The sequence below is a fragment of the Entelurus aequoreus genome, linkage group LG06, assembly GCF_033978785.1.
Source record: "Entelurus aequoreus isolate RoL-2023_Sb linkage group LG06, RoL_Eaeq_v1.1, whole genome shotgun sequence".
Taxonomy (NCBI): domain Eukaryota; kingdom Metazoa; phylum Chordata; class Actinopteri; order Syngnathiformes; family Syngnathidae; genus Entelurus; species Entelurus aequoreus.
The window spans coordinates 86427310-86571488 of NC_084736.1; the positions used below are offsets into that span (position 1 = coordinate 86427310).

General features: G+C 39.2%; 4 protein-coding genes and 1 long non-coding RNA gene across 23 annotated transcripts; 1 reads left to right on the forward strand and 4 right to left on the reverse strand.

Moving 5' to 3' along the window:
- Nucleotides 1-9319: 9319 nt before the first annotated feature.
- On the reverse strand, nt 9320-17485 carry LOC133652710 (beta-1,3-galactosyl-O-glycosyl-glycoprotein beta-1,6-N-acetylglucosaminyltransferase 4-like). Of its 4 annotated transcripts, XM_062051743.1 has the most exons (4): nt 17273-17397; nt 16349-16409; nt 15798-15835; nt 9320-11356 (listed from the first exon to the last, which is right to left on the reverse strand). In XM_062051743.1, the coding sequence occupies exon 4, from the start codon at nt 11353-11355 to the stop codon at nt 10087-10089; it is 1269 nt and encodes a 422-aa protein (XP_061907727.1). In that variant the 5' UTR covers nt 11356; nt 15798-15835; nt 16349-16409; nt 17273-17397; the 3' UTR covers nt 9320-10086. The 4 variants fall into 4 exon arrangements, with proteins under 4 accessions (XP_061907727.1, XP_061907729.1, XP_061907728.1 ...); XM_062051745.1 differs by lacking the exons at nt 16349-16409; nt 17273-17397 and adding an exon at nt 17425-17485; XM_062051744.1 differs by lacking the exon at nt 16349-16409 and having other exon boundaries at nt 17273-17382.
- Nucleotides 17486-19686: 2201 nt separating this feature from the next.
- On the reverse strand, nt 19687-72367 carry LOC133652712 (ankyrin repeat domain-containing protein 31-like). Of its 12 annotated transcripts, none has more exons than XM_062051758.1 (15): nt 72230-72365; nt 47726-47789; nt 46818-47038; nt 46555-46713; nt 46335-46468; nt 40346-40493; nt 40104-40261; nt 37218-37299; nt 36980-37076; nt 31005-31110; nt 30770-30899; nt 30582-30670; nt 29078-29218; nt 20294-20402; nt 19687-20040 (listed from the first exon to the last, which is right to left on the reverse strand). In XM_062051758.1, exons 1-15 carry the CDS (start codon nt 72264-72266, stop codon nt 19913-19915), a joined length of 1803 nt encoding a protein of 600 aa, XP_061907742.1. In that variant the 5' UTR covers nt 72267-72365; the 3' UTR covers nt 19687-19912. The 12 variants fall into 12 exon arrangements, with proteins under 12 accessions (XP_061907742.1, XP_061907738.1, XP_061907739.1 ...); XM_062051754.1 differs by lacking the exon at nt 72230-72365 and adding exons at nt 71860-71961; nt 72105-72118 and having other exon boundaries at nt 30582-30899; XM_062051755.1 differs by lacking the exon at nt 72230-72365 and adding exons at nt 49012-49082; nt 57288-57361 and having other exon boundaries at nt 30582-30899.
- A 5076-nt stretch (nt 72368-77443) lies between these two features.
- On the reverse strand, nt 77444-84359 carry LOC133651700 (uncharacterized). Its single transcript, XM_062049734.1, has 5 exons — nt 82441-84359; nt 81996-82151; nt 81692-81784; nt 81022-81306; nt 77444-77759 (listed from the first exon to the last, which is right to left on the reverse strand). Exons 1-5 carry the CDS (start codon nt 82489-82491, stop codon nt 77472-77474), a joined length of 873 nt encoding a protein of 290 aa, XP_061905718.1. The 5' UTR covers nt 82492-84359; the 3' UTR covers nt 77444-77471.
- A 5869-nt stretch (nt 84360-90228) lies between these two features.
- LOC133652711 (3-hydroxy-3-methylglutaryl-coenzyme A reductase-like) lies at nt 90229-134850 on the forward strand. 3 transcript variants are annotated; one of them, XM_062051748.1, is made up of 20 exons: nt 90229-90389; nt 99848-100027; nt 100873-100984; nt 101058-101145; nt 101230-101314; nt 103976-104081; nt 104965-105071; nt 105140-105259; nt 110209-110369; nt 112336-112586; nt 113043-113209; nt 119386-119580; nt 119662-119820; nt 121333-121490; nt 121574-121679; nt 121759-121929; nt 125708-125848; nt 125917-126075; nt 126257-126411; nt 133133-134850. In XM_062051748.1, exons 2-20 carry the CDS (start codon nt 99863-99865, stop codon nt 133185-133187), a joined length of 2661 nt encoding a protein of 886 aa, XP_061907732.1. In that variant the 5' UTR covers nt 90229-90389; nt 99848-99862; the 3' UTR covers nt 133188-134850. The 3 variants fall into 3 exon arrangements, with proteins under 3 accessions (XP_061907732.1, XP_061907734.1, XP_061907733.1); XM_062051749.1 differs by having other exon boundaries at nt 90235-90389; nt 99851-100027; XM_062051750.1 differs by lacking the exon at nt 133133-134850 and having other exon boundaries at nt 126257-126415.
- A 1985-nt stretch (nt 134851-136835) lies between these two features.
- On the reverse strand, nt 136836-142144 carry LOC133651701 (uncharacterized). 3 transcript variants are annotated; one of them, XR_009826477.1, is made up of 13 exons: nt 141944-142144; nt 141285-141362; nt 139982-140059; nt 139818-139892; nt 139686-139712; nt 139377-139567; nt 139057-139174; nt 138812-138903; nt 138629-138706; nt 138465-138539; nt 138225-138365; nt 137927-138021; nt 136836-137275 (listed from the first exon to the last, which is right to left on the reverse strand). It is a non-coding gene; the product is annotated as an uncharacterized LOC133651701 (long non-coding RNA). The 3 variants fall into 3 exon arrangements; XR_009826478.1 differs by lacking the exon at nt 141944-142144 and adding an exon at nt 141610-141872; XR_009826479.1 differs by lacking the exon at nt 141285-141362.
- Between the last annotated feature and the right edge of the window lie 2035 nt (nt 142145-144179).

The window sequence follows — 144179 nt, forward strand, 5'->3', positions numbered from 1 at the left end:
GAAAGAGAGCAAACAAGAAACAACACTATAACATTAAATATCAATGGCGCTACTATCGCAGACAGTCTGGACATAAGTAATAATTTTAATGAACATTCCATCCAGTCTGTACAAACCCTGAATAAAAAATCCCTCAAAATCAGTGCAAATAATTGTAATTTATTCAGGATGGACTAATTTTAGAATTAACAAATGAAACAAAGTTAAACAAAATCTTCACTGCATTATCAGACTCACGATCTAGAGATATATATACGGGTTGGACACTATCTTCCTAAAAACATATAAGGATTGTATTATTGCTCGTATAACAACGAATGATAAATAAATCAATAACGGAAAACACTTTCCCTACCACGTCGAGAAACTGCTACTATAATTAAATCCATGAAGCAGGAAATAAAGAAGACCAGAACATGTACAGACCAATTAGCCTTCTCCACGTTATAACAAAAGGAATAGAACATTTGAAATTAAAAAGTGGCTTAGGAGCAATCAAGGCTGCTCACACGGTCACTAAGAGGGGCATTATGTTGACACATCAATTTAATGAGTATTATATTCATCTATGAGAGCATTTTTGTTGTAAATTGTGAGGTATGGCTGTTAAAATCTTGGTTGTTGTTACGAATGATGACAGATGTGAACAAGAGCATGTATTGTCTTTGTGTGATGATGTAAATAAGGTGTGGTAGTATTGTATGTTAAGTATGTGTCCATGAAGGGGCATTTGGTGACTTTTCTTATAATTGATTACATGCTACAGTATGATTATTTTTGATTAATTATTGATTACTATGAATGTATATATTTATTATGATTAATTAGTGTCATAATTTTATTGCTTGATTTTTGGATCCCTTTAATTTAGGTAGCCAGGGACTGCAGATGGAAAGTAGCTATTTAGATATAATCTGGTACAGAACAAATCTGTTTCTGAACTTAATGTTTCTGTGCATTGTCCCATCATAGATAGACTAAATTAAATACAACTATTTAGTGAATTATTGAGGCCACAATAATTCACTAGGTGCTGTAAAATATCAAAGTACTATTGCAAAAGCGAACAGTGACCTCAAACATGACCTGTCCTCCGCCTCTGTTCTTGCTGCCCTTGACTATCAGCTGCCTTTTCTTTTTCTTGGATGTTTAAAACTACTAATACTACTACTACTATTACTATTACTATTACTACGACTAACACTGTCCCTGTGAGAGGGACAGAGGGGGGAGGTGAGTTTGGATTGGGTCAAGTTTGAGCGTGTTGAGGTTTTATTTAATCGATATGATCAATCCGGTACAAGGATAAAGGAACGTAATGATTTAGATTGTCAATTGCAGTGGTTGGCGGAAGCAACCCCAACCTCAAAAGAGGGTGCCAATTCAGTAATTAAATGTTTTGTGAATTATCTAATATCCCGACATGGTTTCCCCAAAAAGATTAGGTCAAACAACGGCACCTATTTTAAGAAAACAGGTTAATCTTCTTCAGTCACAAGATCAGCACTTCTCAGGACCAGCAGCTTCCTAGGAAGGTGCAAAGACCATGAGACCAAAATGGAGGGGCACGGTCAAAGCAAATCCAGGACCAACACCCGATGCCTGACTGGAAGGAACCGAGAGGAGAGACAACACCTTGCCAGCGATGACGAGAGCAACTAAGGTTGCCAGCCAATGGGTCCACCGGGACTCCAGCAGCTGTGGAAAGAAGTGTCGGGAGTGCCGAAGCAGCGAGAAGGCCTGAAGCAAGCCGAGGGCCTGGACCAAAGCCCCACGCCCCATACTCTGCCCCAGCCTTTCCCAAAGCCCCCACAGCTCCAACTCTACCTGAGTTTTCCCCAATTTCGGCCAGCACGCACATGCCACTGAACAGTCTGCCCAATGGACTGAACCACACCCCAAAGAGAGACAGACTGCTTGAGTGGATCTCTTTCTTCACCAGGGCAGCCGAAAGCCCAACAAGGTGTCGGCAGGCCATCAGCCTGAGGCACCATCGAGCCATCTATCACTAATCGAACATGGACTCATACGGAATTCAGTTGTGTGTTCAAAATTAATTGGTAATTAACAATATTGGTAACTACATCCATTGCAAATGCCGGGAAAAATATTTTTGCAAATGTCTTACAGTCATAAGTCTATATACATTCATCTATTTATGTTCAATGATGTTCATGATCAAAGTATTTGTTATTCCTTTACTAAATCAAAGGGTAGGCGTGGGGGCGTGGTCCACGCCCCCACGCCTGCCTGTACCCACCCGCTCTGTGCCCTATATAAACCATGGTATGTGAATGCTTCCATTAAAATCTCCTGAGGATTGAGGAAACCCCTCATGAAACAGGCCTGTAGAGATTAAATAGTCTTGTGATTTTTTTCCCACACATACATATTACGCTCTACCACGGTATCGAGCACTATTTTTTGGATAATCTAATTAAGACATATATACATATATATATATATATATATATATGAAATGTATATGAAATACTCGAGTTGGTGAATTCTAGCTGTAAATAACCACGGCCCCAAACACGCCCCTCGCCCCCGACCAAGCCCCCCCCCCCCCCCCACCCCCCACCCACCTCCCGATATTGGAGGTCTCAAGGTTGGCAAGTATGGTGAGGAAGGAGATGGAGAAGAGATACAACTCGAGAACACAGAGACAGAAGAGAAAACAGTGGAGACGATTTCTTATTTCTGGTTAATTAAGACTAGCATTAAAAGGCATCAGTCTTAAAGGAGTCATGTCAAGTCATCATTAAATGGCCCTGATATGTCAAAAGGCATTAATAAATCATCTTCTTTTCCAATACCTCTATAGCTGATAACAGTAGTTCAGCTGGGATCTGCTAATTTCAAAATTAGATTTACAGCCCCGAAATCGTGTTATTGTTTTCATTTCGATGTCCCGCCCTCTACCGTTTGACCAATTAGAAAGTCTGTGAGTTTGTCACATCCAGGTTGTCTGCCATCTTTGTTTAGCTACTGCCACTGGTAAAGTTACTAAACATGTCAGACCTTAGTCAATCTAAAATACTTCGTTACCATTCTCAACTTATTCATGACAAAGCCAGGAACAAAATCAGGATTTGTATCGGGGATGCCTATGAAAGATGAAGACCATTGAAAATGTTTTCATCTGACGCCAAACTTGCTAATTTCCTCCTTGATAGGTAAGTCAGGCATTAAGATTTTCTTATGACTTGTAACAAATGGAAATGGACATTTGGTATGTAAACTATATTGTCCAATACAGTTTATAATCTTGTCTAACAAAGCTAGTATGTTCCTTCAACTAATGCTTAATGTGATGGTGCATAGCTCCTAGTGTAATGCTTAGTATGCTAGACTGGTCGATGACACATCGACATATAGGCTAACGGGGGAAATATATGCCCGTTAGCCTGTATGTCAATGTGTCATCCAACTGACAGGGCAAAATATATTTTTAACAAATAAAACCTATGTGGATGTGGGTAGTGTCAGTGCCTATTTCCTTCTCAATATGCTGATACGCTGAGGAAATTGGTTCCAACATTAGTCATCATGACAATGTGAAACGTATTGAGACAGTCAGATCACATGATAAAATCATTCCTCATTTGTGTTTGCATATTGTGGACTACATGTACCAAGTTATATGGCAATGTGAAACGTTTGAAACAGTAGCCTATAGACATACCTTGGTAAAATGTCTCCTCTTTAGTTTTGGGCGTACATTAGGCTGCTAAGCATGCTCTACTTATTTTCACCAGTATAACGCTAGCAATGATGCTAGCGTTGGTTGTAGTTGGTTTTAGTCTGTTTTCTGAAAGTACTGACAATAACTACAGTATATAATTGCCATTTGTTGTGATATTGTACGCATACATGACGTACTTCTTCCTGAAAATAGCCTCATTTCTGTGTAAAATGTGTTGGTTAGAGATTTGTTATTGACAAAACGCTTGTCTATTCAGCTAGCTCAGAGGCCTAGTAGTTAGAGTGTCCACCCTGAGATTGGTAGGTTGTGAGTTCAAACCCCGGCCGAGTCACACCAAAGACTATAAAAATGGGACCCATTACCTCCCTGCTTGGCACTCAGCATTAAGGGTTGGAATTGGGGGTTAAATCACCAAAAATGATTCCCGGGCGCGGCCACCGCTGCTGCCCACTGCTCCCCTCACCTCCCAGGGGGTGATCAAGGGTGATGGGTCAAATGCAGAGAATAATTTCACGACACACTAATCATTGGTACTTCAACTTCAATTAAGGTCCCAGCACCTCAACCCCTAGTAAGAGGCAGTGGAAGTTTGAAGTTCCTTGGAGTAGCCCAGTCCATCCAGCTGGATTCGGCTGCGTATCTGGCAACTGAGATCGGTAGGTTGTGAGTTCAAACCCCGGCCGGGTCATACCAAAGACTATAAAAATGGGAACCATTACCTCCCTGCTTGGCACTCAGCATCAAGGGTTGGAATTGGGGGTTAAATCACCAAAAATGATTCCCGGGTACTTTAACTTTAACTTAACTTTAACCTCAGTCAGAGAGAGAGGGAGGGGACTACAGAATTTTGACCGTGATTGCAGTACCATTTCTGGCCACATTATTACATATGGCTCCTTTAAAGTTTAATTCGACGTTAAAACAGGAAAAATCTGTGTTAAAAAAAAGGCCAAATATTGTTCAAATATGTCATGTTACTAAAGTCTCTCATAGGCAGCCCAGTAACAGGCATATGCCTCAGTCTCATATATTTTGGTATTTCACTAATGTTAACTGTAAGCATGCTATTGTTTGCATGTTAACATAGAACTGTTAGCATGTTAGCTTTTTTTTGGCCCATTTTGCTCATATTTTTGGGCCAGTGTGCCAATTAGCATTTCAGTTTGGCTTTGGCTCTTCAGCATTCACACAAAATGTCTACCGAAATTGCATTTTCTAATCCTTTGAAAAACATCTTTATAGTGTACCGGAGGACAACAGGGTGACAAGAACTAAATCATCCAGACTAGAGATAAATTGTATTATTATGTTTATCTTACCTAAAAATAAATGTATTTATTAATTTAAAAAATAAATAAAAAAATAAATGTTTGCTATATTTTGCTAAAAACATCAAAATTAATTGTATTTTTATTTGTATTTTTTCTGACTCCTTATTACATCCAGCCATAGAATTATACATTAAAATAAACATATTTGAAATAATTAATTTTAAATGATCATAATAATTCATTTAAAATGACCATATTTAATTATTAAAATAATTGCTTGTTTATCAACAACTTTAGCATTTTATTCATTACACTTTGAAACTCTCAGAAGCCAAGTTATGTTATATTTCTTAAGATTTATTTATGCAAGTTTGAAGTATCAATTATCTAAACACAGTTTTGTTTGCATATTTTCAGGATGTAGATATATATATACAGTGGGGCAAAAAAGTATTTAGTCAGCCACCCATTGACAATCAATGGGTGGCTAACTAAATACTTTTTTGCCCCACTGTATATATATATATATATATATATATATATATATATATATATATATATATATATATATATATATATATATATATATATATATATATATATATATATATATAATATTTTATATTTCAGGGGTCTTCTTCTACTGCGGTTTCATTGTGAAGTGTACATCCCGACGTTGCCTCTACAGAGCGAAGGAGGAACTGCATGAACGAGCACGAATGGGCCTGCTGGAGCCCTAAATCCCAAGGTTCCATTTAAGGTTTGTTTATGAAAAAGGTTCAAGCTTTGTGTTGGTATAGAGGCCATTAGTGCTTAGCTCAGCTAAAAACAAACCAGACAGAAGACATTTGAACAACCACATGTATAAATAACATCGCAGGTTACAGTCATATTTGGGTACTTAATGTTTCAAACAAAAAAAACTCCACTAACTTACTGGAACACCGTGCACACATAGTTGTGAAATATTACTCAGGATTGTCACATTGAGACATGAGTCTGACATAGCAGACATGAATGTCTGCTATGTCGACATCTGTTAATAGCAGCTAAAAACACAATATATTTTGAGATATTACAACAGGAGTGAAGCTGTGTATGTGGTTATAGTCATACCAGAATATCTTAAAATGCCTGCTAAATATAGATAGAAGTGTGTCTCATTTGGATATTGATATCGGTCCATTATCAGCAAAAAAATTGGTATCGAATTATATCAGCTTACATAGAAAATGTCCGATACAAGCAGTCCTGCAGCGTGTTTACTTGTGTGTGATATCATGTGCAAAGCTGGACAGTTAACATCTAAATGTCCTCCAATAAACACACATGGTTGCACTTTTCTTCTATTTTAGTCAAGTCAATTACAAAAGGTAAAGGCTACGAGCAGCTACACAACAGCTAAGCACACAAGCTAGACATGCAAAATAATAATTGAACACTAACATCACAATTGTCAATATAAACATCCATCCATCCATTTTCTACCGCTTGTCCCTTTTTTAAAAATTATAGTTGTATATTACTTACACATATAAAGTCTCCGAAGCAGAAGAGCATTAGAAAGTATCTAGTAACTAAGCTGAGCTGAAAAAATGAATTATAGTGATCACTAAGTGTCACCAAAAACTATTACCAATCCACTTCAATTTATAAACAGCATAAATCCATTCCAGACGTTTAATAATAAATAGGTTAGTCCAGTGAATCTCAAACAGTGGTTTGTGGGCTCCATCTAGTGGTACACCAAATAATCACTTGATTGAAGTACAGTGTTTTATTTTCCTATATTCTAAAACAGTGTTACTGTTCAAACTATGTGTAATGTTCCAGGGGCCAAAAATATGAAGTACAATTGTTAAATAAATCCTCTGCTTTGTTAATGAATACTTGGGCCTACTACGCTACTGTACTTTAATGTTGTCATTATGGTGGTACTTGTAGAGCCAAGTACTCCACGTACCGGCACCATGGTAAGTACCAATGATTGTCACACACATTTGGTGTGGTGAAATTAACCTCTGCATTTGACCCATCACCCTTGATCACCCCCTGGGAGGTGAGGGGAGCAGTGAGCAGCAGCGGTGGCCGCGGCCGGGAATCATTTTTGGTGATTTAACCCCCAATTCCAACCCTTGATGCTGAGTGTCAAGCAGGGAGGTAATGGGTCCCATTTTGTTCCAGTGGCCTAATTTCATGGTACTCCACGTACACCTTGATTCAACTATCAAGAGAGGGTTAGGGTTGGGGTTCGGGTTAACCCCCCGCAAGTCACTGAGGGTCCGCCCACATCATGTCTGACAGTCATTTCGGCAGTAGTAGTATGACCTTAAATGTTTAATTACATTGCTACAAGTCATCTATAATTGCCTATTAAGCAGAAAATTGATTCCAAGAGAAGCTATACCAGATCAGCCTAATAAAGCAGGTGAGAGGCACACTGACTTTTAGTAATCCAAATATGGATAATATGAAATATGTGCACCCCTAGTGGTATAGACAAGTCACTTCAATCTCCATGTAACAATATTATTAATCATATCCCTATCCATTTAACACTACATGTTTTCATGGACATTTGAAATCAACATTGTGTTATTTTACAGCCGTATTCCAAAATTGAATACATTCATTTTTGTCCTCAAAATTCTAAAGACAATGCCCCATAATGACAATGTGAAAAGGTTTTTAAAACATTTTTGCAAATCTATTAAAAGTAAGCGAAAAAAATCACTTGGAAATAAGTATCCACAGCATTTGCTCAGTCCTACAGCCTCAAGTCTTTTTGAATACGACACCACAAGTTTGGCACACCTATCTTTCCTCTTTGCAGCAACTCTCAAGCTCCATTAGGTTAGATTGTGAAGCATTGTTTTTTATTTAGGATGTCTCTGTACATGGCTGCATTTGTCTTTCCCTCTATCCTTACTAGTCTCCCAGTTCCTGTGCTAAAAACCATTCTTCACTGTAGGGATGGTATATGCCTGGTGATGAGTGGTGTCTGGTTTCCTCCAAACATGATGACTGGCGTTTACGCCAAACAGTTCAATCTTTGTCTCATCAGACCAGAGAATTATGTTTTCCATGGTCTGAGAGAGAGTCTTTTAGGTGCATCGGGTTCTTGGTCGGCAGCACGGTGGTACAGGGGTTGGTACATGTGCCTCACAATATGAAGGTCCTGGGTTTGATCCTGAGCTGGGGATCTTTCTGTGTGGAGTGTGCATGTTCTCCCCATGACTGTGTGGGTTCTCTCCGGGTACTCCGGCTTCCTCCCACCTCCAAAGACATGCACCTGCGGATAGGTTGATTGGCAACACTAAATTGGCCCTAGTGTGTGAATATGAGTGTGAATGTTGTCTGTCTATCTGTGTTGGCCCTGTGATGAGGTGGCGACTTGTCCAGGGTGTACACCGCCTTCCGCCCGAATGCAGCTAAAATAAGCTCCAGCACACCCCGCGACCCCGAAATGGACAAGCGGTAGAAAATGGAGAATGGAGGGTTCTTGGTCACCTGCCTGACTAGACTAAGATGAATATACAGAGACATCCTGGATGAAAAGTAATACTTCCCATCCAACCTGATGGAGCTTGGGAGGTGCAAAGATAGGTGTGCCAAGCTTGTGGCAATGTATTCAAAACAACTTGAGGCTGTAATTGCTGCCAAAGGTGTATCAACTAAGTATTGAGCAAATACTGTAAATACTTATGTACATCCATCCATCTATTTCTACCGCTTGTCCATGTGATTTTATATTTTTTAATAAATTAGCAAAAATTACAATATAAATAGGGCAGCACGGTGAAACAGGTGCATGTGCCTCACAATACGAAGGTCCTGTGTAGTCCTGGGTTCAATCCCGGGCTCGGGATCTTTCTGTGTGGAGTTGGCATGTTCTCCCCGTGACTGCGTGGGTTCCCTCCGGGTACTCCGGCTTCCTCCCACCGCCAAAAACATGCACCTGGGGATAGGTTGATTGGAAACACTAAATTGGCCCTAGTGTGTGAATGTGACTGTGAATGTTGTCTGTGTTGGCCCTGTGATGAGGTGGAGACTTGTCCAGGGTGTACCCCGCCTTCCGCCCGAGTGCAGCTGAGATAAGCTCCAGCACCCCCCGCGACCCCAAAAGGGACAAGCGGTAGAAAATGGATGGATGGACAATATAAATAAAAAATCGCATTGTCATTATGGGGTATTGTGTGTAGAATTTTGAGGACAAAACATTGATTTATGGATTTATGGAATAAATCTGTAACGTAACAAAATGTGGAAAAAGTGAAGTGCTGTGAATACTTTCTTGATGCACTGTATATACAGTACAAGCATGTACAGCACTGTCCGTAATAATATCATATATTACTTTATTGGGTGTTTTAAACTACATTATATGGTAAAATTAGTTCATACTATATAGCTTTGAATAAATACAAGTTTAGGTATTCTTGTACACAATTACTGTAATTTGTTAAAGATGTACATTTTTGTTTTCAACACTAAAATGTAGACTTATTGCTATCAATATTCTTTATGTGTAAGAGTAAAGGGCGGGGGGCAAAGGTGGGCTCAGAGTGATGCAATGCCGTGTGACTCGGGGGAACATGCTTTATCAGTATCTAGCTTCAAACCCCACTGTGAAAGGCTGTGCACTACTAAACATGCTCGTTGTGGCTATTAACCCTGACTCCCTCATTTTGTTTAGAAGAAAAAAACCCAGCACAAATTATTTTATTAATTATTGTTTAGTAGGTTAAAGTTTTTTTTTAATGTATTGTGCACCTGAGTTAATGACGCTGATCAATATGAATGTGTTATTATTTAGTTTTTCTGCTTGTGTTTGTTTGATATCGTCATTACTGCCTCAAGTGGTGGAAAAGTGTATTCCAACTAAGTACCGCTGCTGCCCATATTTTTAGGGGACACTTGAGGCCCAAAAGTGGGTCCAACGTTAAGAAACACTGCACTAGATTGTTGTATCGGGACGCCCCTAGTCACGAGCAAAAGGGTGACATAATAAATAATTACATGTGGAACTTTAGTTTTATTTTAGATAAATTAATTAGCAAAACAATTCATTTTCCCCCCTCCTTTTCCAAAATCTAAAGGCACATATCATTTAGGCGCTGCGTAACGTTTTTCTATCAACTTCTCCTCCAAACACCTGATCAAGACGGGGTCCACTTTGGGGTCAAATTTGTTGGCAAACCAGTGGCCATAATTGAGGAGCCAGCGGAGTTCTGCAGCCCCGTAGATGCAAACGCTCCGCTTGTGCGTACCTGTGCAAGGTGGATACACGTTTCCTTCCAGATAGTTCCATTTGACAAGTCGCGTTTTACTCTTCAAGTCCGTAACGTCTGGTTGGGATCTAGAAATGTGTCCTGGCACCCCTGGGAGCCTGACAAGAGTGGCCCAGAAGTGTTCATCTGGAGAGTATGTGTCTGCTGACCAGGCCAGAAAGTCTTTGGCTACTTGGTTGCTGCTGATGTAGTTGACAAAACTCCGCGACAGCACAAAATAAGCACTTCCGGTGAACATCACGAGGGCATGAGGAGGCATGTCTTTTGTCATTGTGGTTTTCACAGGAATACGGTGGTACTCGTAAGGCACGTTCTTCAGCTCATGCTTAAAACTGAAGCGCTGCTTCTTCAGCTCGCTGGGTTCACTGGACTCCAGCATGTTACGGCCGTTCAGCCGCCTCAGCTCCACCACCAGTTCGTAGTTGGACTTGAGAGGAAAGTCCTGACCACAGAGGTTGATCACATACTCCCATTTGATCTGGGACCTTAGCAGGTCAGAGAGGCAGTTGAGATCCGCGTTGAGTCGACTAATATGAGCGTATTGGACTGACTCCAGTTTTGAGGCAATAAATACGTTAGGCAGACAGCGAGCAAGGTTCTTCATGGCCTTAATAAACGCCGGAGAGGACTTTTGGTCATAGTGGACACAGTAGATGTTTTGAGGCGCGTAGATGGCGTGAATAATACATTCCACCATGGGTGCGTTTTGGTGCACCACCAAGGAGTAAGCCAGTGGAAAGTTGCGCTCGACCCCTGACACCGGAATGTCGTCATAACGCCTCCTTGTGATAAAGGTTTGACAGTCCGAAGTTAGACTCACGGTGCTATCATCGTCCACGTCAATGATGGCTTTGTGTTTCATCTCCAGAGCTTTGCCTATTTCCACAGGGTCAAGCTCGTAGATAGCAGTGCAGTTAACGTCCAACCCCTGGCTGTGAACTCCCGAAAGGCCCACGTAGATGCTGTCCCTCACCGTCACTTTGATGTACACCAGCTTGAGCAAGCAAACTGCCACCAGAGACACAGAAAATAGGAAACACCAGCGTCTCAATCTATGTACGGAGCATCCATATCGTATTTTCATTCTAGAAAAGAAACACACAAATATAAGCAGTTGGCTCGAATGGACGAAGAAGGATATTCCAAAAAACTACAAAGATTGACTTGCTACAAGTCGTAATATGTTCGCCTACAGTAGGCGTGTCTAAAGAGCAGCCCAGGGGCCATTTGCGGCATATATATATAAATACACATATATAAATACCGGTACATACGTATATACTTATATACAAACATATACATACTGTTTATATACATATATACATACTGTTATACATATATATACACACAAACAAAAACATTAGCATAAAAGATCAAACAGGTTAATATTAACCAGAAAAAATTGTAAAGTTGACTCTAATAACACACAGCTGCCTACAGGCTTTATCTTTTGTCATTGCTCCAAAAAAGGTTTGTAAATCAAAATCAATGTTGTCAATAATTACTGACCCATTCAAGGCTCCAATTACTTCACACCAAGTTCTCCACTTTGAAATATTGCATATTTTGTGTGTTTGCCATAAAAAAAACAAGTTTTCTTTGACAAAATGTGCATGAGACAAACAAATAAATAAAAATAAAAAACATTTAAAAAAAAACTACTTATAATTGGCCAATAGATCTAAAGTTGATTTGGAGACTAAAGTGTTGGGAGTTAAAAAAAAATAAAAAATTGTATGACTTGTCTGATTTTTTTTTTAAGCAGTCATTGGTCAAAAAAAAAGGAACTAAAATCAATGGTTTTATGAATTATTGACCTGATAAAAATGCTTATTTTGTGTTTTTGCCATGCAAAACAGAGTTGTCTTTGACAAAAAGGACATAAAATATATGTTACTTTAAATCGACAGACAGACCTGAAGATGATCAAGTAATTTACTGTAAGCGTTGAATACAAAAAATAAAATAAGTATATGACTTATATTTAACATTATTATGACATGAGGGGAGCCTTAAGGGCTAAAAAATAATCTATATATTGTATTGGTTTTGATAATGAAAAAAATTCAAAATGGCCCCCGCATACTTTGTTTTTCAGTGTGCGGCCCTCAGTGGAAAAAGTTAGGACACTTCTGATCTAAAGGTTGGTGGAAAAATAAAAGTAGGCATGCACAAAAAAAAAAATCCCAATTTGGAGATTTCTAAGTGATGAGGCTAGAAAGTGTGGCGTAGTAAACACAATGCATTGTGGGTCTTGAGGTCCTCTGAATAACTTATTTACAAGACTGAATGTAAGACTCTGTCTTACAGTTTTGTTCTTTTCTTTACCAAGTTCAAAACATGGCGTAAACGTGCGGCATCTTAGTGCCACAATCGTCATGATTAGAGATGTCCGATAATATCGGCCTGCCGATATTATCGGCCGATAAATGCTTTAAAATGTAATATCGGAAATTATCGGTATCATTTTTTTTTTTTTAATCGATTTCGGGTTTTTTTAATTTTATTTTTATTTTTATTAAATCAACATAGAAAACACAAGATACACTTACAATTAGTACACTAACACAAAAAACCTCCCTCCCCCATTTACACTCATTCACACTCATTCACATAAAAGGGTTGTTTCTTTCTGTTATTAATATTCTGGTTCCTACATTATATATCAATACATATATCAATACAGTCTGCAAGGGATACAGTCTGTAAGCACACATGATTGTGTGTGCTGCTGGTCCACTAATAGTACTAACCTTTAAAGGCCTACTGAAATGATTTTTTAAAATTTAATCGGGGATAGCAGATCCATTCTATGTGTCATACTTGATCATTTCGCGATATTGCCATATTTTTGCTGAAAGGATTTAGTATAGAACAACGACGATAAAGTTCGCAACTTTTGGTCTTTGATAAAAAAAAGCCCTGCCCCTACCGGAAGTAGCGTGACGTAGTCGGTTGTTCGCTTCCTCATATTTTCCTATTGTTTTCAACGCAGCTAGAGAGATTCGGACCGAGAAAGCGACGATTACCCCATTAATTTGATCGAGGATGAAAGATTCGTGGATGAGGAACGCTAGAGTGACGGACTAGAATGCAGTGCAAACATATCTTTTTTCGCTCTGACCGTAACTTAGGTACAAGCTGGCTCATTGGATTCCACACTCTCTCCTTTTTCTATTGTGGCTCACGGATTTGTATTTTAAACCACCTCGGATACTATATCCTCTTGAAAATGAGAGTCGAGAACGCGAAATGGACATTCACAGTGACTTTTATCTCCACGACAATACATCGGCGAAGCTCTGTAGCTACAGAGCTAACGTGATAGCATCTGGCTCAAATGCAGATAGAAACTAAATAAATAAATCCCTGACTGGAAGGATAGACAGAAGATCAACAATACTATTAAACCTTGTACATGTAACTACACGGTTAATAATTCTCAGCCTGGCAAAGCTTAACAATGCTGTTGCTAACGACGCTGAAGCTAACTTAGCAACTTAGCAACCGGACCTCACAGAGCTATGATAAAACATTAGCGCTCCACCTACGCCAGCCAGCCCTCATCTGCTCATCAACACCCGTGCTCACCTGTGTTCCAGCGATCGACGGTGCGACGAAGGACTTCACCCGATCACAGATGCGGTCGGCGAGACGGAGGAAGTTAAGGTGAGTTCGGCGGCTAACGCGTCTGCTATCCATCTCTGTCTTCCTGGTTGTGTTGCTGCAGTCCGCTGCTAATACACCGATCCCACCTACAACTTTTTTCTTTGCAGTCTCCATTGTTCATTAAACAAATTGCAAGAGATTCACCAACACAGATGTCTAGAATACTGTGGAATTATGAAATGAAAACAGAGCTTTTTTGTATTGGATTCAATGGGTCCGAATACTTCCGTTTCAACCGTTAACGTCACGCGCATACGTCATCATACATAGACGTTTTCAACCGGAAGTTTGGCGGGAAATTTAAAATTGCACTTTATTAGTTAACCCGGCCATACTGGCATGTGTTGCAATGTTAAGATTTCATCATTGATACATAAACTATCAGACTGCGTGGTCGGTAGTAGTGGGTTTCAGTAGGCCTTTAACAGTTAATTTTACTCATTTTCGTTAATTACTAGTTTCTATGTAACTGTTTTTGTATTGTTTTACTTTCTTTTTTATTCAAGAAAATGTTTTAATTTTTTTTTTATTTTTAAAAAGGACCTTATCTTCACCATACCTGGTTGTCCAAATTAGGCATAATAATGTGTTAATTCCACGACTGTATATATCGGTATCGGTTGATATCGGTATCTGTAATTAAGAGTTGGACAATATCGGAATATCGGATATCGGCAAAAAGCTATTATCGGACATCCCTAGTCATGATTGCTTCAGGAAAAAAAAAAAGATTTGGTGAGAATTTTCTCATTTCCAGTGTGAAAGCAAACCCGAGAAACTAAAAAAGGCCAAGTTTACAATGCACAACAAATAGGATTTTTTTGCCCTCAAGTGACACAGATCTGATGTTTTTCGCCAGTCTAAACGCTCCAAAGTGCTTTAAATCTGATCTTTTGGCATCAGATTAAGAGGCGGCCTAAATCCGATTGGAACCTGATCTTTTCAAATGTGACTTCAGTCTAAACGCAATGTGACCTGAATGTGACATAAATCTGATTTTTTTTGTCAGCTTTAAGCGTGCGACATCACTCGTGTGCACTGCGAGAGATGCAGTCGCCAGCAGAAATGGATATTTCATCACAACGTCCGGTTTCGATTTCTGTTTAAGACGACCACATTTTCAGTGCATCACTTGTCAATAGTGCGCAAATAATAGGCAATATTAATGCATATTTTAAATCCAAAGAAATAGCGATTGTTAAAAGACCGGAATTTACACTGTGGCGTATTTGCTTGCATGTGAGTGGCAAAATAAATCTCCCATATTTCCACGCTGATGTTTGGGTCTCTTCTTTTTAACAGCCATAAAAACATTACGACCCTCCCAAATATATTACACTAAATACATCTATTCATACTTTATATTACTTTCATTTACTTTCACGTAAAAAAACACTCATTTTTAAGGTGTTGCGACTTTTATTTTATTTTGTAGTCGTAGCAACTTCCTCCCGGTCAACTTCCTCTGTTTTTACTTTATGGAAGTGCGTATGCAAGGGACGCCACATTGAGGCCTTAATGTGGCCTCAACACTGGAGTCTGCTAAAATCCCATTTTATTTGCAGTGTAAACAGTCAGCTAGAAAAAATCAGATGTCAAAATTTTTTTGAAGAATCGATTTTTAAAAAGAACATTTATAAGTCATCTCTGCGCTTACTTGCTACGCGTATACATCATACGTCAGCAGCTAAGAAGCTTTCATTGACCTGTAACCTGTTTTGGAAAGGTTTTATTCTTATTTACTGGTATTTAGAATGTGAATCTTACAACAACTCACAATTTGATTCGGATTCCGCTTGTAATATGACAATATATATACAGTACATATAATATAAATAGTGTGCTGGCCCAACTTACCTTGTAAGTTGTCGTGGAGGACTCCTACAACAATACCGCTGGACAATGAAACAGAAATAATAGTAATAGTAAGTAATAATGGTCATGTTTTTGTTTTGAACATACCTAATGAGTTCAAGGAGCTGTTTATAACTTTTACGTGGATACTTTTAGGGTGCTAACTTTCCAAAGTGTTTTAAGCTTTATATCCCGCTCTCTTAGAGCTTTTACTACATAATGACATAACTTACGCCTGTGGGTAACTTACAAATTCCTCTGGCGGAAGAACAATTTTTTTATTAAATATAATTAGTAATTGTGAGCAACATAAACACTTTATAAATACATGTGTTCTGTTACACTACTAATGGTAACATACAGTAAGCTAACCGGTGGTGTTTGTTATAATTTTTGGTTGAAAAAATTTAACTTTGAGCAAGGTGCAAACAGTCCCTTCAATAAACATCACATTACTTCTACACAATTCAACTTGTTTGAGAAGGAGTAGGAAGAAACTGAGCCTATTTAAACCTAAATATTTAAAAACATGCGTTTAACATGTTGACACTTACATTTATTTACGTTTTGTCATTAAAGGTTTGTTCACTTCCTGTGTTCACATGTCATCATTTTCTAATAGAGAAAGGAAACAAAGAAAGGGAAAATACGAGTGAATACACTTACAGGATATAGCTTCTGCAGTGATAAATGAATAAAAGAATATGTAATACAAATAAAAACGATTAAATAAATCATTATAAGATCATTAATTATGATAAGAAAAAACAAACAAATTATTATTGAAAAAACAAAAAATTTGTTAAATAAGATTAAGTAGAAAAAATACAGTAATAGGAGTTAGTAAACTGCAAGATACAGCTTATGCAGTCACAAATGAAAAAATATTTAAATAAAAATGTAAGACGAATAAAAAAGATTGAAAAAATAATATTTTTAGATCAATAAAAATAAGAATAAACAGAAATAATTTTCCACTGAACAAAAAAAACGACTTGTCCAGGGAGTACCCCGCCTTCCGCCCGATTGTAGCTGAGATAGGCGGTAGAAAATGGATGGATGTTTTCTGTCATATATTTTATTCCAGTATCATTCATATTAAATCCTATTTGTTTATTTTTTATGAAAATGTAATTCTGTTTATTCTTACTTACATAGATAAATATATGTACATACATATATATATATATATATATATATATATATATATATATATATATATATATATATATATATATATATATATATATATATATATATATATATATATATATATATATATATATATATATATATATATATAAGTATTAGGACACACGAATTTTGATATGATCGGAAAAAAATATTTAGTTTAATGGTCAGTGAGTTTTGGTTATGAATTTTCTCATAATGAATAGAAATTGAAAAATAAAATACGATTGGTTCATTTGAATTTCATTTTAAAACACCAAACATTTCAAAACAAAACGTACACTGACCTTTAATTAATGAAGTCAAAATGTAAACTTCGTGGTTGATAATTCAATCAGCGTTGCTTCAAAGGCCAGCGTGATGACTTCAAGTGCCAGGACGAGCATTATGTTTAACATTACGCAGGTACAGTAAGTGGTGAGGCGCACGTTTGAGTTACCTTCAAATATGCCTGTTGGTGTGACGGCACAGTCGGAGGCGAAGCAGCGGAAAAAGTTCCATGTGTGAAGAAAGTTTGGACAGAACAGGGCGTCTGTGTGACGTTCAGGTGCAGACTGGGGGAGGGAAGAGGGAAGAAGTCATGGCGTCAGTCCGCCCACTTGGCCGACACACACTATCATTCACCAGCACCCTCCTTTCAATCATTAACTGTGCTATAGCAAGGCTCCTATTATCTATTTATTATTTATACAACTTATCTTAGTGACCACACATACTACACTGTGCAGGACTACACAACACTGGCTAGACCTGCAAACTCTAGATGCATACAATCCTACATTTATTCATATAAATGGGTTTTAATGTTTATTATCCTGCTGTAGTGCCATTTTTGGCCAAAAGCTTACATTGGAATACAAAATATATATCTAATAATTATTTACGTACTTACTTATTGTACATTACTTTATTACTCCTTTATTCACTGTTCTGTTACAAAAAACAAAGAAATGGGATAACACTACATCCATCCATCCATTTTCTACCGCTTATTCCCTTCGGGGTCGCAGGGGGCGCTGGAGCCTATCTCAGCTACACTCAGGCGGAAGGCGGGGTACACCCTGGACAAGTCGCCACCTCATCGCAGGGCCAACACAGATAGACAGACAACACTCACACTCACATTCACACACTAGGGCCAATTTAGTGTTGCCAATCAACCTATCCCCAGGTGCATGTCTTTGGAGGTGGGAGGAAGCCGGAGTACCCGGAGGGAACCCACGCAGTCACGGGGAGAACATGCAAACTCCACACAGAAAGATCCCGAGGCCGGGATTGAACTCACGATTACTCAGGACCTTCGTATTGTGAGGCAGATGCACTAACCCCTCTTCCACCGTGCTGCCCTGTGCTGGATAACACTACAATGATATGAAAAGGGGTAGGAATAAATAAGCTCTGCTTCTTCCTATTCCGTTTGTGTAATGAAACAAATGGAAATATGCGATGTAATTGTAATGTATGCATGTTCGAAATAAACTGAAACAAACTAAACTAACTAAAATACTTAACTAAAAACACCAGAAGCCTCTTTGTTATGAACTAATATTTGTTTGGACTTCAGAAATATTGGCAAACATCATAACGGCCATTGTGTGAATGTTACGCAATTTTAACATGAAACAAAAAAATGAAAAATACATTTTTTCCATCAAAAAACACACAATAGAACGCACCGCACATAACTACATTAGTTTTGGTAAGTAATTTTATAACACATTTACCTTGGAGTGTGGACTTCTACAGTATCTCCTTTGAGCTGCTTCTTCGCCATCAGAAGCTTCTCAATATTTTCATGGGTAAATGTCCCATTCTGCTTCAGTATGGTCCAGACGAGCAATGCTACGCTCCAACTGCTACTTGGTCGGTCATGTTCTTGATTATTAATTTCCTTTAATTCATCCACTTCTTCTTCTCAGCACTGTCCTTAAAACTCACTTTCTTCCTTCCCAGTGTTGGAATAACAAAGTTATGTCCAGCTCCAGCTATAAGCGGATGCCAGCAAGTAAGACCACATTTTTGGTTGGATCTTACAGGGTTCACTGTGGAATTCGCCACGCCAACTAGCAATGGGGAAACTCGTAGTCCAAGATTTTGCTTGCAACCGAAAGCGCAACAATTAGACGAGAGTCAGCTCATATTCAAAAACTTTCAAAATCGTAGTGAATACATTTTATGAGATCTTAAGAACATTTTAGACATTTTAAAGCCTAAAATTCATAATGTTGTTGTGGAGGGAAGTGAGTCAGTGCGTCTGCAGGAGCAAAGGTCAACGACTCTGGCAATGGTGTTGAGGGCGGAGCACCATCAGCTAGGGGCGGGGCATGTGCGGGACGGAGAAACACAGCTGGCAGGTGATTAGATGGCACAGGTGGTAAGTGTTAGTCTAATCATCTGTTGTCTTTAACAGTGAGCGACCAGCGGAGGGGAAGGGAGATGAGACTGGAGAAAAGCGACACGCAAGAAGTGTATGGAAAAGCTGCATGGGAAAAATAAAAACTCTGGTAAAACGACACGCCTGGCTCTGTGACGTGATATCTGTGGAACGGGTAGGGATCGACATCCACAGTTGTTTTTTAGACTTTATAAGACTGAGCGGATACCCTGCTCTGGTGTTGAACTTTACGACCTCAGATTGTGTTATCTTAATTAGCAAGCCACAGGAAAAGCAACCAAAACCAACACAGGTAATTAACTGAACAGAAGTTTTATTGAACTACTTCAGTGTACTGGTATTTACATAGTAGGTTTCACATTTCTTCACAAGGTACATTTTGAAATGAGTGCATGATATATATAATCAGATAAAATGTGAAGTAAAATAACTAAATAACTCCGAAAAAGGATATCAAATGAACATTCCAACAAATTTTTCAATTAGTTTCAGACACCTAAAATCAAACTTGAGGATGATGGCGAGACCGTCATTAGAACTGCGGAAAGTCCTTCTGTAACAGCCTCTTCCAGTAGCTGTCTATTATAGCATTTGGTATCAGCTCTTCATCCGCCACCAAATAAACTGTCCTGATTGCCATTAGAGGATTCAGACCTGGCACTGAAAAACATGAAACATATTTCATACCAATATTTTACAGAAACAGACGATGGCTTTGAAAGTAACTGTCAACACTTGGTGTTTAGAGAACCTCCAGTTGGAAGACGTGGAATTAATAATTCACATACTGAAACCAAGACTTCACTGGCTGCTTGTCTGTTCTTACTACATTGAGTTGATCTAAAGGAAGTGCCAGACAGGAAATGTGCAGAGCGGCCACAGTCAAATATGCCAGCAGATAGGGAGAACGGACCTGGGGTTAGTGTTTCCTGATTAAAACCATGTTGGACATCCGTCTCTGATGTACTTTCTTCAGTCAACTTTTTGAATAAGTAAGACAAGGTTTTGTTTTGGAACATCACCTAGCAAAAGAAAGAAATAAGAGAAACACCTATTAACACCAATAATTTGTAAATAAATAATATAGCAGGGGTGTAATAATCATGGTTTAATACGTACCTAGATTTTAATGTCATGGTTTGGTTCATTTTTGGTACAGTAAAGGAACAGAATGCCAAGCATGAAACTGAGGAGTTTTGTGTTAACAGCTTCTATGATCAAGTTTCAATACGCTGATTTATTAATAGAACAAAATAAATGTTCAATGCTAGCAGATCTTTAAAATGCGATCCACCAAATGTCAACACTGACTTAAAAGGCCCTGAATATGCAACGTTTCTTACCTATTGGTACCTGTTTTTGTGTATTTAGGATCTGCATCAGTCCCAAAAATTTTAAATCAAACCCTGGAGGCATGGTGGAGATATCTATAAAACAATCTTGTCTTCCGTCATACTTTCTCAAAACATGCCGTTTGGAATTTGCCCAATTTGAGACATGCACCTGGGGATAGGTCATACTTGCCAACCTGAGACCTCCGATATCGAGAGGTGTGTGTGGAGGGGGGCGTGGTTGGTGGGGGGGGGCGTGGTTAAGGGCGTGGTTAAGAGGAGAGTATATTTACAGCTAGAATTCACCAACTCAAGTATTTCATATATATATAAATATATATATATATAAGTATAAAATACTTGACTTTCAGTGAATTATATATATATATATATATATATATATATATATATATATATATATATATATATATATATATATATATATATATATATATATATATATTTATTTTATTATACATATAAATAAAATAAATACTTGAATTTCAGTGTTCCGGAGGCTATCCAGTAGATGGCAGCATTGTCCTGTTTAACTTCTCCGTTCATGAATGAGTATATCATTTCGGCCACCGTGTTCAATGGAGAAGTCTGTTCTACAAAATGTACAGGCAACATACATACCCCTTCCCCTTCGAACTGTCCTGGATGAACTGAAATTCTTGTTTCCATTCGTTTTGGAACTTGCAAGTGTATTTCTTCATCTTGCTCGTCGACGGCGTCGCCATGTCTGTAACTTCCTCGTTCTTCTGCTTCGTCTCCTTGTTGTGCGCGCAGTTGTGCACTCTACTCTCTAAAAGCCGTAGATGTTATGACGTCATTGGGCAGGCAAGCTGTTTATATTGTGGGAAAGCGGACGTGAGAACAGGCTGTCCCCACTCAGGTCCGCATTGAGCTGGAGGGGGCGTGGCCTCCAGCTCCGGCTGAATACCGGGAGTTTGTCGGGAGAAAATTTCTGCCGGGAGGTTATCGGGAGAGGCGCTGAATACCGGGAGTCTCCCGCTAAAAACGGGAGGGTTGGCAAGTATGGGATAGGTTGATTGGCAACACTAAATGGGCCCTAGTGCAGGGGTGGGCAATTAATTTGCACCGGGGGCCGCATAAGCAACCCGAGCACTACTGGAGGGCCACACGACAATATTTCAATTAAATTTTGCTCAATATTATTTTTGATATACCATAAGATAAATAATAATGATGATAATAATTAATAATAATAATAATGATTTCATTTAACCTAACTTAACTTTATACAAAAGCAGATTGCTTTTTAAGGTCACTTTATCCTGCATTATCCAACATTTTTCCCCATCAGATTTGGACAACCATCTGTTGTTAAAAATAGTTTTTAATCATATTTATTCTATATTGTTTTTTATATTGGTTTTATATGTAATTGTTTTTTCTTTTTATTCAGTCATTGGTGGAGCTAAGGATAATATTTGAATATTGTTTGTAATATTGTTGTGCAGCAATTTGGAAACATTTTGTTGTTTAAATGTGCTATATAAATAAAGTGGATTGGATTGTCACACCTGCCAGCTTGTCCCAACACGCATTTACCTCTGTGAACAAGTCATTACCTGTGGTTGTCTCTTTAATTGACTGCATCAGAGCTCTCACCCAAAGTTAGCGAAAAACAGTCCATGTCTCCGGGCATTATCAGCGCAACAAAGTCCAATAAGCACTCCTTAATAAACTCTCCGTCAGAAAACGCCTTACTTTTTCTGGCGCTTTTGTGAGAAATGACGAAACTTGTCCTGACGGCTGCATCTCTGGGGGTGTGAAATATGGCACAAAGTCCTTGTTGGGTTTGCAGTTTTACCATCAACGCATCAGCCTCCCTTGCGCGCACTTAATCAGACACATCCCGGTATTTTCCCTCGTGTTTCTTCGTGTAGTGGCGATTAAAATGATATTTAAACACAGCAACTTGTGTACCACACATTAAGCACACGGCTTTACCATTAATTTATGTAAAGAAATACTTGGCAGTCCATGTCTTGTTGGAAACACGCCATTCCTCATCAACTTTTCTTTTTTTAGCGTCTCATCACTTGTCTCTATGCACCTTCACTCACAGGTTCCCCCCGGACATACGGCATAAATAACACATTTCAAAATAAAAGCAGCACAGTTGTATTGCGCGCACGACATAGATGTTTTTTAAACTTTATTTTGTAATTTGTAATTGCGCCGTTCAATTCACTCACAATCGCACACGCGCATACGTCCACACGGAAGTAATACAAATAACGCTTTTCAAAACAAAAGCAGCACCGTTGTATTGCACACTCGACATAGATACTTTTTGAAATGTATTTTGTAATTTATGATTGGCCTCACGCGGGCCGGACAGGGATGCGCAAAGGGCCGGATGCGGCCCGCGGGCCGTACAATGCCCAGGTCTGCCCTAGTGTGTGAATGTGAGTGTGAATGTTGTCTGTCTATCTGTGTTGGCCCTGCGATGAGGTGGCGACTTGTCCAGGGTGTACCCCGCCTTCCGCCCGATTGTAGCTGAGATAGGCTCCACCGCCCCCCGCGACCTCGAAGGGGATAAGCGGTAGAAAATGGATGGATGAATGGAGACGTTTTTCCAATTGTGACATCAGAGGATATCTTCATATATGGTATAAATTTACTTAAAGTACTTTGCGCAGGTCCGACCTTTGTAGTCCGCGCTGTAGTCAATAAGTTCCTTCTTTTACGCTATCTGGTTGTGGGCCAGACTGGCTCAAACATGCACATGCATCTTTTGTTGTTACCATTTCTAACACAATGTAGCGTATAGTTTGAACTTGTATCTGTCCGTAGAGACTATATACATTAGAAGTGCTAAAAACTACAACATGGCTGAAGAGACACGGTCGAAGTGGAGCCACGTAAATAAGACCGCCCACAAAACGGCATATTCTGAAGAGACATTGAGAAAGCGACTTGAAAACAGTCTGAAAAACATAATCTTTGCAAAATTAACACCATTACATGTTACGCAGACCACAAGGAAGTGTTAGATGTAAAACAAATCATAATATGACCCCTTTAAGCAGGTACTTTTGAGTCAAACCTAAAGGTGTTTAAAACCTTTACATGGATGCTGAGTGGGCGCTAACTTTCCAATGTGTTTTAAGTATTAAATCCTGCCCTCATACTTTTTTATTAGTCCGTAGCAAGGTAAACTACACTCATATGTAACACATGCATTAGCTTTGTGTGTTGTTAGCTAATGATAGAAATTTGGCTAGCTAATATTAGCTATCACTACTGTACAACAACTACTGTACATGATTGCAAATTGTTAGTTGTTTCTCTTGAAATGCTTTTGTGTTTGTGCATATGCTTCCTGTGTCTCGACAAGACAGCAGTGAATGACAACCCTGAACGCCACACAAATTCCTTCGGCCAGTGAGCAATTTTTATTCAATATAAATAGCAATTTTGAAAAATATAGACATTTTAAAAATGTTATGTTAAACCACTAATGGTGTTCTTCTTGTATTGTTTTGGTTTAAAGCATTTTATTTGGAGCAAGTTGCAAACAGCCCCTTTAATGTGTCCAGAGCATACTTGCCAACCCTCCCGGTTTTACCGGGAAACTCCCGGAATTCAGCGCCTCTCCCGATAACCGCCCGGAAGAAATGTTCTCCCGATAAACTCCCGGAATTCAGCCGGAGCTGGAGGCCACGCCCCCTCCAGCTCAATGCGGACCTGAGTGGGGACAGCGGCGACAGTCTGTTTTCACGTCCGCTTTCCCACGATATAAACAGCGTGCCTGCCCAATCACGTTATAACTGTAGAATGATCGAGGGCGAGTTCTTGGTTTCTTATGTGGGTTTATTGTTAGGCAGTTTCATTAACGTCCTCCCAGCGCGGTAACAACACACAACAACAGCAGTCACGTTTTCGTCTACCGTAAAGCAGTTCGTCTGCCATAAACAGCAATGTTGTGACACTCTTAAACAGGACAATACTGCCATCTACTGGATAGCCTCCGGAACACTGAAATTCAAGTATTTCTTTTATTTATATGTATAATAAAATAAATAATACATACATACATACATACATACATACATACATACATACATACATACATACATACATACATACATACATACATACATACATACATACATATATATATATATATATATATATATATATATATATATATATATATATATATATATATATATATATATATATATATATATATATATATATATATAGCTAGAATTCACTGAAAGTCAAGTATTTCATACATATATATATATATGAAATACTGGAGTTGGTGAATTCTAGCTGTAAATATACTCCTCCCCTCTTAACCACGCCCCCGCCCCCAACCACACCCCCTAACATGTCACCGTTGGATATTGCATGAAACGGTGCCATGTAGGACTCACGGGATTCGGTCAGTGACAAAAAAGTCACCGGATTCCGCACCCATACCTACACATGCTTGAACAGGAAGGAGGCAGGTGGAATGGTAAAGATGCAAGGAGTTGAGGTCATTCCACATCTCTACCATAAAAGCCCTGTTCACTGCTTTCTTTATCCGCACACATCTTCAAATAGAAAGGCCAAGTGTTCCCAAACAGGAGCCTTTAACAACGCAAGTCTTCTCTTTGGTGCCATCATTAGCCATGACTATCTCTAACCAAAGGCTGGGCTGCATTGTATTTATCCATCTCTCACTCAATGTGTATTGCGTGAGAAATTACTAAATTGAAAGTGGCAGACCAAAAACAATTTATTATTACACCCCTATAATAAGAACACAGCAGATAAAAGAGTACATTACAAATACAAACAACAAGAACAACAAAAGGACTTAAAGGTGAACTCTGCTTTTAGAATTTTGCCTGTCATTCACAATCCCTGTGTAAGACAAGAACATGTGTTTTTATTTTGTATGCATTCTAAGTCATTCTGAGGCTAACAATGCAGCTGGGAGTACTCTATTGCGCCCAAAATGCCCTCTAAAAAAACATCCGAAAACCGCCAACAATACGCCATTTATATCTTGTGACCTGAATGTTATCCAAGTATTAGTAATGCTGTTATTATAAGTGCTAACGCAGACTAACTACTTATAGTGTCTTCGTGATCAAAGAGAGCAACTAGTTTATGCAGCTTGTGTTGACAAATTGAGCCGGTAAGTTGCTGCTGCATCACCTCTGAGCTGGTAAAAGTGAATTCTAGATTATAAGAAGGTTGTAGCCATAAACCGGGAAGTTGGTCAACGTTGACATTCAACTTATACACGGTATTGGCGAGAAAGACCCAAAAAGTCACTCATTTGCGGCACCTTATTTTTAACAGGATATAGATGGGAAGATATGAACATCCCATCAGTCGGCATCCCAGTGAAAGCAGACATTGTTCAGTAAGTGTATGTTTTAGTAGTAGTTCATCTTGTTCAGCACTGAGGAATATTTCTGCATGTGCTTAGTGTTTCACTAAAGCTGAATCTGTTTAGCAGAAAGCTTCTAAAACTTCATATATTTAGGCTCAAAAACATACGTTTTTGAATCATCATTTTCCAAAGTAGTCTTTGTTGATGAAGTCTGCCATGATTAGTTTTAGGTGTTGTTGTTGTTGAAGGGAAACGCAAACGTTCTGATGCGTCTGTGAATGAATGTGCCTGTTACTAAATTACATATATACTTACAGCGTGTATATAAAACGTTAATGTAGGTTTTTTAGAGCCCTTTATAGGCAGAATAGAGCGACTCCAATTGGCTCCACTGTTAGCTGACTTTTGCTAACATGTATTTATGAGTTAGAATGCATAAAAAAAGAAAAACATACGGTATATGCTTGTCTCACATAAAGGTTGTGAATGATAGGCTAAATTCCAAAAGAAAGTGTGAATTTCATGGCTGGCTTCCAGCGTGGACACTCCGTGGTAACATACAACCGCCAGACAATTCTGGATGTGGATAGATCGGGCCGTTTTGGACCGAAAGATGGAACTCCTCGCTAGCATCGGAATTCTACGCCGGCTACATCCAGCGGCCTGTGAAGCAGCGGAGTCTAGTACCAGCGGGGACCGTCGATGGAGGAGACGTAAGCGGTGTGATCGGAAGCAGAAGCGGGGATGCCGAGCGGGGCTAACAACAAAGCTAAAGGCTAATCCTCACAGAACACCGCTTCCTTCCATCCTGCTTTCAAATGTCCGCTCCCTGGAGAACAAACTGGACTACCTTAAGCTGGATTTAATTGCAAGACGCGAGATGAGAGACTCCTGCGCCATATTTCTCACAGAAACGTGGCTGAAACCATCCGTTCCGGACGAGGCAGTTAGCATCGAGGGGCTAACTATGTTTCGGTCGGACAGGAGCAGAACTCTCACTGGTAAATCCCGAGGCGGTGGTGTTAGTATATACATCAATAACAACTGGTGCAATAATGGGAAGATAGTATCGTGTCACTGCTCTCCCGATGTAGTAATATTAACTATAAAATGCAGGCCATTTTATTTACCCCGGGAATTCAGTGCTATGATCTTCACAGCAGTGTACATTCCTCCCAGTGCTAACACCAAAGAAGCTTTGAATGCTTTGTACTGCTCCATCAATGAACTGCAATCTACACATCCAGAGGGAGTTTTCATCATGGCAGGGGATTTTAATCAAGCTAACATGAAAACTGTGTTCCCTCATTTCCATCAATATGTGAATTTTGCAACCAGGGGTGGAAGCAAGCTGGACTTAGTGTTCAGCAATATTAAACATGCGTATAAAGCTGCACCACGCCCCCACCTCGGCTCCTCAGACCATCTATCTGTGATGCTAACCCACAATCTCCTCCCTCAATGATTATCGCCCCGTTGCACTCACCCCCATCATAATGAAGTGCTTCAAGAGGCTGGTAAAGGAATATATTGTCTCCAGACTTCCCCCCACAATCGACCCATACCAGTTTGCTTATCGCCCTAACCGCTCCACAGAGGACGCCATCTCCTCTGCACTCCACCTGAGCTTAGAACATCTGGAAGGAAAGGACGCACACGTGCGGATGTTGTTTCTGGACTTCAGCTCAGCATTCAACACCATCCTCCCACAGCACTTGGTGAGCAAACTGGCCCCCCTTGGATTCAGTACCCCCCTATGCAACTGGCTGCTTGACTTCCTCACAGACAGAACCCAGTCTGTGAGAGTGGGCAACAACACCTCCAGTGCCATCTCCCTGAGCACCGGCTCCCCCCAGGGCTGCGTCCTGAGTCCGCTGCTGTTCACGTTGATGACCCATGACTGCTGCGCCAGGTCCACTACTGACCACATTGTGAAGTATGCGGACGACACGACAGTAATGGGCCTCATCCGTGACAACAACGACATGGACTACAGGGAAGAAGTGAAACATCTGGTTGACTGGTGCAGAAGCAACAACCTGGTCCTGAATGTCGACAAGACCAAGGAGATCATCGTTGACTTCAGGAAGCACCAGTCCAGCCACGCTCCACTCTTCATCAACGGCACAGCGGTGGAGATGGTAAGCAGCACCAAGTTCCTGGGGGTGCAGATAACTGACAATATGACCTGGTCCCTACACACCAGAGCTCTTGTAAAAAGAGCTCAGCAGCGCATGCACTTTTTGCGTCTGATGAAAAGAGCGCAGCTCCCTCCCCCCATTCTCACCACATTCTACAGAGGCACTATAAAGAGCCTACTGACCAACAGCATCTCTGTCTGGACTGGAGCCCGCAATGCCTCAGACTGGAAGTCTCTCCAGAGAGTGGTGAGAATGGCGGAAAAGATCATCAGGACTCCTCTTCCTCCTATCCAGGAGATCGCAAAAAGCCGCTGCCTGACCAGGGCTCAGAAAATCTGCAAAGACTCCTCCCACCCCCACCAAGGACTATTTTCACTGCTGGACTCTAGAAAGAGGTTCCGCAGACTCCGAAGCAGAACCTTCAGGTTCTGTGACAGCTTCTTACCTCAGGCCGTAAGACTCTTGAACGCATCATAATTATCCCCTCAACTCCCCCCAAAATGGATTAACTCGCTGGAATAAAAAAGACAATATAACATACATCCATAAACGTGGATGCACATGAAAAAGTGCAATATATTTATCTGTACAGTAACCTATTTATTTATTTATATATGCACCTTATTGCTTTTTTATTCTGCACTACCATGAGCTGATGTAACGAAATTTCGTTCTTATCTGTACTGTAAAGTTCAAATTTGAATGACAATAAAAAGGAAGTCTAAGTCTAAGTCTAAGTTACCCTTTAAGCGTGATGATGCACTGATATAAATATGTTATTCCAGGTACCAATAAAACAAAGGCAAGCTAATAGTCATAAGATGTAGTCTAGTACAATGCATGTGCCTAACCTTGTCCCAGGCATACGTAGAACTGACAGGGATGTTGTTCGCCAGTATAGACTGAAGCCAGCACTCTGGAAACAAGTGTGACTTTCCTTTGCTGTCCTTTATTGAACCATTGCCCTGCACATGTGCAGAGTGCCACTTCCCCTAAAAACATAACAAAACACAAAGGAATTGTCATTCATTCAGTATCACTTATCTTATATATATCTCACTTATATATATGGTCTTTCAGGCTTATTTTTGGGGTACATCCCGCGCTGATCGCTAATCAATCACGAGGCACATACAGAGGGCTAACTAATGAATTGATCGCTTGCTGATTTTATAAGTTTACTTGCTTGCAAATACAGGAACAATCCATAATCTTTGCTGCTGTTTGCAGGTAAGAAATGTGATTTTCACAAACTAATTAAGTCTTTAGAACGATGAGAACCGATTCCCAGTTGTGAGGCCCTTCGTTTGAGAGTCGTTTTTTATGCTCATGCAAATTTAGCATCTGCAATTGCCCACTCTGTACGTGCGCGCCACCCGGCTGCCAACTGGACTAGAAAATGAGTCAGACTTAAGGAAAACTTAGGAGCATTTGGACTAACTTTTTTAAAAATGAATTTTTAAATATTTTTGCATATGAATATATATATGTATTTTTTTTAAATGTAACTGTTTTTTATTGCATTTATTTTGTTTATTTTTATAGGATTCACTTTTCGGGTTCATTATTCTAAAGGACAATACTTCAAGTGTACATACACCAGGTATGGTAGTATAATATAGTAAATTTTGCTGGGTCTTAATTTTAATTGTAATTTTATTTATACTTTTTATATCCATTAATGCATTTTATTCTTACTTATTATTTGTGTATTTTTTTCTATATTGGTAAAATGCTACACATTTATTTAGGCGAGGTAAAATTCCAAATAGTGATGTCCCTGCCAAAGCATGAAAAGATGGCACCGCCTTATGGAATGTTTACAATAAAAACTAGAAAAAAGATACAATTATAGCCAATATTTCAGATAATTCTCACCAATATGGTAATATTTGTGTAAATTCAAATATTCTGATTTACATTTTATCATATCTACAATATATCTATATAGATACTAGTGATTGTTTCCTTGACAACAAAAAACTGTTTAAAAGAAAATAACTAATAACAAATCAGTCTTTTAAACTGCTCTTTGAAAGAAAGAAAGCTCCTCAAGATCTGGCTCCCTTCAAAGAGTCATAAATCCCATCTCTATTGCAGATCACCTGTATGTTTAAGGCAGTGCCACCTCACTGGACCTATAGAGCAAGATAAGCTTTTGATTGGTATAATTTAGATTTATAACAGTTTCATTTTACAATTATTTACTGTATGCTGAATTGTATGGCACATTTTGTCCTCATTTAAACAAGTTCCAAATGGGTTTGAACAGTGATGAACAAGACTAAAGTACCATTAACAAAGATCACAAGCAGAATATTTCACAACTTAATTGAAGTAAATATATATCTTCACCTTTAAGAAAATCTGTAAAACACCTCCATGTGGTATTAGTCCCTTCTGGATAAGCTGAGAGAGATGTTTGCTATGTTCTTTAGCTCTTCCTTGTGACGGTGGATAAATATATTTTGTTTGAACATTGTTGGCTTGGTTTATTTTCAGCAAATAAGAGTGATCCTGCCTGTGTGCTGGTAGAAAAAGACCTGGAAGGACTGTAAGGACCTTGTCCTTGGTTTGGGCCAATCTTTTCTGTGGGTTGGCCCGTCTTGTTGACTTTTGGGTTCCCCTTTTTGGAATGAGTTTGTCTTGGGAACCTTTTTTCATCTCCGTCATCTTGGAAGAGAGGGGTTGAATCGAAAGACTGTTGAACTGACGTTGCTGCTCTTGCACTACTTGACTGTTTTGAGTGGATATTTTTTCATTGTCAAGAAAATGTACCTGATTCATTTGCATCTGAAGGATGTTCACTAATTTCCTTTGCCGTGAACAAAGGGAAAGAAATTTAATTTTCACCCCATGTTGAAGAATGGGTGAAGTCATGCTCCTGTATCAAACAAAACATGAGTTATTTGTATGATGCTGTATACTGTCAGAAAAATACAAACATGACGCAGAAGCTAAGACTAACTGGCATCATTGAAAAGGGCAAATTAACTTTAAACTTCTGACTGACATGAAAGCAAAGTGTAAAGTGCTTTGTGTAAGGATGGGGGCCTTTCACATTCAAACCGATACAGTACCAATTCCAAGATGTTAGATCGTAAGTGTATAGTGTATAGGTATCAGTACTGATACCCAAATGTAATTTGATACAAAATTAAGGACACCACAAAAAAATGTAATTATCGGCTTTATTTTAACAGAAAATCTTACGATACAATTAACATACGTTTCTTATTAAATTCAAAGAACAATTTTGGTATTAAATAACATAGTGAACATAATAGACAACTTATCTTTTAGAAGTAAATAAACAAATGGGTTACAAAGGTTCCTAATTTGGCTGCTGTCGTATGCAGTACATACAGTAGTCTGTCATTTCCCATTGTATTATTTTGTCAAAATTATGATGGACGAGCGGTAGAAAATGGATAGATGGATGAATTATCAGTAAATTTACTGTTAATATCTGGTTACTTTTTGTTTTTAACATGTCTTATCTACACTTCTGTTAAAATGGAATAAGCACTTATTGTTCTGTTGTTAAAATACTTTACATAAGCTTTGGTTGATAATACAAATTTGGGTATCTATCCAATACTAAGTAAATACAGCGTCATACATTGGTCATAATTAAAGTTCTCCTGTGTCCAGGGACGTATTTCCTGAGTTTATAAAACATTAACAAAAATGACAAATAATTTTGTTATAATGAAAAATATCAATGCTGTTCATTGATATATACAGCTCTTGTACTTGGCATCGTTAAAGTATAGATCCACTCATTTGTTTACATTTAGGAGCGCTAGATTGCTATTAGCGGTTAGCTATTGTATCCTCCTGTGGCATGTAATGAAGCATGTTTAGCTATTCCTTGTCCTGCAGGGATGATATTTGTAAGACACATAGTTCATTTGTTGCCATGGAGGAGAGGATTAAAGATTTAGAAGTTGCTAAAACACTTTTGACGGACGTTAGCCGCTAGCTCGCTATACGCACTACTTGCAGAGCTTCAGTGTTTAAAGCTTCACTATTATTGTTAGTTTTAAAGACAAAATATGTCCATTCTCCCTCTTCTGTCTTCACACTGTTTCCGCTTGTAAATGCTCTGTGTGTGTGCTGACTAGTGTTAACATGTGCCTCATCTCATATTACCAGCAATGTCACCACGGCATGGCATAATGTTTATGAAAAAAAAAATACTGATATTTTTCAAAGGCACTACAGTACCTTTTTTAATCCATTAGTGTCGCGGTACTTTATAAGTACCGGTATATCGTACAACCCTAATAGGCTATGGTGTGTTGCCGTAGTCACTAAGTAGTTTTTGTCATTAAGCTGAAACTCTTGTCTTTTGTTGAGTCCTACAGTCTTTATACTACAAGTAATGTACTTATTACACACCAGTTGTTTGATTGCAACATGCATCTAAGTTGTAGTTTTGATAACTAAATTTATTATTAAATGCAAAACCTCTTTCTTTCACCTCTGCAACATCTCAAGACTCCGCCCCTCACTCACCCCAGCCAACACTGAAAGACTCGTCCATGCCTTCATCTCCTCCAGGCTTGATTACTGCAATGCACTTCTCGTCAGGGTCCCCAAAAAGAGCATCAAAAAGCTCCAGTACATTCAAAACAGCGCAGCGAGGATCCTGACGAGAGTGCGCAAGCGTGATCACATCACACCTATTCTCAAATCACTCCACTGGTTCCCTATTGCATTCCGGACCCAATTTAAGATTAACCTGCTCACTCACCAATGCATCTACAGCAACGCCCCCTCCTACCTCAAGGACCTAGTTTCCCCTCAACCTCCGCTCCTCAAACACTAACCTCCTCAAACCCATCAGGACAAAGTTACAATCTATGGGCCGCCGGGCTTTCTGCTCGACCGCTCCCGAACTTTGGAACACTCTCCCTGACCATCTTAGAGCACCACAGTCTGTCGACCATTTTAAGAAGGGACTAAAAACCCACTTTTTTAGCACAGCTCTTATCTCATTTCTCTGCCTTCTTGTTTTTAAATGCACTGCTTGCCTATCTGTTTTATCCAGTGCTTTCATGCTTTAATTTCTATTTTTATCTATGTTTCTGTTTTATCTAGTGTTTATCTAGTGTGTGTCATGATTTTATTTCTATTTTAATTTTGTATTATATATTCTTACTTTCTATTTTTATTTTTATACTTTGTAGCACTTTGAGATTTTAACAAATATAAAGTGTGTTACAAATTCAATTCATTATTATTATTATTATCATTAAATTTGGAGGTGTTGAAATTGCCTCCAGTGACGTGCAGTCAGTGGAGGCAGGTGAGGCGGGGCCTCACGTGCCATTATGGAAAGAAAAAAATGTAAAAAGAAAAAAAAATAATTAAATTGTTGTATGTATCCAGTGATTATACTATAAAGTTATTTTCCATTTAACTTCACCAGTTTTAGATTATTTTTATTCAAAATCGCTGAATTTTCACATTTGCCGTTCAAATACTGAGAAGAGACTTGCTGTGATCAGCAGCCAGTTGAGGCACGTCACTGCGTTGTGCCTCAACATGGATTGCGGACTCGGCTAACTGCTGGCCAACTGTGCAGTGAGACCGTATTGCTATATAAACTATATTATACATTTCCATAGTTTAGTTAGCTGAGGTATATAATGTAAAGTGTATTTTGTCAACAACTGTATGTGTGTAAGTATTTCTTGTGCTGAGCAATCATAAAACGGCTGCAAAAGACGCACTGGCTGAGGCTCGCAGTAATCCCGCCTCCTGGTGGTAGAGAATGCACCCCCGCCGTAGAATGCACCCCCTGACGGGAGTGTTATATCAACTAAAGCCCACACTTAAACTTTCCACGTGCAAGATTGAATCTATTTAAAAAAGTTATTTAATAAGAAGCCAAAAACTGCAAAAACAACAATGTTCGTGTTGGAGGAGTTGTGAATGACTTCAGGGCCACAACATTAGGTACACCTGCAGACTGCAGCACGGATTTCATATTTCATTCATTCACAACTCCTCCAACACGAACATTATTGTTTTTGCACTTTTTGGCTTCTTATTAAATAACTTTTTTAAATAGATTCAATCTTGCACGTGGAAAGTTTAAAGGCCTACTGAAATGATTTTTTTTTATTCAAACGGGGATAGCAGATCCATTCTATGTGTCATACTTGATCATTTCGCGATATTACCATATTTTTGCTGAAATGATTTAGTATAGAACAACAACGATAAAGTTCGCAACTTTTGGTCGCTGATTAAAAAAAAGCCTTGCCTATACCGGAAGTAGCGTGACGTCACAGGAGGAAGGATTCCTCACAATTCCCCGTTGTTTACAATGGAGCGAGAGAGATTCAGACCGAGAAAGCGACGATTACCCCATTAATTTGAGCGAGGATGAAAGATTTGTGGATGAGGAACATTAGAGTGAAGGACTAGAGGCAGTGCAGGGTGTATCTTTTTTCGCTCTGACCGTAACTTAGGTACAAGGTCTCATTGGATTCCACACACTCTCCTTTTTCTATTGTGGATCACGGATTTGTATTTTAAACCACCTCGGATACTATATCTTCTTGAAAATGAGAGTCGAGAACGCGAAATGGACATTCACAGTGACTTTTATCTCCACGACAATACATCGTTGACGCACTTTAGCTACGGAGCTAACGTGATAGCATCGGGCTCAAATGCAGATAGAAACAAAATTTTAAAAAACCCTGACTGGAAGGATAGACAGAAGATCAACAATACTATTAAAGCATGAACATGTAAATACACGGTTAATAATTTCCAGCTTGGCGAAGCTTAAGAATTGAAGCTAACTAACTTAGCTACGTAGCTAACGTGATAGCATCAGGCTCAAATGCAGATAGAAACAAAATTTTAAAAAAACCCTGACTGGAAGGATAGACAGAAGATCAACAATACTATTAAACCATGAACATGTAAATACACGGTTAATAATTTCCAGCTTGGCGAAGCTTAACAATTGAAGCTAACTAACTTAGCTACGTAGCTAACGTGATAGTATCAGGCTCAAATGCAGATAGAAACAAAATTTTAAAAAATCCTGACTGGAAGGATAGACAGAAGATCAACAATACTATTAAACCATGAACATGTAAATACACTGTTAATAATTTCCAGCTTGGCGAAGCTTAACAATTGAAGCTAACTACGGAGCGGCGGCGGCGGGCGTTGTAGCTTTCGACGACACCCCGGCCGCCATCAGAGTCCGCAAGAAACATATATTTCCCCAAAGTTACGTACGTGACATGCACATAGCGACACGCACGTACGGGCAAGCGATCAAATGTTTGGAAGCCAAAGCTGTACTCACGGTAGTGCGTCTTGTATCCAGCTCAAACACAACACAACCTCCTGATTGTGTTGCTGTAGTCCGCTGCTAATACACCGATCGCACCTACAACTTTCTTATTTGCAGTCTCCATTGTCCATTAAACAAATTGCAAAAGATTCACCAACACAGATGTCCAGAATACTGTGGAACTGTTCGATGAAAACAGAGTAGTTTGTATGGTGACACATTGGGTACGAATACTTCTGTTGCCGTCGTGACGTCACGCGCATACGTCATCATACATAGACGTTTCCAACCGGAAGTTTAGCAGGAAATTTAAAATTGCACTTTATAAGTTAACCCGGCCGTATTGGCATGTGTTGCAATGTTAAGATTTCATCATTGATATATAAACTATCAGACTGCGTGGTCGGTAGTAGTGGGTTTCAGTAGGCTTTTAAGTGTGGGCTTTAGTTGATATGCCACTCCCGTCAGGGGGTGCATTCTACGGTGGGGGTGCATTAATCCAGCACAACAGCGGTGCATGGACTTCATTTATAAGTAAAGGTAAGACCATAATAACGTTTTTTTTAATTAAATGAGCTTTTTTGTGTGCTACAGTTTGTATGTGTAAAGTTAAAGTTAAGTTTAAGTACCAATGATTGTCACACACACACTAGGTGTAATGAAATTTGTCCTCTGCATTTGACCCATTCCCTTGTTCACCCCCTGGGAGGTGAGGAGAGCAGTGGGCAGCAGCGGCGCCGCGCCCGGGAATAATTTTTGGTGATTTAACCCCAAATTCCAACCCTTGATGCTGAGTGCCAAGTAGGGAAGAATGCTGGTATGAGCTTTTAAACATAACCCATTAACTGCTGCCAATCAAATGGTGAATAAGATACTCTTTAGGGTTCATATGTTTGTAAATCTGACTGTGATGAAGTCAGTGCCTCACCAGCCAAGAACCTCACCGCACGTCACTGATACGGCATATATAATGTTAATAAGCATTGTAGTGCCTTACTGTCTTTTTGAGCACTTTTTATCAGGCATGCTTGCTTTGTTGGATGTAATTTGCCCGCCATCAGTGTGTGAATGTGTGTGTGAATGGGTGAATGTGGAAATAGTGTCAAAGCGCTTTGAGTTCCTTAAAAAGGTAGAAAAGCGCTATACAAGTATAACCCATTTACCATTTGCAACATTATCCCAAACCATCCCAGCACAGTCTGCTTCGAGTGCTTGTTTGCTTGAGCTGGTGTCGAGTCTGCAACCCGACGTGACATTATGTGCAAAACAGGTATTGAAATATGGTACTTTTGAATTTTTGATAGGTTCCCGGTTGTACCAACGGAATTCGGTCGGCACCTATAAAAATACCACATTTGGACCCATCCCTAGTCTAATGTCACGGAACTTATCAAAATTAAGCATAACAACTTTTAAAACTGACTTGTATTTGTGGACAAGATTATCCTTCTCCAACTGTTGCTTGACAAAGATCTCAGCCAGTTCATTCTGAATATTTGTTATAGCTGAAAGGTATATGACTGGAAAGCAAGAACACACAAATACAACTACAGAAAAGGATGTTTTGCATATTCATTAAAACATCTTAAATATATAAAAGTAAACACTGATATATTCAATGGCTTTAATATGAACAGTAAAACACTGACGAATGAATGTACCTCCATCCTGTGGTTGTGTCAGAGACCAAGTTGATATTTCTTTTTGCTTTTTCTCCACCGATGCCAACATTTGCCTTGCAGTCTGTAATTGTTTCAACAATAGGAACAGGTAAGTAGAACATCAGCGTGAGCTAATCCAGTGTTTTTCAACCTTTTTTGAGGCAAGGCACATTTTTGTCATAAAAAAAATACGGAGGCACACCACCAGCAGAAAACGTTAAAAAATGTAACTCCATCAGGTCGTCGTGCCTTATTTTGAGTTTGTTGGTGTCTTCCTGTGTGTAGTGCTTTAGTTCTTGTCTTGCGCTGTTATTTTGGTGGCTTTTCCTGTTTTGTTGGTGTTTTCCTGTAGCAGCTTCATGTCTTCCTTTGAGCGCTATTCCGCGCACCTGCTTTGTGTTAGCAAGCAAGGCTATTTACATTGTTGCGATCCTTCTTGTGGGGACATTGTTGATTGTCATGTCCCTTACGGATGTACTTTGTGGACGCCGTAAGTTTTTGCTGTCGTTCAGCATTCTGTCTCTGTTTACTTTGTAGCCAGTTCAGTTTGACTTTCGTTTTGCATAGCCATTGCTTTTTCCTTTCCTTCATTTTGGGTTTAAGCATTACATACCTTTTTACCTGCATGCTGCCTCCCGCTGTGGTCTGCATATTGGGATCACAACAAACCATCCTTGTCTCACCCGACACATTCCGACTTTTACAAAGCAATTAACTACCTGCTGCCACCTACTGACATGGAGTATTACGTGGTTACCCTGCTGAGTTTTACACAGCACAGACACTAAGCAAAGGCACATTATTGGCAGATTATAATTATTGATTTGCAAAAATATTTTTGGGATAAATTAGGTGAAGTTGCATAATTTCCCACGGCACACCAGACAATATCTCACGGCACACTAGTGTGCCGCGGCACAGTGCTTGAAAAACACTGATGTAATCAGTGGAATTTCACCAAAAAACATTGTAACAAAAATCTAGAGAAGCACTCGGAGAGCAGAGACCTTTGCTAAGCCCTACCTCCCAGTAGTACAAAAAGTCCTATACGCAGACTGTAATCCAGATCAGCCCAAAAATTAAATGACTTATCCTTATCCCATTTCTGACATTTCCTGAAAGTTTTATTTAAATGTTCCCAAAATTTTAAGATCTATCTACCCTTTTGTCAGTCTCCACTATCTTGTCTGTGCATGGTCGCTAACATACACCAACAGAAGTTGAAGCTTGTAACGTTAAGCCCAAGGTAATGTAGTAGAAACGATTGGGATTGGGCCCAAAATCTATAAATGACTGAATCAGGCCTTAAATGCAATCAGTGGTTCTTTATCTAATTTCAGACATTTCTTGAAAGTTTAATGCAGTGGTGTCCAAAGTGCGGCCCACGGGCCATTTGCGGTCCACAGCTTGTTTTCTATTGGCCTGCGACACATTCTAAAGACAAAATAAACACGTCCCGTTAGAACACTAGACGGAAGACCTAAGAAAAAATTTAACTGTCTAAATACTCCCAAAAAAAGGGACTTGAAAACCAAAATGACCGACGACTGTATACAGTCGTTGATGATTCCCATATGTCCTAACATGATCATGTCTACAAATTTCTTGCAAGATATGTTACGTTTTTGGGTGTGCTAAAGTCTTCAAAAAATGTAGTTGGTGGTATAATAATGAGATTAGTATTAGTATATAAATTGTATATCTCAAGGGGGGTTAGATTTGGCAAAGCAAATTTATTTTAGAGCACAATTCTTAGATAAGATAATTCAAAATGATTTACGGATGTATATACATAAGATAAAGCGAATTAAATCATGAAATAATTACAACATCTTAAAAATAATCATGAATTAATCTAATTTGCTTTTTTACCTATAACACAAAGCTAAGATGTGGATGTTTTGTTCAGATAGCTTAGCTTAATTTGTATGCATGTTTGAAATAAACTCAAACCATAACCATATATTGACCTACATTGTATTGGTCTTAGTATCCATAATGTAGAAAATGTATCAAAATGGCTCTCACATCCTTCAATGTTTCTCGCGGGAATAGGTTTGAGCACCTTGGTTTAATGTAAATGTAATGTAAAGTTTTATTCTTACTACTGTAACAAACTAACAGACAGAAAAACAAACGGGAACAATTAAATAATAATAACAATTACTATATTATGCAATGGTTCTGCACAGAACATTTACTACTGTCTACAGCAGGGGTGTCAAACTCATCTTAGCTCAGGGGCCGCATGGAGGAAAATTTGTGCACACGCGGGCCGGACTATCAAAATCATGGCATTAAAACTAAAAACTAAAGACAACTTCTGATTGTTTTCTTTGTCTTACTTTGGCCAAAAACAAACACATTCTGAAAATATTACAATAAAAATATAGAAAAAAATACCGGCAGCGGTAAAGTTTAGATCCATGAAGGAAAGAAGAAAGTGAATTGATGTTTATAACTGAATACATTAACATATGCATAAAAATGTTTTTTCTTTTGTAATTTTTTTTAATGAATTAAGTACCGTTTTTGACAACCTTTTTCCAAAACACAATATAAAAAGGGAGATATAACAGGTTAATGCATACATGTATCATTTGTTTTCAAAACGGTTACAAAAAAGTGGGACCCCAAAAATTTACTTTGGGACCCCATTTTTATGACTTAAAGGGGACCATTTAGAAAATTTCTAGCGCCAACACTGATGGAGTATTGGTGTGTGCAACACAGCAGCAGGCGGCTGTGGCCGGTTCTTATACTAATCAAATATCATCCCGGGGGCCATAGATAATTCATTCGCGGGCTGCATCTGGCCCGTGAGCCTTGACTTTGACATCACTGGTCTTCAGTATAGTCATAAATTGAACTGAAAGTAACACTCACATTATCTGTTGCAGTGTCATTCTTCCTCAATGGAATGCCAGCAGGTTTATCAGTTCTGTTTCCATTATCCAATTCTCTGGGTTCTAAGTTTGATGTGCAACTGAAGCTCGAATGGCATGGTGGCAGCTTGTTGGAGTGAGCCTCAGCGGAAAGCTCACCTGGAGAAAATAAAAATTTAGCAGTTATTGAAGTTACAAACATGTCCGATAATTTATATTCTACATCTGAACTGGCAAGCTCACCAGACAATGTATCAGGCTGCGTTTGACTTGTGGAAGATTTGTTAAAAAGCTCTTTATTCTCCATCTGGTCAGCTACATCCAGTGCAGTGAAGCCTAATGTATTCCTGGTATTCGGCTGTGAGCCATACTGGAAAACAATGTTTACTCCCTGTGGTGCATACATCAACACATTTCTGATAAAACACCAGCGTGTTGATATTTTAAAAAAGATGACACCAACAATACACTAGAAGCTGGACATTTTAAAGTTCACAGAAAGTTTAACATTTCAGTTGTTACATTCTTTGTTTTAGTAGGGTGTAAAAGGCAAATCAAAAGTAAATTATAGGGAACAACATTCATTGTTATTACTGTAGATTATTAAAGTGTGGCAATGTTTTTATAAAATGCATTTAAAGTTCAACAAAGCATGCATGACAGAGTTGAACAGGTTCAAATGTATTGTATAATTACGTTTAAAACGATTACACATCACTAAAAATGTCAATACAATAGTTCCTCAGCTCATGATTATTTTGAGATACGCACAGTCCCTTGGCTAATTGTTATGTTATAGATTGCGAGTAAATATTTGGGTTACGAGCCTCCTCACAGCTAGTTGCCTAGCAAATGTCACAGTGAACACCATAAGATCCGACCTAAACTAACGATGTCTCTTTCAGGCGGAACCCTCCACACCTTATGCTGCCCAGTACACTACAATTTCAATTAAATAAGGATAGCTCCTTGAGATGCAGCATCTCATTTTCAAGGGGGTCCTAACACAAATACAGAAACACAAAAAACATAAATCACAACAAAACACAATTAAACACAAAAACACTGCTCTACCACTTCCACAGCACCCCGCATCACACCCGCTCACACACATTTACATAAACAAGTGCTTCTCAATTATTTTCTGTCACGCCTCCCCTTGGAAGAAGAAAATATGTTGCGCCCTCGCGACTTCTCAGCGCTTCAGCATGTGTGCTTTTTCTGTGTTGTTGTTTGCCTTTTGACAAGTTTTGTCCTATTTCCTTACTCAATATGAGTCCCAAAAAGACTTCAGACCAGCATGGACAGAAGAATGGAATTGCTGTGGAGATAACTTTTCTGGAAAAAAATGCCAAAGCAGACTTATTTCACAGCGGAGGAGAAGAGCTACTTCTTGTTCACCTTTGCCTTTTCCAAAGGAAACACACACACACAAGGTCCCTCTCCCACGACCCCTTCCTTCTCTCCCTCTGTCTGTCTGCTGCTTTCCCATCAGCTCCTCTTTTGCCAATGTTAATTTAAGTGAATTTTACTTTTTTCAATGTTTATTATTTTAGCTATATGGTTGTTAAAGACAAACTCCCAAGACAAACTGGTCCTAGGTGAGGGATCAGACAAAGAGCACCTCGAAGACCTCTATGAAAAATACAAACGAAGGACCCAGATTTCCCTCGCCCGGACGCGGGTCACCCAGGCCCCCCTCTGGAGCCAGGCCCGGAGGTGGGGCACGATGGCGAGCGCCTGGTGGCCGCGCCTGTCCCCATGGGGTCCGGCCGGGCACAGCCCGAAGAGGCAACGTGGGTCCCCCCTCGAATGGGCTCACTGCCTATAGCAGGGGCCACAGAGGTCGGGTGCAATGTGAGCTGGGCGGCAGCCGAAGGCAAGGCACTTGGTGGTCCGATCCTCGGCTACATAAGCTAGCTCTTGGGACGTGGAACGTCACCTCGCTGGGGGGGAAGGAGCCTGAGCTAGTGCGCGAGGTGGAGAAGTTCCGGCTAGATATAGTCGGACTCACTTCGACGCACAGCAAGGGCTCTGGAACCAGTTCTCTCGAGAGGGGCTGGACTCTCTACAACTCTGGCGTTGCCAGCAGTGAGAGGCAACGGGCTGGGGTGGCAATTCTTGTTGGCCCCCGGCTCAGAGCCTGCACGTTGGTTTTCAACCGAGTGGACAAGAGGGTAGCTTCCCTCCGCCTTCGGGTGGGGGGACGGGTCCTGACTGTTGTTTGCACTTACGCACCAAACGGCAGCTCAGAGTACGGACCCTTTTTGGATTCACTCCAGGGAGTACTGGAGAGTGCTCCCCCGGGTGATTCCCTCATTCTACTGGAGGACTTCAACGCTCATATTGGCAACGACAGTGAAACCTTGAGAGGCGTGATTGGGAAGAATGGCCGCCAGGATCTGAACCCGAGTGGTGTTTTGTTATTGGACTTTTGTGCTCGTCACAGATTGTCCATAACGAACACCATGTTCAAACATAAGGGTTTCCAAATGTGCACTTGGCACCAGGACACCCTAGGCTGCAGTTCCATGATCGACTTTGTAGTTGTGTCATCAGATGTGCGGTCTCATGTTTAGGACACTTGGGTGAAGAGAGGCGCGGAACTTTCTACCGATCACCACCTGGTGGTAAGTTGGCTGCAATGGTGGGGGAGGATGCCGGACAGACCTGGCAGGCCCAAACGCATTGTAAGGGTCTGCCGGGAATGCCTAGCAGAGTCTCCTGTCAGAGAGAGTTTCAATTCCCGCCTCTGGAAGAACTTTGAACATGTCACGAGGGAGGCGCTGGACATTGAGATCCGAGTGGACGATGTTCCTTCCGTACCTCTATTGTCGAGGCGGCCGATTGGAGCTGTGGCCGCAAGGTGGTTGGTGCCTGTCGTGGCGGTAATCCTAAAACCCGCTGGTGTCCAGCGGTGAGGGGTGCCGTCAATCTGAAGAAAGAGTCCTATCAGGTTCTCTTGGCTCATAGGACTCCGGAGGCAGCAAACATGTACCGACAGGCCAAGCGGTGTGCGGCTTCAGCGGTCGCGGAGGCAAAAACTCTGACATGGGACGAGTTCGGGGAAGTCATGGAAAACGACTTCCAGACGGCTTCGAAACGATTCTGGACCACCATCCTCCGCCTCAGGAAGGGGAAGCAGTGCAATGTCAACACCGTGTATGGTGGGGATGGTGTTCTGTTGACCTCGACTGCGGATGTTGTGGATCGGTGGAGGGAATACTTCAAAGACCTCCTCAATCCCACCAACACGTCTTCCTATAAGGAAGCAGTGCCTGGGGAATTTGTGGTGGGCTCTCCTATTTCTGGGGCCGAGGTTGCCGAGGTAGTTAAAAAGCTACTCGGTGGCAAGGCCCCGGGGGTGGATGAGATCCGCACGGAGTTCCTTAAGGCTCTGGATGCTGTGGGGCTGTCTTGGTTGACAACATTGCGTGGACATCGGGGGCGGAACCTCTGGATTGGCAGACCGGGGTGGTGGTTCCTTTCTTAAAGAAGGGGAACCAGAGGGTGTGTTCAAACTATCGTGGGATCACACTCCTCAGCCTTCCCGGTAAGGTCTATTCAGGTGTACTGGAGAAGAGGTTACGCCGGATAGTCGAACCTCGGATTCAGGAGGAACAGTGTGGTTTTCGTCCTGGTCGTGGAACTGTGGACCAGCTCTATACTCTCGGCAGGGTCCTTGAGGGTGCATGGAAATTTGCCCAACAAGTCTACATGTGCTTTGTGGACTTGGAGAAGGCATTCGACCGTGTACCCCAGGAAGCCCTGTGGGGAGTGCTCAGAGTATAGGGTAACGGACTGTCTGATTGTGGCGGTTCGCTCTCTGTATGATCAGTGTCAGAGTAAGTCGGACCCGTTGCTAGTGAGGGTTGGACTCCGCCAGGGCTGCCCTTTGTCACCGATTCTGTTCTTAACTTTTATGGACAGAATTTCTACGCGCAGTCAGGGTTTTGAGGGTATCTGGTTTGGTGGCTGCAGGATTAGGTCTCTGCTTTTTGCAGATGATGTGGTCCTGATGGCTTCATCTGGCCAAGATATTCAGCTCTCACTGGATTGGTTCGCAGCCGAGTGTGAAGCGACTGGGATGGGAAACAGCACTTCCAAGTCAGAGTCCATGGTTCTTGCCCGGAAAAGGGTGGAGTGCCATCTCCGGGATGTGGAGGCGATCTTGCCCCAAGTGGAGGAGTTAAAGTACCTTGGAGTCTTGTTCACGAGTGAGGGAAGAGTGGATCGTGAGATCGACAGGCGGATCGGTGCGGCATCTTCAGTAATGCGGACGCTGTATCGATCCGTTGTGGTGAAGAATGAGCTGAGCCGGAAGGCAAAGCTCTCAATTTAACGGTCAATCTACGTTCCCATCCTCACCTATGGTCATGAGCTTTGGATTATGACCGAAAGGACAAGATCACGGGTACAAGCGGCCGAAATGAGCTTCCTCCGCCAGGTGGCGGGGCTCTCTTTCCCTTAGAGATAGGGTGAGAAGCTCTGTCCTCCGTGAGGAGCTCAAAGTAAAGCCGCTGCTCCTCCACGTCGAGAGGACCCAGATGAAGTGGTTCGGGCATCTGGTCAGGATGCCACCCGAACGCCTTCCTAGGGAGGTGTTTCGGGCACTTCCGACCGGTAGGAGGCCACGGGGAAGACCCAGGACACGTTGGGAAGACTATCTCTCCCAGCTGGCCTGGGAACGCCTCGGGATCCCCCAGGAGGAGCTGGACGAAGTGGATGGGGAACGGCAAGTCTGGGCTTCCCTGCTTAGGCTGCTGCACCCGCGACCCGACCTCGGATAAGATGGATGGATGGGTTGTTAAAGTTAAGGATTGTTGTGATTTCTAATCGTTTGTGAGGGCACCAAAAGGACTCCTGTGTGTGTGGGCGCGTGTTGGAAGAGCAGCGCATACAGGGGACAGCAGCTTCTTGTTGTTTTGGCTTGTTAATAAAGAGCAAGGTGATCCCTTTGTTATGTTTGTTTGACTGACATATATTACGGCAGAGCTATTCAACTAAATTGCTCTAGGGCAGGGGTGGGCAAACTTTTTGCCAGGAGGGCCACATAGGGTTCTAAGATTTGACAGGGGGGCGGGGCCAGGAACAGATGGATGGAGTGTTTGTGTGAAATAATATAATTTACATGTAAAAGCCATTACGTGAGAGGATTTCGCCTACAAACATGTAACATATCATGAGTAGGCAGCAAGGCTCATTGTACACACAGCCTTTGATCGGACTTCAGTAAAAAAATATTTCGTTGTCCACTCTGCATTAAATACTCGGCACTCACTGTCCACTTTTCTTTGCTTTGATAAGCTCATTTTTACAGAGGGGCTCACAGGACAAAGCTAAAGAGAAGAAGGGAGTAATATCCCACAGGTCAAAAAGGTCAATGAGCGCCATGTAGTGGGGAAACGCGGTATTACAGGGATATGGTGAAACGAACGAGGTTTATCGAAGATATTAATATGAAATGTAATTTAATAATAGAATTTAATGGGTGGCTCCTCCTTAATGATAGTCAAGCGCTGAAAACGCATACGGGAGGCAGAAACCTTAACATTGATGAGAGTTTTTTGTTAAAAAAAAAAAAAAAAAGTAGTTTGCCCATGTCTGCTCTAGGGTCTAGAGTTTCAGAAAGTTAAAGACCGGGGGGCCAGACTTCTCCCTTCACTATTATGCGAACCAGCAGCATTGGTTTTTGGGCTATTTCTTTTATCCGAGTTACAAATTTCAGGACAAAATGGCCCCGTTAAGTAAAATGCAAGGCAAGGTTAAAATGTCAATGCAAAGATCTGCTAATGTGCTTACACTGTTCCAAGTTTCTCTATCCAACAGAAGCACTCTAGTGTTTTTAGGAATATACTTGCAAAAAAAGTCTCTCCCACGTTTTGAACTTAAGTCTGGGGCCGGTCTGGTGTCACTGCAGGGCCAGATTTGTCCCCCTGTGTCCCAGTTGAAATGCCCTGCATTACTGTGTAACATTTTATATTGTTTCAAAAATGTACTAACCTACATATGGACTTTTGTTGAGGCTGGAACCCATTACTCATTTTTAAATTGCTTCTTATGGATACATTTGATTCACTATAAGAACTTTACGATTAACTAACCCTGGTAAAGAACCAGTTAATCGAGGGTCCACTGTATTTTGTTGTTATTTATATATCATTTGTTAACTGAATGGGGATGGTTTATTTGTGAGACAAGTGTTTTTTCAAAATAATCGTTTCTCAATCACCTGCTGATGTCCAGAGGATACACAATCCAGCAGTGGAGTGTCATAATCATTGCTTACAGCATTGATATCGCCATCAGCATTGAACAGCTCCTGGACCCCTTCCACATTACCCTCGGCAGAGGCTTTATGGAGAGCTGTCCAGTAGATTACAATTCAAGACACTTTAGTGGGAAATGAAAAAGCTGAAAATATCACAGACAAAAGAAACCGTTCCAACAACCGGCAATATTTTCTAAGTTAACGATGTCTCCGGCTTGAGTGAGGACTTCACCACAGGCCTCATCTACTCTGCATGTTTTGTGAGGAACAGCGTCTTCATTTTCATCTGTCTCGTAAAGCTGTATCTCCTTGTGCATATTACCGTTTTGAGAGTCATTTGCTGTGAAAATAAATGCATTTTAAATCTGTGAAAGTTGAGTGTGAACAAAACTGGTAGACTTTGTATCACAAGTGATCGAGTAAAATATCAGGAGCAGCACTCACCATTGTCTGCATCATCCACAGCATATTCTGCCACTTGTAGTTGGCTTATTGCCATCATATTCTTAGACTCCTTGCTATTGGTTGCTAAAATTAAACCACAGTGTTGCATTCCCTCTTTGCTTTGGATGGTATTAAGATCATGCAACAGGCTTATAGAGTCCTCATCTGATGAACCATCTGAATTGTTGTCATGCTCTTTATTGCAGCCGCCAGTCGTTTCCCTACAAAATAATACAAAATAACCAGGTAAACTGTGAAGAACTTCAACGGTTAAAGTTTTAGATTGTTTGTTTCACACTCTTTAATACTTTAAGATATTAGTTGATGGTTAGATACATTGATGTCAAATGCTAAGATTTATTTTGCTTTCATTTTGCAACCTGGGACCAGCGAAAACAACATTTTAGATTGCAGATTGTAATTCTATTTAACACATGTTTTGCCAAATATAACTTTATAAATAAACATACAGAGTCAATACATTATTAATTAGTTTGGGCACTCTCTAATGCTATCACTGTATTTGATCCAAGCTGCTTAATGCTTAAACATGTCAAATGCTCACATGATATTGATAGTATACAGTGGTACCTTAGTTTTCATAGGGCCCCACTTGAGCCCTTTTCCCTACACACAGTCAAGTGGCATCATTAACAACCTATGGTGTAAACGACCAACTGATTTTGCTGTGGGCAACCACCCAAGACATGAAAAAAATATGTCAACCTGCTGCTGAGAGCTTATTTCATGAGATAGATCATTAAACTGCTTTAAAAAAAATCAATACAGACTCTCATAGCTACATGTAATTTATTGGGTTTGTGAAAAGGGGCAGCAATAAAAGTATCGCTCAGGGCGTAAAACTAGCCAGGACCGCCTCTGCCTGGACGCCACCACTATTGACTTACCCAGAGGGTAGACTACTGTTGATAGGGTTGAACATGTCCTTATTCTCTTTCGTCACTTCTGTACCTAAAAAACAAACATGTTCATCTTTAGTTTAATTTATATGTATTACATATTGGCTACTACTGTGGTATGAACTGCCAATTGTTCATTGAATGTAATATCGGTACAGTTTAAAAAATATATACCGGTAGTAAATGCTTAAAATGGATATGTAAATTGTTCAGATGTGTTCTAAACACCAAAAAAACACAAATGCACAACTTAGAGTCAAATTATATTTAATTATGAACCTCCATTTAGTGTTTTGAACATTAACACATCATTTTTAGTTAACACACAACAATATAATAATAATGTATATTTTTTTATATATTAATACCATTTTGAAACAACACAATTAAATGCCCCAAAATACTGTATTAATATTACAGTGAAGTCATTTTACTCAACATATATTACGACCTGTATACTTAAATTCCCTTCAAGTATTGCAGAACTGTATTTAAATGGAAATTATACATCATTAAACTGTCAATATATGACAAAAAATTTGACAACATTGCTGAGATAGGCTCCAGCACCCCCCGCGACCCCAAAAGGGATAAGCGGTAGAAAAGGGATGGATGGTCACCTTAACCTTTATTAGAACTGCTTTTGCTCTCTTTTTTAGAAACATTATCAACATAATTACAACAAAGCAACGACTAATACAGAAGCAACTGTTTTAAACCCTTCCAGTGAGGAAGTTAAATGAATAAACATGTACATGGAGATCAGTTAAAGTTCTGTGTGGCTTTAATGGCCCAGTCCACTGACTCATCTGAACTGTCCCCCAAAAAGTCAACAGTTTGATCACTGTCCCTGCTCTTTTCTTCTGAATAACCCTGAAACAAGCGGGTATAGGTCGTTCCTGAAGAAGAAAGCTTGTTGTTCTCAGGAAAACAGGAGGAGTTACTGGCTTGTAAAGGTTCTACTGAAACAGAATGAAATGAAATGCATTACCTTGACACTACGGTTGTGACAAATAATATATTGAAATGTCCATACTTGCTAATAGAATTACCATGTGACAATTTACTCTTGTGATTCTCTTGTGGAACTACAGTCTGATATTTCACATTTTGGACGTCTTCACCCTGACAATGAAAATCATTTTATAGTATATGGGTAATGTTCACACGTCTTGATGATTTATGGGCACAGAATACAAAAACTGTAACTTAAAATGTGGCTCAACAAATTTGACATCAACAACAAACTTAAACTGTGGACTCAATGCTTTTACCTTTTCAAGCTGTACATCACCATGTAGTTCCATGCCCACATCTCGGTTTTGTTTGGTTTTGGCGTTCTTTGCTACAACAATGAAGAGGAAGGTTTTATGCAACTAGAAAAAAAAAGAACTAAAAACTGTCTTATTCTTCTACTGTTGACAAAGGCTGAGGAGTAGTTGACAAAATACAGATGTACACATAAAAAGGCTTTAAAAACTATTGTCAAGTCACAATCCATCACATCAAGAGCTCGAAAAGCACTCTGAGAGGGCAGACCTCTGCCAGGCCCTACTGTATCTACATAGAGTAAAGAATCGTTTTAAAAATTACAGAATTCAGACAGTAATCCAAATCACCCCTAAAAATTAATTACTCATGTCTTTATTTTTTTTCCCCATTTCCTGAAAATGTAATCAAAATCCACCCATAACTTTTTGAGTTTTAATGTACCACATATACTGACTGACTTAGGACAATAAACAAACAATTTGTAATATGTTCATTTAATTCAAAGAAAAGTAAGTAAGAGTTTTTTTCCTCTGTGATAAAAGTCATGTTGAATGATGTTGCCTTTTGTTTGTCTTAAAAGAGCCCAAAGCCATGCCCAATGGCTCAAATACAGCTTTATATTTACTTTGGGTCATCCCGGAATATGAAAGCGTTATTCATTTAAAGCTTTAGACCTCTGAGACCTCATTGTGGCAATGGTTACAATGAAAACCAACAAAGCGTCAAAAGCTACATTCTCACTAGAGTAAGATTCCAATTATAATTTTTGGCCAAATCTGATCTTATATAGTCGTTCACATTACAAAAAATTTGATGTCTAATGTGAACGCAAGCTGAACTGCATGCACGCATATAAACATGACGTCACACGTGATGCAGTGTTTACGAAACATAGCTACAGTTCTAGTAGTTCTCAGTCCTGGCAAATTTGTGGCAATTTAGAGGATTTTGTGCAATCAAAGTCCACATTTTCTGAACCTAATTATTGCGCATAGAAGATTAAGAAGGAAGAGAGCAACCATTTTGGCTAAGGCTGAAACGACGCGTCGACGTAGTCGACGTCATCGGTTACGTAAATACGTCGACGCCGTTTTTGTGCGTCGACGCGTCGCATAATGACGTCACACTACCGTCATGGCGAAGCGCAAAGCAGACGATCAAAGAAGACGATGCGAGCGGTGCGAGCGAGGGGGGAAAGGCATGCCAAAAGTGTGGGAGTACTTCAATAAACGGCCTAATAATGTTGTTGTATGCACACTGTGTCGAGCGGAAATGGCCTATCATAGCAGCACAACGGCTATGAACGAACATTTGAAAAGAAAACCATCAACTAGTCAATCGTCCGCGCGAGCATACGTTGTCATCATTACACAAAAACATGAATGTGCCATTTGTATCTGCTAGGGGTGTAACGGTACGTGTTTTGTATTGAACCGTTTCGGTACGGGGCTTTCGGTTCGGTACGGGGGTGTACCGAACGAGTTTCTAAGCTAAAGTCTTAACAAGCTGCTTTGCTCCGTCTGCCTCTGTCTCAGCACGCAGCATTGTCCCACCCACACAACCATCTGATTGGTACACACGCAGCATTGTCCCACCCACACAACCATCTGATTGGTACACACGAAGCATTATCAGCCAATCAGCAGTGCGTATTCAGAGCGCATGTAGTCAGCGCTTCAGGGTGGAGCAGATAGGTGTTTAGCAGGTGAGCATCAGGCAGCGGACTCTCCCCAAATGATAATAAACACCTCCCAGTCAACTACTACTAACATCACTATGAGCCCGTTGACCTTCTAGAAACTTAAACTGCAGCTCAGCTCGCTCGAAATCCTGGCTTGAGGTGAAGGCTAATTAGCTCTCAGTTCCAGCCACATCGACCCCTTCTGAGCGCCTATTTTCAGCTGCTGGGAATATTATAAACAAGAAAAGAACCAAACATGTACACATGCTAACCTTTCTTCATTACAACTGTTAGACACTCACTGGAATGAGTAGAATTGGTTATTGTGTACTGTGTTGGACTGGATGTTTATTTTGCACATTTTAAAAGCAATATTTAATGTTTACAGTACTCCAGAATATTTAGATTGGCACTTTTTTGTATTGGATGTTTATCTTTATTTTTGCACATTTTAGCAAATAAGCAATACTTTCACTTTTGTTGAAATGTTTACACTGTTGTTACAGAATATTTCGTTTTGCACTTTTTTGTATTGGATGTTTATCTTTATTTTTGCACATTTTAAAGCAAAATAAGCAATACTTTTACTTTTGAAATGCTTATACTATTGCAGAATATTAAGATTTGCACTGGATGTTGACTTTTATATTTGCACATTAAAAAGCAAATAAGCTACTTTTAATTTTGTTAAATGTTAAAAGTTTTAAATGTTTACATTGTTACAGAATATTTAGTCATGTTGTTGTCAATGTTGACTGAGTGGCCATACTTCTTTTTTTTTGTAAATAAAAGCCATGCCTTTTGAAAAAACGGGCCTACATTTATTTTTTCATCTTCATTTTGAATAAAAAAATAATCGGCAAAAGGAAAAAATAATCTATAGATTAATCGAAAAAATAATCTATAGATTAACCGATTAATCGAAAAAATAATCTATAGATTAATCGATAGAAAAATAATCGTTAGCTGCAGCCTTAATTTTGGCCTTTTCCAGTTTGTGGGACATTTGCTATGTTGTCTGCTTCAAAGAGTGGAGTGGTGGAACATTGATGTGAGTTCCTAAAACATATTATTTTGCTTGTTTTCTGCTCATTTGTCAACTATTTATTTTGCAACCGTCAAGATGGCGGCGCATGGTATGCTGCGGCTATGCTAACGCTCTTGGGAGTGTAGAGCGATTTGGCAAAAAACACCCGTCATTTCTGTCAATTTCATGGCTGGCTCAAAGCGTCAACACTCTGTGATCACATACGACCGACAGACAATTCTGGATGTGAATGGATCGGGTCGTTATAGACTGAAAGATGCATGTACGGTGGACCTCCTCGCTAGCATGGGAATACTTCGTGGGCTACATCGAGCGGCCTTTGTAGCAGCGGAGTCAAGTGCTAGCGGTGACCGCCAATGGAGACGACATAAACGGTGCGAGCGGAAGCAGAAGCGGGGATGCCGAGCTGGGCTAACAACAAAGAGAAAAGCTAACCAAAGAAGCGTGTAGTCTCCGGGTAAGAAGCCATTTAAACTAGAACTAGCCGGCATCAGGCTGGATAATCCCTGCACACATAGCAATTCTCTTAGAATAAAACACAACTCACATAATGTTTTTTCTTTTGTGACCGTGTCAGAGGCAGACATACATTGTACTGAGGTAGCTAACTATGATGCGTTCAGTTTATCGCAACATCAAGCAAACAATCTGAATATCCCTGTCGTATCAATTGCTAGATATGGTCGAAACTATTTGAAGTGCAATACGCATAATAAACGCAACATTATTAATATTGATACTTCGGATAATTTCAACAAACAATCCTCAAAACAGCCCACTACCTATAATATGGGCTTTTTAAACATAAGATCATTATCTTCCAAAACGTTATTAGTTAATGAAGTCATTAGAGACAACAAACTTGACGTCGTTGGTCTCGCCGAGACCTGGCTCAAAACAGACGATTTTTTTGCGCTAAATGAGGCATCTCCTCCTAACTATACCAATACACATGTTGCCCGACCTCTTAAAAGGGGAGGGGGTGTCGCACTAATATACAATGAAAACTATAATCTTACACCTAACCTAAATAATAAATATAACTCGTTTGAGGTGCTCACTTTGAGGTTTGTCACACCGCTGCCTCTCCACCTGGCTGTTATCTACCGCCCCCCTGGGCCCTATTCGGACTTCATCAGTGAATTCTCAGAGTTTGTTGCTGATCTAGTGACGCACGCCGACAATATAATCATAATGGGGGACTTTAATATCCATATGAATACCCCATCGGACCCTCCATGCGTGGCGCTCCAGACTATAATTGATAGCTGTGGTCTTACACAAATAATAAATGAACCCACGCATCGCAACGGTAATACGATAGATCTAGTGCTTGTCAGGGGTGTCACCACCTCTAAAGTTACGATACTCCCGTACACTAAAGTAATGTCCGATCATTACCTTATAAAATTCGAAGTTCTGACTCATTGTCAACAAACTAATAATAATAATAATAACTACTATAGCAGCCGCAACATTAATACTGCCACAACGACGACTCTTACTGACCTACTGCCTTCGGTAATGGCACCATTCCCAAATTATGTGGGCTCTATTGATAACCTCACTAACAACTTTAATGACGCCCTGCGCGACACCATTGATATTGTAGCACCGCTAAAGCTAAAAAGGGCCCCTAAAAGGCGTACCCCATGGTTTACAGAAGAAACTAAAGCCCAGAAATTATCATGTAGAAAGCTGGAACGCAAGTGGCGTGCGACTAAACTTGAGGTTTTCCATCAAGCATGGTGTGATAGTTTAATAACTTATAAACGCATGCTTACCTCAGCTAAAGCTAAATATTACTCAAATCTCATCCACCTCAACAAAAATGATCCTAAATTTCTGTTTAGTACAGTAGCATCGCTAACCCAACAAGGGACTCCTCCCAGTAGCTCCACCCACTCAGCAGATGACTTTATGAATTTCTTTAATAAGAAAATTGAAGTCATTAGAAAAGAGATTAAAGACAATGCATCTCAGCTACAACTGGGTTCTATTAACACAGATACGACTGTATATACGACGGATACCGCCCTCCAAAATAGTTTCTCTCTCTTTGATGAAATAACATTGGAGGAATTGTCAAAATGTGTAAATGGGACAAAACAAACAACATGTTTACTTGACCCAATTCCTGGGAAACTTATCAAGGAGCTTTTTGTATTACTAGGTCCATCAGTGTTAAATATTATAAACTTATCACTTTCCTCTGGCACTGTTCCCCTAGCATTCAAAAAAGCGGTTATTCATCCTCTACTCAAAAGACCTAACCTCGATCCTGATCTCCTGGTAAACTACCGGCCGGTGTCCCACCTTCTGTTTATCTCGAAAATCCTCGAAAAAATTGTAGCACAGCAGCTAAATGAACACTTAGCGTCTAACAATCTCTGTGAACCTTTTCAGTCCGGTTTCAGGGCAAATCACTCTACGGAGACAGCCCTCGCAAAAATGACTAATGATCTATTGCTAACGATGGATTCTGATGCTTCATCTATGTTGCTGCTTCTTGATCTTAGCGCCGCTTTCGATACTGTTGATCATAATATTTTATTAGAGCGTATCAAAACGCGTATTGGGATGACAGACTTAGCCTTGTCTTGGTTTAACTCTTATCTTACTGACAGGATGCAGTGTGTCTCCCATAACAATGTGACCTCGGACTATGTTAAGGTAACGTGCGGAGTTCCCCAGGGTTCGGTTCTTGGCCCTGCACTCTTTAGTATTTACATGCTGCCGCTAGGTGACATCATACGCAAATACGGTGTTAGCTTTCACTGTTATGCTGATGACACTCAACTCTACATCCCCCTAAAGCTGACCAACACGCCGGATTGTAGTCAGCTGGAGGCGTGTCTTAATGTAATTAAACAATGGATGTCCGCTAACTTTTTGCAACTCAACGCTAAGAAAACGGAAATGCTGATTGTCAGTCCTGCTCAACACCGACATCTATTTAATAATACCACCTTAACATTTGACAACCAAACAATTAAACAAGGCGACTCTGTAAAGAATCTGGGTATTATCTTCGACCCAACTCTCTCATTTGAGTCGCACATTAAGAGTGTTACTAAAACGGCCTTCTTTCATCTCCGTAATATCGCTAAAATTCGTCCCATTTTGTCTACAAGCGATGCTGAGATCATTATCCATGCCATGCGTTCGTTACATCTCGTCTCGATTACTGTAACGTTTTATTTTCGGGCCTCCCTATGTCTAGCATTAAAAGATTACAGATGGTACAAAATGCGGCTGCTAGACTTTTGACAAAAACAAGAAAGTTTGATCATATTACGCCTATACTGGCTCACTTGCACTGGCTTCCTGTGCACCTAAGATGCGACTTTAAGGTTTTACTACTTACGTATAAAATACTACACGCAAGCTCCTGCCTATCTTGACGATTGTATTGTACCATACGTCCCGGCAAGAAATCTGCGTTCAAAGAACTCCGGCTTATTAGTGATTCCCAGAGCCCAAAAAAAGTCTGCGGGCTATAGAGCGTTTTCTATTCGGGCTCCAATACTATGGAATGCCCTCCCGGTAAAAGTTAGAGATGCTACCTCAGTAGAAGCATTTAAGTCTCATCTTAAAACTCATTTGTATACTCTAGCCTTTAAATAGACTCCCTTTTTAGACTAGTTGATCTGCCGTTTTTTTTCTTTTCTTTTCTACTCTGCTCCCAACCCGGGGTGGACCGCTAGCCTGTCCATCAGATGGGGACGTCTCTACGCTGCTGACCCGTCTCCACTCGGGATGGTTCCTGCTGGCCCCACTATGGACTGGACTTTCGCTGATGTGTTGGACTTTCACAATATTATGTCAGACCCACTCGACATCCATTGCTTTCGGTCTCCCCTAGAGGGGGGGGGGGTTTCTCATAGTCATTCACATTGACGTCCCACTGGGGTGAGTTTTCCTTGCCCGTATGTGGGCTCTGTACCGAGGATGTCGTTGTGGCTTGTACAGCCCTTTGAGACACTTGTGATTTAGGGCTATATAAATAAACATTGATTGATTGATTGATTGATATTTTGGCGACGAATTATGATGCTTATTGCTTTTTGATGACATTCTGGTCGGATGAATGAGACCAGAGCGTTTATACTGCAGCTACATTCGATTCATGTCCAATTTATATCCACATGCGAACGAGGCCTCAGTCGGATTTGAAAAATTCTGAAATGCATTGTTCACATTGACATGAAACAATCGGATACAGGTCACAAAATCGGAATTGACCAGCGGTGTGAACAAGGCCTTAAATGTCGACCAATAATAAATAATAAACTTTACAGATACAAAATACATACAAAGTACCGGTACACATATTCTCCCTCTACAGTTACCTAAAAAAACAGTTCAATCATATAGTATGCTTTATGCTAGGGCTGGGCGATATATCGATATACGCGATATATCGCTGGTTTGTCTCTGTGCGATATAGAAAATGACTATATCGTGATATCGAGTATACGTTCTCACGCAGTTGCTTTTAGCTGCGGGCATTACACTACAGGCTCTCCTCGCTCTTTCCTTCTCACAGACAGACAAGCGCACCTTCGTACACACGTCACATACTGTCACGACATACGTCACATACGTATACGCCCTCCCCGAGCAGACAGGTAGCAGCATGGCTAATGCTAGCTGTGATGCTAGCGGAGTGGTGCGAGCGTTAATACAAGAGAAAGAAGGTGCGAATCTGGTAACAAATGGAGGAATAATGAATTCCCAAGAAAAACACATCAGGGGGTCCATCGTCTGGCGGTGGTTTGGCTTCAAGTGGGAATATGTCGAACAGACAACCGTAATTTGTCAAGTGTGGGGCAAAAGCGTTGTAACAAACAGTTCAGGGTGTCCCAAGTTACCAGAGTGTGTTAGATAAGGAGGAGGAGTTTTGTCCCTCCAGAGTGGTTGCCGTAGGGCTGTGACGTAGGGTGTGTGTGGTTGTGGAAGGAGGTGTGTGATGTTGACATTAAAGAAGCGGTGGCTACCGAACCTGCTCTAATGTCTCCCGTTTATTATTTTATTAGATACGTACACTGTATAGGCCAACCCAGGACACTCGGCTACACTGCTAATATGTAGCATCATTTGAAGTCACCCGCTAGACAATGAAGAGTGCTTACTCCGCACGTCAATATCTCCGTTTGATGCCACACATCCACACCATCAAAATGCCGAGGCAAACATTTCCAGATCAACACCGTATGAAAAAAATAGTGATTTTTTTAGTTGTGATTTCCTTCTCTGCATTAAAGTTTAAAAGTAGCATATTTTAATGCAGTATGAAGAAGAATGTTTTAAAGTAGACACATAGAATCATCATACTGCTGTGAATATATGCATCTAGTGTTCATTCAAGGCTAAGGCAAAATATCGAGATATATATCGTGTATCGCGATATGGCCTTAAAATATTGCGATATTAAAAAAAGGCCATATCGCCCAGCCCTACTTTATGCATTGACTTTAATAGGAAACCTAAAAAAAGTCTTAGTTTAAAGCATTTTAATAAATATATTTGATGAGTTTATATCATACCTCCTAATTCTTGTTCAATGTTTGTTGATTTAGCAGATCTTGCTTTCATCATTGCCACTTGGACTAGAAGTGTATGTTCTTCATTCGTGCCGAATGCTTCCTCTTTGGGTGGATGTGACCCATGTTTCAAAAGCAGCTCCACTATCTGCAGTCAAATGAAAAAAACAGTTGCAGGTAAAAAAAAAAACTTCTGAAACATCTACCAACCTTTTCATTGCCAAACGTGGTGGCATCATGCAGTGGTGTAACTTTGTCTTGTGATGCAACATTAACCAGGGCTCCAGCATTAAGTAGACACAAGCAAGCCTCATACTGATTACGGAGAGCTGCTTCATGTAAGGCTGTGCGTCCTTATAGCAGAGATAAAGACCATTGTCAATGTTTTTATTGTGAATAAAATACACAGGTTCAAAATAAAGTAAAAAAAACACTGCACCTTACCTGTTTTGTCAGCCATGTTGACATTTGGTCCCAGCTTAAGGATGTCTTTAAGCAGCTGAACATCTCGGTTAAGTACAGCCTCATGGAGCAAAGTCTCACCAAAGCGATTTTGACGTTCAACAACTTTAAGAGTTGTGCCTGTCAGAAGTGGAGGACAGAGCAGGAAAAAATAGAATTATTAAAGTCATCCATTTGCAGCAAACATCTCCAAGTTTTCTGTAGTACGTAGTCCTTGTGAATGGTCTTCCCACTCAATGAAAGAAACAACCATATTTTGTTTATTCCTTTTTAGTCATAACTTGTGAGTGACTAAATATTTACTGTGTTACCTCGGCTTACATGTGCCCCACCGTTTTTTTTGGAATACGAGTCGTCTCTTGGATATTTTTTAGCTTTAAATAAATAGCTTTAAATTGCGAGTTACGAGCTAGCTTTATATACCTTGCCCCTGCTAGTTGGCGTAGCAAATGCCACACTGTACCCCGTAAGATCCACCCAGATCGCAGATCGCTAGCTAGCAAGACAAAACTGTTTTTGCAAACATTGGTTCGAAAAAAAGTGGAGGACAGAAGAACCATCTCCCTCTAGAGCAGGTGTGCCCAAACTTTTTCCAGTGAGGGCCGCACACTGAAAAATCAAAGCATGCAGGGGCCATTTTGATATTTGTCATTTTCAAAAACCAGTAAAATTTAGGGCTCCCCTTAAGTTTGGTCCCAGGTACCCAGATAGGTCTCAGTTATAAAAATGTTAAAAAGAAGAAGAAAAAAGTTTATAAATTTAACATTTTTGTTAAAGGAAACCGTTTTTATGGAAAAAACACAAAATATGCAATGTATTTACCCCCAAAAAAATTTCACAGAGGAATATTTTATGTGAAGCAGTTGAAGCCCTAACTAGGTCAATATATCTTAACAACATTGATTTTTAATTCATTATTACTTTTTGAGCAATGGTAGTTTAAAAATAAAAATCCCACTAAAATTCTTAGGGATCCAAAGGGCCTAAATCATACAAGTGTTAAAATTCATACATTATGTTTTCTTATTTTTACTTTTAACACCTACATCTCTAAATCTACTTTAGATCTATCCGTAGATTACAAATTTAAATTATTTCTTTTTTAAGGTTTTTTTTGTGTTTTAATTATGCTCTTTTTGTCATTAAAAACTTTGTTTTTATAGCAAACACACAAAACATGTTATAGGTTTTCCCAAAAAATATTAAAAGTGAAATATTTGATGTGAAGTAATTGGAGCCTTCAATAGGTCAATAATTCATTACAACATTGATTCCTTATTATTTTTGAGCAATGACAGTTTTAAGAGAAAAAATGGCCTGCATGGCAGCTTTGTGTTATTAAAGTTAACATTGCTACTGTTTCTCATAAAATTTCAAATATATGCTCTTTTATTCAACTTTTTCATATTATTTTGTAATACAATTGAAAATTTGGCTGCGCGCAGCACTTTGGACACCTGTGTTCTTGAGCATGTCCCCCTCTAAAATAAGTTTTAGATTGCATGTAAAAACATATGTGATTTACCTTTCAAACCAACATGAAAGTGGATGATCTCTCCCTGTCTTTTATGTATTTATTATTTTAAATATTACTGTTCTTTAATGTGTGGGCAGCACTGTGACACAGGGGTTAGTGCGTGTGCCACACAGTACGAAGGTCCTGGGTTCGATCCTGGGCTCGGAATCTTTCTGTGTGGAGTTTGCATGTTCTCCCCGTGACTGCGTGGGTTCCCTCCGGGTAATCCGGCATCCTCCCACTTCCAAAGACATGTACCTGGGGATAGGTTGATTGGCAACACTAAATTGGCCCTACTGTGTGAATGTGAGTGTGAATGTTGTCTATCTGCGATGAGCTGGCGACCTGTCCAGGGTGTACCCCGCCTACCACCCGAATGCAGCTTAGATAGGCTCCAGCACCCCCCACGACCCCAAAAGGGACAAGCGGTAGAAAATGGATGGATGGATGGATGGATGGATGTTCTTTAATGTGTATTTTAACTACTTTGTAGCATTTGTGAAATTTGAACTGTTTTAAAAATGTGCTGTATAAATAAATAGATTGGACTGGAAGAGGAAGTGGATGATATTTATTGAAGAAAAAAAAGAAGCCATGGAAAAACATAATCGAGGTATATGTGTAGTACGACTAGCGGAGTACTTTGCAATCTACCATACTGAAGCTGGTGAAGTCTATAATCCCAGCCAAGGGTGTTAGGATAATTTTTTTGAATGGCAGACATGCATCCATTAAAATCTGAAGAAGCTGCTGATGGTGTGTTTGATGGCGAAGCAGTTTGAAAGAGATACCCTAAAAGTCGGCAGGCGCTGTGCAAATATTAAAGTCCATTTAGGGACAAACAAGGGACTACAACAATTTTGAGTTATGAAAGCCGTCACAGGACCAATTAACCTGGTATGTCAATGCAACACTATATTTATTTAAATTTTATTTTTTATTCAAATATGAAGTTTTGATGTTCAAATGCACATTTTTTATATGGGTTTACCCAATGCAGAGTTTCCACTGATATTTAATATTTCCATGATTTACAATGGGAATCACAAACATAAGAGGTCAAATGAAATTTCAGAATTTCAGATAATTATCTACCTCAGAAGTTTGAATTTGGGAAAACATATTTTTAAAAAGCTGTCAACTGTCATGTTAGATGTGAAAAATTGCAGGTCAGTTGCCACTAAGGGACGTTTTATAACATGGAAAACATTTGAATGAGACACTGAAAGGTGCATTACACGCAATACTGTACCTGTTGGAAGTCTCTTGGAGGTTGATCTACTCGCCCGGGCAATTGGCTTTACAATGTTTTGTATTTTCCTGTAAATAATATGTAATTAATAAAAACATCAAAATTGATTTTTTTTTTGGAATGTCTAAAATGTTATTACAGAGAGGAAGTGACAGACGCCTATTAAATGCATCCAGTTAGTGCTGCAACGATTAATCCGATTACAAAAAGGCTTCCATTTACATTCCATTACTTCAGTTAATCGTTTAATGATTAATAAAAATTTATAAAATCTGTACTGTAAGAAAGAAGGTAAAAAAAAGTTAAATATAAAGTAAAATATGGTAAACGAAGGCAAAAGGTAAATAGAAGGTAAAATAAGGTAAATAAAATGTAAAAAGGTTATAAAAAAGGTAAAAGAAGGTATCTGTATTAAATAAAAGGTAAAATAAGGTGAATAAAAATAAATATAGAAGATATATAAGATACATAAAAGATGAATAAATGGTAAGTAAAAGGTAAAAGAAGGAGTATAGAAGGCAACATAAGTTGAATAGAAGGTAAATATATGGTAATAAAAGGTAAAATGAGGAATATAGAAGATAAAAAACGATAAAACAAAGTCAAAAAGGTAAATCATCGGTAAAAGAATGTAAATAGAAGGTAGATAAAAGGTGAAAAAAGGAATATAGAAGGTAAAACAAGGTAAAAGACGGTCAAAGAAGATAAATCGAAGGTAATGAAGGATATGGCAGGTACAAAAATTGTTGCTTATTTAAACTGTTTTCCCTGAAATACGCATTGAGGCTATAAAGTGTGTTTTATCCCATTACTGGATTTTCTAATAAACTAATCAATGATCACCATTACTAAAATAATCGATAGCTGCAGCCCTAAACCAATTTCCCACCTTACAGCTTCCTTGAAATTCATTAAAAGCCATGCCAGTTAAGATAACAAAAACACGTACCTTGCCTTCGCCCTCATGTTTCCTTGCTGAATGTTGGAATTTCAATGATTCCTAGTGATGTTTATAAGATGCCCACCTCAACTCTGCTGGTGTTGCTGGTTTGTGGATGAACCTTTGTAGAAATAAAATTGTGTAAATCTAAAAACTTAACATGTAATCCAAGTAGTAACCCAAAACCTTGTAACAGATCCATATGTACCCTTAATTCAAAAGTAAAGCCATCAAGAGATAATTTTGAGGCATGAGATAAACCAGGACTTGGTGATTTTAGAATGACTTAGTGGAACCCCTAGTCATTCCACAGTCCTATGCTGATCAGCCGTATTATTAGTGATTTCTTATCAAATATTTTAAATAAAAACAAAACTGCTCAACTTTTAAAGGGAACTGCCATGTAGGAGAGAAAACAGAAAAGAGCTTTCAAAACAATATTGTCACCTAGTGGGGTTTTATCTGTATTGCTGGAAGTGTCAAATAAGTAACCAATCCTTTTGATATCAGTTTTCTGAAGTCACACAATATTTGTTTTCTTGCATGAAATCACAAATGATAGTGTTTCACCATCCAAGTTGTGTGTAACTTTTTTCACCCGGGAAAATGTTATTTGCTAAACCTAACCCAAAACTAAAAATGGGTTGTGAAAAGTTAATTAAAGACATGTTACATACAATAAAGTTATTGACAAATAGTCCTATGGTTAGTAACCATAGAAAAAAATGTAATAAACCCAAACAATAAACACTTGAAATAGTATTTAAATAATAATTATATTCTGAGGGACTACTACTCTTTGCTCAATTATTCCATATGTCTTGCAAATCTAGAACAATTGACAAGCAATAATCTTTGAAGTCTCAAAATTAGCTGGATATTTCTGGTAATTAAGTTTTGTCAATTCAAGACAATTTTATTGATTGAACGCCATTTCACAACGGAAGTTATTTAAAGGCACTTTACACATTGAGCAGGTCTAGAACCACACTCCCAGTCCCTAACATTCAAGAGAACCAGCTGAATCCTACACAAGCTGTAAAAGACCCTAGGCTTTGTGGGGCGCCCATGTCTCGATCGTTGTAAAAGAGACATAGTAGAGCACTCGCGTCAAACACAAGGCCCGGGCCTTGTGTTTGACACGAGTGCTCAGATCTGGCCCGCCACATAATTTTAAACGGCACGCGAAAGCATCAATAAAGTACTTTATCCTTCTATCTGTCTCCATTTTGACAGACAACACACAATACACAAACTGCAAGCAGTTGCATATATTTTAGACTATATTATTGTCTAATAATGGAACAAATATTAAATTATCATACATTAAAAATATTTTTAGTTAAAATATAAATACATGTATTTGCTTGACTTATGATTTCAAAGCAAGTTATCCATCAAACTGTACACTGTAGGGATGATGTTTGACAAGAAATTATCGAGTTCGAGCCTATTATCGAATCCTCTTATCGAACCGATTCCTTATCGATTCTCTTATCGAGTCCAGATAGGTTGTTGTATATGGAAAAAAAACACACAATATTTGATTTAACAAAAGCTCACTTTTATTATATAAGAAAAAAATAAAATCTAATAAATAAATAAATATTGACTGTTACCCCCCTAAAAAAATAAAATAAATTAAATAAATATTGACTGTTGTTACCCAAAGTATATTAAGTGTGATTTTTCAGAAAAACAAATATATACAGTAACACAAAAACAACCTGTCTCTGTGATCACTATAGGTGTATAAATAATAATATAGTGTTAAATAAAATCAGTCCCTTGGGCACAAAACTTAAAAAATAATACAGCTCCCCAACAAGTGCACTTCTGCTGCTATTTGACATAACTGTTTGTTATGATGCTTTGACATTTTTGCACTTTATTTCTTTATTGAAAGAAAATTCTATGAAGAGAAAAGTTGTTTGCAAATGTGTGCTAAAAAATGAAAAGTTAAAGCTAAAAAAAGAAAAACACTTTATTGAGTTAACATTATTTCTTTACAGGGTAGCTAGATAGATAGATGTGATGTTATGAGCTAGGGAATATAACAACTACACTACCCTACACTACCCAGCATGCAACGGGAGTGACGAGCATGCGTGGTAGCCCCGAAAAGTGTTGTTGCATGTCGTCACCCGGCAGCTAAGAATGAGATTATGAGCACGCTGTGAAAGTAAACGTCAAGAACTCAGCCAACACGCCTCGTCTGCATTATTTATAATTAGACAGACAACACATATACAGTGTGATTTTGTTTTGTTTACAAGGAAAAAAAAACAAAAGTTAAAAAAGGGAGATGTCATATATGTATGTGCTGCGGTTGCTTTAAGAACGTTGCGACAGCTGCCGTAAAGGAGGTGCGTTGCTAGCCTGGTTGCTATGTTTCCGGTTGGTCGTAAAAGTGTTCGTCATGTGTTTGTACCCTGCTCAAATCTCTCAGTAAAGTTATTCATTGGATTATACCTTTTGTTTTGAACTTTATTACACCTTGGAGCGCTTTTTCTGGTCCATTGTTTTTCCTGCTTTCCCTATCTGCGCCTAATGACTGAGCTACTTTACGTAATTTCTTGTGATGTCTCAAGGGGCATTTCTGGTCGGGACGGGATTCGTTCCCAGCGATTTGAATAAAGAACCAACTCTTTTTCTTTACTATAGTGGTCTCGATAACGGGTACCGGTTCTCAAAAAGGGATTCGAGTCCGAGGACTTGGTTCTTTTCTTATCGAACAACCGGGAAAACCGGTTTCGAGTATCATCCCTAGTACACTGTCAAAATGACAAAATATATCGCAGTAAAAAACTGGCAGTCCAGTCCCTAGAATTTTACCACAAAAAAACACTGGTGCCTTTTTTCAATTTACTGTAAAAACTACAATAGAGTTTACAGTGACAAAACAATGGTATTGTTTTTCAATTTACAGTAAGAAACTGTAAAAACAACAAACTGGCAGCTAAGTCGCCTGAATCTTAATGTGAAAAAAATGTGGTTTGGTTTTTCCATTTACAGTAATATGCTGTAAAAACCACCGTAAATTTAAAAGTAAAATTCTGGCAGCAGTTTTTTTTACCCCAAAATCTTTAGATTATTTTTTAAAGTGTATTTAAAAACATATATTAAAATCAAATGCATATGCAATTGTGTAAAAATATTATGAGGCGAATCCTAATACATTTATATTTACATATTATTCACTGTTACACGCAGCCCTTTGAGGGCAGCCATAACTGCGGGTGGCACTCAATGAAAATGAGTTTGACACCCCTATAGTAGAGGGGAAGAGAGTAGTAGACCATTTTCTGGTTATTGATACACACATTAGGTCCATTATTGCAGTGCGTCTGTGATATGTTATTATATGCTGAAGGATCATGTCAAAATTACTTAAGTATATTTAGGAATCAAGAATAGTGATTTTTATTATTATGCCAAATCTTCACCAAATATATGTAGAATCACCATAAAATGTTTGTATTTAACTAAAAAAATGCAATTGTGTGTAACAGTTTGACACAAAATTATGAAATTTATGTTTTTGAGTGAACTTCTTATGAAAGTACTACATAGAGCAGGGGTGTCCAAAGTTTTTCCAGAGAAAACATATCAATTCGAGGACACAGGGGAGCCACTTTGATACATTTTGACACACCAATACTGATGACGGTAGAACAGAGATTCTCAAACTGTGGTACGTGTACCACTGGTGGTACACAGGCACTATCTAGTGCAGGGGTGAGCAACCCAAAATGTTGAAAGAGCCATATTGGACCAAAATTTAAATAAAAAAAAATCAGTCTGGAGCCGCAAAAAATTAAAAGCCTCGTATAAGTGTCTAATGAAGGCACCACATGATGTGTCTATATCAGCTATTTTAGCCTACTATCAAAATGACCATGTGGCGCAGGCTGACGTAAACCTTTGTTGACAGAAATAATATTCATTCTACACATTTTTACAAAATTGGAAAACATTAGTAAAACGGAGGCTTCTCAGAGGGTGAGATAACGCCTGGAAATTATTGGCTTAGAATGGCCAAAAGTACAGATGTGTGTGTCCAAGTTAAAGGAAACAGCAGGCTGTCTTCCTCTAATGGATTTATTACAATCTTTGCGAGCTGGGTAACGTTTGCTGTGGTCTTTAACGGCACACAAACAACTATCAGAAATGTAGCCAATACTACATACAGATAGCGTGTTATTAGACACGCAAATACAAATTAAATACACAGAGAACATAAGTAAAGGAAATTAAATGAGCTCAAATATACCTACAAACGAGACATAATGATACAATATGTACATACAACTGGGCTAAATAGCATGTAAGCATCGATTACTTGTACATGTAAACAAACTACGGTGAGTTCAAGGACTGTCGAAATTAGTAAAACAAAACGGTGCTTGCCAAATAATCTCATCGGTGAAGCATGTTTAATATAAAGTGGGATTTCTAACAATTAGGAAGGTTTTTGTCATGTTTGTCCTCCTACAGAAACCATATTAAAACAAAAAATATTTTTTCCACTCTTTTTTCCATTTTGAACTCATTAGAAAGGAGATTAAAGACAACGCATCCCAGCTACAACTGGGTTCTATTAACACAAATACGACTGTATATACGACGGACACTGCCCTCCAAAATAGTCTCTCTATTTTTGATGAAATAACATTAGAGGAATTATTACAGCGTGTAAGTGGGATAAAACAAACAACATGTTTACTTGACCCACTTCCTGGGAAACTTATCAAGGAACTGTTTGTATTATTAGGTCCATCAGTGTTAAATATTATAAACTTATCACTTTCCTCCGGCACTGTTCCCCTAGCATTCAAAAAAGCGGTTGTTCATCCTCTGCTCAAAAGACCTAACCTCGATCCTGACCTCATGGTAAACTACCGACCGGTCTCCCACCTTCCGTTTATTTCCAAAATTCTCGAAAAAATTGTTGCACAGCCGCTAAATGAACACTTAGTGACTAACAATCTCTGTGAACCTTTTCAATCCGGTTTCAGGGCAAATCACTCTACGGAGACAGCCCTCGCAAAAATGACTAATGATCTATTGCTAACGATGGATTCTGATGCGTCATCTATGTTGCTGCTTCTTGATCTTAGCGCCGCTTTCGATACCGTCGATCATAATATTTTATTAGAGCGTATCAAAACACGTATTGGTATGTCAGACTTAGCCTTGTCTTGGTTTAACTCTTATCTTACTGACAGGATGCAGTGCGTCTCCCATAACAATGTGACCTCGGACTATGTCAAGGTAACGTGCGGAGTTCCCCAGGGTTCGGTTCTTGGCCCTGCACTCTTTAGTATTTACATGCTGCCGCTGGGTGACATCATTCGCAAGTACGGTGTTAGCTTTCACTGTTATGCTGATGACACTCAACTCTACATGCCCCTAAAGCTGACCAACACGCCGGACTGTAGTCAGCTGGAGGCGTGTCTTAATGAAATTAAACAATGGATGTCCGCTAACTTTTTGCAACTCAACGCTAAGAAAACGGAAATGCTGATTATCGGTCCTGCTAGACACCAACATCTATTTAATAATACAACTTTAACATTTGACAACCAAACAATTAAACAAGGCGACTCGGTAAAGAATCTGGGTATTATCTTCGACCCAACTCTCTCGTTTGAGTCACACATTAAGAGTGTTACTAAAACGGCCTTCTTTCATCTCCGTAATATCGCTAAAATTCGTTCCATCTTGTCCACTAGCGACGCTGAGATCATTATTCATGCGTTCGTTACGTATCGTCTCGATTACTGTAACGTATTATTTTCGGGTCTCCCTATGTCTAGCATTAAAAGATTACAGTTGGTACAAAATGCGGCTGCACGGCTTTTGACAAAAACAAGAAAGTTTGATCATATTACGCCTATACTGGCTCACTTGCACTGGCTTCCTGTGCACTTAAGATGCGACTTTAAGGTTTTACTACTTACGTATAAAATACTACACGGTTTAGCTCCAGCCTATCTCGCCGATTGTATTGTACCATATGTCCCGACAAGAAATCTGCGTTCAAAGAACTCCGGCTTATTAGTGATTCCCAGAGCCAAAAAAAAGTCTGCGGGCTATAGAGCGTTTTCTATTCGGGCTCCAGTACTCTGGAATGCCCTCCCGGTAACAGTTAGAGATGCTACCTCAGTAGAAGCATTTAAGTCCCATCTTAAAACTCATTTGTATAATCTAGCCTTTAAATAGACCCCCCTTTTTTAGACCAGTTGATCTGCCGTTTCTTTTCTTCTCTCCTCTTCTCCCCTGTCCCTTGCGAGGGGGAGTTGCATAGGTCCGGTGGCCATGGATGAAGTGCTGGCTGTCCAGAGTCGGGACCCCGGGTGGACCACTAGCCTGTGCATCGGTTGGGGAAATCTCTGCGCTGCTGACCCGTCTTCGCTCGGGATGGTTTCCTGTTGGCCCAGCTGTGGACTGGACTCCCGCTGATGTGTTGGATCCACTGTGGACTGGACTTTCACAATCTTATGTCAGACCCACTCGACATCCATTGCTTTCGGTCTCCCCTAGAGGGGGGGGGTTACCCACATATGCGGTCCTCTCCAAGGTTTCTCATAGTCATTCACCGACGTCCCACTGGGGTGAGTTTTTCCTTGCCCGTATGTGTACCGAGGATGTCGTTGTGGCTTGTACAGCCCTTTGAGACACTTGTGATTTAGGGCTATATAAATAAACATTGATTGATGATGATTGATTGACCTCCTAGGCCAGACCTGGGCATTCTGCGGCCCGCGGGCCACATCCGGCCCTTTGTACGTTTCTGTCCGGCCCGCGTGAGGCCAATCATAAATTACAAAATACATTTTAAAAAGTATCTATCTCGAGTGTGCAATACAACGGTGCTGCTTTTGTTTTGAAAAGCGTTATTTGTATTACTTCCGTGTGGACGTATGCGCGTGCGTGATTGTGAGTGAATGTGAACAGCGGCAATCACAAATTACAAAATAAATTTAAAAAAACATCTATGTTGTGCGTGCAATACAACTGTGCTGCTTTTATTTTGAAAAGTGTCATTTATGGGCGTATGTCCGTGTGTAACCTGTGAGTGAAGTTGCACAGCGACAAGTGATGCCCGGTTATCCCCGAAACGCTAAAAAAAGAAAACTTGTTGACGAATGGCGTGTTTTCAACAAGACATGGACTGCCAAGTATTTCTTTACAGAAATTAAAGGTAAAGCCGTGTGCTTAATTTGTGGTACACAGGTTGCTGTGTTTAAAGAATATACTGTAACGACCTGCTGAAGTTGATGTTGTGTTCTTGAGTTGCGGAAATGAGGAGTGAGGATAGACGTGCGTGTGGAAGGAACGAGATAAGTTGAGCTGTGTTAGTATAGGTTGCTCAATAAAAGTTTAAAAAGAGCGTCAGACTTGGTGTGCACTTCTTCTGGACGCTACAATTGGTGTCAGAAGTAAAGCTTTGTGCATACTGCCCCTGCTTGTGTGAGCATACTGCGCTGCTTGTGTGCTCAGCCTGCTACGTCATCGGGAGGTACGTGCTACGTCATCGGGAGGTACGTGCCACAATGTTTCCTAGCGACTTTGTCAAGATGGAACAGGAGGGGAAGGACATTGAGTGGGGACTTAAGGTGCCGGCAGCGACTGCAGATGTCTGTGTGAATCCCGGACGTGAGGAGCTCGCCGCCAAGAGAGAGAGAGAGAGAGGGAGGAAGGAGAGAGGCAGTGTTTACAGGTGCAGCGCACGCTGCTTGGCATGGGGGAATTCCGCCCTCAATGAAGACTCCCAGGTTTGATGGCAAGGCGAACTGGGAGGCATTTCATCCCACTTCTGACACCAATTATAGCGTCCAGAAGAAGTGCACACCAAGTCTGACGCTCTTTTTAAACTTTTATTGAGCAACCTATACTAACATAGCTCAACTTATCTCGTTCTTTCCACACGCGCGTCTATCCTCACTCCTCATTTCCGCAACAGCTACGCTTCCTCCTTCTTCGCCAATCACCTTACAGGCGTGCTATGTTCACAACAAAGAGGATGCAGGATAAAGTGACAGAAATTGAAATTGTTGCATTGTTTTATACATCAGAAAGTGTTGTGTAAGAAAGTGTTAAAAATAAAACCATCAAAAGCCATCTGCTTTTGTATAAAGATAAGTTAGGTTAAATGAAAATATTATAATTATTTATCTTACGGTATATCAAAAATAATTTGAGCAAAATTTAATTGAAATATTGTCGGTGTGGCCCTCCAGCAGTGCTCGGGTTGCTCATGCGGCCCCCGGTAAAAATTAATTGCCCACCCCTGTCCTAGGCGCTCATTCAGCCTCTGCTCGGACCACAAACACCTCCAGTGGCTCCACCGCATGAAGGACGCCAACACGCGGATCACTCGTTGGTATCTAGCTTTACAACCCTACAATTTCAGAGTGATCCACAGACCGGGGGCGCAGATGGCTGTGGCTGACTTCCTCTCCCGCTCTCACACGTTTGTTTGTTACTGGATACTTCATAATACGCTTCTGCCTTAGAAACTTTGTATGTGTAAGTAATATGCAACTATAATTATACGATACTTGTTTATATTGACAAATGTGCTGTTTTTAGACAACGATATTGTTCAATTATTATTACGCATGTCTAGCTTCAGTAGCTTGTCTGCTATTCTGTGCTTTGCTGTTGTGTAGCAGCTATAGCGCCGTGATTCTCAAATTGTGGTACATGTACCACTAGTCGGAGTCGTGTATAAAGAGAGTATGGCAAACTCGGTTCCATATGTCAGTAATGAATACAGCAAAATATGAGAGGGACAAGCGGTAGAAAATGGATGGATGGCGATCTCCTCAATGATTGGTCAAAAGGCACTCACTTGACTACAGGGCGCCATGACTGCTACTAACTTTGAAATAATGCAATGTGTTTGAAACGTTTCCTCAATAGTTTTTCGACCCGCGAGAATCGAGGACCGCTTTTACCACTATTTAAGTTAAGCTCATGGTAAAGTATATTGAATGATGTGGACACGTTTGTTACTGGATACTTCCTTATGCGCTTCTGCCTTGGAGACTTTGTATGTGTAAGTAACATGCAATTATAATTATTTGATACTTGTTTATATTTAGACTGCGATATTGTTCAATTATTATTTTACGCATGTCTAGCTTCAGTAGCTTGTGTGCTATTCTGTGCTTTGCTGTTGTGTGGTTGCTATAGCGCCATAATTCTCACACTGTGGTACGTGTACCACTAGTCAGAGTCGTGTATAAAGAGAGTATGGCCAACACCAGTGGTCCCCAACCTTTTTGTAACTGCGGACCGGTCAACGCTTGAAAATTTGTCCCACGGACCCCGGGGTGGGGGAGGTGTATGGTATTTTTTTTTTTTTGTCATAAAAAAATACAATCATGTGTGCTTACGGACTGTATGCCTGCAGACTGTATTGATCTATATTGATATATAATTTAGGAACCAGAAATATTAATAACAAAGAAACAACCCTTTTGTGCGAATGAGTGTGAATGAGTGTAAATGGGGGAGGGAGGTTTTTTGGGTTGGTGCACTAATTGTAAGTGTATCTTGTGTTTTTTATGTTGATTTAATAAAACAAATTAAAAAAATAAAAATTATTTATAATTTTTCATTTCTTGTGCGGCCCGGTACCAATCGATCCACGGACCGGTACCGGGCCGCGGCCCGGTGGTTGGGGACCACTGGCCAACACAGTTCCAGGCGATCTCCTCAATGATTGGTCAAAAGCATACAGCATATGTCAGTAATGAATAAAGCAAAACATGAGAGGGGGACAAGCGGTAGAAAATGGATGGATGGCGATCTCCTCAATGATTGGTCAAAAGGCACTCACGTGACTACAGGGCGCCTTGACTGCTAATAACTTAGAAATAATGCAATGCGTTTGCGATGTTTCCTCGTTAGTTTCTCGATCTGCGAGAATTGTACATCGAGAATTTACATCGCTTTACCCACAACCCGTCAGAACCCAACATTGATTAAACGTTGTCAAAAAGCATGTTGTACCAACGTTAGGTTTGATTTGCTCAACGTCAGGACCTAATTCAACAAGTTCTCAACATTGTTTCAATGTCTTCTGCCTGCTGGGAAGTTTCATGGTTTGTGCACTGGTTTTCACCAGGCTTAACTGTACATTTTAATTCTAAAATTAATAACTACTTCTACAACTAAATACTCCCATGGAATGTCCCCATACCCAATATATCAATATTTAAAGATAACAATATACCTTATTAGTCAGTGACGTCACTCAGACATGCTAGCTTGCTAGCTAAATTATATGTGGATATGTTCACTCATAGATTACGGTTGGTAAATTCGACTCATATTTAACCGAGTGTAAAGGAAAATGTATTCTTTATAGTATAACCAGAGCTGCAATTACCTCAGCAAATGTATTTGTCGACTTTTCCCAAGCACTAAAGTCTGTCAATGGCACAGTGGCGACGACGCAGATTTGACAGAACTGACCTTGTCCTGCCGTCGCCTGTCGAAGTGGCGCGAAATCACTGCACTTTATTTATATTCAACAATAAAAAGTACGCACAGCACAGCAAACCTTAGTAAAATAAAAAACAAATAATGTATATAAATCAATATAAATAAGTAATCAAAAGTTTAATCACTGACCGCCTGTATCCGTCTCTAGCACGCGCATGCGCAGTACACACAAGCTGAGCTGCGTTGTATCATCCCATATTGTATTATTTCACATTTTGTGAAACAAATCAGGGGTGAATAGTTTGTTTACATACCTGATATGAAGTGTTCATTGCATATCCTTGTGTACATCGTAGGTTTCCATCGTTCACGACAAATCGCCGCGATCCGAAGCTAAGATTTGGTTTATCGCCTCGTCTATTGCTACATCCAACAGCACAAAATACAAGTGTGTTAAGTGAGCGAACAGAGAATGAAGGGAATGTTGTATACAACACGAAGGGAAATCTCTTAAATCAACTGTGTGTCATGTTGAGCGTTAAAGAAAATTTGAAACGTGACATTTCTGTTCAGAATGGGGACTCAAATAATTCAACACGAGTACTATTTCTCTCTGTGGGCAGTAGTGATGGGTCGTTAGCGAACAATCAGCTCTTCGGAACGGCTCTTTTAGTTTAACGAGCCTGCTGCTTCTAAGCAAATATATTCATCTTCTTTATTTCTTTTGGAAAGGTGTGGAAAGTGAGCTATGGGAAAAAAAGCTAGGCTTTCTAAAAGCCAGTTCATTGCTAAAACGAACAAAAAATCCTAGCAATTATTGCCTGTATTCTGTGTTTATTCCGTTTTGTACATTTACATTTTGTTTTGTATTGGCCCTAGTGTGTGAGTGTGAATGTTGTCTGTCTATCAGTGTTGGCCCTGCAATGAGGTGGCGACTTGTCCAGGGTGTACCCCGCCTTCCGCCCGAATGCAGCTGAGATAGGCTCCAGCACCCCCCGTGACCCCAAAAGGGACAAGCGGTAGAAAATGGATGGATGGATGTTTGTGTTGTTTCACTGCAAAAAGTTGGACATTTCCAATTTGTTTTTGTAGAAAGACAACTTGTTCCATTTTGACCATATCAAACCATATGAATAAAAACACATTTGATATATTGTAATTTTACTTATGAATCAGAATCAGAATGTCTCCATTTCACAGCTATTGCTAATACTTTCCTTCACTTCCTGTATTATATCTGTGACATAAATATACAGTACATACATGAATAAAATATGTGAAATACATTCACATAGATAAAAGTTATTGAGGCGTTATAGTCCACATAAAGAAGTGTATGTGCGAATACCTGATTTATTATTAATGTTTAAGACATTTTGTCATTCATAAACACAACTTTTTCACTAGGACCCCTGAATATTGGCCAATGCTGATACTGATCTGTTTCGGCATCAGAAATAATCATTCATATTTTTATTAATTTATAGTGTAGAATGTTAGAAAAGGTTTGATCAAGTGAAATTAATCAAACAGAGAACAAAGGTAGATATGAAAACCACTAATCTAGTTATTATAGTAGGGGACAAGCGTCAGAAAATGGATGGATAGATGGAGTGATAATTGTTTTTTGCCGACACCTAGTGGTCACAATAGGACATTAAGTTAAGCTCATGGTAAAGTATATTGAATGATGTGGACACGTTTGTTTATACTTCCTAATACGCTTCTGCCTTGGAGACTTTGTATGTGTAAGTAACATGCAACTATAATTATTTGATACTTGTTTATGTTGACAAATGTGCTGTTTTAGACTGCGATATTGTTCAATTATTATTACGCATGTCTAGCTTCAGTAGCTTGTCTGCTATACTGTGCTTTGCTGTTGTGTAGTTGCTATAGCGCCGTGAATCTCAAACTGTAGTACGTGTACCACTAGTCAGCGTCGTGTATAAAGAGAGTATGGCAAACTCGGTTCCAGGCGACCTCCTCAATGATTGGTCAAAAGGCCCTCACGTGACTACGGGGCACCATGACTGCTACTAACTTTGAAATAATGCTATGTGTTTGCAACGTTTCCTCGTTAGTTTTTCGACGTGTGCAGCATAGGGCTGCTCTACCCGCAAGAATTGTGGAACACTTTTACACCGCTTCACCCACAACCCAGAAAAGAGAAGTATGTTCTCCAACAACACTGGAAAGCCACCGATTACTGCGTCTTGTGCCAGGTAAAAACATGACACAACGTCTGCGTTTTGTCCAGGAGAGAACCCACAAAAGCCAATACAAATAATAACAGAAGAAATTAACAAATTAAAAAGATGGTTTGACAAAAACAGACTATCTTTGAATCTCAGTATAAGTAAAATAATGCAGTTTGGTAAAAGTAGAGGAGAAAGACAAATACAAATAGACAGACATTGAATGAGTAAAAGAAACCCAATTTTGGGTGTAATAATAGATGATAAAATTAACTACAAATCTCAAAGAATATACAGCAAACGTCAGTAATGAATAAAGCAAAATATGAGAGGGACAAGCGGTAGAAAGTGGATGGATGTTCTGGACCAAAAATCACTCCATATTCTCTACTCCTCGCCAGTGTTACCATATCTGAGGTGTTGTGTGAAATAAAAGCATGGTTTAATGTTTGTTTAGAACTATATATAGACATATTATTTTAGTATATTTCGTCAGAAAAACTAACGTCAAAACGACAGCAATTGCATGCATCCGAGCACAGCCGCACACAACCTTGGTAGCAGTCATGGCGCCTGTTGATTAGTTGGCCTACTCTTTTTATACACGACTCTGGGTAATTTATTTGTTTGGTGACACCTAGTGGTCAATATAGGACATGTTGTAGATGATGCAAACACGTTTGTTTGTGGATACTTTCTAATACGAGACTTTGTATGTGTAAGTAATATGCAACTATAATTATTTGATACTTGTTTATATCAACAAATGTGCTTCTTTAGACTGCAATATTGTTATATTATTATTACGTATGTTTAGCTTGTGCGCTATTGTGTGTGCTGCTGTTGTTTAGCTGCTATAGGTCCTATAGCAGTCTACCATGTTTACCTTTTGGGGTGTCAAAAAAATATATATATATATATTCAAATTAAATGCAATTCTTATTTGAAACGATTCTTAATCAATAAAAAATGTTTTTAAATCTAATATGTATATATATATTTTTAATCTGTCCTGTCCAACCACTCGGGCAAATCATGTAGTTGATGTAGGTGCCCATATCTGATGTATAGATTTACTTTAGAAAAGATAAGTGTTGGATTTTACACTTGTTGCCTTATTTGTATTTGACTTTATTAAATGTTTGGGTATATTTGTATTAAAAAGCTGTTTTTTAAGTATTATAACAACTTATCAGAGCTGTTGTCTATCTTACAGAGAGAGGAATGTATTTAATCATATAAGTGGCACCCAATGTTATTAAAAAAGTATATATTTTGAATCGAGATTCGATTCTGGATCTAATCGTTACCCCCAAGAATGGAATCAAATCGTGTGGTGCCCAAAGACTCACAGCCCTGGTAAATGACTCGACTAAAATAGAAGAAAATACCAAACTTGTGTGCTTATTGGTGGATGTTTCGTTGTTAACTGTACACCCTACAGGACTGCTTATATCAGACATTTTACATATAAGCTCATATCATTTGATACTTTTTTTATTGTGTGAATTCTCCAAAGCATTCACAGATATGGTTTTCTACACCAAAATGCATCTATTTATTTTTGAATTTCAATCAATCAATCAATGTTTATTTATATAGCCCTAAATCACAAGTGTCTCAAAGGGCTGTACACCACAATGACATCCTCGGTACAGAGCCCAAATAAGGGCAAGGAAAAACTCACCCCAGTGGGATGTCGATGTGAATGACTATGAGAAACCTTGGAGAGGACCGCATATGTGGGTAATTCCCCCCCTCATCTAGGGGAGACCGAAAGCAATGGATGTCGAGTGGGTCTGACATAATATTGTGAAGGTTCAGTCCATAGTGGATCCAACATATCAGCGAAAGTCCAGTCCACAGAGGATCCAACATAATACTGAGAGTCCAGTCCATAGTGGGGCCAGCAGGAAACCATCCCAAGCGGAGACGGGTCAGCAGCACAGAGATGTCCCCAACCGATGCACAGGCGAGCGGTCCACCCCAGGTCCCGACTCTGGACAGCCAGCACTTCATCCATGGCCACCGGACCTGTGTAACTCCCCCTCCACAAGGGAGAGGAGGGCAGAGGAAAAAAGAAAAGAAACGGCAGATCAACTGGTCTAAAAAGGGGGTCTATTTAAAGGCTAGAGTATACAAATGAGTTTTAAAATGGGACTTAAATGCTTCTACTGAGCTAGCATCTCTAACTGTTACCGGGAGGGCATTCCATAGTACTGGAGCCCGAATAGAAAACGCTGTATAGCCCGCAGACTTATTTTGGGCTCTGGGAATCACTAATAAGCCTGAGTTCTTTGAACGCAGATTTCTTGCCGGGACATATGGTACAATACAATCGGCAAGATAGGCTGGAGCTAGACCGTGTAGTATTTTATACGTAAGTAGTAAAACCTTAAAGTCACATCTTAAGTGCACAGGAAGCCAGTGCAAGTGAGCCAGTATAGGCGTAATATGATCAAACTTTCTTGTTCTTGTCAAAAGTCTAGCAGCCGCATTTTGTACCAACTGTAATCTTTTAATGCTAGACATAGGGAGACCCGAAAATAACACGTTACAGTAATCGAGACGAGACGTAACGAACGCATGAATAATGATCTCAGCGTCGCTAGTGGACAAAATGGAATGAATTTTAGCGATATTACGGAGATGAAAGAAGGTCGCTTTAGTAACACGTATAATGTGTGACTCAAACGAGAGAGTTGGGTCGAAGATAATACCAAGATTCTTTACCGAGTCGCCTTGTGTAATTGTTTGGTTGTCAAATGTTAAGGTGGTATTATTAAATAAATGTCGGTGTCTAGCAGAACCGATAATCAGCATTTCCGTTTTCTTGGCGTTGAGTTGCAAAAAATTAGCGGACATCCATTGTTTAATTTCATTAAGACACGCCTGCAGCTGACTACAATCCGGCGTGTTGGTCAGCTTTAGGGGCACGTAGAGTTGGGTGTCATCAGCATAACAGTGAAAGCTAACACCGTATTTGCGTATGATGTCGCCTAGCGGCAGCATGTAAGCACTGGAGAGTGCAGGGCCAAGAACCGAACCCTGGGGAACTCCGCACGTTACCTTGACATAGTCCGAGGTCACATTGTTATGGGAGACGCACTGCATCGTGTCAGTAAGATAAGAGTTAAACCAAGACAAGGCTAAGTCTGACATACCAACACGTGTTTTGATACGCTCTAATAAAATATTATGATCGACGGTATCGAAAGCAGCGCTAAGATCAAGAAGCAGCAACATAGATGACGCATCAGAATCCATCGTTAGCAATAGATGATTAGTCATTTTTGCGAGGGCTGTCTCCGTAGAGTGATTTGTCCTGAAACCAGATTGAAAAGGTTCACAGAGATTGTTAGACTTCATTTAGCTGGTGTGCAACAATTTTTTCGAGGATTTTCGAAATAAACAGAAGGTGGGACACCGGTCGGTAGTTTACCACATACTTGCAAACCCTCCCGTTTTTAGCGGGAGAATCCCGGTATTCGGCGCCTCTCCCGACAACCTCCCGGCAGAGATTTTCTCCCGACAAACTCCCGGTATTCAGCCGGAGCTGGAGGCCACGCCCCCTCCAGCTCAATGCAGACCTGAGACTGAGTGGGGACAGCCTGTTCTCACGTCCGCTTTCCCACAATAAGCTTGCCTGCCCAATGAACGGAGAAGTTAAATAGGACAATACTGCCATCTAAAGGATAGCCAACGAAACACTGAAATTCAAGTTTGTTTTTTTCTCTATGTAAATCAAATAAAAATAAAAAAATAAATATATATATATATATATATATATATTTAAATATATATATATATGAAATATATATGAAATACTCGAGTTGGTGAATTCTAGCTGTAAATAACCACGCCCCCAACCACGCCCCCCGACCACCCCCCACCCCCGACCAAGCCCCCTCCCTCACTCCAGATTTCCCGAAATTTACCACTTCAACATTTCTTGCCCGATTTAAACAATTCTAACACCAACCAATTCAGCTAATTTAGGACATTCATGCTCCTAATCATTTTCCAAAAATCCTGCTTTTCCCCAAATTCCCAGGACGTTCTCATTGAAATGAATGGGACATTTTTCCAAGTTGCACAATTCCAACATTTTTCAACCTGTTCAAACCATTCCAACATTAACACATTGCGCTCATCCAGGACATTCAAACTAACACTTTCCCAAGTTCCAAACCAAATTCCAGTTTTCGTGGAAATTCTAACTCTTCAACATTCAAACCATTTCAGCATTTAAACGATTCCAACATTCAAACCATTTCTACATTCATCCTACATTCTATTAGCATTTCAGTTCATCGTCAGCTCTTCAACATTTAAACCATTCCAACATTCAAACTATTTTACATTCATACTACATTCTGTCAGCATTTCCCTTCAACTTCAGCATTGGAGCATTCACATGCTATTCCTTCAGGAATATACCTCTTCCAGTCATTCTTCTACTCCAGATTTTGGCACACTCTACCTTCCACATTTTTCACCCGATTCAAACCGTTCTAACTTCGGGCTTTCCCTTGACAAATTCCAAAAATCCCCAAATTTCCCAGAATTCCAGGTTTTACCGGGACAATTTTCCCGTTCTAAATTAAATGGCCATTTTTCAAACTTCCACCATTTCCACATTTTTCAACCTATTCATATCATTCCACCTTCAACACATTCACTCATTCTGGAAATTTAAACAACTTTTTTTCCAAGTTAAAAAAAAATCCAGAATTTTCCAAAATTCCTGGTTTTCCAAAGCCCTATTTCCACCCTTTTTTCTGGTGACTACTCCTTACACATTTTTCAACGAATTTCAACCGTTCTACCGTCAAAGCATTCCTCTTAATCAGGACAAAAGACAAAGTTGTTTTTTGAACTGGAAAAATTACCAGTATTCCCAAAATTCCAGTAATTACGTCATTACATTTCTCAATTCAATATGTTACTAATTCAACATTTCTCGACCGATTTTGAAAAATTCCAGCATCAACCATTCAGACCATTCAAGGTTTTTTTTTTACCATTTTCCAAAAAATTCCCTCTTTTCCTGAAATTCCCAAATTTTTGTGAAATTCCCATTGAAATCAATGGAACATTCTTCAAAGTTCCCCAACTTCCACATTTTTCATCTGATTCAAACTGTTCCAACTTCAAAATATTCAGCATGTTCAGGAATTGTGTGCTCTACTTCAACAATTCTAAAAAAAAAAAGTCAGATAATGGCTTTTTGCTGATATCCGATATTCCGATATTGTCCAACTCTTTAATTACCGATACCGATATCAATTGATACCGATATAAACCGATACCGATATATACAGTCGTGGAATTAACATTATTATTATGCCTAATTTGGACAACCAGGTATGGTGAAGATAAGGTTCTTTTAAAAAATAATGATAAAATAAAATAAGATAAATAGATTAAAAACATTTTCTTGAATAAAAAAGAAAGTAAAACAATATAAAAACAGTTACATAGAAACTAGTAATTAATGAAAATTAGTAAAATTAACTGTTAAAGGTTAGTACTATTAGTGGACCAGCAGCACACACAATCATGTGCGCTGACGGACTGTATCCCTTGTAGACTGTATTGATATATATTGATATATAATGTAGGAACCAGAATATTAATAACAGAAAGAAACAACCCTTTTGTGTGAATGAGTGTAAATGGGGGAGGGAGGTTTTTTGGGTTGGTGCACTAATTGTAAGTGTATCTTGTGTTTTTTATGTTTATTTAATAAAAAAAATAAAAAATAAATAAATAAACCGACACGATAATAAAAAAAACCCGATACCGATCATTTCCGATATTACATTTTAAAGCATTTATCGCCGATAATACACTCAAAAAATTGAAACATTGACTTTAATTAAATTTATTTTGTCAACAGGTTCCACATAAGTGTATTATGTTAGTTAAATAATTGACCCAACTAGATAAAATTACTTCTGTTCAACAAGAGATATTTAAGTTTATCCAATCGAATTCAGTTATGTTATATGGACATAAATAATATATATACAGGCTACATGTTTTACATTTGTCCTTTAAACATATATTTTATTTATAGAAGTAAAATAATAAATTTAAGTTCAATTTATAAAAATAGGTTTTCATCCAATTTATTTTATACTAATTAGTGTGACATAATTCTAGTTTGTCAACAGGTTCCACACAAATGAATTTCGTACACCCAACATATATTTGTCATTTCCTTTATTAAGCGATATTTATTGAACATTTTGTTGCCACTTGGTCCAAAATAAAACCCTAACAGATATTAGGGTGCAGCATGGTTCAACACCAACAGTTGCAAACTGCTTTTATGCAATCCAACAATCCAACAGGCTTGCAGTTCTCAATTTTTTGTTTTTGTAACAGCATTGTAATCTAACCATTTTTAATATTGTGGAGGGAATACCCTGAAATGTAATTATATTGACAAACATGTCAACTTGTTTTGCATCGTTACCCAACACTAACAATTATAAACTACCTTGATGCAGCATAAACAAACAAAACATCCCTGATTTGTCAATATTATTGTGTGACAATATAACAAACTTGTAGTTCTCTTTTTTTTTAAACAGCATAATAGTCAAACTATAACAACATGTGCTGCTGTCAACCTTTAATTTAGTAGTGTGGAAGGAAAACATTTTTACAAGCATGTCAGCTCGTGTTGCAGCCACTACACGAAGTTCTTATGGTCCTCTGGTTATGAAAGAGTTTTCAATATCTACGTAAACAATAACTTCAGCTAGAAGATTTGCTATTTCTATTTCCATTCAGTTGTCAACAAATTTGGTGCTGCATGGTCTCTCACTTAACTTGTCACTTCAGCATCCAAATCAATGTTTGGTTAATTCATACAGTTTGTTCTTGAGCATTTGTACCTTGGCTGAGAGTCTGCCAGCATCCAGCTGAAGGAAGAGCTTTTGAAGTCCTTCAAAGAAGGTCTTCAGTTCCTTAGGATAACTGAGGTTCAGTGCATATATTACACCCATTAAGAGTGCACATGCAGAGGTGACGTCTCCCAGGTCATGAAGAACTTCAACACCCTCGATCACTATTCCAACATCAGCTGGAGGAGTGGTGGCATCACCTCCCTCGACTTTGATGATGTAGATGCCAAGGGTAAGTTGCTCAAGCTCCCTCTGTGCAGCGGTGCCAGCAGTATCCTTTACATAGGGGAGAAAGAAAGGACACAACCAATCTATGAAATCACAGATTTTGTAGAATTCCAAAGATTAACTTTTGCCTTTTAGGTTTCCTTTTAATGAAAATAACTAGATACTTCAGAAAGTGCTATTTGTGTAAAAATAAGATAAAGCAGTGCCGAGCGATTCCAGCAAAATTTTAGAGAATGAATCTGTCACCTGAGTTATTTAATCTAATATATATATTTCTTAGAGTTGGCTGTTGTTACAGCAAAATGGAGCACTAACGAAGCTTCACCCAGGGCACCAACGAGCCATCAACGCCAGTGGCTTTGGTACCACCCCCAGAGGTTAAAATTTAAAATTATTTATTACAGGTAGAAACTAAACTATTAAAATTACCAACCAGGTATTCTTTGAAGAGGATGTTCGGGTCTTCGTTGAGGTAGATACAAAGCGCCCTGAGGATGCACTCCCTCCTCTTTTCAACAGTTTCATTCTAAAGAAAGAAAAAAATACAGAGATATTATTCTGACTGTTAACTTGTCAAAACTGACTCGCTGGGGCGGCTAACAGTGGTTAGAGCAGTCGCCACATGTAAAGAGGCCGAAGGTCCTCGAGGCAGCAGCCGCGGGTTCGACTCCCTTTGCTGCATGTCTCCCCCTTTCTCTCTCACCCCATCTCATATCTGTAGCGATAGCAAAACATACCTGTGTGATTGGGACCAAAATCCTTCTGATGGTAGTCCCTGCAGAGCCTCCTTTCTTCTTGAACACTTTGATGAGCTGGGCAGTGTGTTGGTCAAGCTGTGCATGGAACTTTGAGACAAGGGGACCAGTAGTGATCCTCACAAATTCTGCTTCCACCTGAAAACATAATGTCCACAAACAACATATTATTGGTACCTATTAAAGCATTTAACATTTAAAACAGAAATACTTTCACAAGAATGTACAAAAACAGGTTGTACTGTAGTATAACAGCCTTTCCTGTGTTACATTTTACACAAAATGATTAACATTCCCATGTGACTGGAAGCCATTACAACTCTCTCTCCCCTGCCCTCCATGTCTGTCACTATGTAATATAGCAGAATTGCAAAAAATAAATAAATTGAAATTGTTGACTATAGCCGATTTAAAAAGCATTTCATACCTCTGCGACAGTGAAGAGTCCTGGCCATCTGATCTTGAACTCCATGATCATGGGCTTGTCTCTGACGACCTCTTGCCTTCTGCGAAGGTCTTAGCCATCTTTTCTTTGACAACTTTATCATTATGTCTCTTCTTGACCTCAGATAACAACGCCAATCTTTCCCCTTCAAGGCTGTCCTGGGTCTCTCCAGCAGGAAAGGGGGGGGAAAAATTGACTTCGGCTTTCCTTGGTTTTTTGACATCATAGGCGGGCTGACATCTATCTGCAGGTTTGTGCTTGAGGGAATTGATGCTCAGTTCTGGGCACCCCAAGTTTCTAAGTTTTGTCCTGTAGTTTGCCATCTTATACTTGAGGCTTATTTTCCAGCCGTAGAAACCACAGAAGGATCTCTGTTCTCTCAAACATGGATGTGCTTTGATTAAAGCTTCAGCAACAGATTCAATTTCCAAGTTTGAGGGATATGCCTTGAACTTGATGATTTCCTGAGCCAGACTTTCCAAGATGTCTGATTTAAGTTTATGACCGGGGGTCAGAAGAACTCCATTTGATACAAAGTCCTGGTTTGCACTTTGAAGTTGCATCTCCACGTCATATGAAAACTTTGGAATTTGGAATTCTGTGGGCCAATGTGATCGAGAAGATTCTGAATCAGGAGAGTTTTAATGTGTCAGAAGATGACAAGGATGCTTCTTCCCCACTCTGGTTCATGCTGCCTTGGCTGAGGTCTAGAGCATCTGACAAGCGGATGATTTTTATTCCAAGATGGCTGCGCTTCAGAGCAGCGGCTTCGTGCGAGCGCTCCTGGAAGTGTAGACCGATTTGGCAAAAATACCCCTCAATTCAGTCAATTTCATGGCTGGCTCACAGCGTGTTCACTCCGTGATCACTTACGACCGACTTACGATTCTGGATGTGGAGAGATCGGGCCATTTTGGGCTGAAAGATGCGTGTACGATGGACCTACTCGCTAGCTTGGGAATTCTTCGCGAGCTACATCCAGCAGTGGCCTTTGAAGCAGCGGCGTCGACTACCAGCGGAGACCGTCAGCGAAAGAGACGTAAGCGATGCGCTCGGAAGCAGAAGCGGGGGTGTCGGGCGGGGCTAACAACAAAGCTAAATGCGTTGTTGTTAGCGGGGCTAACGAAAAAGCTAAATGCTAATCCACAAAGAAGCGCTAATAAGGAGTCTGTTAAGATAGAACTAGCCAGCGCCAGGCTGGATAATCCCTGCACACATAGCAATTCTTCTAGAATAATATACAACTCACATAATGTTCTTTCTGCGTCAGAGGTGGACATGCATTTTACTGAGGTGGCAAACAATCTAAAAATTCCTGTCATATCAATTCCTAGATATGGTCGAAATTATTTAAAGTGCACTATGCATAATAAACGTAACATTATTAATATTGCTACTACGGATACTTTCAACAAAAACTCCTCAAAACAGCCCACTACCTATAATATGGGCTTTTTAAACATAAGGTCATTGTCTTCCAAAACGTTATTAGTTAATGAAGTCATCAGAGACAACAATCTTGATGTCGTTGGTCTAGCCGAGACCTGGCTCAAACCAGACGATTTTTTTGCACTGGGTGAGGCGTCTCCTCCTGGCTATGCGGGAACGCATATTGCCCGCCCCATTAAAAGGGGTGGGGGTGTTGCACTAATATACAACAAAAACTTTAGCCTTACCTCGGACCTAAATAATAAATATAACTCGTTTGAGGTGCTTACTGTGAGGTTTGTCACACCGCTGCCTCTGCACCTGGCTGTCATCTACCGCCCCCCAGGGCCCTATTCGGACTTTATCAATGAATTTTCAGAGTTCGTTGCTGATCTAGTGACGCACGCCGACAATATAATCATAATGGGAGACTTTAACATCCATATGAATACCCCATCGGACCCTCCATGCGTGGCGCTCCAGACTATAATTGATAGCTGTGGTCTTACACAAATAATAAATGAACCCACGCATCGCAACGGTAATACGATAGATCTAGTGCTTGTCAGGGGTGTCACCACCTCTAAAGTTACGATACTCCCGTACACTAAAGTAATGTCCGATCATTACCTTATAAAATTCGAAGTTCTGACTCATTGTCAACAAACTAATAATAATAATAATAACTACTATAGCAGCCGCAACATTAATACTGCCACAACGACGACTCTTACTGACCTACTGCCTTCAGTAATGGCACCTTTCCCAAATTATGTGGGCTCTATTGATAACCTCACTAACAGCTTTAACGACGCCCTGCGCGACACCATTGATAGTGTAGCACCGCTAAAGCTAAAAAGGGCCCCTAAAAGGCGTACCCCATGGTTTACAGAAGAAACTAAAGCCCAGAAATTATCATGTAGAAAGCTGGAACGCAAATGGCGTGCGACTAAACTTGAGGTTTTCCATCAAGCATGGAGTGATAGTTTAATAACTTATAAACGCATGCTTACCTCAGCTAAAGCTAAATATTACTCAAATCTCATCCACCTCAACAAAAATGATCCTAAATTTTTGTTTAGTACAGTAGCATCGCTAACCCAACAAGGGACTCCTCCCAGTAGCTCCACCCACTCAGCAGATGACTTTATGAATTTCTTTAATAAGAAAATTGAAGTCATTAGAAAAGAGATTAAAGACAACGCATCTCAGCTACAACTGGGTTCTATTAACACAAATACGACTGTATATACGACGGACACTGCCCTCCAAAATAGTTTCTCTCTCTTTGATGAAATAACATTGGAGGAATTGTTAAAATGTGTAAATGGGACAAAACAAACAACATGTCTACTTGACCCAATTCCTGGGAAACTTATCAAGGAGCTTTTTGTTTTATTAGGTCCATCAGTGTTAAATATTATAAACTTATCACTTTCCTCTGGTACTGTTCCTCTAGCATTCAAAAAAGCGGTTATTCATCCTCTACTCAAAAGACCTAACCTCGATCCTGACCTCATGGTGAACTACCGGCCGGTGTCCCACCTACCGTTTATCTCGAAAATTCTCGAAAAAATTGTCGCACAGCAGCTAAATGAACACTTAGTGACTAACAATCTCTGTGAACCTTTTCAATCCGGTTTCAGGGCAAATCACTCTACGGAGACAGCCCTCGCAAAAATGACTAATGATCTATTGCTAACGATGGATTCTGATGCGTCATCTATGTTGCTGCTTCTTGATCTTAGCGCCGCTTTCGATACTGTTGATCATAATATTTTATTAGAGCGTATCAAAACACGTATTGGTATGTCAGACTTAGCCTTGTCTTGGTTTAACTCTTATCTTACGGACAGGATGCAGTGTGTCTCCCATAACAATGTGACCTCGGACTATGTTAAGGTAACGTGCGGAGTTCCCCAGGGTTCGGTTCTTGGCCCTGCACTCTTTAGTATTTACATGCTGCCGCTAGGTGACATTATACGCAAATACGGTGTTAGCTTTCACTGTTATGCTGATGACACTCAACTCTACATGCCCCTAAAGCTGACCAACACGCCGGATTGTAGTCAGCTGGAGGCGTGTCTTAATGAAATTAAACAATGGATGTCCGCTAACTTTTTGCAACTCAACGCTAAGAAAACGGAAATGCTGATTATCGGTCCTGCTCAACACCGACATCTATTTAATAATACCACCTTAACATTTGACAACCAAACAATTAAACAAGGAGACTCTGTAAAGAATCTGGGTATTATCTTCGACCCAACTCTCTCGTTTGAGTCACACATTAAGAGTGTTACTAAAACGGCCTTCTTTCATCTCCGTAATATCGCTAAAATTCGTTCCATTTTGTCCACAAGCGATGCTGAGATCATTATTCATGCGTTCGTTACATCTCGTCTCGATTACTGTAACGTTTTATTTTCGGGCCTCCCTATGTCTAGCATTAAAAGATTACAGATGGTACAAAATGCGGCTGCTAGACTTTTGACAAAAACAAGAAAGTTTGATCATATTACGCCTATACTGGCTCACTTGCACTGGCTTCCTGTGCACCTAAGATGCGACTTTAAGGTTTTACTACTTACGTATAAAATACTACACGGTCAAGCTCCTGCCTATCTTGCCGATTGTATTGTACCATATGTCCCGACAAGAAATCTGCGTTCAAAGAACTCCGGCTTATTAGTGATTCCCAGAGCCCAAAAAAAGTCTGCGGGCTATAGAGCGTTTTCTATTCGGGCTCCAATACTATGGAATGCCCTCCCGGTAAAAGTTAGAGATGCTACCTCAGTAGAAGCATTTAAGTCTCATCTTAAAACCCATTTGTATACTCTAGCCTTTAAATAGACTCCCTTTTTAGACCAGTTGATCTGCCGTTTCTTTTCTTTTCTTTTCTACTCTGCTCCGGGGTGGACCGCTAGCCTGTCCATCAGATGGGGACATCTCTACGCTGCTGACCCGTCTCCGCTCGGGATGGTTCCCGCTGGCCCCACCATGGACTGGACTTTCGCTGATGTGTTGGACTTTCACAATATTATGTCAGACCCACTCGACACCGAGGATGTCGTTGTGGCTTGTACAGCCCTTTGAGACACTTGTGATTTAGGGCTATATAAATAAACATTGATTGATTGATTGATTGATTTTCACTGTGCTCTTGTCTTGAATGTCGCAAATTTTGTTAAGGTTGACAAATTCGTTATCAAAGTCACTGTCCATGTACTGGAGTCTAATGTCCTCCTCTATATCAAACTGACGTTTGATCTCATTTGCAAGATCCTCAACAGACATTGGCATGCCTGATTCTATGGTCAGTTTTTCAGCATTGTTGGAACCAAGGATAATCCGTAGTTTTACTGGTGCAGCCATCATCCAAATGAGTCAGTCTAGAGAAGATGAAAACAAAAGTATGAAGTCATTAAATATGTATACATTAAAAGCATTCAAATGAGAAAGAAACCAACTGACTTTGGTCATATGTAAAACGAACTGGACACTGAAGCAAACATTGAGCAATCCACAGACAGAAGCCAGTGGCAATGATAGTAGCATGGGAAACAAACGTGTCATACCATGGTTAACAGTGCTCAAATTAGTTGATTTAGGTTGGAATAGGCAATATGACATTTTTGACCAAATACCTCAATATCGATATTGTGATGATATAGTGGGGATGACTATGGATGACTATGGTGGTTCTAGAAAATATTTACACAACTAGATTTTTGATAATAATCATAATTTATATGTGGGTAAAAGCAAATAATTGCTAGTTCAGAAAATGTCATCACTTTAATGTAATGGACACACATTGAAAGAATGTAGCCTTTAAACCTAGGAAGAGACTATACTTATGCCATATTCTGATAGCTTGACCGTATGTGCGCGTCACGTACGTAACTTTTTAAAAATATATAAGCTTTATGAACCTTGGGTTAGGTGAACGGTCTTTTGGGCTGAGTGATTGTGTGTGTTGATCAGGTGTTTGAATTGTATTGGCGTGTTCTATGGAGCTAGGAGCTAGCAGAGGAGCTAGGAGCTAGCATAACAAACACGTAGGTGTTTTTATGCAGGATTAATTTGTGGCATATTAAATATAAGCCTGGTTGTGTTGTGGCTAATAGAGTATATATATGTCTTGTGTTTATTTACTGTTGTAGTCATTCCCAGCTGAATATCAGGTACCGTGAGTATGCAGCCTTGGCTGCTAAACATTTGATAGCTTGACCGTATGTGCGCGTCACGTACGTAACTTTTTAAAAATATATAAGCTCTATGAACCTTGGGTTAGGTGAACGGTCTTTTGGGCTGAGTGATTGTGTGTGTTGATCAGGTGTTTGAATTGTATTGGCGCGTTCTATGGAGCTAGGAGCTAGCAGAGGAGCTAGCATAACAAACACGTAGGTGTTTTTATGCAGGATTAATTTGTGGCATATTAAATATAAGCCTAGTTGTGTTGTGGCTAATAGAGTATATATATATGTCTTGTGTTTATTTACTGTTGTAGTCATTCCCAGCTGAATATCAGGTCACCCCCGGCTCTCACAGCATCTTCCCTATCTGAATAGCTGCAACTCCCCACTAGTCCTTCACTTGCACTTTACTCATCCACAAATCTTTCATCCTCGCTCAAATTAATGGGGAAATTGTCGCTTTCTCGGTCCGAATCTCTCTCACTTCATGTGGCCATCATTGTAAACAATAGGGAACTTTGCGTATATGTTCAATTGACTACGTCACGCTACTTCCGGTAGGGGCAAGCCTTTTTTTTATCAGATACCAAAAGTTGCGATCTTTATCGTCGTTGTTCTATACTAAATCCTTTCAGCAAAAATATGGCAATATCGCGAAATGATCAAGTATGACACATAGAATAGATCTGCTATCCCCGTTTAAATAAAAAAATTCATTTCAGTAGGCCTTTAACTTCGGCTAGCGCTAGCGGTTAGCATTCGCGGCTAACACCCGCTTCCCAGCTCACCACAACGGCTCTACTGCTCGTTAAACATAACCAGATGCTCCCGTTGTTGGTGACATTTACCCTTGATAAATGCCACTGGTGCTTTATTTTAGTAGCTAACCTACCTGCCTGGGGGTCGGCGGGGTAAAAGCAGACCGAAGGTAGTGTAGTTTTATCATGCACTGGCTACTGCTCTCTGAAGCACAAACACAACGGAAATATAGAAGTGTTATATCACAAACACACAATTAAATCATGCTCAATATGTAAATAATACAATAAGTATTGATGAAAAATGCCCTCCTACCTCTCAAGCCAGAAACGCAGACAAATGGTGACGACCGTTGGCAAGTTCACCGGCAAAAACAAGAAAGTTGATTCAGAGTTTGCGCACGTGTACTGTGAAGCATTTGAATTTTCTTCTTACTGCCACCTTCTGGATGTAATAAGTATTTCAATCATAATTCACTTCAATTAAATGTTTTGTGATCAACCAACGCATAATTATTTTGTACAAATAACCAAAGACACAATTACATGGACTTTATTAGAAAAAAATATTTTAACATAACAAAGACATGTATTTTAAGTAAACTGAAAACATAAAAATTATATATAGTGCACAACACACCTCATTCACTTTTTTGAGTGTATCAGCCTGCCGATATTATCTCTACCCATAATTCCTTTTTTTTTGCATTTTCCCCATTCAAAATGAATTGGCCATTTTTCAAACTTCTACAATTCCCACATTCTTCAACCCATTAAAACCATTCCACATTTAACACGTTCCACCATTATGGAAATTCAAACTACCCTTTTTCCAGGTTCAAAACAATTCCAGATTTTCCCGAAATGTATTACTCAACATTTCTTTTAAACAATTACACACATTCAACTCATCCTGGACATTCAAACTAACAAATTCCAAACCAAATTCCGGTTTTCCTGTAAAGTCAAACTCTTCAACATTCAAACCATTCCAACATTCATAATATTCTTACATTCATTCTACATCCTGTCAGCATTTCACTTCAACTTCAGAAATGGAGCATTCACACGCAATTCCTTCGGGAATTGCCTCTTCTAGTTGTTGAATAATATCGGATTGGGACGACCCTAATCATTACATTAGGAATAAACACTAGTTGGTAATATATCAATTTCAGCAACAAAAACGTGAGGAGCAGATAGAGTGGGCTCATTCAAAGCAGCCGAGGAAAAACCGTCCAGCTTGCACTGAGTGGTGTGACTAGGCGGCCACACACTGGCCACGCCCCCTACAGCCGATTCCTAGGAAACGGGGCGTGGCACAATCGTCACCGACGCTGGTCGAGCGCTGTGATTGGCCGAAGCCTCGTATGATGTAGTAGCGTGCCATGGTTCCATGTGTGCTCGCTTAATTGTAGAATCCGCTCAACTTGTGTGGACGCCAGTGACGTTGGAAAGGTTCAAGCCAACCCACTCGTTCCCTGCATGACGCCAGCAGCCTTTATCATCAAACCTCCCTCACATTTCACCCTCTTCATCCTCACAGGTAAGTCACTCTCACGGGCCTTTCTAGCCTAGCTGACGCTATCACACACAATGTTAAACGCCTTTGAAGGGAAGGTGCTACTAACTACATACAGTATTGTCATCTTTCTTGTTAAGTGCTTCGTGGTGATTCATCTGATGTGCAAATTAAAAGGTACACAGGTTTTTATCTTGTGCTTAATTGAATTAAAACTACAAAATGTTGACAAATTGTCAACAAATTTTGCAAATGTATGTATATTATATTTTGGTTAATTTTTGCACAGGTGGGTATCTTAAATTGTAGTCAGGTAAGAGTACTTTAGGGCAGAGGTGTCCAAACTTATTTATTAAAAACAAGCATATATTTTTTTTATTTATTTCAAAACAGACATATATTTAAAGACAAAACTTTGTGTCAGCTTTGTGTTATAGGTGACAAAATAATTGTTAGGGCTGCAACAATTCACAGGGTATCCGCAGAGTTTTAAAAAGTATAAAAAAAGGTGTTAAATCCAATCATTTGAATTTAAGGCCTTAAAATATCTAAATTATCGTAAAATCCCATAAAAGGTCTTAAATACGATTTTGAAAGGTCTTAATAATCTGTTGACGTTACTTTTATTTATAACATGCATAAACTTCAGTCTCGCTTTGAAATATTGCTATAACGTTTGGCAATTTTTTTATTCTGTCTTCCAAACAAGTCTAGGTTCACAACAGAGAGGTTTCTGTTGTTTTTTTTTTTAGTTGGGTTAAGCATTTTGTGTTCCAGTGTGAAAGAGCTGTGGATAAATTCACATAATTTAATATATGAATATACAATATTTAAATAATGCCTTCAATTGTCCTTCAAGTCTTTTGTACATTTTTGCCTGTATCGATGTGTAATGGGTCTTAAATTGTATTCATTATGGTCTTAGAAGTGTTAAATGTGGCTTGTTGAAACCTGCAGAGACCCTGCATTCATTTATCAAATCAATAAAAAAATATATATATTTATTATCTCGCCTCAATTAATCCCAGGGGTCGGCAACCCAAAATGTTGAAATAGCCATATTGGAACAAAAATACAAACAAAAAATCTGTCTGGAGCCACAAAAAAATAAAAGCCTTATATAAGTGATATAATGAAGGCAACACATGATGTAAGTGTCTATATTAGCTAGGGCTGGGTGATATGGATGAAAAAGTATATCTCGATATATTTTTACTTAAACTCTATATTTGATATATATCTCGATATATTTTCCGGTGAAAGTATACATATAAAAATATTCATTTTTGAGCGAAATTCAGTGAAATTGGAGTGAGTAGGTAGGTAGGTCTTTATTGCCTTAAACGCTCTGACGAAAGCCACGTGCCGAAACGCGTAAGCGTTCCTCTTTTTTGATGTGAGCAATAAATCAAGTGAAATGTGAGTATTTTGTCCTACTAGTCTTAATTTTGGGATGTGCTACCTTTTCAAACATTTTTGAAACATTTACTGGATTACTTTTTTTTTTGGGTTTGGCACTCCATCTTGAATCACATTGAGAAGCGCAATCTCCTTTTTGAACCGGTCTTTATTGTCATTGCACAAGTACACTGAAACTTTGTTTTCAGCACAAACCCGTTCAAGATTAGACAAACAAACAGTGTACACGGTTACAGAACAGGAACCCTGATGAGTTGCCATGACAGCTGTGCTGTAAACAGTCAGCGGCACTTTTATTTACCCAGTTAGTCAAGATGGGTATTAACAGCACAGAAAATAAACTGTTTAAGTAGCACAAAATTACATAACATAAATAAAATGGAAACATATTATTTCTATGTAAAATAAATAACATAGCTGTGCAAATAATACATTTTTGGCAGCATTTCTCGTGCCAAAAATGGCAACTCGAGAACAGTTTGGATTTGGGCTTACATGGTAAACAACTCAAATTAATGTTTTATACAGACGCATACATTTATCCAAATCAATCACTCAATCAATGTTTATTTGTATAGCCCTAAATCACAAGTGTCTCAAAGGGCTGCACAAGCCACAACAACATCCTCGGTACAGAGCCCACATAAGGGCAAGGGAAACTCACCCCAGTGGGATGTCGATGTGAATGACTATGAGAAACCTTGGAAGGACCGCATATGTGGGTAACCCCCCCCCTAGGGGAGACCGAAAGTAATGGATGACAAGTGGGCCACGTAGACGCATTGTGGGTTTCCTGGACGTCATCTACATCTATAAAAAGAAGTAAAATCTAAAGAAGAGGATCCCTCTGCCATCTTACACTAGTTTAATATATAAATTGCCCGCTTGAATATTCCCTCTTCTCTTCTACGACTCTCTCGTCGTCATTTGGGATGTCTGTTGTGATTTCACTTCCTGGTTCGATGACCCGCCCTATCTTGCCTCTGATTGGCCTAATCTTAAGCAATCATGACTCATCATAGTAAACAACCAACCAATCATGGACGTTCTTATACGTCAAGCACGTCTTGGAAGGAGGAAGGGGTTTTGTAGCCCATGAGAGGGAGTGAGGAGCGGGGAAGTACAGGTCATAATAGTCAGAACTTCAGCTCAATCGTAAAGTAGGGTTTGAAATTATGGGTGTAGTGTATACAGAGATCAGTCCCTACCTTGTGTAACTCTCTGCATGTTTAATGCAGGTGCTGGTGAAGGCATATGAATACATCCTTCCCCATGGTGAGGTGCTAAGGGAGATACATTTGTATTAAATGGTTGTGATCTGTTAACCATGGTTACTGGATGCTGAGATATTATTTTGGAGATCAGTCTTTACCTAGAAAGTTATCTCCAGTTGAGGAGTCGAGTTGACAAGTACTCATGACTCTTGCTGGCACTCGGCGAGACGGTGGAGCTGGGAGAAGGGATACAAGGAGAGGGGAATATCTTTAGCACTAAGAATGTTAACCATGTCTTTAATATTAATGTGGTGGTTTCGTCTACATCGCTAAATATATCCTGTGGTGTACCTAAGGGATCAATATAGGACCTAAATTATTCAATGTCTAGATAAATGACATTTGTAAAGTTACAAAAGATTTAAAGTTAGTATTATTTGCGGATGATACAACAGTGTTTTGTTCAGGAGAGAACACACAGAAGATAATACAAATAATAGTCTATCTTTGAATCTCAGTAAAACTAAAATAATGCTATTTGGTAGTATAAGAGAAAGTCAAACACAAATACAAGTAGACGGAATAGAAATTGAAAGAGTAAATGAAACCAAATTTCTAGGTATAATGATTGATGATAAATTGAACTGGAAATCTCAAGTAAAAAATATACAACATAAAGTAGCAAGAAACACGTCAATAATGAATAAAGCAAAATATGTTCTAGACAAAAAATCACTTCATATTCTCTACTGTTCACTAGTGTTACATATCTGAGTTATTGTGTAGAAATATGGGGAAATAATTACAAAAGTACACTTCATTCATTAACGGTGTTACAAAAAAGATCAGTTAGAATAATATATAATGTTGGATATAGAGAACACACAAATCCTTTATTTATTGAATCAAAGATACTGAAATTCCACGACATAGTGAATTTGCAAACAGCTAAAATTATAAACAAAGCAAACTATAACCTGCTACCCAAGAATATACAACAATTCTTCTCAAAAAAAGAGGAGAAAAATCATCTTAGAGAGAAATGTAATTTAAAACATTTGTACGCACGTACAACACTTAAGACCTTCAGTATATCAGTATGTGGAATTAAATTATGGAATGCATTAAGCAAAGAAATCAAACAATGTACTAATATGATCAATTATTTATGCTTACATGTGGAAATAATAATAATAGTAAATAAAATAATAATAATAAAAAAAGGTAAATAAAGCATAAAATAGTCTCTAATAAATTAATTAAATAAAAAACAGCATATAAAATATATACATCAGCAAATAACAAAAATATAGACATTCCCAAATAATTTTTTTAGATCTTCAAGATGGAAACTGTAGCTGCCATTATGATGTGCATTGATGTTTTCTAATGACCGTAAGTCTTGAACTATACAAAGTATTTCAATGGTTGGAATTTGAGCTTTTGCATGATATACTAGTTACTATGGTAATCTAATTAGTTACTATGGTCATTTAAATCACAGCAGCTCAGACGAGGCACCAAGTAGGGTGGGTGGGAAGCGTTTCCACATAGTTTTTCAAGAGCGGCCAGCCTGAAATGCGGAAGGAGATTTTTACAACAAAGTTCTAAAGCTTAGTGATGTATCAGATATTTGAGATTGGTGTGTTGTTGTTGTTTTTTTTTACCCTTCGCGTTCATATTTCGCTGTTGCATTTTTTTGTGTTTCGCTTGATTGTAAAATATGGGGAAGGGGTGTGACGTTCATATGTTGTCAATATTCAATGTTTTATCATTCATAGTTAATATTGTAGATCCCATATTCTTTATTTTCATGTGCATTCTGGGTGTCTCATTCAGTAAAAAAAATTTTTAAATTCCATTCCGTTTTTTTAAGGCGGTCTGTCATAACTTTTTTAGCATTCAGACATTATTGTGAGGTTTTGTATTAGTGTTCCTAAAAATCAGATACACCGGCCCCCAGACACATTTTTTTCCTCTAAATTTGGCCCCCGAGTCAAAATAATTGCCCAGGCCTGCTCTTGAGTATAGAATGATCCCTTTCTAGTAAAAAAGCACCGCTTCAATGTACACAATTAAATATCTTGGTTGTTCAAACAGCAGTGTTTTATACAAATTTGGATTTGAGATATGTTGTTTATTAATGGGGAAAGACGTTAACGTCTCTTGTTTTCATGTTAGCATTTAAGCTAACTAGGTAGTCTGTGAATGTATTAAAGTGCAGTTATTAATCAGGTTTTTCCGATAATTTTAATGTAAAACAGTAATCTAACCGTCTGTAGTTTTACCGTGGTTATTAATATTGTGTATCGCTACATCCCTAGTTAGAGATGGTGTTTGCCACAGGACGCGACGTCATGCGCAAGCCAAGTACCGTAACACGGCACCGTTGGACTTAATGTGAACCGGTGCCCGCTTGGACCGGAGAAATTTAGTCTGTGTCAAAAAAAGTACAGGATTTGGTGCCTATTTCTAGTCATACCCCTATCTAAACTTTTATAAACATGTTGTTCAGGGCTGCAACAATTAAATACTTTTTTGATTAAATAGATTCAATTAAAACAAACCTTTGATTTATCTTCTGTTGCTTCGATTAATCGTTACATTAGTGTAACGATTAAAATATATCACATCCGGACTGCATGAAGTACACAGAATTTTAAATACGCGGACATAGTTTCTGCATGGTGCAATAGGATAGACATGAGAGCGGTTTATGTATGTGTTGTGGTACTGTCTGGTGGTGAGCTGCGGAGTTTTTATTTAATTTATTTTTATTCATGCACACAAAAAGTGCAATGGTACTATGTTGATAATGTGCATTTATAGAAAAAATAAGAAAGAACAAAGGCTTGGCAAGCAGAAAATTGTTGCGTATTTCAACTACCGTATTTTTCAGAGTATAAGTCGCACCGGCCGAAAATGCATAATAAAGAAGGAAAAAAACAAATAAGTCGCACTGGAGTATAAGTCACATTTTTTGGGGAAATTTATTTGATGAAACCCAACACCAAGAATAGACATTTAAAAGGCAATTTAAAATAAAGAATAGTGAACAACAGGCTGAATAAGTGTACGTTATATGACGCATAAATAACCAACTGAGAACGTGCCTGGTATGTTAACGTAACATATTTTGGTAAGAGTCATTCAAATAACTATGACATATAGAACATGCTATACATTTACCAAACAATCTGTCACTCCTAATCACTAAATCCGATGAAATCTTATACGTCTAGTCCAGGGGTCGTCAACCTTTACCACTCAAAGAGCCATTTTGGCAAGTTTCACAAATTAAAGAAAGTGATGGGAGCCACAAAAAAAATTTAAAATGTAAAATGAAAAACACTGCATACAGAGCTTAAATGCTTTGTGCTATATTAACCAGGGGTCTCCGACACACGCACCGGCACGCACTTTAATGTGGACATTTGATGTTAGTGCAGCCCGCGAGATTTGAATGAATGGCGCTTGATAGCATCATACTTGCCAATCCTCTCATTTTCCCCGGGAGACTCCCGAATATCAGAGCGTGATGACACCGCCCTCTACAGTCTGCCCTAACAGTGTACCTGCTTGACCACACGTAAGTGACAGCAAGGCGTATTACCTCAGCAACCACACATCTTACACTGACGGTGCCAATACCCAGAATCCCATGCAGCACTAACTCTTCCGTACTAGTTCAGCAACCACACATCTTACACTGACGGTACCAATACACATCTGACACTGACGGTACCAATACACATCTTACACTGACGGTACCAATACCCAGAATCCCATGCAGCACTAACTCTTCCGCTCAACCAACGCAAGGAGAGGGGGGGGGGGGGGGGGTTGATGTGTGGGGGGGTTGTGGTAGCGGGGTGTATAATCTAGACCGGAAGAGTTAGGACTGCATGGGATTCTGGGTAATGGTTGTGTTGTGTTTATGTTGTGTTACAGTGCAGATGTTCTCCAGAAATGTGTTTTTCATTCTTTTTTGGTGTGGGTTCACAGTGTGGCGCATATTTGTAACGTAACAATGTTAAAGTTGTTTGATACGGCTACCGTCAGTGTAAGCTGTGTGGCTGATGAGTAAGTATGCTTTGCTATCTCCTGTGTGTGCGATTAATAACAACATGCATCATGTGGCTGGACTGGCACGCTGTATGTAAATGCTATAGAGGACAATTACTGCAGTGCAATCAGCGCACGCCCTTTATCTAGTATTTATAGTCTAAATAGGATTATTATTTCCCTGGGAGTTATCTATGAGAGATACTGAGATCCATAAGTCTCCTGGGAAAATCGGGGGGTCGGCAAGTATGTAGCTGAGCCGCATCAGAGTGGTCAAAGAGCCGCATGCGGCTCCGGAGCCGCGGGTTGCCGACCCCTGGTCTAGTCTCTTACGTGAATGAGCTAAATAATATTATTTGATATTTTACGGTAATGTGTTAATAATTTCACACATAAGTCGCTCCTGAGTATAAGTCGCACCCCCGGCCAAACTGAAAAAAAACTGCGACTTATTGTCCGAAAAATACGGTATTTTTCCTAAAATACACTAGTGTGTTTTGTCCGACTGCTCCATTACTTGAACATAATAATCGTAGATTAGTCCATTACTAAACTAATCGATAGCTGCAGGCCTAGTGTTGATTTTTTTATTATAAAAATTAAACTTGGTTGAAACATTTTAGTGTCTGTTGAAGTACTTCTTTGAGCACATTCAACACAGTGTTGGCGCTAAGAATTTTCAGAATGGGGTCCCAGGGACCCCATCAAGTCATAAAAATGGGGTCCCACATTAAATTTTTGGGGTCCCACTTTTTTGTAAGCGTTTTGAAAACAAATGATAAATGTATGCATTATCCTGTTATATTTCACATTCTATATTGTGTTTTGGAAAAAGGTTGTCATAAACGTTAATTCATTAAAAAAATAATACAAAAGAAAATGTTTATGCGTATGTAAATGTATCAGTTCTAAACATTAATTCACTTTATTTCCTTCATGGATCTAAATGTTACTGCTGACAGTAGTTTTTTCTATATTTGTATTTAATAAGTTGTAGGTGTATTCATTTCAGTATAAAAGTGTAAAAAGTTTTTTGCTTCGGTCATGAAATTATGATAATGGGGTGCCAGGGCATACATACATTATTTATTTAATGCTTAAATCTCTAGAGTCTACATGGACCCCAGGAAGACTAGCAGTCGCCTTGGCGTCAGCTAATGGGGATCCATTCAATAAACAATAAACAATACATCAAGTTCAGATCCATCCATCTAAGTTGTTTTTTTGTTGTTCTTTTGTTTTGTTTTCTGCCCTTTTTGTCAAAGAAAACTGTTTTTTTTTGGCAAACACACAAAATATGCAAAATCTTCCTCAAAAAATATTTTTCAAAGTGGAATATTTGATATGAAGTAATTGGAGCCTTGAATAGGTCAATAATTCATAAAAACATTGATTTTGATTCAATATTATTTTTTGAACAATGACAGTTTTAAATTTAAAAAAAAACAGCTTTGTTTTATTAGTCAACATTGCATCTTTTTCTAAATTACATTTCACCTGTAAGCTTTTTTTATTCCACTTTTTTTATGTTTTTGTTTATTTTGTTAGTATTGCTAGAATGTGCCGTGGGCCTTTAAAACATTAGCTGTGGGCCACAAATGGCCTCCGGGCCACACTATTGACACCCCTGCTATAGATAATAAAATATTAAATCTAAATCTGATAGGTCTATCGATAAAAAGCAGAGCCTGGCGACGCTTGCGCGTTTATCATAATGCACAGTTAGCATCTCTGCTTCAGTAAACAATGACGGTGATGCGAGCGACACTTGCTAACTTGTCAGCCACTTCTCCAAGAGACTCCTTTTGAACACTCCTCGCACATTAACACTTCAAAAGGCACATATTTTCCCCGTTTGTTGACCTGCAAAGTATGTTTTTGGGATGGAGGAGTCTGCTCTGGTGCTGGTTAGCTTGAAGCTAACAGCTAGCCTGTCTCCATCCTCGAACGATGTCGATCCAGCGGGAGATAAAATTGAAGTTTCCATGAACTCACAAAGACTAAAACAACTAATTTACTGGAGACATGGCACAGGATGAAGTTAAAGGTTGACTTTACACTCACCTTAGTGTTTACCATGAAGTCTTTCTTTTTGACAGCCCCTCGCGGTAAAGTTGTCAGAGTGCAAGCTGAAGCAGTATTTGTGATTGATAAAACTTTCGGCGTATCAAAATTAAAAAAATTGTACTGGTAAGTGCATTACTTTGAAGTCGACCAATAATTCATAATAATTTAATAATAATTTGACCCGGCAAATATAAACAAAACAAAACACCGGCAGAATGCGATAATCGATAAATAAAAATTTTAAAAAACGGGCTGTAAAAATAAAATAAAAAATCCGCATCCAGGGAACGCACGGACTTCCGGAAATTCGCGTCCTTTCTGATTTCAATGCGTAAAAAGACACAAAGTGCGTTAACGCCAACACTGCAACAGCACAGTGTTGATATAGATAACCCTGATAACTTTGAGCACAAGGATTGTGATACAAAATGTTTTATATTGTTAAACTGCACTACAGTGTAATTTGTTGGAGAAATACACATGTGCAGTATTTGCCTTAGTTGACCAAGACATGTTGGGGAAGATTCATGTTTCAATATTTCATGCAAAGAGTCCATTTACAAACCCTGTAAAATAAAATATATATTAAAAGATTTGTTACCTTTTTTCCTAGGAAGAATAACAAATTAACATTGCAGGAAAACAAGCCAATTTTTCTGGCAAAAGCACATGTTAAATTGTACTGAAGGCCCTTCTCAGATTGTACTTGTTCTGCAGCAGGTCCTTTCCACAATGCTAACTCGTCTGTTCCGTATGCATGGCCTTCTGGTGGCCTCGCATCCTTGGGAGGTCATTGTGGGCACAGTCACCCTCACGGTCTGTATGATGTCCATGAACATGTTCACTGGAAATGATCAAATCTGTGGCTGGAACTATGACTGCCCCAAAACAGATGAGGTGAGTAACTAACTGCGATAAGCAGTCTACATTGACACACAAAAAAAACAACTGTTACTCAAGCTCTGCACACTTGCCTTGAGGCCCATTCAGTGTGAGAGCGTTAAAGGTGGAATAGATTGTGTCACAATGACATAGTTCTGGCACTCACAGGGGACATACAGCAGGGCAGTATATAAGGAGATAGACAAATATGGTATTTTCTATGTTTATTAAAAAAGGTTTAAATGACATACAGTAAAATACTGAAGTAAATGAAATTAAATCCCAACCCTGCTACTGAACTTGAATATATGTTGCACTATAGCAGCAGATTTAATATTCACTGAAAATATGCTAACAATAAAGATGACCACTTCATTCTCAAATATTTATTCATACTGTAACTGTGCTGCTCACAGCGCTGCCACAAAAATACAACTTTTTATATTTTTTTTTACAAAAAATAAAACATTAGATATTTTCCTAATTAAAATCAGTGAGAGGGAAAGTCCTGACAACAAACTATTTATCAAATGTTTTTTAGCTTCAATAAAAATAAAAGACAAAGCTTTCTGTTACGGGAGCTCAAAAAAAGATTCACATACAAATTGCAATTTTTTATTTATTTTTATTTATTTTACATTATATTATGTTATTTTAATTTTAAAAATTATACATATATATATAATTTATTCTTATATAATTATACAAAAATCGCATATATAGTTATATGTATGTATCTATCTATCTCTATCTATGGTGACGCAAAATATGGTGGGAGATGAATAAATTCAAAACATTTTGAGAATGTTTTTTTCAGGCACTGTAACTTTAAAACCCTGTTTTATACTTTCTTTTGACAGCAAATTCTCAGCAGTGACATCATCATCTTAACCATCACACGTTGCATCGCCATTGTCTACATTTACTTCCAGTTCCAGAACTTGAGACAGTTGGGATCAAAATATATTTTAGGTATAAATGTTGTTAATATTCCACATGACGGAAGATGGCCAAACCAACTAGAACTCATTTTCTTCCATTGCAGGCATTGCGGGTCTCTTCACCATATTTTCCAGCTTTGTATTTAGCACAGTCGTCATTCACTTCCTTGATAAAGAGTTAACTGGTCTCAAGTAAGTTTGTATTTACTTCATGTACTCTTATGTTTATTATTTATTAGAAACTCCAGATGCTTATTGTGGTGCTGTGTCTTCCAGTGAGGCACTGCCCTTCTTCCTGCTCCTCATTGACCTCTCTAAAGCATCTGCTCTTGCCAAGTTTGCCCTCAGCTCCAGTTCTCAGGTAACGATGACCATGTTGATTTTGTTTACGCCTGCACCATTAAACATTCCGAAAAGGAGTTGGAAGGAGAGCTTATTTAGTCCTACCCCTTTTCCACGTCTCAGCAGTCACTAATAGTTTCTTTACTTCTTGGGTTTAACATCTACCTAGTGATTCAGGGGCTATGGTGTGATTGTACATTGGAACCTCCATTTACAAACTCCGATGGTTCTTGAACAGAGTTCAGAAATCTAAAAGTTTGTATAGTGAAGCAAATTTCGCCATAATAAACAATGTAAATATGAATAATGGGTTCCAGCCTCGACCATAATTTATTAAAGGTGTGTATACTTTGAAGACAATATAAAGTGCTATACAGTACTGTATATCACACAAACATAACAAGGTGGTGATGAATCAACTATCTCTTTATTAACAAACCACAACAACAACAAGCTGAACTGTCCTGTATGCGCTGCTCTGCCAACTAGTCTATACCCTATAGTGCTCTCACAAACGATCAGAAATCATGAAAATCCTTAACTTTAACAACCAAATTGCTACAATAATAAACATTTTAAATAGTAAAATCCACTTACGATACAGTGCATAATTACCAAAGAGAAACAAGCAGACAGAGGGAGAGAAAGGGCTGGTGTGCGTGTTTGCTTTGGAAGAGGCGCCACTCACGGTACGCGTGGTAGTTCCCCTCCGCTGTGAAATAAGTTTGCTTTGGTATATTTTTACTGAAAAGTTTGTTATCACAATTAAAACTTGTTACTTCCTCAGTCTTTTCGATAGAGCAAACACAAAATGTTCGCGAGCGGGACACAAAATGAATGAATGAAGCTTTCATACACAGAGACGTATACGGTGTGATCAGAAGATTCATAAATCGAAAAGTTCTCAAAAAGAGATGTTTGTAAATAATTATTAAGAATTATTATATTGTATATTATTGTTATTACACTTATTGTAATATCTAAATATTAATGATAAGCATATAACAGGGGTGGGCAAACATTTTGGCTCAGGGGCCACATTGGCTTTTGAAATTTGACAGGCGAGCACATGATGCATTAAATCCTATTGTATCTGTTGGAACTAAGAGTGGGCTTTTCAAACATGGGCTAATTTGATCATATTCAACAATATCATATCAGAACATCAAAGAAACATAAACATGGTATTAAAAGGTAAACACTTACATTCTCTTTTAGTGGGAGCAGTGTTGTTCACATTTTTTACCAGTGCGTAGAAGTCTAGTATCAGTTTTGTTGGGGCAATTCTCACAACACATTTTGCTCAATTCTGTTTTTAATTTTTGGCGGGCCGGATTAAGAGGACCAATTGTGGCCCTCAGGCTATAGTTTGACCACCCCTGGTATGTAAGGACGTAATCGCGCACATTACAGCACAGAAAGGTGTCGTATCTACTTTCTACTCATTCATATTTATGGCTCACAGTGTTGAAACAATGTGTCCATGTTTAGTGCTAAAGACATTTTGTCATTCATATTTACTATCCCGATGCAACTTAATACTTCTAATACCCATGTTGTTGAAGCCCTAAAAGTATTAACAGTAAGTAGTAAAAGAAATCTATGCGTGGAATAAATCAGTCTTGGTAAATATTGAATATATTACATATTGTTAGGAACGCGTCTGTTACTACATTCTCTTTCGCTTTCTGTGTGTGTGTGTGTGTGTGTGTGTGTGTGTGTGTGTGTGTGTGTGTGTGTGTGTGTGTGTGTGTGTGTGTGTGTGTGTGTGTGTGTGTGTGTGTGTGTGTGTGTGTGTGTGTGTGTGTGTGTGTGTGTGTGTGTGTGTGTGTGTGTGTGTGTGTGTGTGTGTGTGTGTGTGTGTGTGTGTGTGTGTGTGTGTGTGTGTGTGTGTGTGTGTGTGTGTGTGTGTGTGTGTGTGTGTGTGTGTGTGTGTGTGTGTGTGTGTGTCATTGATGGAGGGTTTTAAAGGCGACAACGGTGACTCCCATTAGCCGCATCTTTCAAGTGTTTTTTATCATCTTTAAAATCGTTTAAAAAAAAAAGTGTGTTCTTGACTCTCATAATGATTGGGAACGATAGGCAAAATTCCAAAAACAGTGCAGTTCCCCTTTAAATTCATGACAGTAAATTGAATGATGCAGACACATTTGTTACTGGATACTTACTAATACACTTCTGCCTTGGAGACTGTGCATGTGTAAGTAATATGCTACTATAAATATTTGATACTTGATTACATTGACAAATGTGCTGTTTTAAACTGCGACATTGTTCATTGAAGGACACTTATTACGTATGTCTAACTTGAGTGCTTACCTGCTGTGTAGCTGCCAGCCCCCAGTAGCCCATTTTTGTAAATGACTTGACTGAAAGAAAAGAAAAGAACAACCTTCTGTGCTTTTGGAGGACATTTAGATGTTAACTGGCTGTCCATCTTTGCATAAGTAAACACGCTGCTGATATCAGACATTTTACATGCAGTTTGATACAACCCGATACTTGTTTTTTTTGTTGCTAATATTAATATCGGATCAGGACACCCTTTATTACTACCCCACTAGACAAAAGACTCACACTCCCTCTTATGCATTATTTTAGGCTTATGATATATTGATATATATTTAAACATTCTATTCTATGTATATGTTTATTATATATACTGTTTATGTTTTTTCAGGATGAAGTTCGGGAAAACATTGCTCGAGGTATGGCTGTGTTGGGACCTACGTTCACCTTGGATGCCCTGGTGGAGTGCTTAGTGATCGGGGTGGGAACCATGTCAGGTAACGTCTGTTGTTTTTGTCATATGTTGCTGTAACCCAGTGGTGACCAAACCTTGTCAAAAACTGATGAGATAGAACTTTGGGTCAGCTAGGTGCCATTGTTATTCTGATACAATGCCGATACTGGAATATTAACCCAGACCGATACGATATCAGCACTAATAATACATACTTGTATTATTTTGTAGTGTGGAATGTTAGAAAAGGTTTGATCACATGAAATGAGTCAAACAGAGAATAATGGTAGGTAGGAATGAAAAACACTAATCCATCTATTAGTTAGTGTCTGGAATGGACTTATGCTGTTTTTAAGTTCAAGTGTAGTGGTAATTGCTTTTTTGGCAACACTTGGTGAGCAAAATAATTCATTAAGCTCATGACATAGTAAGTGGAGTGATGCGGAAATGTTTGTTACTGGCTACTACCTGGCAGACTTAGTATCTGTATTTAATATTTGATTCTAATGACAAATGTCATGTTTTAGACGGCAATATTGTTCAATTAAGATAGCTTGTGTGCTATTGTTTGCGAAGCTGTTGTCAATTAAGAACACTTATTATGTATGTCTAGCTTGCACTAATCTGATATATCGATCGAATATCAATCCGATACAAGCAAAATAAAATATCTGGACACCCCTGGCTGGTCATTAGTATCACAATGTAATTATTTTTTCACTACAATATGTATTTTTTCTCTTTTTTTCTTGCATTGTTACTTTTTTAAACATTTTTGTTTAAACTCTTCTACGGGCGAACAAAACTAACAACCCTGCCATAACCCTTCTTTGGTTGACATCAGTAAAAGAAACAAAGTTATTATATAAGTGTGATTTGTTTTTTTAAATGTCATTGATGGCCTTTTGAATCTTTCAATTTGGCAGGAGTTCGACAGTTGGAAATAATGTGCTACTTTGGCTGCATGTCTGTTTTGGCCAACTATTTTGTCTTCATGACATTCTTCCCTGCATGTGTCTCGCTGGTGCTGGAGGTAAGAGTTTAATTGCTCGTGCCTTTCAGTGTTTTCAGTTTCGTTGACTCAGAGATGCCTTCCAACAGTTGTCTCGTGAGAGTCAAGAAGGACATCCAATTTGGCAGCTGAGCCATTTCTCCAGAGTGCTCGAGGAAGAGGAAGACAATAAACCCAATCCTGTCACCCAGAGAGTCAAGATGATCATGGTAGGACCTCTAATTTGTCATTGTTTTCCTTTTTTTTTAGTTTGAGTTTCAGTTTATTTCGAACATGCAAGCATACAACATGATACATCACAATTTCCAGTTTCTCTTTTCAACATGTTCGAAAAGGAGTAGGAAGAAGCAGAGCTTATTTAATCCTACCCCTTTTCTTTTACATAACAGTTGCTAAAACTTTTGTTCACTTCCTGTTCTCAATTTATTCCCAATATACTCCACAAGTAATCACAATAAAAATAAATAAATAATACTCTGTGAAGTAAGTTACATTTCATATGGTGAGATGAGTAAGATTATTTTGAAAAAATGAACGGATGGATGGATGAAATAAATTCAGAATGTTTATCATGGTTCTTCTTCTTTGTACTTTGTAAGCACTAAGTTTGAAGAGTTTCTTGAAGTGGATCATATTTGTACTTTGTTTGATTGCTTTGCTTAATCCATTCCGTAATTTAATTCCACATACAGATATACTAAAGGTCTTAAGTGTTGTACGTGCATACAAATGTTTTAAATACAATTTTTCTCTAAGATTATATTTCTCCTCTTCTTTTGAGAAGAATTGTTGTATTTTCTTGGGTAGCAGGTTATAGTTTGCTTTATGTATAATTTTAGCTGTTTGCAAATTCACTATGTCGTGGAATTTCAGTATTTTTGATTCAATAAATATAGGGTTTGTATGTTCTCTATATCTAACATTATGTATTATTCTAACTGATCTTTTTTGTAACACCGTTAATGAATGAAGTGTACTTTTGTAGTTATTTCCCCAAATTTTCTTCTATACAGAACAGTGCTACTTGGCTTTTTGTTAGTAATTGAATCAAATAATCCCTTAAGAAATCACGTAAACCCAACTAATCTGTTGCAGACACCTTTTAAAATAAATACATTTTGTAGAGAATACTTTTAGTTTTACATGCAGAAAACAATGCAAAATATATAAGTAAGCATTTAACATCAATTTTACCTTTTTAATCGAAGCTTCTTGTTGGCAAAGACGATGATGAGCATAGAAGGTACTTTGCTCCAAGTCTTCCTTAAAGGCCTACTGAAATGAATTTTTTTTATTTAAACGGGGATAGCAGATCTATTCTATGTGTCATACTTGATCATTTCGCGATATTGCCATATTTTTGCTGAAAGGATTTAGTATAGAACAACGACGATAAAGATTGCAACTTTTGGTATCTGATAAAAAAAAGGCTTGCACCTACCGGAAGTAGCGTGACGTAGTCAGTTGAACATATACGCAAAGTTCCCTATTGTTTACAATGATGGCCGCATGAAGTGAGAGAGATTCGGACCGAGAAAGCGACAATTTCCCCATTAATTTGAGCGAGGATGAAAGATTTGTGGATGAGTAAAGTGCAAGTGAAGGACTAGTGGGGAGTTGAAGCTATTCAGATAGGGAAGATGCTGTGAGAGCCGGGGGTGACCTGATATTCAGCTGGGAATGACTACAACAGTAAATAAACACAAGACATATATATACTCTATTAGCCACAACACAACCAGGCTTATATTTAATATGCCACAAATTAATCCTGCATAAAAACACCTGCGTGTTTGTTATGCTAGCTCCTAGCTCCTCTGCTAGCTCCTAGCTCCATAGAACACGCCAATACAATTCAAACACCTGATCAACACACACAATCACTCAGCCCAAAAGACCGTTTACCTAACCCAAGGTTCATAAAGCTTATATATTTTTAAAAAGTTACGTACGTGACGCGCACATACGGTCAAGTTATCGAATGTTTAGCAGCCAAGGCTGCATACTCACGGTACCTGATATTCAGCTGGGAATGACTACAACAGTAAATAAACACAAGACATATATATACTCTATTAGCCACAACACAACCAGGCTTATATTTAATATGCCACAAATTAATCCTGCATAATAACACCTGCGTGTTTGTTATGCTAGCTCCTAGCTCCTCTGCTAGCTCCTAGCTCCATAGAACACGCCAATACAATTCAAACACCTGATCAACACACACAATCACTCAGCCCAAAAGACCGTTCACCTAACCCAAGGTTCATAAAGCTTATATATTTTTAAAAAGTTAGTACGTGACGCGCACGTACGGTACGGTACGTGTTATGCTAGCTCCTAGCTCCTCTGCTAGCTCCTAGCTCCATAGAACACGCCAATACAATTCAAACACATGATCAACACACACAATCACTCAGCCCAAAAGACCGTTCACCTAACCCAAGGTTCATAAAGCTTATATATTTTAAAAAAGTTACGTACATACGCAAAAAAAAGCCAAAGCTGCATACTCACAGTAGCACGTCTGCGTCTTTGTCATCCAAATCAAAGTAATCCTGGTAAGAGTCTGTGTTGTCCCAGTTCTCTACAGGCGTCTGTGTATCCAAATCAAAAGTCCTCCTGGTTAGAGTCTCTGTTATCCGAGTTCTTCCATCTTGACTGCATCTTCCGGGAATGTAAACAAAGAAGCGCCGGCTGTGTACTGTTGTGGCTGACTACGTTCGAAAAATACGTCCATTTCGCACCGACAACTTTCTTCTTTGCTTGCTTGGCTTCCTTCTCCATAATGCAATGAACATGATTGAAACAGATTCACGAACACAGATGTCCAGAATACTGTGGAATTATGAAATGAAAAGAGAGCTTTTTCGTATCGGCTTCAATGTGGAAGGCATACCCGTGTTCGCCGGGCTACGTCACACGCATACGTCATCCGCAGAGGCGTTTCGAACCGGAAGTTTAGCGGCAAATTTAAAATGTCACTTTATAAGTTAACCCGGCCGTATTGGCATGTGTTATAATGTTAAGATTTCATCATTGATATATAAACTATCAGACTGCGTGGTCGGTAGTAGTGGGTTTCAGTAGGCCTTTAAATGTAATTAGGGCTGGGAAATAAAACCATATAAAAATATATCGGGATAGACACGTAATAGATATCAATAAAAAATGTGTTCGATAAAACGTTTTTTCTTCGGCGGAAGAAAGTGAAAGTTGCAAAGCAAGGTTGGTTGCATGAACAAAAGCACTCGCTCTCTGGTAAACTAGCAACACAGAAAGTGATCACTGATCTTTGACATGCTAACAGACAATCAGGTAACCGTATTAACTATCATGTCTGGTGGCGCCATCTTGTTGTCTGGCGGGTGATTCTCTGCATGGAGTGAGAAGAGAAAGTAAAAATTAAGAAATTGTGGATAACAATGGAAAAGTCACCTGGACAGTATGGCAGTTTTTTGGATTTTTTCAAAGGGACCATAGTCAGACGAATGTGGTCTGTAAATGATGCAAGGTTCTTGTCACCACCTAGACCAGTAATACCACAACACCTTATTCGTGCTCACCCTTTAGAGCACAGCTGTAACTTCCTGGCACTAAACCTGCAGAAAATAGTTATTCTCATGTTTCTCTCTCTTTACATTTTCACACTTTACACTATTTTGTTACACTTTATTCAACATTTCTTACATATTTCTTATTTTTGCACCTTCATTTTAAGACATTATCTTTAAGTGTTCAATGTGATTTTAGAATGTTGTTTTCCATGGTTGTTGACATTTCCTTTCTTTTCTGCCTTGATAGCTGAGGGGATTATAATCAGAAGAAAGTTACATTTTAAATACAAATGTTTACATTTAGTATATGTTTCTCCCATTGCTTATTTTCAATAGGTCATCAAAAAAAATCAATAATTAGCAAAATAATGATACTGTTTTCAGCCATATCACCCAGCCCTAAACTCAATAAGTTTTCTCACCTTGTTTATCAATACACATCCACTTAAAATGGGTTATTTTGCAGCTGTTCTTAATTTTAAAAAATCTCAGAGGCTTAGGGCCTGATCTTTGATCCAAATATCAATTGCTAAATCGCGTGTACCAACAAAAAAATGTGTGAATTATTAGTGGGCATGTTGCAGGTGATCTAAGACTGCGTGTACAATCGATAATAAGTACAAAAATGGTGCCATATTTAAAGGCAGATTTTTCTGTGTGATGATTTTGACCAGCTGTCACCATGGTGTCCTGCACGTCCGGCATCATGTTTCAACCTGTGTTGTTGAACATGCAGCACACATACTGCAGTCTAGGCTAGTGGTTCTCAAACCATTTTCCCCATGTAGTGAAGTGCATTATATTTATATAGTGCTTTTTCTCTAGAGACTCAAAGCGTAGACTCAAATGTAGATATTTAATCTACATTTAAACCAGTGTGGGTGGCACTGGGAGCAGGTGGGTAAAGTGTCTTGCCCAAGGACACAACAGCAGTGACTAGGTTGGCGGAAGCAGGAATCGAACCTGGAACCTTCAAGTTACTGAGCCACAATGACCAACATTAAAGTACAGTATCATAGTAGGCCTAAGTATTCATTAAAAACAAGGCAGAGATTTTATTTAAAAAGTATATTTTATATTTTCGGCCAGTGAAACATGACACAGTTTGAACAGTAATACTCTTTGATTTTAGTCAAATAAAACACTACTTTAATCAAGTGATATTTTTGGCATACTACAAGATGGCGCCTGCGTACCGCTAGTGGTACATGTACCACAGTTTGAGAATCAGGGGTCTAGCCAATCTCAACAACAGAACCTATGAACGATGAAGTTACACTCTTTTGCTTTTGCCACAACGGGAACTATAACTAATGTGGTATACTGGAATGATTAACAACTAAGAAAATGCATGTTGCAAGGAGTTTTTATAATAATAAAAAATAAAACGCCTTTGTTTTGATGTCGTCCGTCTCCAGATCAGCCCTTAAACCATTTGTCAGCTCAAAGATGGAATTGCTGCATAAGACATTTGTGTGAAAAAGTAGTCCAAAATCGAATCATACTGTACCACACCTAGTGTGTGTGACAATCATTGGTACTTTAACTTTACTGTATGTTAATTCTGTTTTCTCAACTTCACCTTGTTGTGTCTGCAGTCCCTAGGCCTGGTTATGGTTCACGCCCACAGCCGGTGGATCGCTGAGCCCCTGTCCTTCAACACGACAGTTGGAGTCCCACATGTTGGGGTGGACAAAGAGCACCTCTCCCCCAGGAGGATTGAGCCAGTGATGCCATTGTGGCACTATTACCTCACCAGGTATGGAAGGAGAGTCACCAACTCAAAAATAGGAAGTACTTACATTGTCGGAATTTCAACATGTATTTTGATCCAAAATATATATTAGTTATATACGATTGCACTTATACAACTAGGTCTGCGCCGAACGATAGGCCACCGATCAGTTTTGGACGATTCTGAAAATTACAATCACAAAAGCTGATCCCCTCAAATAATGTTATCACTGGAGGACAAAGCTAAACATGTTACATACTTAGAAGAGCAAGCCTGAAACTGCCCAGCTAATTGCTAAGCTAGCTTCCAAGCTCTCTTGAAACGACAGAAGAAATAAGTGCTTAAAAATGTTTTTAAAGTGTAGATGGAAGCAGATATTTACAAGAAATGAACAAGTCGGTTAATAAGAGTAAGAGAGAGGATAACAACTGTTGGTGTGTAGCAGCCAGGAGTGGTACTACCAAGGGTAGTATCAGAACGCCAAAGCTATTTGATTGTATTTAAAAAAATGTAGAATCTTTTTTGTTGTTGTTGTTTTTGTCAATGTTACAAACTCAGGGAATACGTTAACAGGATGACTTTGAGGGCAAAAAGCAAAGGATTTAAATGTAGGTAGTAGTTTTGTGTACTATTGGCTAATTTGTTTTGATCAAATATTGTATGTGATTAAGAAGAATATTGTTTAAATATGGTTTTTATATTGACTTTTTATATTTCATAAAACAAAAAACATCTGTTTTTGGTCAGTTTTTTCACTTCTGCTGGCAGGTGTTTAAATTTATTTTTATATATAAAATAAACAAATGGGAATCTAACTTTTTTTTAGAATTAGTTATTGCTCTTTGACACTGAAAGAACACTTAATTTTTTTTTTTTTGTGTGTTTGAATCAATACATTTATTTTTTTCTTCTTAAAATCCCATTTATGACAAGAAAATGTAATAGAGTCCTCAACATTGAAAGTCAGTATCCAGTAGGGCCCGGTATGGAATTTGGTACTTTTATAGGCACCAACCAAATCTACTTCTGAGGATCCATTCCTGTAAAATCAAACGTGCCATAGTTCGATACCTTTGTTGCATGTGACGTCATGTCCTGGTGCAGTTGCTCAAGGAAACGATTACTCGAGCAACTCCCTCTAAGTAATGTTGCAATTTTCAACACCAACAAAGCAAGTATGCTTGGTAGAAAGCACTGAAGCGTAAAGTAGGGCTCCACTCTTCCAAAATGCGAAGCTTGATGCTACTTGGTTTGTCCATAGACGGGCTACTATTAGCATTAGCGATTTTACATGGCAATTTTTCTACACCTCCAAATTTGGTAATAAAAACTACAACTAAGATGAATGTTAAAATTGAACAGCTGGTGTGTAATAAGCACACTACTCAGGGCATAAACACTTTGTAGGGCACAGCATAACCAATTCAGCTTCATGGGGAAAAATTACCTTCTTAGACAACATACCAAAGTACAGTACTGCCATCTAATCTCTTTGCATTGCTAATGAGACTCAAATGCTATAATAAAACAATATGTAACACTTGGATAGTACAGTTATCATAATCAGATCCTTTTTGAGTGTTACAATAAAAAAAATGTAGTATCAAAAATGTAACATTTAATTACATGCACAAAAACAACCACCAAAAATGTGTACCGTTGAGTACCGGCACCGATTACAAGCTACTCTGAATTGGTACCGAATCGGTTCAAATGGGAATGATACCCATTCCTATTATTCGGTAATAGGAATCACATACTGATTTGTGGCTGGTCGATAGGCGCATCCATACATCTAACCTGTATTCTGTACGTATCAGCTTTTAATGGAAAGTACAAAGAGACGTCAAGTTGTGTTCCTGAAAGTTTAAAACATCATTTAAAACCTGGCTATTAATGGTTCTAAAGTCTTGCTGTGTCGAGTAGTTGTTTCCATGTTGTACATTTTATTAAACATGTCTGAACTGTAACAATAACAGTTTTCCTGCAGAATGGTAACCATGGACGTGGAGCAGTTCATTTGCCTGGCCTTAGCCCTGCTGCTGGCCATCAAGTATATCTTCTTTGAGCAAGTGGAGATGGAGTCTACCTTCTCAATAAAGAATCCCATCACCATGTCCACCTCATCACTGGTGTCACAAAGAGCGACAGAGGCCTGCTGCAGGAAGGAGCCTCCCCTCCAACACCACGTTCCACCCCTCAGTCATCCTCCTAGCACCGCAGCCAGCAGAGAAGATAGAGGTACTGTAGTATTTCCTGGCTGGGTCACTTTACATGGACGATAAACATTATCTGAAGTGATCATGTTTACAGCATAATCAAATATGCTTTAAGACTGCGGCGTCCAAACTTTTTTTGTTGAGGGCTGCACAATGTTCTCTTGGGCAGCATATGTACTGTGTGCGTGTGTCTGTGTGTCCGTGTGGAGTAAATTCAGCACACATTAAAATACAATCATAAAACTCAACCTACATACATTAGTACCCTGGTTTTTATATGTTAGTATGATTCGGTTTTAGGCTAAGATTTTCACCAAATCTAGGTGTTTTTCATACACCATCTCGGTTTTAGTCGTATTAAACACTACTTTTATGTACTTAAATAACCAGCCATGGAGCCAAATAAAGTTGTAACATTTCAATCAAAGGCAGTTAGTTCTTCATATTAATTTCACCTTTAATCACTTTGCATTTTTAGATGAGGTAATCCGACCCCTACTTATTCCTGTCCCTGGTCCTGATCCAAAGAGTGTCTTTGTCCTGGAAGAAGACCGGGAAGAGGTCAAGCCGGAAATCACAGACACATACCGCTCCTTGGAACCGAGAGGCCTGGAGGAATGTGTGACTATCCTGAAAAACCCTGAGGTGAGACCAATCTTCCCTCTAATTTTTCATGTGTGTGAGCAAACGCAAAAACTCCCTGAGCATTCAGTGGAGCCCATGTGAGCAACATCAGACGTACACACTGTGGCTACACCAGCAGCACACCTGTCCCAAACCTGACTAAATAACAAGTTAAATCTCCATCCATCCATCCATCCATTTTCTATGGCTTGTCCCTTTCGGGGTCGGGGGGTGCTGGAGACTATCTCAGCTGCATTCGGGCGGAAGGCGGGGTACACCCTGGACAAGTCACCACCTCATCGCAAGGCCAACACAGATAGACAGACAACATTCTCTTATTATAATCAAATGACAGCAGTCATTTCCATGAGATTATTTTCTAATATACTGTAAGTGTTTAGGCCCACTTACAATGACAATAACAAAAAATATTGTTTTTCATGAACTGTGTACTTGTATTGTTTGTCTGGGTGGAGGTTAGGGCTGGGCGATATGACTAAAAAATTTATCACGATATAAGTGTTTCATATCAGTCGATATCGATAATTATTGATTAAAAAAAACAACTATTCTCAATAAAGACCAGGAGAAAAAAGGCTGAATTTAAATACTTTTATTTTAAATATAACCTTTAACCTTTAGAACGAGGTCAGCATTATGAAAAACAGTCAGATAAATGAAAATACTGGTCGATGTGCAAATATTGACATTAAATAAATGCTTAATCCAACAAAATGTGCAAAGTATTGTAATTAAGAAATGAGTAGTGTACAACTTAGGCTTTAAAGCCATATTGGTAACAATATATGCAAATAAATAACAGTCACATTAAGCAAGCAGAAACAAACATGTCTTACAGAATATTGTAAACATCGGAATAAACTTGCGTCTGAACATCTGTGACATCAGTCATTTATGGAAAAATCAAACCAACTTCAGTATCTCCTTTTCCACGGATTCCCTGCACATTGTGTAAAGCTATCTTGGAAAAGTGCTTTCGGCCAGGTAGAACATAACGGGGGTCGAGCACGTGTATGAGATTCTTGTACCCAGACTTCTCAACTATGCTGAGCGCTAGCATGTCCTTCCCTAATTGATACACCACTGCATCCGTTATTTCTTTATAACGTTTTGAATTTTTGTCGTATGGCATTGCTGCCGAGTAATACTGTCTGCGGCAACAACAGACCACCATCGAGACGATGGTGGTCTGTTGTTGCCGCTTCGGTGCTGTTCCACTTGCACCGGCTGATGTAGATGGTTGTGGCTGTTTGATACTGCTGTACTCCAGCGGGTGAGAGCGGCTCAGGTGGTAAAATAAGTTTGTCGTGTTCCCAGACTTGGTCGGGACGACGACCTTGCAAAGTTTGCAGACAGTATTACTCGGATTCGTATCGGATTTAAAAAATATCCAAAATACTGCCAAACTGGTGACGTGACGTTTCCTTTTTTATTTACAATTTCCTCTCGTGCTGCCGCACTCATATTCCCGTTTCGTTTCACTCCTCGTCGTCAGCTAGCCGTTGTTGCTTTTTTTTTTTCTTCCTGTTAGCATTTCCCAGAATGCCTTGCGGTTCAGGCTCGGCCGTGATAGGTCGAGAGGCCAAAGCCCTTCCTCTGCCTACACCCCCCAGAATGCCATGCGGTTTGCTCTGCCTTTCTTCCTATTTTTTTTCTAACAGAACTCAGTGAAATTATCGAACGTTCTATCGACCCCATTTTCTATTGATATTGATCACATGTCTATCGCGATATATATTGTTATTGTTTTATCGCCCAGCCCTAGTGGAGGTCCATCCATCCATCCATCCATTTTCTACCGCTTATTCCCTTTGGGGTCGCGGGGGGTGCTGGAGCCTATCTCAGCTACAATCGGGCGGAAGGCGGGGTACACCCTGGACAAGTCGCCATCTCATCGCAGGGCCAACACAGACAGACAACATTCACACTCACATTCACACACTAGGGCCAATCAACCTATCCCCAGGTGCATGTCTTTGGAGGTGGGAGGAAGCCGGAGTACCCAGAGGGAACCCACGCAGTCACGGGGAGGACATGCAAACTCCACACAGAAAAATCCAGAGCCCGGGATTGAACTCGGGACTACTCAGGACCTTCATATTGTGAGACAGATGCACTAACCCCTCTGCCAACGTGGAGGTCCTGCTTTGGAAATAGTTTGTACCCCTTTCAGACATTGCATTTAGTTCCGATTAAAACATTCACATGTTGCACAATGAGATGTAAGCAGGGGATCATGTGTACATTCCTGCAACTTCCTGTTTGTAAAAAATATTTTTTTTTTAGTATTTATTTAATATACTAACAGCATTTCATGATTAATATTTATAAAATAAGATTCCCAATAAATGACACTAGAATAAGCACACATTTGATTGGTAAATCATAGTGTAACGACCTGGAATGACACTTTGTGTGGTGTTGGAGTTGTCCGACTTTTTGTGTGGCTGTAAACGCATCACTGGCTAAGTGCCATATGTGCATGTGTTGGCGCAAGTGAGAAAGAGCGAGCGGCTGCTGTTGATATAACAAAGTTGCTTTTGGTCTGGTTTGTACTGCAGAAAATGACCAGTTTTGCTAAGTCTAATTTTTTTTACTAATGTTTTGGTGATGTGTTTATGGCCGACAATAAAGAGTTTTGCTCAGTAAAGTGATCGATGGAATTCATGTCCTCAAAGCGTCTCGACAGACGTTACAATATTTGAACAATGATGACGAAAACTGTTTTCTCTGTCGTGTCCGCGTGTCAAATTATGCGCTTATTTTTTTATTTGATTTTGTGCGTGGCATAGATTTGCCGTGCGCAGAGGACGCTTGAGCAGTGCGCAATTGCACAGGCGCGCACCATAGAGGGAACGTTGGGTGAGACACAAATGCAAACCCATACTTCCTGATATGGGAGGCAGAGATCACGGCACCTATGTTTAGTTCCAACTCCATGGTCTTGGTAGAAAATCTGGTTTTTGGATCATCAAGTCTGTTCATTTAATTAGGCCGTAGAAGCTTAGTCTCTCCATTCTTTCACTGGCTAAAGTGTGACCAAGGGTTTATTTTCGACCCGCAGCTATTTTTTTAGTCCTTTTGATGTTTTCATAGCAAAATGTATTTGTTAGCAATAAGATGTGTTCTTACGATTATACTGTCACCTAGAACACAAACTGGTTTTGGAATTTTGGTCCTCTTCAATGGCTGTGTGAAGTTGCTGGATATTCGCAGGAACTACCAACATGTACATGATCATGCTGCAACCTGAAGCAATGGGCGTGGGTGAAAGGCACAATGAGCCTCAGGACCTTGTTACAATATTGATATACTTTTTAAAATTCTCATGTACATGATCATGCTGCAACCTGAAGTGGTGGGTGTGGGTGAAAGGCACAATGGGCCTCATGACCTTGTTACAAAATTGCTATGCTTTTAGAATTCTACCAATCAAATGCACTCGTGTCCATAACTAACGCCTGCCCATACCCCAACCCCACCACCACCATGGTCCACTCGATTAACAACGTTGATATGCTTTTAGAATTCTACCAATCAAATGCACTCGTGTCCGTAACTAACGCCTGCCCATACCCTGACCCCACCACCACCACCATTGTCCACTCGATTAACAACGTTGACATCACCAAACTGCGTACACGCCATCTCCACAATGGAAACCGTAATTGGTTTGTGAAGAGAACATCATTTTTCAAAGAACCAGAAGTCGCTAAATGTCAGCATTTGCCTACTCAAGTCGGTTAGGTCGAAACCCTGAGTAGGATATGCAGATTAGCTTCCCTGAGACTGTTTTTGTCAGGGGGTGGCTGGAATTGTTGCCTGAACTAAAAAATTCTAGATCATTATTTCAAGTCAGAATTTGTGGATGGGTGGAGGGAGTCCTCGGTGGACACTGCAGGGAAGACCTGGCAGGATTCTGGCAGAGAGACCAGTGAATCACTCTGAAAAAAGGTTAAAAAGACTGACAGGATACCATTCCTACTTAAATAATAACAACTTTAAAGAGAGGTTATCAGAGGTGGTTCCACACCTGAGTGAAGGAGTTGTCATTGACCTCATGAAAGACAGTGGCAATGATTCCACATCTGCAATAAAGGAAGTAGGTGAAGGTAACCTGGGATCCTTAGAGTGGTCACCCCCACCTCCTGGCTTGTCTGGAGAAGAGCAATGTAAGTCACGGGCGAGTTCAAGGTCCAGGATGAAAGAGCAGTTACCGCTCTACAGGGCCGTAGCCTTCCCAGTCCACTAGCTACTGGTATCCTCTTCGACAAACATCAAGGATTAGGGATGAATACCGAATATCTGTATTTTTTTAGTACCAGTTCCTAGTTGGTTCAGCCCTCCTGAACTAACAGTAATGCCATCGTTGTTTTTTTTATCCAGCTGACGGTGGTAATTATGACCTGTTGTCACATTGGGTTCAGCTGCCACTGCATACACACAACAAATCAGCTTGTAAGAAGCAACACCACACAAAAGTTTAACACCACAATTTATCTTTAAAAGTCCCTCAAAGTCATGTACGCTAGTGAACGTGAATGCCACTTCATCAACCGTCCTCATAGCCGTCCATTAATCCACAGGCCAATAATAATCCACTAAAATAAGTGAAAACTCGAAGTACCACAACAATCCATAAAGTTGCTTTGACGCAAGATAAAATCTGCTGACAGGGTCGTAGTCGCCGTCTGACGTCACCCCATCGCGGCGCAAGACACCTTGCTTAAATGTTTCACTTCTCTCTCTTGACTCTACAACTGAACGATTGGGCATTAATTACACTTAATCATTAAGTATTTTTATTGTTCACACAACACATACGCAGGTCGTAGTTGTCAACCTGTGGTCCGTCACTCAAATATGTTGGGAGGTCTACAACTTATTGTGCTAATAAAAAATTATTTTTTTCCCACATCAATTAAATATAGTACCGATAAATATCGGTATCGATAGTGAAAATCGATAAGGGCATCGTATCGACAAAATCTTAACGATATACATCCCTGTCAAGGACACAGCCGACAGTAAAGGCGAGATTGTCATCAAAGAGCCAAGCGGGAGGTGGGGTCCTGGAGTTTGCGACAGAGAACTGGAAGACACCAGACAGATTTGGGTAACTGTCTGTCTTCAGTTCAAGCTACACAAGGTGACGTGGGACAGATCCACTAGAGCTTCAAGAGTGGGTGTGATGGTTTTAGTGGAAGGAGGGACGGGGGATTTTAGGCACTGAGAGTGGCAGAAGTTGGGTATTCCCCTGCCTTCCAGTTCATGTGTTGTCTAAGCCACGGAAACTCAAGAACCAAGGAGTTTGGTGTGTGACTGTGGCCATCCAGGTTGAGCGTTATTCCCAGCCCCTTGCTCCAGAGTCCAGCAAGGCTGATACTGTTAGGAACTGACTGTAACACATGATCTAGTAGGGAGTTGCATCAGGACTCCCACCTTCACTGACCGGCATTGGAGTCTGTTTGCTCAGGGCAGTTTCCTTGTAAAAGGTTGGAACTGGCACAGTACAAACACTTGCCAGCTTGTAGTCACCATTCCCGTTCTTTAGGGGTTAGTCTTGCTTGTCCTCGCCGCATCGGCTCAAATGGTTGTACAAGAAGGGTTGGACGCTCTGTTTTGGCACCGTTCCCGGACCCGGTTGTCTACGCTCATAGGTGAAAGTGCATTGAGGCCGTTAACTCATCCTCAAGGGTCTTGGTAAGACCGCTGATGAGTACAGGTCAGAGGGCACCCTCATCCTATCTCGAGTCTGCTGCTAATGTCCGTAAATCTACAGAATATCCTGCTAACCTTCAGGGATCTTGGCAACGTGCTGAAATGAAGTTTTCAGCTGGGCCCAAGCAGTCAGGGGTGGTAGAACGGCAAAGGTGATGGAGATGTCCTGGGACAAAAAGACATCGTGAAAAGACCTTGATCTAAGTGAGCGTGCTTTGGTCGTCAAAGAAAGTCTTGGGTCACATTGCAGGAAAGGCCCAAGGTTCCTTGAGGCCTAGTTTCTGGTCTTTAGAGTCCAAATAAAGAAGCAAAGCAAATTAGTTGGCACCATATTCACCTGTGTATACATACAAATGAATTTATTGAACACTTTAATCAAAGTATGTAAAAAAGAAAATAGCATAGCCTTTGTAGACCAGGGCAACTACCTAACTGGGAGACCATGTTTTCTGCAGCAAGGCTCTCGTTTCCTAAGTGATGCTGAGGTGATGCTGTTGGTCAACTCCAAACACATTCCTGCTTACAAGCTTGAGGCCATGATGGAGATACCTGAAAGGGGCGTGGCCATACGGAGACAGATGATATCAGCAAAACTTCCCTCTCCCGCCGCACTCTCGTCTTTGCCGTTCACGGACTACGACTACTCCAAGGTGAGGTCCCGCTCATACAAGCGACACAATGAATACACATCTTTGCTTCGTATTGTACAAAGCTGTCCACGTCACTTCCAGGTGATGGGTACCTGCTGTGAGAACGTCATTGGATATATGCCTGTGCCAGTGGGCGTGGCCGGGCCGTTACATCTGGATGGGAAGCAGTTCCAAGTTCCTATGGCAACGACTGAGGGTTGTTTAGTGGCGAGTACTAATCGGGGCTGCCGAGCAATTGCTGTAAGCTTCATTAGACTTTATCTTGACTTTGAAAATTTTTCTTTCTTAAATATTTACAAAAATACAGAACTGATCATGAAACGATAATGTGAATCATACAAATATACTCAATTGAACAAATCAAGCAACAGAAAACCGAAATGTTTTTGGACGAAATAGCTGTCGCAGTAGGAAGAGGATTCATATGGCCCCATTCGTTGCGGTTTACCTGACACATAAAACATAACGAATTTGAAGGATGCACTATCCACTTTAGCTGCCAAATGGCAGTAGGGTGTTGAATATCTTAAAATGTGTTTTGTGGCAATTCAAACTTTGGCCACAGTGTCACTTGCTATGTAGAGTGGCGCTTTCCATCATTTTCAGCAGACTGCATTGCAAAATGATCAACCCCCCCCCCCCCCCCCCCCCACCCTTCTTCACGTGAGATTCCTGGGGCCATATGAATCCCTTCCCTGCTGTACAGGTGTCCCTGAACCATGGTAAATGATAATACATATATTTTAGAACATGAAAAAACTGTTTACGTCCTTCTAAATAAGTATCATAATTAGATTCCCCCAAAGATGAAATAGCACCCATATTGTCTGGTTTTGCATTGCGAGTCCCACATTGTCATTCCACTTTGTTCATGCCAAAGATCCACTAATTTGGACTTAGTCAAAAAGTACTTCTGCTAAAATTTGGTTGCATCAATGTCGGAAAATGTTCACTCTTAGCCTGGAAACAGAAGTTTGGTAAATGTCTTTATCGAACACCACATCATAATCTTAGAGAATAAGACAAATATTGCACTGTATTATTCATAAGACTGACTTAGGCCTACAAATATAGCAAATATTACAGGTGGGACCCTTTGGCACCTCACAATTCAATTCAATTCAAATTTTTGGGATGATGATTTGATTCAGTATCAATTCTCTATTTAACACGATTCACAAAATATATTATCTAGTATATACATGATGATAAAACCTTTTCAAACCAGCTTACAGGTCATAAAAGCTCCTGTTGGCTGCAGACGTACAATTTATACAGTGTTTTTTTTTTAATATCAAATATATTTTTTAGCCTCACCACACTGCGCTTCATACACTGCAACTTCACTGCATTGATTAAAAGAAAAGAAAAATCCAAAGCATATTTGATATATTTAAAAACATGATTTTTATTTGTTCATTTTCTACAGTATATCGATTCATAATTTGAGGATTTTATTTATTTTTTTAAATTGTAATAATTTTTTTATTACTCTATATTTTCCAAGAATTTATAATAAAACATTTTTATAATTTTATGATTTTGTGTTTTATCGATTCCCAAATTAGGAATTGATTTATAAAAGGTATAAATAAAAATCAGGATTTAGATTTTTTTTTCAGTACCCTTATTAAATATGCTTTAGAATAGTTTTTCTGTGAAGCGGCAGTGTTTGAAGGGCGGTGTGCCGAGGTACGACTGTATCCTGCCATTATATCGTGTGTAACTGGCTTGGTCCCCTGCATGCTGCAGCTGGCAGGCGGAGCCAGCAGTCGCATCCTGGCTGACAGAATGACCCGAGGACCTGTGGTGAGGCTGCCCTCTGCCTGCCAGGCTGCTGAGGTTTCAGCCTGGCTGGAGAGCACAGATGGTTTCCAGGTCATCAAAGAAGTATTTGACAGCACCAGCAGGTAAACGTTCAGCCGCCGGGTTGGATCACGATGTCATGCGTCGCCTGCTCCTTGTTAGTCACTCCTGTGGTTCATGTTGGCAGGTTTGCTCGGTTGCAGAAGTTGCTGGTTGGTCAGGCTGGAAGAAACCTCTACATTCGTTTTCATTCTAAGACAGGTGATGCCATGGGGATGAATATGATCTCAAAGGTCAGTGTGCGTGTGAAGACATTTTGAATAGAGTTGAAAGGTCAAGAAAAAAACCTACTGAAACCTTGTCCTGCTGCAGGGTACAGAGCAGGCGCTCAGCAGACTTCAGCAGCACTTTCCAGAGTTGCAAGTACTGGCTGTCAGTGGGAACTACTGTACCGACAAGAAACCAGCTGCCATTAACTGGATTGAAGGCCGGGGCAAATCTGCAGTGTGTGAAGCCACCATCCCTGCTCATGTCGTCAAAGAGGTGAAAGTCACTGTTTTCCTTGACATTGTGTGTCGACTTCATTAGCTCTGGAAGGTAAATAAATAAATAACATAAATGTAATATTAGATTCAAATTTAGCTTGAATTATATTTTTTTCCTCTACGGCTGTTGTGCTAACCTGTTCAAATTTCTTCAGAGATTCTGAACACACAAAACACATCTGGACCTGTGGTGACTCTAATCTACATTTAACACTAGATCTGTGTTTCTTAACCATAAGGCCCTATTGTTCATTTTATTGACAGTTGAGTTAAGAATCATATTCATTATTAATTGAATTTATTTTTGCACAATATAATTGTATGTACAATGAAGGTATTTTTCATCAGTTTAAATGTCCCTTCTAGTGTTGTCTCGATACCAATATTGTGGTACCGGTACCAAAATTATTTCGATACTTTTCAAAATAAAACAAAAAATTGCATTATTGGCTTTATTTAAACAAAAAATCTTACGGTACATTAAACATGTTTCTTTTCCAAGTTTGTACTTGAATAAAATAGTGAACATACAAGACAACTTGTCTTTTATTAGTAAGTAAGCAAACAAAGGCTCCTAATTTAGCTGATGACATATGCAGTAACATGTTGTCATTTATCATTCTATTATTTTGTCAAAATTATTAAAGACAAGTGGTAGAAAATTAATTATTAATCAACTAGTTCATTTACTGTTAATATCTGCTTACTTTCTCTTGTAACATGTTCTATCTACACTTCTGTTAAGATGTAATACTCACTTATTCTTTTGTTGTTTGATACTTTACATTAGTTTTGGATGATACCACAAATTTGGGTATCAATCCAATACCAAGTAGTTACAGGATCATTCACTGGTCATATTCAGGGACATATTTCCTGAGTTTATAAACATAATATAAATTAAAATTTGGCGGACCGGTACTTTTCAGAGGCGATATAGTACCAAATATGATTCATTAGTATCGCGGTCTTATACTAATACCGGTTTACCGTACAACCCTAGTACCTTTCATATGCAGTATATTTGGTTAGTACTTGTTCTTATAATCAGCCTGACCTAAGTCTGTTTGTGATTAACATTAGTTTTCATATAATTTGACAAGGTTGTAAACTGTAAGTAGTTTAGATATAATTATTGAATACGATTTAAAATCAAGAGTAAGATTACTAATTCACTGTTAATATTTGAGTGGGCCCCAGGTGGAAAAGTTAAGAACCCCTGGTTGAGATGATCTGTATTATGTTTTAGTGTAAATTTTGCTCCAAAGTCACATTTATAACCCGCTTTCTGCATATGTCTGCAAACGGTTTGAGTGTGTAGGCGTTTCCTTTAAAACGCACTGTAGTGGTTTCCCTCTTGTGGCTTCTCCTGATCACAATAGACCTTCACAGGAGCCCGGGAGTCTGGTTTGAATAATGTTTTTTTTGGCGCACGCGCCAGGACAGCACTCTGCTCTGCAACTTTTCAGTCCGACTCTGCTGTGTGAGCACGCAAGGACAGCGCTCTGCTCGGCGACTTTCCAGTCTATTTTGGCTTTGTCTCTCTCTCTCGTCTCGGCTTGGTCTTGCATGCGTGTGTGTCGTCTCGTTCCAACTCCAACTCCCATTCGTGTGTCTCGGCCACTGATAAGCATGGCAAGTGATTGGATGATCAGCCCCAGCTGGGTAATCCAATCACCATGAATGAGGTAGATCCCCACGACTTGATCAATTGAAAAGTAGCTCGCCTGCAGAAAAAGTGTGGGCACCCCTGCTCTAAAACATATTTAAAACCCTCCAACATTTTTTATACACACTGCAAGTGTCTGTCTGTCTCACTGCAAGTATACAGTATATATAATTTAGTAACAGACACCTTCATAACAATATGTAATATGTACTATATACACACTGCAAGTGTGTATGTATGTATGTATGTATGTGTATATATATATATATATATATATATATATATATATATATATATATATATATATATATATATATATATATACCGTAATTTCCGGACTATAAGCCGCACCTGACTATAAGCCGCACCAGCTAAATTTAGGGGAAAATACAGATTGCTCCATATATAAGCCGCACCCGACTATAAGCCGCAGGGTTTTGATGTGTAATTAGCGTAGTATATAGGGGTTCCTGCTACCACGGAGGGGATTGTCGGGACAGAGATGACTGTTTGGGAACGCAAAGCGTCCCATCTATTAACAATAAATCTTTCAATCATTCAATCAAACTTTCACATCTTTGACATGGCGAACAGCATTCGTGCAGAGTACAAATAATACAACGGTGCAAAGTAATACAAAGTGCTCGCCTGTACGTTATCAAAATAACCATAAAAGTCAGTCTTTAATCATTGTGTCATCGTCTTCCTCCTGCGTACTAAAACCACCGAAATCCTCTTCGTCGGTGTCGGCGAAGAACAGGCCGTAAATAAGCCGCACCCTTGTACAAGCCGCAGGGACCAGAACGAGGGGAAAAAGTAGCGGCTTATAGTCCGGAAATTACGGTATATATATAGTAACAGACACCTTCATAACAAACAACAAAGACTATTTTATAGAAGCCAGCACGAAGGAAGAGTGAGACGTTGGAGCAGACAGAAGCCAATAGAGTGAAGTTAAAGCGACTCGAAGCTGCAAAATGTGGAATTTGAAGCCATGCTATTTCAACATAAATGGAGTGCTTACCAAAATAAAAACGTCCCTGGCCAGATGGACCAAATGCACAACTGTCCATCGAGTGAGTCTCCATCCATCCATCCATTTTCTACCGCTTGTCCCGTTCACTTTATATTAATCTGTTACACGCAGCACGTTATTGCTGTCTGGCTAGCTGTGTACAAACAAAACATGAAATAATACTTTACAGATACTGTAATATATTGGTCATGTTTTTCAATCAGTTCAAATTGGTTTTGTATCACAGTGTTGTGCATTACAAACTCAATCGCGTTTTGTGTTGTAGAAGCCAGCTTATCTCTTGCCATAGTTCACTTTTATGGCTAATACCGTAGTACGCCGATGTGTTACTACGATAGAAAAAGAGTGTTTGCTCTTACAATAACAATGTCCCTACAGCTTGGTTATTATACAGGTTACTGAAGGTAAATTAAGTATTGTTGATGGTTTTTGAAGGTATTTTTAAAGTGATTTAGAGGTGCAATTGATTGCTGCCATTAGTTGCATTGCTAGCTACCAAGAACGAGTCGATTTTTACAAATTAGACTGCATTATGATTGTGAACCATCGGCAAAATTCCCCAAAAAAGTGCAGTTCCCCTTTAAGTGCACACCCACCCAAAATGCTAATTGATTGTATTGCTTTTCACAGTATTTGATATATCTTGTAAAAGGTCTGCCCTGCACATGAATGCCGTACATAAATATTATTTCCAGCTGAGTGTCATTGTAATGAACAGAAACACCGTGATGATCTGTTTTACAAGATGATGACATAACGACTGCATTAAAAAGCAGCTGTTGATAAAGTTCTTCCTTGCTGTGACATATTACATGATGTTGGTGGTGTACAACCTCTTGTGCTAAATAAAATAGTCAACAAAAATGATTTTTTTCACATCTTTATTTACACCCATTACACATGGTACCCATAAGAGTACTGATGAATACCGGTATCAATAAGGAATATCGATAAATGTATATATTTGTTTGTATCAATAAGGAATATCGATAAATGTATATATTTGTTTGTTTTCACTTTAAGATGGACAACTTTAACTTGATTGTTTTATGTTGTTAAAATGCATTGTAGGTTTTGAAGACCACAACAGGAGCTCTGGTGGAAGTGAACATCAACAAAAACCTTGTGGGCTCTGCCATGGCAGGCAGCATCGGTGGATTTAACGCGCATGCGGCTAACATGGTGGCAGCTATCTACATCGCATGTGGACAGGTGATTTTCCCAACAATTCTCCCTAAGCACAGTCTCATCCCTGGCTTCACAAAACGTGTGTACTGCAGGATCCTGCACAGTCAGTCAGCAGCAGTAACTGCATCACCCTGATGGAGGCGTCAGGGCCTACAGGAGAAGACCTGTACATCAGCTGCACCATGCCCTCCATCGAACTGGGCACAGTAGGCGGGGGCACCAACCTCCCTCCCCAGCAAGCTTGTCTTCAGGTAGGCTCCACCATGCACGCCACAGAATATTCATCAGAGCAAAGTCGCTCCACATTTCATGTCCTATAGTTCAATACCTCTCCTCTCACCTAAAATTAGCAAGGATTGGCACCAACAATTAACCATTTTAGTGGGTTAGCTCATGTTGAAGTTATTGTAAGTGGATTAACTTTGTGTGCAGATGTTGGGTGTGCAAGGTGCCAGTGAGGACTGTCCGGGGGCCAACGCCAGACAACTGGCGAAGATCGTGTGTGCCACTGTGCTGGCTGGAGAACTCTCACTGATGGCTGCTCTGACAGCTGGACACCTGGTCAAGAGTCACCTGACACACAACAGGTGACTGTTTTTTCATGCCTAATAAGGATAACCAGCTACTCTTTTAATTGGACTACTTTTTTGGAAAGTGTTTGAAAGTGTCAAGTATTTAAAGTCAGCGAGCATCAACAGAATTTAAATATCAATAACACCTGCCAAAAGGTAGAGCTCGACCGATATCAGGATACTGTATATTGGTATTGGTCTCTTTTTATCTTAATTAAAACATTTTGTACAACTACAACAGATGGCATAAGCATTGTAAGCATTGTATCATAAGCAGATACAATATATACCAGTATTTAGTATATAAAATAAATATTTACTCAAGTACATAGTAATAACCTTTCTCTCCCTGCTGGTTGCTTGTACAGTAGGTTTCTTCTGCTTACCTATAAAATCTCGCATTTTTTTTGCTGGGAAATCCTGTTTTTGTCCTTCTTTTTCCCGGCATCTACCTGGTCCACTTTTTTTGTTTATTGCTCGATTGAGTCGCTCGACAAGCCTCCGTCCGCAACACTCGCAGCGTGGGCTCATTAAAGGAGCGCGGCCATTTTTGTGATCCGGGATTCAATCAAATAACGCGACAGGGATGGAAGGACATAAGAGACGACAGAGAAGAAATCTCTGCCAAAAACCCAAACTTTGTAAAAAAAAATCTTGACAAATAGACAGGTAAATTGGAGCAGGCAGGAGCTCGCATATTCTCATTTTTTGCTGCTAAATTAACCACAACATTAGCGCCGCATTAAACATTGTCGCTACTGAAACTTGATGAAAGATAGAGATATACGGAAAAGAGTTGCAGTAGATTCAGGTAGCTCAGAGGACTGGCTAGCATATCGCTCTTTAAGAAACAAAGTCACCAAATTAAATAAACAGAAAAAAAGGGTGTACTACCAATCTAGAATTGAAGAAATTAAACATGATGGAAAAAAACTTTGGAGTACTCTCAATCAAATCATGGGTAGAGATCAAATGGGAAAAACACCAGCATTTATTGAATCAGGTGAAGGCTTTATCACCAAGCCCAAAGAAATTGCTGATTACTTCAACAATTATTTCATAAGTAAAGTTGATACTATAAGAAATGGCATGCTGCCTGTAAATTGTATTCTATCTGAGTCACTTATTAAAAATGATATAATGCAGGACAAAAAATGTAAATTTGAATTCTCAGTCACTAATGTATTGGAAATTGAAAATCTATTGTCTGAGTTGAAATCTGACAAACCTTGTGGTCATGATAATCTAGATAGTAGACTTTTAAAATTGTCAGCTGGAATAATAGCCAGTCCGATATGTTATATTTTTAACTTAAGTTTTAAAGAAGGAATCTATCCTCAAGTATGGAAGGTTGCTAGAGTAACTCCTCTACCAAAAAATAGGAAAGAAGCATTCACTGGATCGAATAGTAGGCCAATTAGCATTTTACCAGTATTAGGAAAATTAATGGAAACAATTATATTTAAGCAAATTCAAAATGATTTCTCTATAAATGACATTAATTCAGACTTTCAACATGCATATAAAACTGGCCATTCAACATGCACAGCTCTCACACAATTAACAGATGACTGGCTAAAACAAATCGACAGTAAATTATTAGTTGGCACAGTGCTATTAGATTTTAGTGCTGCTTTTGATATTATTGACCACAAACTACTACTTATAAAACTGTCTGCTTATGGTTTTAAACTCTCAGTGATTAACTGGATGAAAAGCTACCTAGTCAACAGACAGCAATGTGTCATGTTCAATGGAACCCTTTCAAATATTAAAACATTATATTGTGGTATTCCCCAGGGAAGTTGCCTGGGACCTTTTATTATACTCAATATTTGTAAATGATATGTCATGTATTTTAAAGAATGGTTGCTGTGCAATTTACGCAGATGACACAACAATATATGCTTATGCTGATAATTGCACAGACCTGAGCGGTATACTACAAGACAAGGTTATGCAGATTTCTAAATGGGTTACAGAAAATAAGATGAAACTTAATATTTCCAAAACAAAATGTCTTATTTGCTCAAAACATGCTCATAGAAAGGAACGCATATTGAATGTTTCTTTGAACGGAGTTCATATTGAACAAGTTAAAGAAGCCAGGTTGCTGGGAGTTACAATAGATGAAAGACTATCTTGGGCCACTCACATAGTAACAAAAATGAGCAGAAGCATCTCAATCATAAGAAGAAGTGCCTATTTTTTAACTAACACAACTACGAAACAAGTTATACAATCCCTTGTATTGTCACACCTTGACTACTGCCCAGCAATCTGGTCTAATGCATCCAAACAAGAACTCAATAAAATCCAGGTTACCCAAAACAGAGCTGCCAGACTAGCTCTCCATTGCTCATTTAGGACCGGTGTTGAGATAATGAATTGTCATGGATGAGAGTTGGTGAAAGACTAGCGTGTAGTTTGATTCTATTTTTAAAAACAATCTATACATACCATAAACCTTCATATCTGTATTCTCAGCTATTGCTTGCTAGTGAAAGTCACAACTATGGTACCAGGTTAGCCCTAAGAGGTGCTTTCACCCGTCTTAAACCCAAAAGTGATGTTTTGAAAAAGACTAATGTATAGGGCAATCACTTACTGGAATCGACTTCCACAATATCTGGTATCAATCACCAGCAGAGTGGGTTTTAAGAATAGACTAAGAGGAGAAGTATTGCGGAAAGAGATTATTCTAGATTGTACCTAATGTTAAGATTAAAGATTAAAGTACCAATGATTGTCACACACACACTAGATGTGGTGAAATTTGTCCTCTGCATTTGACCCATCCCCTTGGGGAGCAGTGGGCAGCAGCGGCGCCGCGCCCGGGAATCATTTTGGTGATTTAACCCCCAACTCCAACCCGTGTTGCTGAGTGCCAAGCAGCATGACTGTTTTTATTGACTATTGACTATTTTATTGATTATGGGACAAGCAGTAGAAAATGGTGGATGGTACTTTTTTCGTCACTTATTGTTTGTCTTTGGTATACTAATGTATATATTTTAGGCCGTTGGTTCTTTGTTTTATTTTTACAAAAATATATATATATCTATTTTTATATTGCTCTTTTTATCTTTGGTATGAACAATATTATGTAAACTCGAAGTTATTATTATTTTTTTGGTTCTTTGTTGTTGCTATTTTTGTATTACAACATTTTATTATTTGATCATGTACTGCTTTTTAATCTTTTGTTTTGTGATTGTGTGATGTTTTTGCCTGGACCCCAGGAAGAATAGTCTCCACTGCGGTGTAGACTAATGGGGATCCTTAATAAACTAAACTAAACTAAACTGGTCTGACTTTTCCTAAAAAAAATGTTTAAAAAACGACTTAAAGCCTTGTCTAGCTGTTTACTGACGTATACTTTTCATTTTTAAATAACTTCAAATGAATATTGGCTCCAAATATCGGTTATTGGCCTCCTTGACTACTAATAATCGGTATCGGCTCTGAAAAAAACATGTCACTCGATCTCTGAACTATACATTGAAAAAAGAACGGTAGTGTTTTAGAACTTCCCAGTACATCAAAACAAACAATGCTGTGCTGATAAATATGACCACAAATAAAGTATTTGATATTCTAAAGAAAACAGCACTGTTGTGGAGCCTTCAAGTGTAAAAAACAAACAAAATATTTCATTATACATCTCATTTTGGATGAAATATGTTTGTTTTGTTCTTTTTATTAACCTTAAAAATTGTATTCGATATTACTATCAACATTTCAGCCTTTTCACATTATACTATGCCTTTTTGATATATTTTTACATTTGTACAGTTTTTTTGTTGTTTAATTTCTCCCTATTGTGCCATAAAAAAAAGCGGTGCGTTCAGCAAATGGCCCCCAGGCCACACTTTGCTTTCCTGGTGACATAAGTAAAACTGGTGTTCAAAGTGTTGCCAGGCAACACAAAAGTATATATAAATGATATGTTCTTAGCACTCATGGAAGTGATAAAGGTTTAGGCCCCGTTTACACTAACCCGGGTAAGGTTATCCAGGGTAAATCACACCTAACCTTATCCGTGTCCACACACAACAATGCCACCGTTTAAGACCCCCGCCCCCCTCCATCCGCCATAGTCAAATCCAGTGTTGCTTTGTGTGCAAGTTCTTAAATGTAACTTATCTGAACAATATCCAGTGTTGTGGTATTTCAATTATCTGGAATCCAGTGTGCTCTGGGGCCCTATTGTAGTGAATCACACCTGAGCCATCATAAATTAATCAAATCTTTATTAGACACGTAAACAATGTGATAAAGAACATTTGACAACAATCAATCTAGGGATCTAGATATCTGGTCAGGACACTCCTCACTCTTTTGCCTTCACCTTCATTTTCCATTAGTTTTTGGTGACTTTATACAGTCTGGACCTAGACGTCGAGTCCGCGACATACATGGCGGACAATAACTGATACAGTCTGCTTTGCCCGTCCAAATGCATTTGCCGTTTTCCGTAGTTAGTTTTCCCTCGACGGCCACGTAATACAAAGCAAACGCTACCTTTTTTATCACATCCACGGGAGTCCGCATTCTCGTTGACTCTCCTTCGACAAATGGACAAAGTTTTTCGTGCATTCGAAAGTTCTCTTGCCGTCTGAGAAGTGTTGTATCCCAAATAGCTGCAATCGCTTTCTCTTTAGGTATTCATGTGTGATTTCCACAAGCGTCTGTACATGTAGAAGGAGAAACTCGGCCATGTCTGGATGATCCGCCTTCATATTTCCAGCGGTTAGCTCCGAGCTACGAAACCGCTTTGTTATGAAGCTGGCTGTGGCGTGTTCTTTCTGACCTCACTTCCTGTGTGGCCGTTTTCTTTCTGGCGTCACTTCCTCTCCGAAATCACTTTGTAAACAATCAATGAGTCCTTACAAAGCTAAGAGCCGGAGATTCAAGAAATACACGGCTGACTTACCCGTGTAAAAATTTGTTCGAGGAGGGGGACCTTAAACGATGGTTTAGTGTGGCTGAAACGGGGCTTAGGCTAAATAATTATTCGCCTTAGTGTAGACATGGCCTTAGTTGGCACGCTTTTAGAGCTTTTCTGCACAATCCCTGGGCTTGTGGTGGCGGATCTCCACTCTCACTTGCGCGGAAAATACTTTCAAGACCGCTGGTGTTTGATTATTAAATAAATGAATGACACAAGATAAACTTATTTTACTTTTATTATGTAGCTCTACTTGCTAAATATAGCAACAAAGTGGATAACTTCTGATACGTCTCATTCTCTTGCAAAGCAGGCGCATATATATAGAACTGGGCCGTTACAAGTTTTACTTGACGATATAATGACCTACCAATTATTGCCGATAAAAGATATTGCCAATAATTTCGTTAGACCAAATTAACCATTGATGTAATAATAATTATGTATATCCTTTCAAATGCAATAAACTTGTATTTCTCATGTATTTTAACATTGTAATTGAAATTAAAACATCTAAATCTCTGAGTTGAATAAAACAAACATAATAATAAAATATACTTTGTCTGTTAGCAACATTTTGCACTTGAATACAAATTACCACCAGAAGCAATAACATATATTTAGGAGGGGGAGGGGGGTCTCAAATATACACAACAATAACAATAAATACAATAGCCAAATTAAGTATTGACAATCAAAGTTGCACTTCTATATTGAACATGTAGGCAGAGGTGGAGTTGTACATGACTTAAGTGACAATCAAGTTAGGACATTCTTAAACAAAAGTGCAAAGTAACAATATCAACACTAAACTTTAAACAGATGTTTTAACAGTCATATGCAAAACAAAATGAAGTTTGGCAGATTCTGGGTGATGTTCACCATATGCAGAGAGTGTGGACTGTGGAGTGGTTGTGTTTCAAGTGGGCTTGCAGGTTTGTTGTAGTCGCGCACATTCGGCAAACTGGCTTCTCAGTGTTGAACCATCTTGTTCCATAGGTTTAACTGAAATATTACCACATTTGTGCGATGGCAGTTGGTTTTGTGTTCATTGTGTCTATGTTAGCTGTTACATGCTAACTAGTTGAACTGTGCCTCCTTCTTTTCATTCCGCTACGGTACAAACACGTGTAGCCGCTAAAAGCGTGAATGCTCTTGAAGCATGCACATGGCGATTTATAGACTTTGGAAAATTACCGACTTTAATTTTAATTTATCGTCGGTTAATTGACTTATCGAATATCAGCTCAGGCCTACGCCCTTGAGGTAACAAAACTGTAGGTTATGCTACACCGACACTCCATTATCGTTTGTGAGCGATGGCCAACCAGAAGCACCAAATCCACATTAGTGACAGACTTCCACTAATAATGAAACATATGGAAACACCTTCTTTGCTGCTGACTCAGTGCTCGTTGACGAAGCTCGTTGAGGAAAAGGAGTTGTTCAGTATTCAGTACTGACGATACGGAACAAAGCCGTTAACCATGTATTTTTTGCATGTTGGCATCGACCTGGTATCTTAGGTTACGTGTCCGCCGTTTAAACATACAGTACAGTCCAGGCAGATTTCACTGACATGGAAACACATAGAAGCTGAAATCTGATTGGACATGTTTTATTTTTGACATAATTCAACATACCATATTAACAGAAATATAATTTCCTTCAGGAGCAAGTATTTACCAACCAAACCGGATTCATACATCAACCACATCACCTACAGTAAACCATAAGTGTATCTCAAAGATGCGTTTTAATCATCTTTACCCATCCTGTTTTCAGATCCAAGGTGAACCTTCAAGAGACTGGAGGAACATGCACCAAAAGCGCCTCCTGAGAGAACGACTGCAGCATGACTTCCTTCTGTCAGCATCGCTATTGGCTGAATCAGCTAACTTAGGACAAGATGGCCAAAATAAAGGGACTGGATGCAACTACAAAAGTTATTTTAGAAAGTTCACTCATCAGTCAGTTGTTGTTAAATGATATCTGCAGAATAAATGGTCTGCTTGGATCACACGGACAGAATTGTGATCCATATGATGCACTTCCAACTCAAACCTCTCATAAAAAAACATGTTTTTCTATTTTAGATTAAATCATTTTGCAGTGGTAATCATCACCAGGGATGAGTACAGAATTTGCTACTTTAATAGGTACCAACCAATTTCCTGCGATACTACTTGCTACCAAGTCACGTCAAACCAAACGGAGGCATATTTCCATACGTCTTTTACATGTGACGTTATGTTCGCTTGCAAACTCAGCATTGGCTCAAGCAACTAACCCTTTCATTCAATTCCGATGCCTGGGGTGAAGATTTGATTCAGAATCTGATTGTCAATTCAAACAGATTCTCGCAATGTATTATTTGGTATAATAGTTAGGATAAAACTTTAAAAAAAACGACAACAAAAAAAACGCTTAGAAAAGCTCTTTCTGTTTGCATTGACGTGGCCTAAAAATTTATTTTATAAAACTGATACTTTTTTTTAAAAATCTTTATTTTTTATATACATTTTAGAAAATTATGAATTTATTTCGAATCAAATAATGGGCAAACGGGTGTATTCGTAGTGGACTGCCTCTAAGTAATGTTACAATTTTCCATGCCAACAAAGCAAGCCTGTCTGACAGAAAGCGCTCAAAAGTAAGGCTCCATTTTTTGTCAAATGCACTAGCCCTCGGCTAATTTGCACTCGATATACCATACACATGCTACTGATTAGCATTAGCAATTTCACATGGCGATTTCGACGCATCCAAATTTGTTAATGAAAACGCAACTAAGGTGCACGTTGCAATCAAACAGCAGGCTTTATACTTGGGGTATAAACACTTTTTAGGGCGCAACACACTCTGTTTCCTGGAAAAAGCTACTTCCTTCTTAGACATCATACCATTGATGGCCTATACCAGTGGTCCTCAATAAGTACAATACTTACAGTACAAACACTTTGGAGGACTCAACAAAATGCAAGACTGACACATTCAACTTTAATAGTAAATGTTTTATGTGATTATGTGCCATGTTTTTTTTCTTTCAAAATATGCCATAAACCAACAAAACATGAGCTGCGAGTGACAAACGGACCCCGCAGGCCAGACTTTGGACACCACTTCCAGGAATATTTACTATAAATGTTTTTTATCCTCCAACCTTTTTTACCTGCCTCACGTTGTGCCAAGATACTGTTCTCCACTTTCAATGTCAAACTCCCAGAATAAGAGTCTGGATTAAACATCGAACACAGAGGACTCTAGTTATCCTTGGTGATGACTTCCCATCGTTAAGACTATTCTGCAAAATACCCACAAACAATCTGTCAAAGTAATGGCTGGTCAGCACTAAATCACATTGTTTACAGTGCAAGTGGACTGGAAACCTTCATGCTGTCCTCTGCAGCGTCATGTGGATGTTGCTCAACTGACCATAGAATGAATGCAAGAATTCTCTTGTTCCAATTAATACTTTGTAATAAAATGTACTTTTAAGTAAAGCATGTGATGATCATTTATGTTTTGCTGCTGTTATAGCCGACCCAAACCTCTCCAATTTTTTTTGATCTGGAAAAAATCTGCTTGATAAATTACACGTAACTCAAGTAAATCCATTGATGATTGTCGATGGTTCTACTACACGGTGAAACCGTATTCAGCTGAGAAAGTACTTTTTGAAGCGAACTGAATAGAGGTGTGACCTTTGGGTTTTTAAACTGACCTCGAATGCAGAGAAGCACTGATTGCAAAAAAAATGTATTTGCTCATAGTTGCCCACATAGAACACAATTGTCCTTAAGCACGAGGTCAAGTCACAGGTGTCCAAACTTGATCTAGTCAGCCATTATATTTTAGCATTTTCATTTTGTATTAAAAAAAGAGCTAAAAACAGACAAATATCTAAAGCCAAAACCCAGTCACTGAATGAATGTTTTTTTTTTAAAATTTATTTATTTTTATTACTGATATTTGGATATATTTAGTGTTTGGCGCAACTGTACCAAAGCAAGAGGGGATAGGAAGGGGGGTAAAGAAGACTGGGGATGAGAAGGGTACAAGACAAAGAGAACAAACACTGACACATAACTTAGTGTAACACAGTGCTGACAATGAACATTATTGCGCTACAATTGAAACAATATTAATGAATGAAAAATAATGATGGCCCCTGTTAACAACACGATCGCTTCAAATGCATAATACTGAATATGATATGAAAAATTGGATTCCAAGAGGAAGGAGGCGCGTACTATATTAACCCTATACATTGTTATGGTAAAATAGTTAAGCATTCGCAATGTGCCGTGTTTTATGCGATGTGGGTGTGTATTTGTATGAGTGTGATTGTGTACGCATACAGGTTGTTTTCGGTCACGTGACTTTTGAACGGAAGTAAACCAAGTGATGGGCCACCAAACAAACATGAAGACGGTGCAGCAAACAAGAGTACCCAAGGGGCCTAGATATTGCCACTAAAAGCTGATACTGACCCACCACATCATTTTATAAGGCCCGCCAACGCCTGGAGATGATGTACGTCAAAGTATTTGATATTTTCTTAATAAATTAATTAGTTTTTCCATTTTGAGGGATACAAATGTATGTACTGCATGTTATTGCATACCTTTTAAAGGCCTACTGAAATGTTTTTTTTTTATTTAAACGGGGATAGCAGATCCATTCTATGTGTCATACTTGATCATTTTGCGATATTGCCATATTTTTACTGAAAGGATTTAGTAGAGAACATCGACGATAAAGTTTGCAACTTTTGGTTGCTGATAAAAAAAGCCTTGCCTGTACCGGAAGTAGCGTGACGTCGCAGGTTAAAAGGCTCCTCACATTTCCCCATTGTTAACACCAGCAGCGAGAGCGATTCGGGCCGAGAAAGCGACGATTACCCCATTAATTTGAGCGAGGATGAAAGATTTGTGGATGAGGAACGTGAGAGTGAAGGACTACAGTGCAGTGCAGGACGTATCTTTTTTCCCTCTGACCGTAACTTAGGTACAAGGGCTCATTGGATTCCACACTTTCTCCTTTTTCTATTGTGGATCACGGATTTGTATTTTAAACCACCTCGGATAATATATCCTCTTGAAAATGAGAGTCGAGAATGCGAAATGAACATTCACACCCACACAGCAAAAACACTCCGCGGCGGATCCCCCGCGCAGGTATCGCGCTTTCCGGAACGGAACCGCGAAACGGACCAGCATCGGCGTCCATTTGCACTCAGGAACGTATACGCCACGGCGGCAGGTAGCGGATCCGCCGTGGCGGCGCGCTGAATGCGCTCCGCACCCATGATCAAAGCCTTATTTCCGCGGCGGGTGCGCCGTGACGGCGCGCTGCATCCACTCCGCACCCAAGATCAAAGCCTAACCTCCCGCCGCGGACCAGCAACAGACTCATAAAAACCCTGGCTCATCTGGCCGTTTTGGACCCCTTTATCTTATTTTCAAAATCCCTTCTGTTCTTGCTGTAGGATAAAATAGGCAACTAAAAAATTCACTAAGCCCTACTACAGCAATATAGGCTTACATATGCATTGCCTTGTATTTTTAAACTAACAATATTGTCAATAGGCAGAAACAGAAAATGGTCAATTCACTCTATAAAGTAAATATATATAATATATATTTAAAAAGTAAATATACATATTTAATCTATTAGGCTACAACTTCAAGGAAACGCTGCTCCATGCACAGCTAACATATCAGAAAATGAATAACTGGTGAATGACAAGAAGTCCAATAAAAGGTTGTTTATTTATACATATACATCTCTATTCCTCCTGAGGAGGTGGAAGCGGGACTCGTCTCCTCGTTGCCCGATCCCCCGCCAAGTTGAACCACCTGATGGCGTGTTTGGTGACCTCAGCGTCCGTGGCTGACCTTGTCAACACATTTTTACTCACAGCACCTGTAATCAAACAAGATTACAAGACAGATACGTTTATGTTTATGGTATGTAGCATCCAAAGCCAAGTATGCTTACACAATACAAAATATGTGATAGGTATTAAGGAGATTACATTTGAAAAAAAAAACATGACTTAAAGTTACTGGAGGTGGTTAAAATAAGGTGCGTAAACTATGAATTTGTGATCAGGGTATAGGTGTGCAAGACATCCAAAATGTTTCAACAATATCGTTATTTGGTTCCTTGATCAGAGTACTTGTTTGGCTCTGTTGGATGACGGCGGTGGGGGTTTGGGGGTGGGGGGCATAAATAAATATCCATAACCCAACTTTGGGAGGTTGACATTGTTTTCTTATTATATTTGTACTATCATTCTATGTTTGTATTCGTGTAGGCCAGGGGTGTCCAAAGTGCGGCCCGGGGGCCATTTGCGGGCTGCAGGTCATTTTTTAACGGCCCCAGGGCACATTTTTAAAAATATGATCGAAATAAATAAAAAACATTAAAAGTGGTATTTAAAGAGCAAACAGGTGAAATGTAACAAGAAAATGTAGCAATGTTTACTCTAATCACACAAAGCTGCCATGTAGGCTGTTTCTTTCTTTAAAAAATAATAATGAATCAAAATCAATGTCATTATGAAATATTGACCTATTCAAGGCTTAAGAAGTTGACCTTCGCAATCAGCTGGTCTTGGTTGTGCTTAATAGTTTCCAGCAGGCTAAGGATGTGGATTACCTCAGGCGCTGTTGACAAACAGCAGTATAAAATTAACATGTTTCAGTGTTTATCCTCATTACTCATAATCCTGACATTAGCTATTGACCTTAGTTAATGACAAAAGTTATTGACAAAGTTTGAAGAAAATATGTGATTGCTTGTGAATTTGAATTTTTTCCAAAATTTGTGGCACAGAATGACCATCCGGTATTTGTCAGTTATTGCTCACCAGAGCAGGAAATGTTGTCGGCCATTCTTCCCCCTCGCCATGTTGGCCTGTAGGCCAGGCTGGATCCAGGCTCCTCTGTCTGCCACATGTTGAGGGCTGCTGGTGAGGGGGGTGGAGGGAGTCGAGGAGGGACTGCCGTTCCTAGTGAGGTGGGCATTGTGAGAGAGCCATCAGTTAACCATGACTGGTAATACCCAAGGGGCCTATCTATACACTAATATTTCAGAGATCAGTCCCTACCTTGTGTAACTCTCTGCATGTTTAATGCAGGTGCTGGTGAAGGCATATGAATGCGTCCTTCCCCATGGTGAGGTGCTAAGGGAGATAAATTGGTATTAAATGGTTGTGATCTGTTAACCATGGTTACTGGATGCTGAGATATTATTTCAGAGATCAATCTTTACCTAGAAAGTTATCTCCAGTTGAGGAGTCGAGTTAACAAGTACTTATGACTCTTGCTGGCACTCGGCGAGATGGTGGAGCTGGGAGAAGGGATACAAGGAGAGGGGAATATCTTTGGCACTAAGAATGTTAACCATATCTTTTGGTGGTTTTGTTGTTTTCGATGTTAAGAGATTATTCCTTACTCTGCCTGTGCAATTGGCTTGCCAACCCCAGAGATGTGAGGTCACTATTTCCCGGGTCTTCTTCGCTATCATCTGAGTCCCCGAGACGATGGCTGTTGGGTAACCATATCATTAGGATTATTGCAATACCAAAATTGCCAAATACACATATAGTACAAGCATCTCTGGTCTATTTTTGAATGCTACCGGAAATAACCTTCCTATTACTGTAGAAACATGACAAAAACAAGACGGAACACACTTACACTGGCTTCCTGTTCCTTTTTTCTGGCAGCTCCTCGTTCTCTGCCTCAGATTGCAGGTCTGAGGTGTCGCAGCCCTTTCCATATTGTTGCATTATTTTTAATGCGTCTTTGTAGTTGTCTAAAATTGAATATGTTAAAATGAACATGAGTTTCAAATTAGCTGTACAGCTGAACAGAATATTATTATTATTGATGATGATAAATCAGGTCTCTCTCTTACAAGAGACCTGGTCAGAACATAGACACAATAGGTTATTCCAAGCATAAAGAGAAGCAACTATGACGTTATTTTTAAACAAGAAGATTATGAATTTGCATACCACAAGTTCGGACAACAGAAACGTCAAATCTTGGCCAGTTTGGCTCATGCTGCTCCTCATTTAAAGCTGCCCTTTCAATTCTGTCGGTGTTTTTATAGCTGGGCCAGAAAACCATCCTATCATCATACCATCCACTTGGGACAACCGCAATGTCCCTGTTCATTATAAATTTAATCAGATGAAAAGGCACCCTTAATGTAGAAAGAAAGAAAAGGGGTATTTATTCATCGTCAAAGGAACAACGTGGACAAAAGCATGCACAGGTGTTAGTGTATACAAATAAGCAAGTAAGATGAGCTGAGATTTTACCTGAATGGTGCCCCAAGGTGGTAAGAACTATAAGAAAGGTAAAAGTACAGGTCATAATAGTCAGAACTTCAGCTCAATCGTAAAGTAGGGTTCGAAATTATGGGTGTAGTGTATACAGAGATCAGTCCCTACCTTGTGTAACTCTCTGCATGTTTAATGCAGGTGCTGGTGAAGGCATATGAATACATCCTTCCCCATGGTGAGGTGCTAAGGGAGATAAATTGGTATTAAATGGTTGTGATCTGTTAACCATGGTTACTGGATGCTGAGATATCATTTTGGAGATCAGTCTTTACCTAGAAAGTTATCTCCAGTTGAGGAGTCGAGTTGACAAGTACTCATGACTCTTGCTGGCACTCGGCGAGACGGTGGAGCTGGGAGAAGGGATACAAGGAGAGGGGAATATCTTTAGCACTAAGAATGTTAACCATATCTTTAATATTAATGTGGTGGTTTCGTCTACATCGCTAAATATATCCTGTGGTGTACCTCAGGGATCAATATAGGACCTAAATTATTCAATGTCTAGATAAATGACATTTGTAAAGTTACAAAAGATTTAAAGTTAGTATTATTTGCGGATGATACAACAGTGTTTTGTTCAGGAGAGAACACACAGAAGATAATACAAATAATAGAAGAAATTAACAAATTAAAAAGATGGTTTGACAAAAACAGACTATCTTTGAATCTCAGTAAAACTAAAATAATGCTATTTGGTAACAGTAGAAGAGAAAGTCAAACACAGATACAAGTAGACGGAATAGAAATTGAAAGAGTAAATGAAACCAAATTTCTAGGTATAATGATTGATGATAAATTGAACTGGAAATCTCAAGTAAAAAATATACAACATAAAGTAGCAAGAAACACGTCAATAATGAATAAAGCAAAACATGTTCTAGACAAAAAATCACTTCATATTCTCTACTGTTCACTAGTGTTACATATCTGAGTTATTGTGTAGAAATATGGGGAAATAATTACAAAAGTACACTTCATTCATTAACGGTGTTACAAAAAAGATCAGTTAGAATAATATATAATGTTGGATATAGAGAACACACAAATCCTTTATTTATTGAATCAAAGATACTGAAATTCCACGACATAGTGAATTTGCAAACAGCTAAAATTATAAACAAAGCAAACTATAACCTGCTACCCAAGAATATACAACAATTCTTCTCAAAAAAAGAGGAGAAAAATCATCTTAGAGAGAAATGTAATATAAAACATTTGTACGCACGTACAACACTTAAGACCTTCAGTATATCAGTATGTGGAATTAAATTATGGAATGCATTAAGCAAAGCAATCAAACAATGTACTAATATGATCAATTATTTATGCTTACATGTGGAAATAATAATAATAATAGTAAATAAAATAATAATAATAAAAAAAGGTAAATAAAGCATAAAATAGTCTCTAATAAATTAATTAAATAAAAAACAGCATATAAAATATATACATCAGCAAATAACAAAAATATAGATCAAGAAAAAGGATCCTTAATATGTGCAGCAATTTTTCACACATCACCTCATTTTATATTTTTTTCTACAATTAACTATGCCAAAAAACACATAGACATACCTTTTTTTTTGTAATGGAAACAAAAACAACATGGCGTCACACACAGCTAGTCCACAGTAAACAGGATCTCGAGCTCCACTAAAGAACAAAGAAAGAAATAATACACACTCATATTAATAGCAAAGAACGGCTGTTTCCACTCTGTTAACGTTACGTTGTTATAACGAAGTAATAGCGACCTGGGCCTAAACAACACTGACAATAAAGTAATACGCTTTCGTTTCAACCAGTTGGAAATATGTGGAATGTCGTAGTATGTAACCTACACACATTCACAGCGTCTAACAAAAGATAGCCTAAGTTAACTGTATTGAACGTTACTCACCGGCTTCACAAAACACAGATAAAAGACAATTTTACAATAGCACGGCGAAAAAATGACCGTCGTTGTGTGGGTTTTTTGACGAATAACACTCTTTTCCACTTTTCACCTCCCGCGTGCAGCCATTTCGAATTTTCTGAATACGTGACGTCAGACGCACGTCCCCATGCAAAGCATTCTGGGAGGCGGCGCTGGAAATAAAAGCCTTTTTTTTACAGAATATAAAGTTTTACTGCTAGTCCTAATATCAAACAACGTCATTACAATCATACATAAATGATGATGGAAACACAAAGGCCGATCTTTACTGCGAATGTAGCAATAAATCTATACTTACGTTCGTGTTCCAGCAAAGAAAGTCCAGAGATCTTGGCTCATGCGCGTACACGCTAGTAGGCGCGTCCACGTCTGCGGGTGCAGACATTGGTCGGCTCAGCGCGCGTAGGCGGAGCCTATAACTCTAGGCGGCGCGCGCCGGTTTAGTTTGTCGCGTCCGCGTATGCGAATCAGACACGAGTCCGCTCAGGATCAGCTGTCTGACCGTACAATTTTCAGAGGCGTAGCTGTATCCTCTAGGCGGAGCCTAAACGAATGTGACAGTAACGCGGGTTGGGCGACTTGAAGGCGGATCCGTATAGCAGTCTTCTGCTGTGTGGGCAGTGACTTTTATCTCCACGACAATACATCGGCGAAGCACTTTAGCTACGGAGCTAACGTGATTGCATCGGGCTTAACTGCAGATAGAAACAAAAGAAATAAACCCCTGACTGGAAGGATAGACAGGAAATCAACAATACTATTAAACCATGGACCTGTAACTACACGGTTAATGCTTTCCAGTCTGGCGAAGCTTAACAATGCTGTTGCTAACGACGCCATTGAAGCTAACTTAGCTACGGGACCTCACAGAGCTATGCTAAAAACATTAGCGCTCCACCTACGCCAGCCAGCCCTCATCTGCTCATCAACACCCGTGCTCACCTGCGTTCCAGCGATCAACGGAGCGACGAAGGACTTCACCCGATCATCGATGCGGTCGGCGGCTAGCGTCGGATAGCGTGTCTGCTATCCAAGTCAAAGTCCTCCTCGTTGTGTTGCTGCAGCCAGCCGCTAATACACCGATCCCACCTACAGCTTTCTTCTTTGCAGTCTTCATTGTTCATTAAACAAATTGCAAAAGATTCACCAACACAGATGTCCAGAATACTGTGGAATTTTGTGATGAAAACAGAGCTTTTTGTATTGGATACAATGGTGTCCGAATACTTCCGTTTCAACCATTGACGTCACGCGCATACCAGTGGCGTGCGGTGATGTTAATGTCTGGTGAGGCACTGCATCATCACAGTCAGATTTACAAACATATGAACCCTAAATAGTATCTTATTCACCATGTGATTGGCAGCAGTTAACGGGTTATGTTTAAAAGCTCATACCAGCATTCTTTACACAACTGTAGCACACAAAAAAGCACATTTAATAAAAAAAACATTATTATGGTCTTACCTTTCTTGCTGGACATCCACACAGCCAGCCTTTGCGTGTGTGCCACGCCGTTTGAAAAGAACGGGTCTTCTGTCCCGAAGTCAAAAGCAAACTTTTAGCTCCGGCGTTGGTTTACCTTTAATTATTACCTCCTGCTTCGATTGAAAGTCCAGTTTAGAAAACTGTTTTATTTTACATATGTAATCCTCCATGTTTTTAATAAAAGTCCAGGCGAGAGGAAATAAACAATCGCTGCACTAATTGACTTGCAAACTTTTTTTTTTTTTCCTTCTGCAGTGAGGAATGATCTCTGGGATCCCTACCGCCCTCTACCACCAGGAGGCCGGATTACGGCGAGCCTCAACCAGTACGTCTTTTGCAGCAGTTTTATGAATGCTCAGCACAAGAAATACGTTACACACATACAGTTGTTGACAAAATACACTGTACATTATATACCTCAGCTAACTAAACTGTGCCATAGCTGATATAATTCATATAGCAATACAGTCTCACTGCACAGCAGCTCAGCAGTTAGCCGAGTCATTGTGCACAATCCATGTTGAGGCACAAATCAGTGACGTGCCTCAACTGGCTGCTGATCACCGCACCGTCTCTTCTCCGTATTTGAACCGCAAATGTAAAAATAAAAATAATCTAAAACTGGTGAAGTTAAATGGAAAATAACTTTAGTATAATCACTGGATACATATACAATTTAATTAATTTTTTTTTCTTTTTACATTTTTTTTCTTTCCATGATGGCAGGTGAGGCCCCGCCTCCCCTGCCTCTAGTGAATGCACGCCACTGGTGCATACGTCATCATACATAGACGTTTTCAACCGGAAGTTTAGCGGGGAATTTAAAATTGCACTTTATAAGTTAACCCGGCCGTATTGGCATGTGTTGCAATGTTAAGATTTCATCATTGATATATAAACTATCAGACTGCGTGGTCGGTAGTAGTGGGTTTCAGTAGGCCTTTAAACTGTAATAGTGTCCAATATTGCAACAAATATTTTATCATACTTTCCAAACAATTTTTTTTTCAAAATAAAAATAAATACTTAAATAAGTAATTCACTTA

What these genes read in the sequence shown, in the direction of transcription:
- LOC133651700 (XM_062049734.1), bottom strand. Translation starts at nt 82,491, where the DNA reads ATGATCATGGAGTTCAAGATCAGATGGCCAGGACTCTTCACTGTCGCA. An exon ending in TTTTGGTCCCAATCACACAG is followed by an intron (nt 81,785 to 81,995) that starts GTATGTTTTGCT and finishes TTCTTTCTTTAG; the next exon opens with AATGAAACTGTTGAAAAGAG. An exon ending in TCCTCTTCAAAGAATACCTG is followed by an intron (nt 81,307 to 81,691) that starts GTTGGTAATTTT and finishes CCCTATGTAAAG; the next exon opens with GATACTGCTGGCACCGCTGC.
- LOC133652712 (XM_062051751.1), bottom strand. Translation starts at nt 72,266, where the DNA reads ATGTACACAAGGATATGCAATGAACACTTCATATCAG. An exon ending in GACACAACCACAGGATGGAG is followed by an intron (nt 37,077 to 37,217) that starts GTACATTCATTC and finishes CTTGCTTTCCAG; the next exon opens with TCATATACCTTTCAGCTATA. An exon ending in AATCTTGTCCACAAATACAA is followed by an intron (nt 31,111 to 36,979) that starts GTCAGTTTTAAA and finishes TGTTTGATACAG; the next exon opens with GAGCATGACTTCACCCATTC.
- LOC133652710 (XM_062051745.1), bottom strand. Translation starts at nt 11,355, where the DNA reads ATGAAAATACGATATGGATGCTCCGTACATAGATTGAGACGCTGGTGT.
- LOC133652711 (XM_062051748.1), top strand. Translation starts at nt 99,863, where the DNA reads ATGCTAACTCGTCTGTTCCGTATGCATGGCCTTCTGGTGGCCTCGCAT. An exon ending in AAAGAGTTAACTGGTCTCAA is followed by an intron (nt 101,146 to 101,229) that starts GTAAGTTTGTAT and finishes TGTGTCTTCCAG; the next exon opens with TGAGGCACTGCCCTTCTTCC. An exon ending in CCCAGCAAGCTTGTCTTCAG is followed by an intron (nt 126,076 to 126,256) that starts GTAGGCTCCACC and finishes CTTTGTGTGCAG; the next exon opens with ATGTTGGGTGTGCAAGGTGC.